Source organism: Acomys minous (assembly GCF_964271855.1).
Source record: "Acomys minous genome assembly, chromosome: 10".
Lineage (NCBI taxonomy): Eukaryota > Metazoa > Chordata > Mammalia > Rodentia > Muridae > Acomys > Acomys minous.
In genome coordinates this window covers 106,535,397-106,661,226 of record NC_140491.1, presented here as the reverse complement: position 1 = coordinate 106,661,226, position 125,830 = coordinate 106,535,397, and the positions used below count along the sequence as shown (strand labels likewise).

The following is a 125,830-nucleotide window of genomic DNA, read 5'->3' as shown; positions in this document are numbered from 1 at the left end:
TTACTCTCTAGCCAACAAACTGTTGCACAATGGAGAACGTGGTCCGCCTGGAAACAAAAGCAGGTGTTTTTTGACTCTAAGGGAAGAAAAACAAGTTTTTCCTCAAGAATCCTGATGACACAGCAGAAATTGTCATTCCCCCCCCCCTTTGTGTTTCTTAGTCTCCTTTATAAAAGAATTTATGAGTAGACTAAAATGGAAACTCAAGGATGATTTTATTGGAGTTTAGAAGGAAAAACTCTACGGTGGACAAGCTATCCATCTCAGTATAGCCTGGAGGAGGAGGATGGAGCAGAGGAAGAAAAAGGCTGTGCTAGTGGAGTTGCAGGCACAGAGGCCAGACACGGGGCAGCAGTCAGCCACATGGCGGGAAGGGGGACCTTAAGGAAACGAGTAGGGAAGTCGAAAGGACCAGAAAAAGCATACTTAGATTCTGTCCAACATCAAAGAGGAAGAGGATAGAGGAAAGCATTAGAAGTTGTTTCTTTCTTACTCCAGCCTCAGAAACGTGGGCAGACCCAGTAGCAGACCCTCATGGTGGTTTGTAGGGACTGTGTTTCTGAAGGAGGAATTCTGGGAAGGATACAGTATCTCATTAAAGGAAACCTCTAGCTCATCAGCATGCTTGAGTATGCTTTCCAAGGAGTGTTCACCAGGAGATTGACACTACCCAGCTACTACGTTACAGCTCCACCCAGGCCAGAGATTCTTCTGTTCTTTCTCTTCTCTTCTCTTCTCTTCTCTTCTCTTCTCTTCTCTTCTCTCTCTCTCTCTTTCTCTCTCTCTCGTTTGTATTTTTATTTTTCGAGACAGGGTGTCTCTGTGTAGCCTTGACCCTCCTTGACTCACTCTGTAGACCAGGCTGGCCTCAAGCTCACCGAGGTCCACCTGCCTCTGCCTTCGGAGTGCTGGGATTAAAGGCTTGCGCCACCACCGCCCAGCTTTTTTTTTTTTTTTTTTTTTTTTTGGATTGGAGTTTTTTCTTAATGGACTTTTACTGCTGCTCTAACATTGACTCCATTGTTGGAACAGACCCTGTAAAGAAGGACAGACAAACAAGAGAAAAATGTTTGCTTCATGTATTTGTGGTGTACAGCCAAGGAAAGATCTTTCTTAAAAAGCGCCTTGAATTCCAGTGTATAACATCTTCAGCATAGCAGTGACGTGAGTGCTTAGAGAAAATGACTTTTTATAGCTGCTCCTCTGTCTACTGCTTTTTTTTCCCCAGTGGCCTGTAGCTCAAACTAATACATCTGCCAAAGGGAGCATATTTGGGGCAGAATACTCAGGTATCTTTCAACACCATACCTTCAAGTATGAGAGGCTCTGTTGTATGAAAGGATTAGGTTTGTACTGGGTGACCGTGAATGCAGTCGGAAATTATAAAGTAATAGATCTGATTCATCATAAGAAATTGTTGGTTATACAACTGTTTCACTGAGATGGGCACCATGTAAGAGGGGCTCTTGTCAGTGACCTTTAGGTAAGAGTCTAGAAAAGAGCTCTGTAAGGATGGCCCAGGGGCCTATAATCCCAGCACTCAGGGAGGCAGAGGCAGGTGGTCTTTGTGAGTTCGAGGCCAGCCTGGTCTATAAAGTGAGTCTAGGACAGAGAAAACCTGTCTCAAAAAACAAAAAAACAACAACAAAAAGGAAGGGATGCTGTGGGAAAATATTGTAGTATAATGAAAAGAGCCTGGTTTCTGGCTTAATGTTGTCACTGTGATGTATTGGCTATGTGCTCTTATATGTCTTAATCTCTCCGAATCTCAACCTATTCACCTAAGAAAGGTCCAACATATGCCTTCCTAAGTTACTATAGCACAAATAGTATACCTATGTATGTGAACACAATGCCCAGGCCTTACTACAGGGATGATCGACGGCTTCTCGTTATTAGGATTTTAGGAGAGCCACTCACATAGATAGTGTGCTTGCTGACTTTTCCAGAGGTTTAGGAGAAAACAATTTAAGTTGAGTATTAAACATCATTCAGATGGCCTCCTATGTAATGGAAGTTTTAGTTTCCTTGTAAACTCAGGTATGTTATGTAAATGTGTTTTTATTTTAATCCCAAGTGTGGGGTTTTAGTTTGGGCTTTAGTATATCCACAGCTGGTAGTTGCCTCCTGCAGGGTGTTATGTTTGCTAGCTGGTAATGGCCTACTTCGTGCGACACAGAGAGGTTCATAGTCTAGGGCTCTGAGGGAGGTAAATAGGAGAGCCCTTAGAGAAAAAGTATGGTGTGTGGCGTGTGGCTTGTAGCCGTTTGGAGAGACCAGAGACAGCGGGTGTGGCAGCTTGGAGATAGACAGAGAGAAACCTGCCAACACAGTAGCTCAGAGGAGACTGCTTGCTGCATTTGCTGTTGTCAGGGATTGGCATTGCCCCAAAAGAACCCAGTTGGACCTAAACAGCCGGAAGAAGTAAAGGAGTCTGCACCCCCTCTTTCCACTCACATTCTTTCTCTTACCCAGGGTTAAGGGGTTGGTGGAAGGGAGGTAGAGGCTGCAATACCCCCAAATAAAATAGAGTTTAAAAACAAGTATCTATACTCCTATCCACTTCCTTTTTTTAGATTATTTTATTTTATTATGAGTATAGGTATTTTGCCTGTGTCTATGCATGTGTGTCATGTGGCTGCCTGTGAGTTTCAGATGAAGGCATCGGATCCCCCAGAACTGAAGTTCTGGTCATTATGAGACTTGATCACCTGTTTTATGAAGTGTTTTTTCTCTTCTCCAAGGTATAGCCTTTAAGCTTCCACTGAATATACAGAGAATTAGCATGTAAGATCATACATAGTATGTCAATTTTTATTCTTCTTTCTCCCCTGTCACCTCATCTTAACTTTTTGCTTTTAATTTAAGAAGCTGTTCTGAAGCTGGAAAGGACATTAAAAAAGAGCTATGTTACTCATCTATCTAGGATTTCTTTTTTTTCCAAGACAGGGTTTCTCTGTGTGGCCTTGGCTGTCCTGGACTTGCTTTGTAGACCAGTCTGGCCTGGAACTCACAGTGATTACCAGCCTCTGCCTCCCTGAGTGCTGGGATTAAAGGTGTGCGCCACCAGTCCCTGCTGTATGTGGAGTGTTTTATGCACTCCTTCTTTAAAGTTTAATGTGTGTGTGTGTGTGTGTGTGTGTGTATAATATATAGTTTTACATATGTGTGTGTGTATATATATATATTGGGAGACAGGATCTCACTATATATGAGCCCTAGATGGCCTCAAACTCAAGCGATTAACCTGTCTCTGCCTTTTGAATGCTAAGATTAAAGGCATGTGCCACAATGCCTGGGTCGGAGCTTATAACCTTCCTCCCCCTTAATTGAGCAGACTTGAGCCAGACTCTAAATTCACCAAGAATTTATGATCCATGAAAAACGTGAGGATAGCAGTGAAAAACAAGTCTGACAGTATCCCCGTGTCTCCAGTGCCCTCTGGCTTCATAGAGCTGAGAGGACAAAAGGAGAGAAAGGTCATTTATTCCCCTGCCCCCTCCTGCTGGCCAGCGTTGTGTTCCCCTCCTTTGGCCATAGTTTCCCGGTGGCTTAACTCATACCCCTAAAAATAGTTCCTCCAGCAAATCCTAGGCCATTTCCCTTTGGAGTGTGCTGCCATTTCCTGCCTGAGATTCCCGCTCAACGCACCAGAAAGATAATTTTCAAGAAAAAGGATTAAAAGTTAAGATGATCGTGCAGCAATAAACTACCACATGTCAGGTTTTAATTTGCACACTAATTAGATGAGAGCACCAGAAAACAACAAATTGTAGAGCCAATTCAAAGAATGAAGACAAAGTCAAACAACAGCTAAGACAAAAGAATTTGCAGCCGGGCGTGGTGGTGCACGCCTTTAATCTCAGCACTAGGGAGGCAGAGGCGGGCGGATTGTTGTGAGTTCGAGGCCAGCCTGGTCTGCAGAGTGAGTCCAGGATAGCCAAGGCTAACACAGAGAGACCCTGTCTCGAAAAACAAAACAAAACAAAAAAAAGAATTTGCAAAGGCTGCGCAGTTGGCTTTTGCTGGGAGCCAGCATGGGTGGTCCCTCTGCTAACCAGTGGGTTTGCTGTACTGTTTTTCTTTCTACAGTTTACGGAGTCAGGAAACAGCTGGAAGACAATCAGCTCTCCCGGAGCCTTTGCCATATAGAACATCTAGCATTTCACAGTTTTCGCCAGGAAACTGGCAAGCCAAGAGTGCGCAGCGTGGGGGCAACGTCTGTTTATCAGGATTTGTTTTAATGGAAACATTGTTTTTGTTTTTTGAGACAAGTTTTCCCTATGGAGTTCAGCGGTCCTGCAACTCTCTCTCTATGTAGACCAGGGTAGCCTCCGACTTACTGAGCTTCCCCTTCCTCTGCTTTGGGAATGCTGGGATAAAGGCGTGGATGGGCTACGGAACCTGATTTTGGAAACATTGTTATGTGGAGACAGTACTTTGCAGTAGGAGGGAGCTTCCTAACCCCTCGCCCACCCCTTCCCGCCTCACACTCCCCTAGTAAGGTTCACAAACAGCAAGCCTGCAGGAAGTCCCTGAAGAAGATGCCACTTGGCTAAGCAAAGGGAAAAGAAAGGAGCCAGAACCAACAGGCTGGTTCACAACAGGCTGGTCCTTTTGTTTTCTAAGCCAAGGGCCTTGGCTGTCCTGGAACTAACTATGTAGACCATGCTGTCTCCAACTCACAGAGCTCTCCCTGCCTTTGCTGAGATTAAAGACATTCACCATGACACGGGGCTGTGAGCAGTCCTTCAATGTCCACATTGAGTAGTTAAAAAAAAAAAAAGCAGTTGTTGAGATAAGAGCTTTTATGCCTTTGTGGAGATTGGTGCTGGTGAAAGATAGTTTTGGAGGCAAGCAGGACAACTCAGTGAGTAAAGAGCCTTGCAGCCAACTTTGATGGCCTGGGTTTCAGTCAGCAGGCCCCACTGACTCCTGGGAGTTGTCCTCTGGCTTTGTCATAGATGCCGAGGCACTGGTGTTTGCATGGACGCCTGCATGTGTGTACACACACAAACAGGTAAATAAATAAATTCAATTAAAAGAATAAAAAAATAAATAAACCATAAGCTTGAGCATATTAAAGACCTAAAGGTTCAACTTGAGCTGGTAACAATTATGGTTCCAATTTTAGTATATGCGCTGCTGAAGTGGGCACGCTGGTAACAATCGTGAATTGGACAGCTCCGTTATACCTGTAGCTCCAGGCTCCACAGAAGGGCCAGAAGGAAAGCAAGATGAAGAAGATATTGATTAAAGTGGAATGATGCCTTATTTGGGGAGGAGAGGGTTTATTTCAGCTTACACAACACATCTGTATCACAGTCCATCAGGGCAGGAATTTAGAGGCAGGGGCTGGTGCAGAGGCCATAGAGGGGTGCTGCTTACTGGCTTGTTCCTTGTGAATTGCTCAGCCTGCTTTCCCATAGCACCCAGGACCACCATGGGCCGGACTGCCAACAGTGAGCTGGGCCCTCTGTCATCAACCATCAATCAAGAAAATGGACCATAAGTGGAGGCATTGTCTCAATTCAAGTTCCAAGCTGTGTTAAGCTGACATGAAACCAGCCAGCACACTGAGGTGGAAACTCAAGGGCTTTTGCAGGTCTCTCTGTGTAAGAAAATCCATCTTAAATGCAGCCTTTCCCCTGAAGGGATGTGACTGTAATCCCAGCAGTTGGGTGGCTGCCCAGATGACCTTAGCTGGAAGGCAACAGAGACTCTATATCAGCCTTTCTCAACCTGTGGATTTCAACCCCTTTGTGGGCCAATGACATTGTCACAGGGGTCACCTAAGACCATTGGAAAACACAGATATTTACATTACAATTCATAAAACTAACAAAATTACATTAGGAAGTAGCAATGAAAATACTTTTATGGTTGGGGTCACCACAACATGAGGAACCACATTAAAGGGTTGCAGCATACAGAAGGTTGAGAATTACTGGGCAATATCAATGTAAAAATGCAGCTCTCACTTGAAGGAAAATGAGAAAGGGTTTATTCTGGAGCCAAATATGAATTATCATGGCCTGAGAACACAGATTTAGGTCACCCCAAATTCTGTGTTCCACCATAATAACAGTTTCGTGAAATCTTTAAAGACAAAGAAGAAAGTAAGTAGCCAGGCAGTGGTACACTATAATCCCAGCACTTAAGGAAGCAGAGGCATGCGCTGTGAGTTCAAGACCAGCCTGGTCTACGAACTGAGTCCAGGACAGCCAAGGCTGCACAGAGAAACCCTATCTTGAAAAACAGAGAGAGAGAGAGAGAGAGAGAGAGAGAGAGAGAGAGAGAGAGAGAGAAGAAGAAGAAGAAGAAGAAGAAGAAGAAGAAGAAGAAGAGGAGGAGGAGGAGGAGGAGGAGGAGGAAGAGGAGGAGGAAGAAGAAGAAGAGGAAGAAGAAGGCCATAAATCAGCATTCTTTTAAAATGTATTGGTGAGGGCTGGAGAGATGGTTCAGTGGTGAAGAGCACTGGCGGCTCTTCCAGAGGACCTGGCTTCAATTCCCAGCAACCACATGGCAGCCCACAACTGTCTATAACTCCAGTAGGTCTGGCACCCCAACACAGACCATATATTCAGGCAAAACTCTGATGTATATACAATAAAAATTTAAAAAAATTAAAAATATTGGTGGAATTGTCTGGAAGGTAGGTCACAGCAGAGATGGGAAACCTCTGCTGTAGGCCTCCCTCAGATGCTGTCTGAGACATTCTAGATTTTGAGTTTGTGGAAGTTAGAAGGTCTGTTTATATTTCCAAAAAGGATTGGAATTAGTCACAGGATGTTATGTTACGCTTGGAGGTGGGAATTAAGTAGCTATTTGGGAGGCTAAAAATAGACCAATAAGTCAGGTGGTGGCGGCACACATCTTTGATCCCAGCACTCAGAAGCCAGAGGCAGGCGGATCTCTGGAAATTAGAGGCCATATTGGTCTACAGAGGAAGTTCCAGGACAGCCAGGGCTACACAGAAAAACCCTGTCTAGAAAAACAAAAACAAGTGGCCCAAGATATTTGGCTCTCGACCTGCAACTTTCCACCTACTTCAAAACAGAAGTGTGTAGAAGGAATATCTTGTGTGTTGTATGGATATAGCACCTGTCAATAATAAGTCTGATGGTGTATAGCTTAGGCAAGAAATGGGAGGAACATCCAGCACGCAGAGAGGATTCTGGGAGAGAGCCAGGCGTATGAGATCCAGCCAGCAAGAAGTGAAGAGGCAGGATGCATAGTAGCCCAGGTAGCCAGCCAGGTGGCAGAATGCAGATTAGTATGATGGGCTAAGTGATAAGTCAGCGATTTCAGACAATCAGAGTTCACCAAGGCAGCAAGGTGAGGGGGCTGAGTCTGAGGTGGTGGTGGCTTCCTCACGTGGTGGCAGACAGAATCGATGGCAGCTGCAACCACCAGGGCATCTCCTCCACATCCTCCCTGCACATTCTCAAGCTCTCACAATCTCCCGGGGAACCCAGCATCCAGAACCCGCCAGCTGAGAGCACTGTGCATTCAAACAGTAACAGTCCCTAGCTGCTTGTTTCTGTAATCCACTCCCTCAAGAGCTTTCTTAGGCCATGCCATCGAGACAGAGCAGAGAGACCCAGCGCTTAGGGTATTTGACTAGGAGTTAAGTGTTAAAGACTGCCTCCTGCTCATCCAGAGGACCTGAGTTTGGTACCCAGCACCCACATCAGGTGGCTCACTACCCCCTGTGAGGGTATCCAACATCATGGGATGTTCTCTTCTTGCCTCAGAGGGCACGCGTGTGACATACACTCACAAAGACACATGCATAAAAATAAATCTAATTTTTTTTAATATAAAAGGATTCTGAAAAGATTTATTATTCATGCATGCATGAGTGTTTTGCCTGCATGTATAATGTATGTATACCACATGGGCGTCTGATGCCCTCAGAGGCCATGTTGGAGCTCCTGGAACTGGAGTTATAAATGGTTGTGAGCCACCATTCAGGTTCTAGGAGCAGCAAGTGTTCTTAGCCTATACCATCTCTCTGGCCCATTTAAAAAAAAAAATCTTTAAAAACAAACCTCATCAAGCACGCAAAAAGGCATTTTTAAAATACATTCCTATCTCAGAAAAAAAGAAAGCAGGAAGAATCAGCCATGGCAACCCAACCCAGGCATGATGATCCTGGCACACTGACTTTCATGCATACCCAGAGCCTAGCCAAGACCCACATCATGGCCACTATCTCAATGCAAAGGTCAATATTGATGTTCAAACTGACTTACATTGATAAGTACGAAAAAGAGGCTCCTGATTACCTTTTTTTTTTTTCCCTTCTCTTTGAGATCAGTTTTCCTTATATTGCTCAAGATGGCCTTGAATTCCTAGACTCAAGGGCTCCTCTTGCTCAGCCTCTCCCATAGCTGGGATTATAGGCGTGGACCACCACAGTGGCTCAAGTGTGATTTTTAGCTAGTAAAGGGCACTTGGGTTTGTGGGTCAGAGCTTCCACAGTCAACGTTAAATCATGGGTTGACGAGGAAGAGACAAAAGGCTCTAGTAATAAAAACTAGCAGTGTCTCCCCATCTGAAAAGTGACACACATTTGCCTTTCCTTCCTACTTGAGCATTTTGATGCTACACAATATAAAGTGTAAGGAATAGTTAGGCAGCGTTAATAAGCACTTCCAAATGGCCACACTTCCTCCCTGTAAGGACCTCTGATTGGAACTCTTATCAATTTTACAGATGGAAGAACAAGAGCCCGGACCTAGGACTACACCCCCACCCAGGGGCACACTGTAGGAGGTGAAGCTGACTCACCCCAAGTCTGTGCTCTCAGGTGCCACCCATCGGCACTAAGGGTGGAGCCTCAAGCTGCTCAGCCTTACGAAACAAACAAGAGGCACTTTAATTCCACTTGCAGAGTGCTGTTTGTTTTTGTTTTTTTGTTTTGAGACAGGGTTTCTCTGTACAGCTCTGGCTGTCCTGGACTCACTATGTAGACCAGGCTGGCCTCAAACTCACAGTGATCCACCTGCCTCTGCCTCTGCCTCCCTGATTGCTGGGATTAAAGGTGTGCGCCACCAACGCCCCAGTGCTCTGAATATACAGAGCACACAGTGATCTTTAAGGCAGCTCTCACTGTGGCTTGAATTTAGAACGTTTTCGGGCTGGGATTACTCCACCCAGAAAGGCGCCGGGCAAATTGACCTTATTCAATTCAACTGCCACTATCTTCACTCAGGGCTTTAACTCTGCTAACTATAAAGTTAGTTCAGGGCTGAGATTGATAGGAAGCTCGCATAGCAAACATGGGGACCCACACCGAGTAAAACAGTGTAGCAGGCATATGCCGCTTGTCCGAGCACTAGGTGTATGGGGACACTCGTGGACGTTCATGATCGAATGCTCCTGCCATCCTTGGCTACCTAGTACATTCAATGCCAACCTGACTCCATGAGACCCCATCACAAAACACAAAACAGCCAGCTCCCTTATATTTACTACCTTTTTGTTGTTGTTTTGAGGCAAGGTCTGGTTTGGAACTCTCCATGTGGTGCAGTCTGGCCCAGAACTCAAAGAGATCCACCTTTATGTCCCCTGAGGGCTGGCATTAAAAGGGGTGCCACCATATCTGCCTAATACCGTCTGCCTTAGCTGGTATTTCCTATAAAGTGTCAGAGAAAACCCTTAAGTGTAGGCTAGACTACATGGTAAGATCCCATCAGAAAGGTGGGGGTGGGGCAGGTAATAAAGGACAGGAAAAAAAAAGTCCTTTAGAAAGGCCAGAGTCAGGGGTTATTTCTGTGTGTATCCTGGAACCTAATTTAGATCCCCATACACAGAAAGAAAGAAAGAAAGAAAGAAAGAAAGAAAGAAAGAAAGAAAGAAAGAAAGAAAGAACAAAAACCAAGAAACTAAAAAACCTAAACCTTTCAGCTGGCAAATGATGGACTTTAATATAACACCCACCTAAATCTATCTACCGATTATTGGTGAATTGAACACTTATCACCAGGCCCTGAGATAACAAAAACAGTACATTCTGACCCTATTAGTTGAGGATTTGGGGCAGATATTTTAGAAGGATAGAGTGAAAAATTGTTATCTGACCTCTCCTCGCCTGGTCTGTTTCCTCGCCCTGGCAGAGCCAGAGGAACTGAAGCATCAGGCCAGGACAGCAAGATGAGGCACTTACGCTCTGCTCACAGCTGCAAAATTGCACTTGACTCCTTCACTCCTGGGTAACCACCACCCATTACCTGCTTAGTTTTGCCCTTTGAGTGGCCAGTGGCAGAGGAGTTAGGCCGGCCCCAACTCTCTCGGTCTGAATTTTTTGTTTTGTTTATTTAACAGCTTATGTTCAGAGTGCTTAGCCATGCATCTCCTTATGAATTTCCTTCTAGATGGGTCCGTTGCCAACACCTCTACAGAGTTGGCCTCAGATCCTCATCAAGGGCACTCCCTATAAATGAAAAAAAATTTTTTTAAAGGCCCAGCCATTTGTAGAAGGGACTGGGTGGGGTCGTGCTCAGCACTTTCCTCAGGTGACTTAACTGTAACTCCACAGACAGACAGACAGACAGACAGACAGACAGACAGACAGACACACACACACACACACACACACACACAGAAGGCGCTTTGTCTCTGACCATAATCAGGACTGGGGGAAGAATAGACTCCTATTAGCTTTGCAGAGCCACTTCTGAAGCCATCGGAAGTCTAGTCACACACTCTGAACAGTCTCTTGCTCACCAATAGGCCTGATCCTTTGGTTTTCAGGAACTGTCTTTAGATCATTTTTATGCTACCCTGGTGACTTGTCATCCTGGCCCTGAGAACACATGAGCTAGGATCTTGCCATCTCCAGCATTTCACTGCCCCCTTAAGACCCAGCTCTCTCTGAACTGTCTTCTCACACTGCCCTTTTGTGGGTGACAGTTGCGTTAAGACATTTCATTTTTTAGAAGCTTGATCTTAGCCCTGCTTTCCTGGTCTGGAGAGAGTTGAAAGTACCTCCCACCTACTTTCTCCCCACATCCATGCTGGAATACTAACACTTAGCCACAAGGGCACAGCATATAAACCGTGGCTGTACAACCCATGACATCTGGGGCAAGCAATTTGCCACACGAACGAAGCGTTCGTGCTTGCACCGTTACCTCTATGACTCCCTCTGTGGCAGAGAACCCTGCAATACCTCTGTTGTACGTGGGCATTCCTGTGTGACATCAGGACCTCTATTCCATGTCACCCGTATCACAGAGCTAGTGACACCACAGCTAATGACCGACTCAACAGCTACGCTGATTGTCTATTGCTATGGTAGGTAAGTGTGGAATATCCACAGAACGGATATGTGAATTGAGGTTACGAAAATGCACTGGCACCTGTTGTTTACAAAGACCTGAGAAGGGCAAGACTCAATACGTAACAACTACAACGGAAAAGTTCCTCAACAGGGCAGCAAATAAACCTGAGAGTGGAAGTGCATTCAGGCCAGGTTTGCTATGCTGTCTAGACACTATAAATGCACTTCATCTTCTTGTATTGATTTTGATAATTCAACTAGACAAGCTTTAGAAAACTGCTTAAATCTAAATGAAACGCCTTGCTCAAGAAAAGTATTTTCTGACTGGTGGACTCTGTCAAACCAGCCCTGGGCATTAACTGACTGTGATGTCATAGCCGGACTGTTCTCACATTTACCCTGTAGTCTAAGAAAAAAGCAACATGGCAAACCAGTCACTGGGCAAAATGCCATTGTTTCAGCCACTGACAGGATTCTGCCTAAAAATGGGCAAGCTTGGATGCAAGCAGAGTCGACGGGCAAACTCTGCCAAGACAGGGTAAGCAAGTCCTCAACAGTTCCTGCCTCACAAATATGTCTGTCAGATATATTGGGCCAGAAGGCTGAAGATGATGCTCCAACGTTATAGAGTCTTGGGTGACTGCTCAGGCAGCAAACTGTCCCTGTCATTTTTTTCACTTTGGAAGCTGCTAACCTGTATTACTGGTTTACTCAGGCAATTAATTTTATTTCTTCTCAAGTCTCTGATGGGGTTGAAGACCAGATAGTTTAGTTTTACAATTAAGCTTAGTTGTTTAGGGGTTAAGATGTTTTTAGGTCTAGATAGAAGTTTTAAGTTGATAAAGATGAGATATGATAGATACTGATTTACATTCAGAATTTTAGGCGCACTGAGATAGGAAAGATGTTTTCTTCAAGGCTGCCAAATACAAATAGCCAAAACACTAAGAATGTAACGTTAATATAATTCTTGATTGTTTCATGGTTCTTCTTGCTGTAGGTAGTTTATTATGTATATGTGTAATAATATAAATGTATATGTAAATAAATAAACAAATAAAATCTTCATTTTTGCCGGGCATGGTGGCTCACTCCTTTAATCCTAATACTCAGAAGGCAGAAGCAGAAGGATCTTTGTGAGTTCAAGCCAGTCTTGTCTACAGAGTGAGCTCCCATACAGCCAGGGCTATTACACAGAAAAATCCTGTCTCAAAAGAAAAGAAAAAAGAAAAGAAGAACAAGAATCATTTTTAAGCCATAGTATTATTGCTTAAGTCTTTGAAGTGGTGTATCAGTGAAAAGTGACAGCTCCCAGTTTGTAGGTATCTTGACTAAACCACCTAAAAGACTTGTTTTAAAAAAAAAAAAAAAGACATGCCATTGGCTAAATAAGAGATTCAAAAGAAGATTAAAAACAACGGCATCCTCAAACAACTCCAGGGCCAGTGAGATGGCTCGGCTGGCACTTGCTGCCAAGCCCAAGGACCCAAGCTTGATGTGTGTGGGTAGCACATAGTAGGACAGAGAGAACCAACTCCCAGAAGCTGTTCTGTGCCCTCAGCATGCACTGCAGCACATGTGCACTCACACACATGCAAGCATACACATTAAATCAATAAAATTAGAACCCTTCAATCACATTTATATTGTATCATTGTTGGCACCTTTGGCTCTTCTGAAATTATATGGGACACAAAAAAATATTGAAAAGTTTACTTTGGCTTGATGAAATACAAACAAAGGCAACCCAGGTTGTCATTTATAATTTTAGAGTTTGGTTTCACATACACAAGGCTGTGTTACAAGCTATGGACATGTTCATAAAAAATTTATTTCACACTTTTATACAAATATCCACAGGTATTTTCTAATTATGAAATAATTTTACAATGCTAGTTAGTATAAAAATCCATCGAATGCAAACAGACCAGTGACTTGACTTGAGATGACATTTTAAACAACTATAAATTTAAACAACATGACATTCTTGTTTCTTTGTTGTTGAACTCTCTCCCAAAACCCTTTCCAGGACAGTCAGTTTTTACAACAAAGGTTGACAAACACTGTCAAGCTATCAGCTTTCTTGCTGTCTTCTTTCAAGCCAGTGTGCTAGGCTCCAAGTTACCTAAGCAAGAAACTGAGACTTTAAACACTATTAGGACCTGTGGTGGAGAACTCTTTGTAAACAAGGTATCATTTGTAAAATTATTTTTGAGTGAAAATGCTGATGCAGAACCAGAATAAAAGTCTTTAATATCTTAAGGGTATAATGTTTTATAGGGTGGTGGTCGTGGTGGTGATTAAAACTCCAAAGCAACAATGGCACGATTAGCAATGTTTTCTATCTTTTAAAAGACAGAGAAGTGGCTGGGATCTAGCTCAATTGGTAGAGTGCTGGTCTACCTCGCATGCACAAAGCCTGGGGTCCGTCCAAAGCACTGAATAAAACTGAGCGTGGTGGCGCATACCTGCAATCCCAGCCCTGGAATGAAGAGGCAGGAGAATCAATCAGAAGTTCAACGCTATCACAAGCTACCTAAGGAGTGCAAGGCCAGCCTGGGTTACTTGAGACCCAGTCTTAAAAAAAGACAAGAGGACTAACTGCTCATACAATATAAAGCCAAATTAGCACCTGTTTGCTATCGCTCCCCATATAACTTAATTATATTAAAGCACAATTAAAAAGCTCAGCTTTGATGATATATTCAATCCTAGTATTTCTACAAACAAGCAAACAAACAAACAAATACCAAGCCTGGCCCGGGCATGTTAGGCAAGCACTCTAGCAATGAGCTACCTCTCCTGCTCCAGGCCTAAAGGTCTTGTCAAAGTAGTCACAGGCCATGTGGAAGAATTTAGATTGGGGTGAACAATTAAAAAAAAAATTAAACTTGGGCTTGCTGGTTGAATGGTTCCGGTGATATTTAAAGAGCTAAGCGCCGCGGCACTCTGTCTGTGTCTTTCTGGTGTGGCCGCTTTGGCGGCTGATGTTCTTCAGTAGTCTCACACTGGATTGATCTGGATTGGTCCGGATCCACAGAGGTACTCACTTCAAGTCCTGAACATGTAGTGTTGGCAGCAGGGAGTACACAGATCGCGGAGTTCAGTGAGCAAACTCACTGCCTCTCAGAGTTCTGAAAGTTACAGCACGAAGTTCAGAAGTTTTCACACAGGGCTCAAGACCATTAAACACCCAATGCTGGGTAAAGATAAAACACATCTTACAGTTTAACCCCCTATGTCAATCTTTCTGGGCTGGGGGGAGGGCCTGCCAGAAAGGAGATGGTCTCACTAACAGATAGGTTTAAGTTATTACGACGACCCTTGCATGTTTATAAAGAACTTTTCTTTTTGCAGTAAATAATTAAGGTCAGAACAAAGCAACCACAACAACAACGACAACACCAACACCAACACACACACACACACACACACACACACACACCCCAAAAAAAAAACCCAAAAAACAAAAAAACCCCAAAAATCTGACCTTCCAGGTTCGCATTTTGATTTCTTAAACCAACCTGAAGCATCTTTGGCCTATTAGTCAACAGCAAGATGGCTTGAGGAGCAAAGTAAATATCCTATATAAACACTTGTAACTAGCATTCAAGTCTGTGGCACCTGTGCTTAGCGACGAGGGAAAAGGGAACCTCTGTGCGTTTGGCATCAGCAAGGATCCTCACTTCTAGGAATCGGAGAGAGAAGGCAGAATGGCAACGTCGCCTTCTATTGCACATTTAAGACACAACATTCAACAGAGACATAGCAACCCAATGGCAGAGTCTTGAGCCAAGGGGCAATCAACCTGCAGGTTCTCCAATCTTAAGAGATGGATGCTTGTCAGGGCAGGCTGGGATGGGCAGTCTGTTAGCACGGGCGATGATGGGGGGGGTGGGGGGGGGACCTTCCTCCAGCTGTACTATTAGGAGAGATTGTCCCAGCAGTACAGACGGGCAGACCCCTGCCCCAGCATGCCAAGTCAGCCAGCCACACCAAAAAACGAAGGCAATCCGGAAAGTTAAATTAAGGCAGTTAAAGAAAAATCCACTCTACTAGTCTGAATTTGGCTGTGCAAAACAGGAGCCTTAGGTGTAACAATATCCACAGTTGAAACTGTCGGTCCGTTATGTGTCGCCAGTCTGAAATCCTACCCAGGGGCCGAGCAGGCTTCGAAGCCACCTGGGTTTTGAACTGGGAAAGATAGAAGAGACTGGGTGGTACGAGGCTCGCCTGCGCCCCTCTATGAGTAACTTTCATCTGCATTCCACTTTGTGATCCACTGTTTTTTTTCGAGGTTGTCATTGTGTTTTTCATCTTTGATCTCACGCTCTTCTTTCCGGATGCGCACAGCATGGTATCGGGGAACGCTGTCATCGTACCTAGAGCGCTTAAAGAATCCACACTGGAGAAGGGGGTAACAGAGACAGGAGATGGACGTTAGTTCATCTAAAGACCAGACATCGCTAGTTCATCTAAAGACCAGACATTGTATCAAGTGTTCAGTTCAGCTAGGTCTACCTCTGGAGTGCTGGGAGGATGCTGTTTTCTTTCAGGGGGGAAAAAAAAAGCCAGGGGGACAAGCAGGGAGAATGGATATGGGGCTGGCGGAAAAGTCAATTGTCATTTTATGACTTCGGCTATTTCTTGACTAACAATTTAAGAATTCTGTAAAACAGTGCTTTAAGTTTTTTGGTTTTTTTTTTAAGTAAAAGATGTAATTTTCATATTATTAGATCATTATAAAACAACTTATATGTGTGTGTGTGTAAGAAACAGGAGCTTGGCCAGGCAGTCGTGTCGCATGCCTTTAATCCCAGCACTCGGGAGGCAGAGGCAGAGGCGGGTGGATCCCTGTGAGTTTGAGGCCAGTGCGGTCTACAATGCGAGCCCAGGAAAGCCAAGGCTACACAGAGAGATCCTGTCTCAAAAATAAAAAAAAAGAAAAGAAAAGAAAAAAGAAAGAAAGAAAAACAGGAGCTTGATAAGTAGCGAAGGCTTGCCTCAAAGGCAACATTCTTCTGCCTAAAACTCCATAGTGCTGGGTAATAGGCATGTGCAGACCACACTCAGCTTAAGTAGCATTTCTTTAGGGTATAAATAAAAAAAATTACTTTCCATTCCTGCCCCATTAATAAACTGTAAATAAGATCACAAGTAATTTTACAATACTATTTGGCATGCCGTGTTCTTTATACATTTAAATTTTTTTATTTTATTTTATGTGCATTGGTGTTTTGCCTGAATGCCTCTGTCTATGAGAGGGTGTCAGATCTTGGAGTTACAGACAGTTGTGAGCTGCCATGTGGGTGCTGGGAATTGAACCTGGGTCCTTTGGAAGAACAGTCAGTGCTCTTGACCACTGAGCCAACTCTTCAGCCCCGGCATGCCGTGTTCTAATGGGCCTGTTTAAGACTAGTCTCTCCTTACAGAACTTTACATCAATGCACTGCGTAGATGTGCTGGGGTGCTTCTAATTAAGCTGTTTTGCTAATGAGTTACAGAGTAATTGTGTTATGCAATAAAATCAGCCAGCCAGTCATGAACCTCATAGGACTCTGGGTAGTTTCATCATACTCAATTTTGGAGCACACCCCATTTCTTTGTTTGAAAACAAGAAGGAAATAAAACAGGAGGGACATTAGGGAGGGAAGGGAAAAGTGGAGAAGCCAAATTACTGAACCAAAATACATTTTTAAAATATGCCTAAAATTTTTGAACCAGGTAAAAATTATAAACAAGAATGTACATGCTTTTCTTCTTCTTCTTCTTCTTTTCTTTTTTTAAGGGAAAATTTCAAATTTAGAAATGCAGTTTAGAAGAGAGAGCTATGTGGAATGGTCAGTTAATGTCTTTATTTTCTGACAGCAACAGGAACCAAATATTTATACTAAATGTCATGTTATAAAAATAACATAAGGCAAGACAAAAATCACAAGTCAATAGCCCAAATGGGCCTAGAGTTCTGTTTAGGCCATTTCTCTGTGGACTCACTTGTTATTCTGTGTGGAAAAAGTCAATACATTTTTTATAAACTGTGACTGCTGTCTGCCCCATTTAAAAACAGAAAGAAATGAAATTTGACATGTAAAATCAAAATGGCCATGCTGGGATCACTGTGTCAGTGCCATGGAAAAGAACTGTAGCAATAATTGGATCTCCTCTTGCCCATAGAAAAGAAAGAGCCATCACCAGCAAATTCCTGTTTCCGTGGGCCTACAAATTGTAGGAGAAAAATAAGAACTGAGAAGAACCAAGTTGAGATAAAGTGGCGTTGAATGCGAAAAACGGCCAAACTCCATTGCAATGTGCTGAGGTATAAATTACCCCAACACTTTGGTACTAGAATTTTTTTTTTTTTTTTTTGCATGCTGACAGTGGTCTTTGGCCCGGAAGAAATACAAAGGAGAAGGAACATGCGTGCTTAGCGTAGAACCCCGAGCCTGCCCCGTCACTCTAGAGCAAGGAGGACAAAATGACCACAAGCGGAAGGAGCCCTCTTCCCAGCAGAGACACGAGGTCTCCTGCATGCAACAGGTTAAGTGCAGTCGACAGAGCTTCTATCCCTGGGAAATTCCAAAGTGGATGAGAAATCTGGGCTGACCTCTCATGCACCTTTGAAATTCCGAGTGGGACATGACATAGCAACACATGGCAAACTGGGCTGCTATGGCGCTCTTACAACCTAAACAGACAAACAGTGTGACTGTATTCATTGCTGTGGTGTTGTTTAACAAGAGCACAAAGTAACTTACCTGCAATGGAAGATTCAAACAAAAAACAAAACAAAACAAATAAAAACAAATCAAAACAAAACAAAACCAACTGAGCTTTCAAGTGAAATAAATAAAATAAATCCAAGCAAGGCAAGCCAGTGGGAACACTTGGAAACAGCTGTTAATGGGACACACACAGCAAGCTATCGCTCTTAAGTTAGCCACCACAACTGCAGCAGGTCCCACAGCTAGCAATGCAAAACACTGATCAATTACCAATTATGGAAGTAGCTCAATACTAGGCATCGGAAGTAAGCCTCTCTTTATCAGATGGCTGAGCATGGATCTCAGCCTTGTGATAGGTGGCATCGTAATGCGCTTTCTTATTTCTCTTGAAGAAACCACACTACAAGGAAGCAAGGTAATTTAGTCAACGTTACACTTCTGTGTTGAAAAGCTGAAGAAAAGAACACTTCAGATTTTAGCCTAAGTGAGCGGTCACTGCACTGTCACTCTGTGCCAGCATAACATAGTCTGTCACTCCGTGTCCCTGGATGAAGATGACACACACTGACTCATTGACTTTTCTATTTGTAGCAGAAATGTCGAAGTCATCATAAAGGGAGAATGCACACACAACTGATTGGAACTTTAGGTGATTTTTTTTTCTTCATGCAGAACAGACTCTACAGAGTCAAAACATTCACCTCTGCAGTGTAGTGAGACAAAGGATGGAAAATAAATTCTGTAAAATTCAGCACGAGTTAAAATAAAACATAGATGTAGTGTAGTTGTCTGCTTTTAGAGTGAATTTTATGGAACAATACTCTTTGCTGGATACCTCTGGACCAACTGGTAGGATGAATCATAAACTTAAATGAAGGAGCAGTTGCTATTGTTTCCCCTGGATTCTGAACCACCATGCAACCCTTAAGTAAGAGGAACCTATGTTCCCCAAATTCGGTCACTGTAAATGGGCATAAAAGTATAATTCCACTTTCTGCTATTATTCATTCAGGAATGGAGAACTTTTCCTTTTTCCTTTCATCTAGTTCACCGGCTGTGGGGAACTATCTTTTGAAATTACACTTGGTTAAATAAAACTCCTGGCAAGATCGTGTCTCTTAAGTCTAGCAACTCATGAAGGAAAAAGATCTAGATCTGCCTGTCCCAAGGTGGGGGCCACCAGCTATAGCTGGTGGTTTGAATTTAGGCACATTTAAATTGAAAAGGCAACTCTTTCCACTGAACCAGACAAAGGTGACTCCTGGTTATCAGGGGACGGTGCCATTCCAGGACACTTCCATTATTACAGAACTCTGGAGTGGGATGCACTGATATAGCCTATTTTCTCTGTGCAGTTCTGACTGTCCTGGAACTCACTCTGTACACCAGGCTTGGCCTTGAACTCAAGAGATCAAACTGCCTTCGCCTCCTGAGTGCTGCTGGGATTAAAGGCATGTGCCAACACCGCCCAGCAAAAATGAATAGTTCTAAAATTCCTGAGGATGTTTGTCTTTTACTTCTAAAATAACTCCTGTGGTAAAGCCGTTATTTAAGAAGCAGGTAAAGGCAAGATTCCTGTGGCTAAAGTGAAGCTCTCCATTGTAGCCTTTGACACCGATGCAGATGGATGGAGCTCAATTTAAAGACTGAACTAGAATCCACCCATCCTCCTTCCCTCCTTTTCTTCCTCCCACAGTGCTGGACCCAGAGCCCCACACATAGTATAAAGCTGCCTTACTGCTATGCTATACCCCTAAACCCTAGAATCCTTTCTGATCCCAAAATTCCATGATTTTAAATACAAATAACTTTGTTTATAAAGAAGAGCACGAAGTAACAAGATTGTCTTCCGTGTGGAGGTTACAGAAGATTTCCGATCATTTTAGAATCAACCTCGGGGTCTGGACATTAGAACCCAGTGAGATCTTTCAGTCTGATCCAATTACTAAGCAGCTGAGTCCCAGGGGGATGAAATGATCTGCCCAACATTATACACAGCTCAGGTATCTTGATTCTGCATCTACTGCCATGACTACACAAGGATTCAAGACTGCCAGTAAGATGCTCTCAGACAAGGCTGACCTTGTGGCCTCTTCCAGAGAGCGTAAGACCATCCTCAAGTATCAAAACCCGAAATTAAGTTTTCAATATCAAATAACTGTACCAAGATCTCTAATATTGGTTGGCTGTATTTGCCAGTCGAACCTACTGCTTGAGATACAGCTGAGTATAACATTAAAATCCATGCATCAGGAAGGCTACTGGTATGGACAGATACCAACTCTTGCATTCTCTCAGTCTGGCAAAAGACAGAATGGTGGGGGGCTGGGAGGAGACTGACTCCAAGTTGGAAAGTCAGAGCATCCTTTGTGTGGTGGACTTTAGGACACAATGGAAGGAAAAGGGCCGTTTGACCCTAGCACCTTCTTTCTTCACCCCAAACCCTGTGGAATAGACACATCTGGGAAGTGTTATATGCATAATGGCACGGCATTAAGAACGCTGGTGCTTCTGCAGCGCAACTCATGAAATAAAACAGCGAGATGGAGATATCGTCTCTCCACATCATACCCAGTTCTACCGAGTCAGTCACCTAGCTTCCAGTTTCCAGAGATTTCTGTAATGTGGAGTTACAGGTAAGGACAGTGGACCTCCACTATCCCCTGGGACTCACATAAGGCCGACAGAGGCTGTGATCTCTATAAACATACAGAGGTTGACAAAAGTCCCTAACTATCTCCTACCCAGCCCTTTGAGGACACAGACTCTTTAAAGCAGGGCAGGATTATCGCACAGTGCGCACAGTCAGAAGAGCAAAGTCTAATGGTGTCACTCTGAGCCCGGACGTTTGTCATGTTTGTCACAGGCTGAGAAACCCCGAGATGGAGTATCTATCGCGTCATGTTTTTCTGTTCCTGATCTAGACATAAGGGCGAGGGTTCCCAGTGGCTATCTGGGAGGATTCGTTACCAAGGGAGAAATTAGCAGGGATTTGCGTCCAGATTAAACTGCTATCTGTCAATTTGGCTTAGACTTAAGAGTTTGATCTTAGGTACAGAAAATGCTAAAGTAGTAAAATTCAAATTGTTATTTGCCAAACAAGCTGAATTATATGAGAAGCTTCTTACATGTAAGTATAAATAAAGAACCTTTAAATATAAATTATTAGGTAGATATACAGGTTTTCATTGTAAAACTCAGAGTTGCTGTCTATTTCGTGATAAAATGTTGGAAAAAAGAAAAGAAACAATGAAAACAGAAAATGCAAACATGTGTCAGTCTCAATCCTCATTTTTTTTTTTTAATGTGTAGTTTACTTCCAAAATTCATGACTTACCTTCCAGAGTAAAAACACTAGGAGAGCCAGCATGAAAATCCCGGCCAGGACAGCCAGGAGGATGATCCACCATGCAATCCCTGAATACTGAGCCACTGTCTTGGAGGGAAACACTGTCACGCGAACCTGCAGGGCACAGAAGAGAGACCACTGTAAACCAGGTGTCCCCTCACATCAGGCATCGATGGCTTCAGTCCTGCTCAAAAGCACATGGACAGACAAGTCACTTTCCTGTGACAGCTAGCCCCTTTCTCTCAATAACAGAATACTGCTTCAACAGGCTTCCCCCCCCCCCACAAAGGCCTGGGTTATATTTCTTTGCTAATTTAACTCTTAAATTATGGGGTGGGGTGGGTGTGTTGTTGTTGTTGTTGTTGTTTAGAAAAGCAGAGAAAAATATACACTGAATCACCAAGCATCCATCGTGCCCCTTTAAGCCTGAACTACCAGCAGCTAATCGAGTTTCATAATTACTTCCTTTCTGTTTGCTTTGTTTTGTTTTTTTAATCTTGCAGTGTTATGGTCAACACACACAGTAAACACCCTACTTCGGAGCTCTACCTCCAGCCTTTAACCTGTATCCTTTTGGGAATCATCTCCTTCCCTTTTAGTCAGTTTTCAGCAATGGAAAAGAAAGGGTCAGTTTGGGTGCAATTGCTCTACAAACCTCTGATTCCAAAGATGCTAGAAAATAGGGGTGAGCTTTGTAACAGAGAGGGGCCATTTACCTTTTTTCCTTAGGCTATCAAACTAAAGACCCTCAAGACAATTTCCTAAAAACAATTGTTTCCATGCCCTAAACAAACACATTTAAACCTAAACCAAAAACCACTCGGGATACAGAGGCAAGGCAGATCTCTGTGAGTTTGAGGCCAGCCTGGTCTATAAACAGAGTTCCAGCCCAGAGAAACCCTGCCTCAAAAAACCTAAAAATAAATAAACAAATAAAATGTATGGACAAATTAGGTTCCTTCAGATGCATCTTAGACCTCAAGCCACAGCAATGAGAAGTTTAAATTCTAAGCATTTGATCGCTGGCAAACACCAATGAAAATGTGTCTACCCTCAAACCTAAAAACTTGCCTCAGCAATCTTTAACAACTCAATAGAAGTGTCTCTAGGACTCCAATAGTGCTAAAAAACCTTTTCCTTTGGTTTCATTAAACGTTATGCATTTCCCTGGAGGTAGCTTTCCACAGGTACCTCACTCATCACGTGGCAAATGCAGGAAGGGCTCTCGTTCCACCGGTATAAATTTCATCACCAGTGACCAGCACAGAAACCACCTCAGCTTGCAGCCACTTTTGCTTCCAGCACCATAGTACAGGGACGGCACCATGTTTGAACAGGTGCTTCTTTGCCACGTGGATTTAATTTAACTGATGTCAAAATACAATCATCTTACCTGGCTCAATTGTGTGATTTCTGCTTTTGCTTGTTATGACACTGTCTAAATTTAAAAATGCCTTGTTGAATGGTAAACACTAAGCTCTTGAAATTGGGCAATAAATAAACACAAGATTTTTTTCTAGTTTTCTTTTTCTCTCAGCAGGATTAGAGTTTGAAGAAAAAAAACTGAATTACACAATCTATCTTGCTTCTATTGCCCAAGAAAACGGTCCTCAGACTAGAAAGAAAGGGAAAACTGAGATGAGGACCAAAGTGTAACCTATAATAAGCGAGGGGACTAAGAAGGAAGGCCTGATGCTCAAATTAAGTTCCAATATTCAGGCTGAAACGCTGCACCTTCAGATACACAAGGAAAGTACCGGGGGCCTGAGCTGTTTGTTGTAGCCCAGAAATCACAGAAAATAGGAGGCAGTGACAGACTAGTGATAAGAAAACGTCTCCAGGTTCAAAAGAAGTGGGTTCCAGAAAGAATCCTTCAGTCATCCACGAAGGGCTAAGCCAAGCAGGGCCATGTAGAGACTCCATCTCTGCCAGGAGGCTGGACAAGACAAACGCCCAAGACGAGGACCTTCCTCTGTAAACCGGGCAACCGGACTTGATGACAGGCCCTCAGTTCTACCACCTTGCAGAAAAAGAAGATCTGGTCTCAGCTCTCTGGGTGGTCACAGGACAGTTAGGGAGAGACCACCTTCATCTACAGCTGTCCAAGGGGACAGGACAGTTCCTCCGTCATTAGAAAGGCTGCTACTTGGGCAAGGCTTGTTCCAAGGGACACATCAGGGCCGTATTTTTAAAAAGTCAATTTTAGACTAATGGAGGGATTGACTGATTCACTCATTCACAAGGATTTTCAGATAGGGTCTCACTGTGGACTATCTTAACCTGGGCCTCACTATGTAGTTCACGTGGCCTCAGAACTTGTGGCAATCCTCCTGCTTCAGCTCCCCAAATGCTAAGTTTATAGATGTTGCTTGGCTTGGCTTCTCAATTCCAGGTGTGTCAGTATCTTTTCTGGTAACGGCCATTGGCCACACCCAGCACCGGCATCCTGAGAGTGGCTGCAGCGTCAGGGGCAGGTCAACTTCATTCCTCACTGTAAGCTCATTCCCCATTGCGTGGCTCCCCAGTGCTCACCCTGACCAGAGCTCTGCCGAACGGTGGACCCTAGGCCTCCTTTTGAAGGTATGTGTGCAGCACACAGGATGGACCGGAGGGCCTTGTGTGGCAGCAGAAAGCATGGGCTATGCATTAGCCCCTTTTAAACTTTTTTATTTTGGAATAGGACTTCATTAAATTGCCCAGGCTGCCCTTGAATTCGCTCTGAAGTCCAGACAGTCTAAATTAGTAACCCTCTTCAGTAGCTTCCTAAGTAGCTAACAGATCAACAGGCCTGTATTACTAGGCCAGCCTCACATTTACTTTTTCTTTTCTTTTTCTTTCTTTCAAGATTTATTTATTTTATGTATATGAGTGCTTTGCTGCACCTACAGGCCAGAAGAGGGCATCAGATCACACTACAGATGGCTGTGAGCCACTGCAGACAGTGCTCTTATCTGCTGAGCCAGCTCTCAAGCCCTTTTATTTTCAACAGTTATATTAAAATACACCTTCATGTGGCAGAACCTCAGGCTGTCTTTTAAGGAGCAATAGGTCCTGAGGGGTGTGAGAAACAAAGAATGACCTCAGGTTCTGGCCATGGTGTAGAGAAGTGGCCAGCTCTGAAGTCTGAGGAAACCAGACCTCACCTGAGTGCCTGCGTGAGGTAGCTTGATGTTCTGAGCGGCAGCAGTGACATCAATGGATGCCCGCATGAGAATGTCCAAGTAGTTCATTTTGGAATACTCCTGTGGAAGACAAGAGGTGAGTTAGCAAAGTGACCAACGTCCTTGGCGGTAGCAAATTCTTCCAGGGGGGCCAAAACCATACCTCTAGAAATGTGCTGTTCCACAGCCTGGAGCGTAGAACAAGAGAGGCCTTGCTGTCTAGTCCTTGCAGTGGACACCGGATGTTCACACAGCGCACGTTGACGCTGCAGTTCTGAGGAGGAAAGCAGTGGTCAGGCCCCATTGCTCTGAGAAGCCACTCCCTGTTTACACACAGAGCACATTCACAGCCCAGAAAAATACTCACGAGGGTCTGGTATTTCCTCTCAGAAAATAAAGAAAACTTCCTGCTGTCATCTATCTGTTTTTCAGGAATTTCCCGTTTCCTTCTTGAGTTGTGAGATTCCTAAAATACGATACCCAAAAACAGACAAATAGTTTATGTAAATTCGTCGCTGGCATAAGCCTCCCAAATAAAGCCAAATTTACATCATCAATAAATATTCACTTTCTGTCCTAGCTTTTTTTTTTTTCTTTCTTGCGATAAGACACCCTGACATGAGCAACTCACAGGGGAAGGGGCTTATTTTGGTTCAGAGTTCCTTTACGGTGGGGGTTGGGTGGGAGCTGAGGAGCTGAAGGTCACGTGGCTGGCCACATGGCATCCACAGTCAAGAAGCAGAGAGCAATGAATGCCTGTGCTCAGCTCGTCTGCTCCTTTCTATGGAGTCCAGGATCCCGGCCCAGGGATTGGCACCGCCTACTTTTAGCGTGGGTCTTCCCATCTCAAGAAACCTTATCAAAATAATCCTTCACAGCTGTGGCCAGAGGCTGGACAATCCCTCTGGGCGGGCTTGGGGGTCCCTGAGGTTCCAAATTCTGCCAAGGCTACAGTTAACCATCACACCTTCTCTCCCACCAGCAAAAGCAGAGAAAGGCAAAGCCGACAGGTATCACGGCCATTTTAAGTATGTCTCAGGTGACTCATACATAAGACGTTTATTCCTATCGTAACACTGAAACCCAGGGAAAGAGGTTCTTGTGTCTCTACTGAACCATGAGCACCGGGCATCAAACTGTCAGTCTCCAGAGACCAGAGCTTGACCCCAGCGCTCAGCTCAGTGTCTAAGGCATGGGGGATGGGGGACAGCTAGCCCATATGGAATGATGAGATGACCCGAAGAACACCAGGGAAGCATGAGACCCTTTGTACGATCAGCTCAGAAAGGAACATGGAAAACCAAAGGCAGGTAAGAGCTTTTACCATCATGTCTTCCTGATACAGGTTGAGTCTCGCTTATTAGACATGTGCTTAAGGCTTTAAAGCGTTTTGGATACAGGATTACTGGAAAGGGATGGTCATCTTGCCCTTAAGAGTAGGAGTAAGGGGCCATCAGGCTTTCTAATGCTGGTCAGTCAAGGAGCATGCTGTAAGCCTCCAACTGTGAACACCCATAATACCCAGAGGGCTGAGGATGCAACTGCACTGGCAGAATGGTTGCCTAGCATACATGAAGCCCTTGGTTTGAGCCTAGCATTGTCTAGCATGTACCAGGTGTGGCAGCACATGCTGCCAATGCCAGCACTTGTGAAGCAGTGGTTGGAGGATCAAGACTTAATTAAGGTCATTTCTGGTTACTCTGAGTTCAAGGCTAGCCTGGGCTACATAAGATCCGCCTCAAGCTGGGCATGGTGGCACACGCCTTTAATCCCAGCACTCAGGAGGCAGAGGCAGGTGGATTGACCTGAGTTTGAGGCCAGCCTGGTCTACAAAGGGAGTCCAGGATAGACAAGGCTACACAGAGAAACCCTGTCTCAAAAAACAAAAATAAACAAACAAACAAAAGATCTGCCTCGAAAATAAACAGCCAAAGCTAGGCGCAGTGGCGCACACCTGTACTCCCAGCACTTTGGAAGGCAGAGGCAGGACAATCGCTGTGAGTTCGAGGCCAGTCTGGTCTACAAAACGAGCCCAGGACAGCCAAGGCTACACAGAGAAACCCTGTCTCAAAACAACAACAAAAACCCCGAACAACAAGAGCAAACCCCTAAGAATTTAAAAGGAAACTAACAGCTATACATGGACAATGCAGCCATTCATCATGCTGGGACTCAAGTTATGTAAGTGTGTTGCAGGCTTTGAAATCAGTGGGAGCTCAAGTGCAGAATTCTCCACCTCTTAACAGCTGGGCCATTTTGAGAAGGTCACTATGTCTCTGATTGTGGGGGCCATTTTGAGAAGGTCACTATGTCTCTAATTGTAGGGGCGGGGATAATAAAAAATTATCTCACAAGACTGTCAAGAGAATACACACAGTGCTTAGTCCAGTACTGACACAGTGAGGAACTCTATGAACACTTACTATTAATAAGAATGAAAGTGTTTCAGGTCATTTGCCTTGGGACAAAGGCCTTTGTAGGTGCCTTCCTGAAGCTCCTTGCAGTCTATGCCAGCTGGTTCATCCCCAGGGGAATCTTCCAGTTTTCCTTACATACCTTAGTGGGTTACAACACTTTAGAAAATGTCCTTCTCAGCGAGTAGATGCTCCTTAATCATCATTTCTCATCAAAGATGCCTTACCCTGACCAGGTTACTCAGTTATGAATGAGAAAACTGTGACCACCACAGGCAAAGTCACGGGGTCACAGTACAGCTTCCCAGCAGAGGCGAGTATAACCCCAAAATGCAGCAGCTCACACTCACACACAGGAGGGCAGGAAACCCATGGGCATACCTTCAACTTCAGGTAGTTTATTTCCTCGAGAGGCTCACAAGCGATCTGTTCCAAGCCTTTGGATTCTACTTTCACCAGATAGAGCAGCCATTTGCCATTGCTAATTTCCTTGGGCCACTGTATATTCAAGGTTGCTGTGCCAAGGTTTTTAAGAGGTTTCCCTAGGTTAATCACCTGTCAGAAAAAAAAAACCCAACATATAACCGCTATAATATAATCCTTTTATGGCAAAAATTAAGTAGCACTTCCTACTGCCTACAGGCTGAGTGCTCAGCATAATCCTCCAACAAGAGCACAAATTACCTGAACGCATCAGGAATAGGACGTGCAAAAAAAACAGTTGTGCTTAGAAGATTCTTGTCATAAAAATAGAAGGGAGAAAAAAAAAAGGTCAAAGAGAAAGGGCTGCTAGTTCAACGCAGGAGTAAGTACCGTATGTAACCAACCCTACACAACAGGCACAGCATGTTTCCGGCAGCACAGAGACAGACCTGGGTGCAGTTGTGTAGTGTCCGGCGAGCACCCCCCTTGGCAGATGACAAAGCTTCTGCTATGGCAGCAGCAGCCATATGTCTCCTGCTTCTGGAAAACCTCCCTACTGTGAAAACGAAGCTGACTCTGCCAGGAGCTACACAGGGAAGACTGGAGAGCCACACAGCGGCTCAGGGGGCAGTGCTGGGAGCAGAGTAGCTTTGTACAACGGGGCTGAAGAGTGAGAAAGCAGAGCGGCCTGCCTGCACTACGGAGCACGGCTCTAGAACCTCAGCTGACTGACACACACAGCTCGGGTGCCAGCGGCCAGCATTTCCTGAGAGAACTCGCCTCTTTAGAGTGCTGTATCAGAGCCAAGTCCGTTCTTGTCATCTCACGCTGCAACCTCAATGCTCACCAGCATTTTAGGAACTCAGTTTGCAATGTGGACCCAAACCCACGAGGTGTAAGTGTATAAGGCATAGACATCACAGTCCATGTTCAAGTTTGTTACACTGGACCCAGAGCGGCCGTGGTCGCCTACCGTGAGCCATCGTTTATCTGCCTCCTTTGCTGGCAGACAGTTTCTAACAAAGAAAGGAATGAATTACACATTCTAAGGTAGGCCACAAAGAACTCATAGCTTTTTGTTTTATAGACTCTGAGGAAAAAAATAAATTATTACTTTGTATCTATACTGCCCGTACATTAGAGTTCCATAAGAAGAGCAAGCAGAACTCCACTTAGAGCCAAAAGTCCCTGCTGAGTGACAGTTGTTCTTTACTTTGGAGGATAAAGTTTCCACTGTTCAAAACCAGAAAGCATTTTCAACTGAGCATTTCCTTAAGCTGTTCGTGACTGATCGGTTAACAGGACACTGTTAATCAATGGTCAGTCACAAATCTTGACATTATCAAGACTGGATCTAGGAGGACCCGCTGCTCTGACTTACCCTGAACTCATATTCTATTAAACTCCCTACATCGTCTTCAGATTTCATAGCTTGCTCACCAACAACTGTACCTCCAAAATACACCTGCGAAGGTTTAGCGACTCTGTCAAATTAAAAAAACACCCGTTTTAGTGAGGATTATAAACGGTTCTTTCAAACATTGATTTGTTATGCCAAACACAACACTTACCCAGAGACCGATAAAAGCAATTCAATAACCACTTTTGCTTTCGCTGTAATTGGAGCCAAATTATCCTGATTGCTTGTTCTGAAAATGAATGGGAGAAACAATGGGGTTTTATCTGAACAGTCAGTTTTCTCATTACAATTACATTTCTTTTATGAGTTAGATCAGTGCCGATTCAGTGACTCTAGGGTTCTCATGAAATACATCTGAACGGGAAGGTTGAAATTCCTCTTACGTTTCCAACTTCAGATTAATATCCAGATCTGTGGTGTCAAAGGTGACCTCAGTTGTACTTAAAATCAGATAAAAAGTAACCTAAAAAAAAAAAAAAGATACATATGAATAATTGTCACCAAGGGCCAGGCCTCTGGGCACTGGTATTCAGAGCAGTAAGAGAGAGTGCAGAGGCATCACCTACACTGGAATTTCTCTTGAAAGGATTTCCGAGCTCACAGTCAGCTTGGGAGCCGTTCTGGTTGGCGACGCAGCTCAGCTGCTTCTCCTGCGGCAGAAAAGGCACTAGGTCACAGTTTGTTCATGGGCTCTCTTGGTCTTTCCCTCTCCGCTGGTTTCTCCAACATACTCACAGGGAACGCCCTCAGTTCTCTGTAGGCGGAGTACGTCAGCGTGTCTGGAAACGTTGCGATGAGTTTGGCTTCGTGAGCGTCATCGCCGTCTTTCCTGGGGTTCCTCGGGTCAGAAGGGCCGTTGGTCACTGTTATTTCCAGAGCTATATCTTTCTGATCTTTTAGGACTAATTCTGGGATGCCTTTTTGACTATTACAAAAGAAGAAAGCAAGGAAGGAAGAGAGAATCTCAATACATGTTCGGTTCCCTGGGCAACCAAAGCCTGGACGGCAGTTACTTTTGCTTGTGAGTCTTACATTGGAAGGTAAGAGAATTTGTCTTGATTTCCTTCTCGGGTACAAAACTTATATTCTAGCTTAAGGTTGCTGTTACAGACATTGTCGTCTCCACATCCCTCCTTTAAGAAGTGTACCTGTGAGGAACCAAACGCAGACAGGTCAGATCCTAAAGGTCTTCACTTCCCTGTGCTCTATCTAGTACCCTCCTTGGCTGCACACTAGCCTCCTGCTCTATCAAAGCGACTCGGACCAGGTCAAGGCAGTAGGGTGTGTGCAGCCGAGCGTTGAGCCCCTAAGCCATGGAGAATCCGAGTTCCAAACCTGCCTCTGACATTTGCTTAGCTGTGTGGCATTAGATAGACAAGGCACTTAATTTTTCACTTTAGCTCAGTTTCGTCACAGTCTCGTGTAGGAAAGCACCGCTTTACTACCAAGGCAGCTTCCGCAGCAGTCTGTGCTACCTAAAATGCTTCAGGGGATTTTAATTCACTTACCCCTCACAGCAGTCTGAGGAGACCCTATCGTATTGAGCCCCACTGGACAGATGATGAAAGCACAAGATCTCCTTTCCTGTTACGTTTAACTTGGCTCAGGAGTTGGGATTGTACACAAGGATTAGTAGTAACACAGTAACAATGCATGACGTTACAGTATAGGAAACCATGTCTGGATTCCAGCTGCTGACTAAAACAACTGGCAAAGCGTAGAGTTAGACTGAAAGCGGCAAGTTCTCCCTCTTGCAAAGCCACCTGTATGGCACCGCACCAGGAGCCTCAGACTGATTGCTCCATCCACAGCTGGATTTGTTTCCTGGGTTTTATGAAGATAGGATGTCAGGTAGCTCAGACTGGCCTCAAAGCTTCTAGACAGTCAACGATGGCCTTGAATTTCTGATCCTCCTGACCCTGCGTCCCAAGTGTTGGCGCCAGAGGCATGCCCACCTTGTTATTTTTATGTGGGGCTGGGGACCGAAGTCAGGGTTCTGCACATGCTAGGCAGGCATTCTACCGACTCAACCACATCCACATCCCACACACTGGACTGTGACAGCTAGTGTGTAGTGTCAGCTCGAAAACGTGGAAGCCTTTGTGAGGCCCTGGATCTAATTCACAGCACCAAACAGTAATCAAAATAGTAATCATAGCCGAGCTGTGGCGGTGCGCATCTTTAATCCCAGTACTTGGGAGAAGGAGACAGGTGGATCGCTGAGTTCGAGGCCAGCCTGATTTACAGAGCAAGTTCCAGGACAGCTAAGGCTACACAGAGAGATCCTATCTCCAAAAGAGAGAGAGAGAGAAAAAAAAAAATAGTAATGCCAGATCAAGATGTCACACATCGGCCTCACATGGCCCCAACAGGCCATAGAATACACATTTTCTTCCTACAATGATCCAAGCTGCATTACCACTCAAGTATTCCACTGTGAATATATATATATATATATATATATATATATATATATATATATATATATAGCTTTGCTAAGTTTTGCTAGTCCTTGATTTTAGTGTTTTAATAACATATTTATCACACTGTGTTGTTCTCTGTGGTAAAATAAAGTATGTCAACTAAAGGAAAAACAATAGGAGAATGAAAGTTTGGCTAATTAATAGTCTCAGTAAGGAGTAGGGGAACAGAGATAATGACAAATAACGCCTGGCCCCCAAATCCCATCTTATAGGTTTCTATCTTTACTGCTAATTTGAGAAACAACTTTTCAGAGGCCAATTATGTATAAAGAAATACATAGTACTTTTTTTTTTTTTTGGTTTTTTTTTTCTTAGACAGAGTCTCACCTTAAAACCTGATTGGCCAAAACTTGCTGTGCTGACCAAACTGGCTTTGAACTCATAGATATCCTCCTGCCTCTGTCCCCTGAGTGCTAGGACGAAAGGCGTGCACAGCATTACTATACACAGCCATAAGGAAGTGGCCTTCAGGGACAATTCAGTTCAGCATACAGATATGGCAAACCCTTGCAAAGCAGAAGCCCAGGAAAGCTTACATCGGTCTGGACTGTTTTGGCTTCGTTCGAATTCAAGATGGGAAGAATTTCAGGAAGCGAATTCACCCTCCGGCGAGAGCTGGGCTCCTGGATCTCCACAGAGGCCGTGATGGGGATGGGGCGCAGCTTGTCTCTGATGTTCTCCTGCGGAGTATGCAGTGACACAGGTAAGTGTGGTCCAAACACAAGTGGGCCTCCAAAGCGATGACAGTGCGGTGCTGTTCAGAAGCCTAGGCACCCACCAAGGCCACCCATGTCCTGGTCTCTTCACTGTGGAGGTGATGGGGCTGCACACTCACCTGCAGCCAGAGGGTCTCCTCCATGCACGCTCGCTGCTTCTGCCTATTCAGGGTTAGCTCCTGAGTAGACTTTGGCTCAGAACCTTGGTTTCGAAACTGAACTCGTGAGGACAACCCAGACTTTCTTCTTTCTTTTTCAGCTTCAAGGATACCCAAAATTGCTGGGTTGAAATGAACAAGATCGTGTTAGCCTAAAGTGTATCTTCTTCACAAACCCTGAACTACAAATAGGTTTTCTCTTGCAGTAATTTAAACCGCACACAAGAGCACTCTGGCCCATAGCCTTTGTTTCTTTTCATATTTCCTGGTAGGGGACCTTCTACTGACTGAGAGGAGGTTTTTTTTTTTTAAATCCAATTGTTCTTCCCAATGCGGTTACTATTTTAAAGTTAAATTCTCACTGGACCACCTGGGGGAGCTAGAGAACAAGCTAGAACCTTCTGCAGCAGCTAGGAATCAGTATCTAGCGGAATTTCAGGAACCCAGAGTACTAAAGACAACTGGAAGTGCCCAATGCTCCTGGCCTTGGGCCTCTGTCAGCCTGTGCCTCATGACCTGAGGTCCTTGTTATTTGAAAAGGTGTCAGGAAAGCAGGCTCCTGCAGCTGAGCTGCTATTTACATTTTAGCACTGCTACGCAAAGGAGGCGCATACATTAAAGAGAAGTCCTTGAGGACAGGGCAAGAGATAGGTGTAATCCCAGCTCTTGGGAGCAAAGGGAAGGAGGATTGCCAAGGATGCGAAGCTTGCTTCAGCTACAGTGTGAGTCTGTCTGAAAAACCACATAGCTAGACAGACTGACGGATGGACAGACAGGTGGATGGGTGATAGATAGATAGATAGATAGATAGATAGATAGATAGATAGATAGATGGCAGACAGAAAAAGACACATTTGACTGACATCTCTTTCAGTAGCTGGAAGCCAATTGGTCAGCCTAACACAGCCCTTATACATAAGTCTCCAGCCTGCAGCAGAGGTGGCTGGCTGCTCACTGCCTCTGCTAACGCAGCTTGGAGGCAGGCCAGGGTGTGGACCATCAGAGAAGCTCACATCTGGACTCTGTGATGCGTTCTTCACTGGGTCACTGGATGGATGGGGCTGTGCACTGCTTTTCATGGGCCAATACTTAAATTACTTACATTCATTAAGCACTCCCTAAAACCTAAACCTGAGAGGAAAGAAAGCACGTGAGCATGCACAGAGTGGGGTGGGGGGCAGGGCGGGGCAGGGAAAGCTCTGCTTAGGGAAATGCAGAAAACAAGCAACTTATAGTCTATAACTATTCATGCTACAGTGTGAAAGAAATGTTTTTGGGGTTTGTTGTTTGTTTGAGACAGATTTCTTTTGTTTGTTTGTTTTTTTGTTTTTTTTCGAGACAGGGTCTCTCTGTGTTAGCCTTGGCTGTCCTGGACTTGCTTTGTAGACCAAGTTGGCCTCCAACTCACAGTGATCCACCTGCCTCTGCCTCCCGAGTGCTGGGATTAAAGGTATGCGCCACCACGCCTGACCTTGAGACAGGCATCATGTAGCCCAGGTTGCCTGCAACTGGCTGGGAAGTAGAGATGTTCTGAGCGGATGGATTCTCCTGCTTGCACTTCCTGACTGCCAGGACCACAGGCACATACCTGGTTTCATACAGTGCTATAATCGAACCGGCGCTTTGTAATTACACAGCACTGGGATTACACAAGGACTTTGTGCATACTAGGCAAGCACTGTATTAACGCAGCTACCCACACCCCTAGCCATGAGGATGTGTGCTTTAATGTGCTCTTTGCAAATGAGCACACAGCAAGGGACAAGAAGCCTCAACAGCTCTAACCTGAAGCACAGAAGTCAGCTGCTTTGTACAGATGCTTGGATGCCACGTCTCACTGTCCCTCCCACGCTGTGCTGGCCCCTCCCTTCCTCCTCCCCACCCTCCCCAGTTCTGCTTAACTAACCCTCGTTCCCTATTCAGATCTTGACCCAGACATCACTTTATAGAAAGCCTCACCTGGATCCTCCTGGGCCACTGAGAAAATTCCATCCCCAAACCCTCAGAGGCGAATCCACTAGCACTGCCTGGCTTCCACCGTGTAGAGGAACTAAGGGCAAAGACTGCATCACTCCTGTGCACCACTGGATCCCTACCCACCACCACGGCCTTGATAGCAACAGCATCCACAGGACAGATGAATGGAATGGGTAACTGGCGCCACGCCACTGTATGCGCCGTGCGATGCGTGTGCACGCGCACACACAGTTGATGTAATTTTTGCACTGAAATGGTAGTTGTCCGGATACGTAAGACCAGAATTTAGAAGCACTGACAGTCTCAATAGCAATTTCTCTGTCCGTCTGAAATATTCTTGAATGTCGGAGCTGCCAAATGGAACGCTCCTCATGTTTGGCCTTCTGTAGCCTTGACATCATGCATTTATCAGTGACCTGCTAACTTCCCAATGAACCAGATGAAGGCTCCCATGCTGAGTGACCCTTCTGGGCAGAAGTACAGGAGGATGTGGGTACATTAAAACCGTTTATCTACCAAACCCACACTGACCTTCCGTAACCTCCAGACAACTCACATCATCTTAAAATCCTTGCAGGTCACCTGTGCTGACCTTCTGAGGATCAAGCCAAGAATACTCATTAGGGCTCAATTATAAATATCTGTGTGCCTGCAACATCGCATGAGAGGGCTGCCAAGTTAAAACACCACGGTCCAACAATAAGCTCTCCTGTGGGATGCTGGGAGATGCTACTAAATGTGTCACGCTGAGGCAGTTTTGTGGACATTGTGTCTTATTTCATTTTAAAGTTCCTACTACTGTGGAAGTGCAAAGAAAGAGTTCTTCAAAGTGAAGAGGCCCACTCATCTCGGGCATCAATAAACATTGGGGTAATGGAGTGATTACGTGCTATAAAGGAGATGCACATAGCACCAGACATTGCATTAAAGCTGGGAGAAAGCTCTCTCTATAGAGGTAGTAGTTGGATGGAGCACACCAATGGGATCTGACACCTATTGTCAAACAATGGTTTGGGGAGAAAATGCAGACAGAACAAAACATGTTTTCTCATTTCTTCTCCCTGCCCAAGAATCCAGTTTATTTTCTGTTGTTTGAATTCTTTACAAATACAAGTAAAAGGCACCCAGGTGAGGGAGGTGTGTGTTTTCTTCTCTTTAAATACCATGTAACAAGGGGTTGGGCGAATGGCTCAGCTTATAAAGAGCCATGAAAACATGAGGAATACGGACCAGTTGAGTTTCCAGACTGTGGATTTTAAAAAGCCAGGCATGGTGATCTCCCTGTTGTCCCAGCACTAGGGAGGAAGAGATGGCTCAGTCCATAAAGTGCCTACTGTACAAAGCTGAGGAAGTGAGTTTGGATCCACAGCGTCCAAAGAAACCTGGCAGCCTATACCTGAAAGCCCAGCCTTGGAGCTCACTGGGCAGCCAGCCATGTAAGGAAAACACCTGCAGATGACTTCTGACTTCTACACACAGATGCATGTGTGCGTGCATGCATGCTCATTTTAACAAGTGCGTGCATGTACCCATACACGTACATACACGCGTGCATGGAAATTCTGCTTTTAGTTCCAGAAAAAGAAAGTGGAATAATAATTTAAAAGGCTAGGAGCCTTCCGTTTGGCTTTCTCCTTGATCAGCTTCACAACTCTAGACAGTGATGGTGAGGCACTCCTTTAACTGATGGGAAAACTAAACTCAAAGACCAAAGACTCTTCGCTTTGCTTCGGGCCAACCAGAGCTATGCTGAAGCCAAGAGCAGCAGCCAGGTCTGGGTCTGTCTGGACCAGCCTTGGGGTGCTTTAGGTCCTGTACTTGGGAGCACAGCTTAGGCTATGGGGCTGGAGCCTAGTGGGGGAGGGGTGGAGTTGGGGGGTGCATGGGCCAGCTGCAGCTGTGCTCTGGCTCCCGGAGCTGTCTTTCCACAACCACCACCCACCACCTCACGACCTCACAACAGTTTTCCACAGCGCTTTTCAAAGACCGAAAGGGAAGAAGTTGTTGTGACAGCAGAGAAGTGCTTTTCCAAGGCATTCTGTCCCAAACCATCTGCTCTGGAAAATTCAAGTGGGGCCCAAGTGGGCAGCCTTCCTTCCCTCATGACGTTGTGGCCCCCTGATTAAAGGGGAGACCAGGATAAACGTCATCCCCTAGACAAGAATTTATGAGCTCACTTTGGCCACAGTGGTTTTGTTTTCCTATTATTTATACAGAACTTCCAACCTGGTGGAGAGAAAATGCTTTTTGTTTCTTAATGTACTAGGTACTTACTTATTGGAGGGTTATAACCAGCGGGTTTCGCAGTATATTCAAAACAGGCTTTAACCTTGAGGCTGCATGAAATCAAACACGTTATTTCTTAAAAGATGCGTTGTGTCGGTAGAAATACCCCTGCCCCCTCATCCCCGTCCCCTCACCCTCCAATGTCCCCACTGCCCACTGATGAGGAAATAATATGTTCACTCAACAGCATCTCCACTCAGCCCTTTCTCCAGAACATCCTTACCATTCCCTATGGCTCATCAGGTCAAAGTGGGTCATCATCACAGAGCTGAGAACTGAGCCAGCCCCGAGAACCGCACAAGGGACTCACCATATCCCACTAGGTGACCCACACAGGGATTTCTGGCGGAGGTCAATCCTGCTAGGGTTCACTGTGATGGTTTTCTGAATGTTAATCACTGGCCGGGATCTGAAGACAAAAGGAGTGACGAACAGCCTGAGCCTTTTGCCATCTTTTGGGTCATTCACACAGTAGACAGTATTTACAACAGCCCGCTGCATCTTAAGAGCCACAGGAGAATGAATGTGTGTTGGCCTGACTTCTTCCCCTACTGTGGGAGCAAATCAAACAACTAATGGATATAAACTTAAATTATGCAACATTTAAAGCTGTACTATATTTAGAAACCAACAGACTTGATACACGCCATGTCTTCAAGCAAATGCTCTCTCCACCGTAATACACCCACACGCAACTCATCTTGTACGTTCCTTTCAGACACATTATCTGTCTATGTTTCTGTTACAAACACCACCCACTGTCAAATATAAATATGCAGTTTCAACAAAACAGGGACTTCTTATGTTAACTGTTCTCTGTAGAGGTATGTCTCATTTCTTAACCCTGGGGGGGGGGGTCTCCTCCTATCACATAAACATGATTTATTACCCTCCACTTCTAGTGATCCTCAACTGTAATAACACGACGGCCTCGATGTAATCAATATCACCAGCAGTCACGCTAACAACACTGAATGGGAACCTGTGTTCACGCTTGAGTTTACTTAAGAATAAATCCCCAGCTTCCAAGTCCAAGGACACGTGCATTCAAAACATTATTGTGTTCAGGACGCAGAGGCAGGAGGGCCGCTGTAAACTCAAGGCTCATCTGGCCTATATGTGGAGTTCCAGCCCAGCTAAAGTTACACAGCAAAAACATGCCTCACCACATAAACAAATAGTCTTTGTCTTACTTAAAAATTTTAAAATACTTTTTTATTATGTATACAGTATTCTGCCTGCAGGCCAGAAGAGGGCACCAGATCTCATTATAGATGGCTGTGAGATCTTAACCTCTGAGCCATCTCTCTAGCCCATTTTATTTAAATTTTAAAAACTGATACATACATATACAAAAAGTATACAAAACAGCCAGGCATAATGGCCCAAGTTTGTAATTCCAGCACTTGAGAAGCTGAGGCCAGAGAACTGCAAATTTGAGGACTTCCTAGAGTATACAGCCAGTGCCTCATAGTGAGACCCTGTCTCAAACAATATATAAATAAAATACATTGTGCACTCCATCTTGGTGGCACAGTCCCAGGTACTCTGGAGGAAAACAGCAACCTTAAAGCTTGCTTCAACCCAGCATAAGAACACAATCAGCAGAAGCCAGAACAATATGGCACCTTCAGAAGCCAGTTATCTCACTGCAAGCAGCCCTGGACACCCGAACCCAACAGAAACGCAAACTGGGGAAATGCTGGCGATGGAAAACTTAGGGAGGAAAACAAGAACTTCAGAGGTAAGCATCACCAAAAAAAAAAAACAAAAAACAAAAAAACAAAAAACAACAACAAAAAAACAAGAGATAGGAAAAGAATCTCAGGTGTAGAAGATGCAATTGAAGAAACTGATATATCTGTCAAAGAAAATGTTAAATCTAAAACAAAAAACAAAAAACAAACAAACAACAACAACAACAAAAACCCTGATACAAAACATCCAAGAAATCAAGGATAATATAAAAAGATGAAACATAAGACGAATAGGGATAGCCAGGCGTGGTGGCGCACGTCTTTAACCCCAGCACTCAGAAGGCAGAGGCAGGTGGGTTGCTGCAAGTTCAAGGCCAGCTTGTTCTACAAAGTGAGTCCAGGACAGCCAAGGCTACACAGAGAAACCCTGTCTCGAAGGGAACAAAACAAAACAAAACAAAACAAAAACCTAATAGAGAAGATTTCTAGCTCCAAGGCCCAGAAAATATTTAATAAAATCATAGAAGAAAACTTCCCCAACCTAAAGAGATACCTATAAACATACAAGAGGCCTATAGATTAGACAAAAAAAAAAAAAAATCTCCTGCCATGTAATAATCAAACTCAGGGCTGAAATCAATAACTTAGAAACAAAGAGAACAATATAACGGCTCAATGAAACCAAGAGCTGGTTCTTTGAAACAAAAAAAATCAACAAAAAAAATCAACAAGATAGACAACCATTTTGGAAATCAATCTGGCACTTTCTCAGAAAATTGAAAATAGTATTACCTTAAGACTCAGCTATACTACACTTCTGGGCATATACCTGAAAGATGCTCCATCATACTGCAAAGACATTTGCTCAACTATGTTTATTAGTGGTTTTATTCATAACAGCCAGAATCTGAAAAGAGACTGCATGTCCTTCAGCCAAAGAATAAAGGAAATATGGTGCATTTACACAATGGAATACTACTCAGCTATTAAAAAAAAAACGGGGGGTGGGGGGTGGGGAACCATGAAATTTGCAGGCAAATGGGCAGAACTAGAAAGGATCATACTGAGCAAAGAATCCAGACCCAGAAAGACACACATGGTGTGTACTTACTTATAAGTGGATATTAGACAAGGAACCCTAGGACCAGGAGGCTGTGTGCTTGGGGGTGAGGGAGGCATGATGGGGAGATGTCGGCTCACCTCTCACCTTCACTGCTCCCTTCCAGAACTAAGAGGAGTGTACAGCTTCACTACCATGAGGAAGTTGGGACTTTGGTGAGCTTGCGGTAAACACTGACAAGGATGTCATGCGTTTAATAGGAAAATGTCCTCTAAATCCCACACAGCTATCGTAACCTTCTGGAATCAATTTCCTGGTAGCTGGAGAGGGTACACGCCCATCCATGGGGAGGGCAGTCACAGTCGCCATTTCTCCACATCTATTCTCCTGTTTCTGCTGTATATCCAGACAGCTGTGGTTTTCCAGGACACTAAGTGCCTCATCCTCAGGAAGCTAAAAATCTGTGTCTTTGTCTTTGCACTCCTTCCATCCTGGGCTCTGTGGAATCTAATTGAGCATAGTAATGTCACCCCTGACCCTGTCCTGTGACCTGTTTGAGAACTCCTTTGGGTTCCAGTTTCTCTGACAGAGGGAGGTAAAGCCCTCACTCAGCACCTAAGTACCTCGATACCTAACCTGGACCTTACTTAAAAAGAGAGCAGCCTGGGCTGGAGAGATGGCTCAACGGTTGGTAAGGGCCCTACCTGCTCTTTCAGAGGACCTGAGTTCAGTTCCCAGCACCCCCATGGTAGCTTACAACTGTAACTCCAGCTTTTCCAGAGAATCTGGCACCCTCACACATACATGCAGGCAGAACACCAATGCACATAAAAACAAGTAAATCTTTTGAGACCTTGGACCTCTTTGACCAAGAATAAAAAGGGAGGTTTTCCATGACTGGCACTGGAGTTTTTGGTAGTCTTAAGATCTTGACACAAGTATTACTACCCCATGTGATATAATACATAAATAATATACATATATACACACATACATGTATATAATATACCTGTGTGTATACATACACATTATATATAGATAAGTCACATATTCACATCACACTTCTTCATGGTACACTTCTTTTTGTTTTGTTAAGAAAAGGTTTCTCCCTGGCTGTCCTGAATTTACTCTGTAGACCACGCTGGCCTCAAACTCAGAGATCCACCTGACTCTGCCTCTCAAATGCTGGGATTAAAAGTGTGCATACCATGCCTGGCTTTCAAAACGTTCATTTTCAAAGAAATGTAAATTTAATCAAAAGGTTAAGATCACTTATCTAGCAAAAATTAGATTCATCGTATTTAATACTGAAAAGTCTGTGAAAAAAATAACCTCTCGATGAATATAAAGTAAAACAACTTTTCTGAAAATATATGTATTAATGCAAGTAGTTGCTAGCCTATATCCCATGAACTTTAATTTTCCTTTTAAAAACATCATCTAGGGACGTATACAAGGGTCCATATACTATCGTTTCTAATAAAAATCGGACACTACATTTTTCATTAGTTTAAAAAATTAATTTAGCAGCCAGGCAGTGGTGGCGCACGCCTTTAGTCCCAGCACTCGGGAGGCAGAGGCAGGCAGATCACTGTGAGTTTGAGGCCGGCCTTGGCTACAAAGGGAGTCCAGGACAGTCAAGGCTACACAGAGAAACCCTGTCTTGAAAAACCAAAACAACAAAAATTAATTGAGCATGGTTATAACAGGCTAGTATTAAGCCATATTGTGGCACACATGTAGAGGTCAAAGGACAACTTGTTCCGGTTGATTCTCCTCTGCTACACCACAGAGGACCCAGGGATGGACCTCAAGTTGTCAGGTTTGGTGGCAACTGCTTTGGAGGCCTCGTTGGCCTAGAATCTACTATGTAAATCAGCCTGGCCTCAACCTCCCAAGTACTGGGGCTACAGGCATGATCCACCAAGCCTGGCTAGACATTAAATTTTTACAAAGCAGACTAAGGAACAGCAATGCCTGCGGTCTTTTACTGGTCCTAAAATAACAGTGGACGTTGTTTTGAGGTAGACCAGAAGATTTAGGAACTTCGTTTTCTATAAATTTGAATTAACATTAACAACAACAAAATCCCAAGATTCTTCTACTTAAAAATCAAACTTTCTAAGCCAGGCAGGTGTGGTGGCACACGTCTGTAATCCCAGCACTTGGGAGGCAGAGGCAGGCAAATCATTGTGAGTTCGAGGCCAGCCTGGTCAACTAAGTGAGTCCAGGATAGCCAAGGCTACACAGAGAAGCTTTGTCTCAAAAAACCAAAATAAATACATAAATAAATAAAACTTTTTAAGATGGTGATTGCCCAGAGTAGTGACAGAGACAGCTAAAGAGACTCCAAGGCCCATTTTGCCTGGCTGCAGCCTTTCTGGGGGGTCTCTGAGTGACCCCAAATAAAGTCTTCAAATGCATACAGCAACTTCACCTCAGAAACTTCTAGTGTAAGGCGCGGACTGTGGGGATGCACACACCAGGAGGACTGCTACAGAAACTTACTGTCAGGAAATGGTCGAGAGCATTTTTGTACCATGGGTTGGAGGGAGGGGACACACTTTAAACTACCAACGACAATATGGAAACTCATTAGATAAAACTCTAAGTCATGGGGTTGGAGAGATGGCTCAGAGTATGAGAGCACTGACTACTCCTCCAGGGGTCCTGAGTTCAATTCCCAGCAACCACAATGGTGGCTCACAACCATCTATAATGTGATCTGATGCCTTCTTCTGGCCTGCAGGTGTGTATGCAGGCAGAACACTGAATACATAATAATAATAAATAAAAAATCTTAAACAAAACAAAACCCCACTAAGTCATTTATCCACAGCCTGTCACCTTCCATCTCAAAAAAGCACTCAGTGGCACAGACAAGCCTCCTAAGACCACACATGGACCAAAGCAGTTTACAGACAATTTGTACATCACGAAGTATTTGTGTATGAGCATGGGATCTACAAGACCAAAACATTAAGAAAAAAAAATTCAATTTTTGGAGTTTAATAATGGATAGTCAAACAAATTGAAACAAAACGAAAAAAGTATGGTGAATAATAAAAGACTTTCTTCTTTATGTGTTCTGCTTTTTCATCCGAAGGAAAGCTTCTTTTAAAAACTATTTTTGCTTCTTCTCATGCGCATGTGTGTACAGTGTGCATGTGTGTAGGTACCCGTGTAGGCGTGCGTGCATGTGGAGAAACAACATCGACTTTGAGCAGCTCAGAGATTCCTTGATCTCGCTTCCACTGCATTCGTTGAGGCAGGGTCTCTCAATTAAACCCGGAACCACCGAAAGGCTAGCCTCATTACAGCCAGCTGGCTTCCATTCCAAGGCTGGACTTACAGGAGGCCACCATACCTACCCAGCATTGCCAGGCAAGTACCTTAAAGCTGGGAGCCATCTCCCCAAGCCTCTCAAAAACAAGATACATCTAGGAAGCAAAAGTTTCCATTAATTCTGACATATTTTTACTCCAAATTAGTTAAATAGTAGCAAGATTTTTACATGATTTCTTATCACCTATTATTATAATACATCATCAAAAGAAAAGTGTTCAAATTCATACAAGCCTTTTGCCTCAAAAAAAAAAAATCAAAACATTAGTTAGTGTAAGATCATTTTTGAAACTTGTTTAACCCAAGATAAAGACAAAACACACCTGAAAATAGTTACTGAGTCTGAGAGGGACCCGACAGCAACGTCAGGGTAGGAATTCCTATCCAGGTCCATATTCCCAGCGATGGAATACCCGAAGTAAGGCGACGTGCCCTCAAGAACCTGGAATACACAGGGCGGCAGAGTGAACACTGGGCCACTAAAGAAGCCGGCGAGCTACACTCTGAGAAACACACAAAAGAGCTGTGGATGAAGCCCCGTGGTTGGCACAGCACTTCCCCAGGTCGGCAAAGCGGGGCCTAAGATCCCTGTCACCACAAGCAGTGAAAAAACAAAATAAAAGGATTTACTTTGAACAAGAGTTTAAGTTCACTTACTAACAAATTATGCTACATTATAAATGTACAGTGTCTACTACTTCATACATATTATTTCATAAAAAGCCATCAGATTCATAAAGTATTACAAAGGATGAAAGCCTATTTTATTTATTAAGTTAATCAGTGTCCTTTAAAACCAAACCTAACTGCCTCCCCCCAAAAAGTCTTACTTTCAAAATGTGTTTAAGGTTGTGTTATCCAACCTCTATGCGTAATTATAATCTTTTATTTGTTTGCTCAGTTTCAATAGAACATGTTGCTAAGGGAAACAAAGTATACCCTCCCCACAAACTCTCAGGATAGAACGGTCTTCACTCTGGGTTATGCGGATTTCCTAAACTAAGACATTAGTTAAACCAAGCAGGTCACTTTGTCTGTGTAAGTGTGTCAAAGCCATCTTCTAGTGATCCTCTGCAATTCACACTGGGTTTGAAAGATGGCTCAGTGGCTACCAGCATGGATTGCTCTCCCAGGGCCCGAGCACCATTCCCGTCACTGGTGTCAGGGGGCTCACAACCATTTGTAACTCTAGCTCCAGGAGATCTGATACCTCTAGCCTCCTGAGGCATTCTCGGTCACACACACACACATTGTTGCTATTTTTTTTAATTCATACTACTGTATACGTGAAACTGAAATATGAGTGAAAGGATGCTTACTCCCACCTAGCTTACACTACTGTAGAGAGGTTGTTTGTTACCTGTGTCGGTTTGGTAATTATGCCAGTTGGGGATCCATGATAGATGAAAACCTTCCCCAGATCGTCATACGGAGCTCCAACAGCAATATCTGTTGATATCACATTTTAAAAAACATTATCATTAAAAAAAAAAAATACTCCAAGGTCTCAAAGTAAGAGGCCATAAGCGTTCATTAGTTACCCGACCAACCGCTCTATGAATGCTGACCTTGTCAGGGTCTAGTACCCACCTGGATAGCCATCTTGATTAATATCTCCAATATTTTTTACTGCAATTCCAAACATAGAATCTTTGGTCCCATTTAGACGAATTGGCTTCACATTATTCCATCTGCCCTGCTGGTTAATGTAGACATACACCGCACCCCCAACTTCACCATCTCTGTCAAAATACTGCGGAGCTCCGATAACTATGTCCTGCCACCTAAAAACAGAAGGGAGGGAAGAGCTGGGAACCACTGCCTAACACGCCAACAGGCTTAGGGAAAGGACTACAAGTTTAGGCTCCAAGAACACGCAAACACAATAGAAAGGGACTCAAATCAAGGACTTACAGCTCATCAATTAGAACACTTAACAGAAGATCAGTAACAAACCAGGGGAAATAGTGAAAGGCAGTTTCTCGAGTCAGAGCCACAGCACAGGAGACTTCCTACAAGGCTCTGCTGCCCCATTACATTGCTAGCTGTCACCAAGAGCTGAGTCCTCTGGGCTGACTTCCTACTTTCTGTGTTGTGTAGCTAATGTCATTTTTCTGAGTGATTTTTTCCCCCAATTTTAAGTTCTCAAGAAACTGTGAACCCGCCAGACGGTGGTGACGTACTCCTTTAATCCCTGCACTTGGCATGCAGAGGCAGGCATAGCTCTGTAAGTTCGAGGCCAGCCTGGTCTACAAAAGGGAGTCCAGGACAGCCAAGGCTACACAGAGAAGCCCTGTCTCAAAAAACTAACAAAACAAAGCAAAACAAAACCAAACAAAGAAGAAGAAGAAGAAGAGGAAGAGGAAGAGGAAGAGGAAGAAGAAGAAGAAGAAGAAGAAGAAGAAGAAGAAGAAGAAGAAGAAGAAGAAGAAGAAGAAGAAGAATGAAACTGTGAACCTCAAACATAAGGTAACCCTGTGCCACTGGGAGGATAAATGTCAGTTATTATCAATGATGATGATGTGACAAGATGGTAAAACAAATTTTTTTTTTAGAACCAACCAACCCACAGTCCTTCTCTAGACCCAAGGAAGCCAGTCAGTAGCAACATTAGCTGAATATGATAAGCAAATATACGCTTACCCATCTGCGTTGAGGTCCACCACTGCCACATCGTAGCCAAACGAGGAAGCCAGGCCTTCTCCATCGAATATGTACTCGGGGAGAAGATGTGCGGACTTCATGTCTCTTTTTAGCAAAACTACAGCCCCGCTGTGATTGGCTCTTGGAGCGCCAGAAACAAACGTGATGTCATCTTTAGAAACAATACCCTTCCCTGAGTCCAATGAAAAGCCTGGAAAAACAACACACAGTCTCTCGCATCTACCCTGGACACCGGAGTCGCAATTCCATTATCGCCTTTTCCAGATCCCCACCCAGCTCTCCTCCTCCTGCCCCTCCCGCCCGCTTCCACACTTACTATGGGAGCCATTGTGCTAAGGGACTTGACAGGTCAAGGGCAAAGTGGCCGCTCCAGCTATTTGCCTGCTTTCTATGGATATTAAGACTTTTAAAGAACATTTTTAGGCTACTTAGCATTAAATATGCATATATAGCTATTTAGCTATATTAGCATATGTAGGCTATTAGCATATCCAACATGACTTGAATTGTAAAGTAAGTGTTCACCCATCTTAACAATCAATCCAAATCCTATACTGATATTAAAACTATGACAAAGGGAGAGAGCGAGCTGGATACTGAAGCCACCTGAGAATGCTACTCCATATGCTAACTGCTGAGCGTAAGTTACAGGGTGCTACGCTGACCAGTTGTTTACATGAACAACATCTATGGTTGTCAGCCTAGCAGCTAACCAGGCAAGAACAAGTGTTAATCCTGGTAGACATCACAGGGAGCATTCTCCTGAACTTCGGCCCAACTCAAGTTCTCAAGACACAAGCATGCAAACAAAACCATGCATGGTGACTGCAGGCATTTGAGAACCTCACGTCAACAACAGAGGTGAGTCAACTGCCTTGGATTAGTAGTTTACATACTGTGCAAAGGGTCGACAACATTGGAACGTCCAATTATAACCACATGAAGCAGCACCTCAGGCAACCGACACAGAGATTTGCTAGAACAGCAAATGTGTATGCATTGCCAAAACTTTGCAAATTATTCCATCTCTCTGGATATAAAGGGCAGGTGCAGGATGGTGCTATGTTCACCCTTCTTATTGGGTTTTGTTTATTAAAAAAAAAAGCGTCACCACTACTGTTGCAGTTCTCAAATTGTTGAGGTGAATCGAAAACATGATGAGCCCCAAGTTCAGAGCAGGGTGATATAATTGAACCCAGTGCTGAAAACCATCTGGCAGCCGAGCTCAACCATGGCATGCTTTCTGTATGTATTTCACTTGAAATGAAATGGAAAACAAGAAGATTTATGCTCTGTATGGATCAAAAAAAAAAATTTTTTTTTTTAATGACCATGACCAAAGGCAATTTATTTGTCATCGCAGAGGTCACAAACCTAGGTAGCTATTCATCATCACCTCAGGGAACGTGTCAGGCCGCTCCCTGGGAGGCCGCGTTTTATAAACAAACTGATCGGGATCTGTATAGGAAATGCTGGTCAAAAACAGCAGGCCTGTATGCGTGCACGGGGTAGGAGAGATTGAAGAAAAATGATTACGCTTGGTAAGAAGCTGGATTGCGGCGCCATGTCCGACAAGCGGCGCTCCTTGCTGGCTCCCACAGGCTCAGGCGGATCGCCATACCCCACACCCACTGATCTTTTCAAATGAGAACCTCACAGCACAGACCAGAAAAACGTAACAACACACTGACTAGTTTCTCAGACATCTACTTTTGAGGAAACCCATTCTGAAAGAGGCAAATGTATTTGAGAAAACAAACAAGCAAACAAACAACAACAACAACAAAAACCGTAGACATCTCCCTATGTTCTACCAGCAGCTGTGTTTATAAACCCCAAGGGCATCTGTAAGACCAAACAGTTGGGTTGGTTCGTCAGAACAATTAATATTAAATAAAATAATCCCTAAATAGCACATATAAAAAGAGAGGTTGCTGGTTAGTATATGCCCACGGGACAATATCTGTGTGTTGCTGTGTTCCTTGGAGACCCTGTCTCATCCCACGGGGACACCGCCAGACCTCACACAACTCATCTCATTTCCTTGAGTACTTCTCCTTGTTTGGGGAATTATTAATGGTGTGACCTTGAGCTGAAAAATTAAGCTCCCTCAGTAAACAAAGGGAGGGGTGGGTGACAAAGATTTTTAATCGCACTGCAGATACGCAAAGCACTGAAGGCGGTTGGTACCTGACTCATACCCAACAAGTGTCTCATGAGCAGTTGCCGCCGTATGCGGTCTCTGCCGTACACTCCTGTCGAGTGTGCACAGGGGTAGGAACGGTGTATGAATAGAAAGGGGCTTCTTTTTAAAAATAAACAGTACTGTTCACATGTATTTTTACACAGTGAGAATAACTTCGTGTATGTTTACTCTAGCATACTGTTTAGGATTATTCACTTAGCCATATCTGCTTTTTTCCCCCTTTTTTTTATCCTTCCATTGTTCCAGTCATTTCTCTAGTGCCTGTGCATTCCACCACCCCCCTCATTTTTAAAAAATAGGTTACTATGTAGGTTTAGAAGTTTTTTTTTTTACATTTTCCCCCAAGAAATGTACAGTAATTATTCTTTATGTCAACTCGCACCAAGAATTAAAGCTTTTAAAAGCCTTTGTGTAATTACCATAATGCGCAGGAATAATTTAGGACACCATTAGCCATGCAAACAAGCCTCACAGAGTTAAGGAATTGGCACTTAGACACAGTCTGGGTGTTCCCCAAGCTGCGTTAGCAGGTCCTAGTTGGCCTCCTCTGGGGAGCCCTGTGCCGCCCACCGGGCCCTCTGACATGGAGCCCCAAGGGCCAGGCCTTGGAGAACGGCAATCGCCAAGGAAGGATCTGGAAGTCCTGACCCACCACTTAAAAGTAACTTTGTAAGTGGAGCTCTTAAGTATACGTCCAAAAGAGGCCCTGAACGAAGGAGAGGAAGGTCTGCTCTGAACACCCAGGCGCTTCCTCATGGCTTCATGGAGGGCCAGAGGCGGGCTACATAGGCTGCCATGAGCTCACAAGCCACAGCTGCCTTCCCGACGGGAGGGAGCATGATTTTGGGGAGACAGCAGATCCTGTCCCACTTTGCGCAAAACTCAGGCCAGAGGAATCCAGTCAGCAGGCAGCCTGCTTTCACATCACCACACTTACGGAGCAGAAGCAAATATAGCCAGGGCCCTTGGCTCCTGCCTGGCCCGTTCTCAGGCTCTGGGCCCTCGGAAGGAGCCTCACACAGCGGCTGAGAAGGCAGGTATGGCGTCTCTGCTTGTGCCTACCTAGGTAACTGTTGGCAGGGACGGGCACGAGACTCTCGTCATGGTCAGTCTCTCCGCCAACTTCATAGGGCCCGTCTTCAAAGATGTTCATGTCAAAAAAAGTGGTATTCTTTTGCTCTACACGAACGATCCCTAAAGGAATGAAATGGAAAACAACAACAACAACAAATAAAATAAAATAAAAAGATGAAACAAAATAAAATATAGATGGTTCTAATAAATGTTCCTCATGCTAACAAGGAGAACAGAAAGAGAAATCTGGAAGGAGAGACAGAGATGGAAGAGGTGATGTTTAAGATTGCTCAACATGGTCATATAAGTTTTTATGTGAAAGAAATTTGTTCTAGGAAATCTTCAAACTCCTCAAATTCTCATGAACCTTCTTTGTAACACCAAGAAGCTGGATGGAAGGTGGAATGTTTGTTTAGTCAACAACAACAACAACAACAACAAAAACTGCAGAGAACTAAATGGAATGACATGAACTTGACATAAACGATCATTTTGTTTTCTGTAATTCCCTATCAAGCTTCCTTTTCTGTAAAGTGAAATTATTAATATATCCATCTCTTCAAACTGCTTTAAGTGAAAATGTCATCTTTTCAAAATTCTACAATTCTTAAAAATATTTCAGTATATTAAAACTCAAATCACAATATGACCTTTGAAAAGTGACATAGTGCACGTCAGCGTTAGCAAGCCACAAGATATTATTTTCCATGATTAAAATGGACCTAGCTGGTGGGCGTTTTTACTGTCCTGCTTTACAGTATAATGGTCATCTGCTCTTGCCAAAATAAAACTATTTCTAAATACAAAATGTTCTTCAAAGAGGTCAAAATAGCCTGATGGGTTTGGTTATATGAAAAGCTCTGTTAGAGACATGACTGGGGATAAAGGAAATGACTTCCCCAGTGTCATAAGGAATGACTTACAAAGGTCTCTCAAGAGCCATTCCCTCCTCCCCGCCCCCCCCCCCCCCACAGGGTCTCTCTGTGTAGCTCTGGCTGTCCTGGACTCATTTTGTAAACCAGGCTGGTCTCGAACTCATGAAGATCTACCTGCCTCTGCCTCCTAAGTGCTGGGTCAAGAACCATTTTTAATAACAGCTGAAATTACGAATGTGTGTGTGACGACACTGGAGAATAATTGAGCTCAGGACCCCACACACGCAAGGCAAACCCTATATATTGGGCTACACCCCTGGTCTTCTCAAAAGTAAATTATTTTAGAGAGTTTTTAGTTATGTGTGTACGTGTGTGTGTGTGTGTGTGTGTGTGTCTGTGTGTGTGTGTGTGTGTGTGTGTGTCTGTGTGTTTGTATGCATGTGCACCCATACAAGCATGGTTGCCAGCAGAGTCCAAAAGAGGGTCCTGGATCCCAGGGAGGCAGACAGGGTTCAGGTAGTTGTGGGTTGCTGGAAACCAAACCAAACCGTGGGTTCTCTGCAAGACTAGTAACAGCTCTTAAGCACTGGGCCATCTCTGGCTCCCCCCTTCCCCCCCCTCCCCGCCCACATTTTATTCTGAGACAGGATCTTCTTAAAAATATCAAGGCTAGCCTTGAATTTTTGGTTTTCATGCCTCAACCTTCCGCGTAGCAATCTTATTCTGGCTTATGGAAATATTATAATTTATTTTTAATTCCCCAGAAGTTTTATTTCCAAACCAGATGTAGCTTTCTTCATCATAGACTAGAGCTAGGTTGCTTTATGATACAGCAGTTTGCTATATACCGCCTCAATTTTTCAGAGAAACTGATGTTTATTAAAAGAATTGACCAGATTCATCTGATCACAAAATGTGGGTCATTTTCCTTTCTCCTTCCCAGCGCCTCGTTTTCTCACCACAATATAATACTGTCAACCAACCGTACCTCAAATTGCCTCCAATTTTTACCTCAAAATTCTCTGATCTGCCAGTCATCTGTTCTTTTAGCTTAGCATGTTATTAGTCGAACATGACCCATGACCTTCTAAGACATCTACAATGGAATGCCGGTGTTAACACCGTTCTTTGTGGATACCATTCCCTACAACTCGGTGCTCACATCACTGGCTTAAAGAGAACAGTTTTACCTTCAAGTAACAAATATAAAACAGCAAAAAAAAAAATCCCTATTAATTATTATATTCTTAGAGAAAAAAATTAACCACTTCCACTTATATAAAAACACTAACAAAAGGAAAAACCCTCAACCCTAAAACATTTGCATTCCCGTTAAAATTCACAGTAGATTTTAATATTTCACCCCTTTAATAAACACCTTCTAGCCCACTTAAAATGCACTAAACCGTGGGGCACATTATAGAAACTTTATTGATATTCTAATGTGTCTCTGTAGATACTGAGGTCATACCTTTCCAGTTGTAAGTACCCGGGGCTCCGAACACAATGTAATGAAAGTCTTTAGTGAAAGTCGCTGCCACGCCCTGCTGACAAGAGCCAAACTTTTCATGGCCTCTCAACCGGCCATCACAGAAACTCCAGTCTCCTCCGTCCATGTCATCTTCAATCGCAAGATTCTGGCTCAGGACGTAACACCTTCCGAAGATGTCCCGAGACTCTTGCTTTGTATTAACATGCTGCCTTTTCTCGTATCGGTGTGCACACGTCTGCAAACAAGTGTGGATCTCTGTGAGTTCGAGGCCAGCCTGGTCTTGGGGCGTGGGGGGTGGTGTTGGACCAAACCAAACCACAAAAAACTCCACAGACCTTTGGCACTTAGCAATAATGAAAGAGACTGGTTCTAAATAGGACATTAAATGTGTCCTCATCCTGGGAGAGGGTCCCAAAGCAAGCCAAACCCCTGCGCAACGCCTCACCCGCACTCCAAGAGGCCATAAACAAGACAAATGACCCAGGACTTCAGCCATACTCTCAGGGCCTTGGTCCAAGTTATTAAAATACCAGTTCCTATTGCCAGGCGATTCATCTGTAAATTCACCTTTCACACAAGCAAAGGCAACACCATCTCACTACCTTTTCATAATTTAATTGGCTTTTAGTGGCTATAAATAACTATGTTCTGGACAGAAGCATGGGCCTATTTTCTTAGGAGTAAAGCAAGTACAGCTAAAACGAAGGCATTTTCTTGCAGCCAGTGCCATCTCCTTGTGGAGAACTCCAGCTTACACTCTGTGCTCTCAATCCATTCCCTATCACTAAAAGGCTGAAAGAATTACCTCATCAAGAAAGACAGACTAGTGCCGTACTTTGAGCGGGACCCCCGGGCCCAGATCTGCCCATCATAATGTTCTTCTTGTAGGTTTCTAGGACCATCTGGATCCTTCTATTTCCCCATTCTCCCATGCTTCTCTCATCTAGAGTCCCACTAGAATGTCCTTCCCTCTGTCCCAGTTTCCTGGTAAGTGAAGGCTTTCATGGGACATGCCCCTTGGGCTAATACGCAGATATAAGTGAGTATATACCATTTGACTTTCTGCTTCTGGGTTAACTCACTCATTATGATCATTTCTAGTTCAATCCATTTGTCCACAAATTTCAGAAATTCCTTGTTTTTAATAGCTGAGTGGTATTCCATAGTGTAAATATACCACAGTTTCTTTACCCATTCTTCTACTGAGGGACACTTAGGCTGTTTCCATGTTCTGGCTATTATGAATAAGGCTGCTATGAACATGGTTGAGCAAATCTTGTTGTGTGCTGGAGCATCTTCTGGGTATATTCCAAGGAGTGGAATAGCTGGGTATTGAGGAAGCCCTATTCCCAGTTTTCTGATATAGCGCCAGATAGATTTCCAAAGTGGCTGTACTAGTTTGCGTTCACACCAGCAATGAAGGGCAATACGTGTAAACTTCGAACCCCTACCCAGATCTAGCCAATGCACAGGACGTTCTTCACCATTGAGTGGAGAGTGGGGTCTGACTTTCACACGAACTCTGGTGCCCCTTATTTGACCACGTCCCCTGGATGGGGAGGCCTGGTGGCATTCAGAGGAAGGATAGCAGACTACCAAGAAGAGACTTGATACCCTATGAGCATATACAGGGGGAGGAGGTCCCCCTCAGTCACAGTCACAGGGGAGGGGAATAAGGGGAAAATGGGAAGGAGGGAGGAATGGGAGGATACAAGGGATGGGAATAATAATTGAGATGCAATATGAATAAATTAATAAAAAATATTTTTAAAAAAAGAACTTGAAAAGAAAAACAAAAGAAAGACAGACTAAGCCCCGTTTTCACAGGGTCTTCATGGCTACCTTCAATATAAACCAGTCCTGGAGACCGAGGACAGTCCATTTCACATACCATGCTTGGTAAATGTGAGAATCCAGTGTTCACTAAGACTCTCAATGTCCTCAAGTTTCTATACAAACTTTATTATAGCAACTAGACTGTGAAAGAAGAGACAGAAATATCACCATATTCCAGCCTGAACTGCTCCCAGGCCAGCCTACCAATCAGATGCCTTCTGGCTGAAGAGGTCACAGGTAAATGAGAGTAAAATTAATGGTTTTTCTCTACGATCATTCCCATGGTTCGCAGAAACTGCTTCGGCTTTGCTTTTTTTCAGGTAGTTTTAGAGATAGTCACAAAATGTTTATTTACTAAGTTCTTTGGCTCTGGACATTTTAAAGACACATAGGCTGCATAATCAACTCACAGTCTATCAGGCATTATGGGAGAAGCAAAGCTCTGGCTTGTTCTTGGCACCAGGACCTGTGTTAGAGCAGGACGTTTGCTCAAAGGAGGCAAGACTTCTATGTTTTGTCCACTGCCGTGAGCCCATAACCAGCCAACACTGAGGAGGGTGCGCCTTTCTACACTTACCACCACTTTGCCCCCTGGACCTTGACTCTGGACAGTGACTCCCATCCACTGGTCTTCCTTGCTCTCTGACATAGGATCAGCTGCAGAGGAAACATGGGTGACACAGACGGTTAGAACGTGAGTGCCCGAAAGGCTATCCAAACTAACAGGGTAACAAAACCCTAAGGAGCTGTTGTCAAACGTCCCAGACTCCAAGCCCAGCTACTCAGGTAACTTGGTTAATACGGAACACTGATTTCTTATCTCAAGGACACAGAGAGACAGTTGAGTGACTCTTTCATTAAAAATTCTACACGTGAGACATTTGAAAATGGTGTAACTGAGAGGCAGTCTTCCAACAGATGCCTTCAACACAGCCTGTCAAATACAGCATCTGAACTAACAGGAAGTGGGCGCTGCCCCACTCACTCCTCAGTTTTGTATAGAAATCGCGTGAACTCTTCTCAGCTGCAGAGAGAATGCACAGAAATAGCACCACGCACTCATTTCATTATCAACTTCAATCTACTAAACAACCCATATTTTCACTTTCTTTAATGAGAATCAAAACGTTAAGGCAATGGATGTCTATATTTATATATCTGTGTATCTGTAAGTTTTCTGCAGTTAGCTAACATGTCACACTTCCTACTCAGGAAGAACGCCGCCTTATTCCTAAAGGACACAGACAGGGCTGTGAGCACGAGCCTGCATGGCTACTTAGGCCAATCATCAAATCTGGTTTCTTACAAGCTTCTTCTAACACTAATGGCTCTGTCCAACCTATGGGAAACCAGGTAAATTAGCTGGTGACACATATGGACTCCATTAGGACATCTTCCAGCCGCCTGGAGGCTTCCTAAATAAAAAGGGAAACAAGCATGTCTTTCAGAGTCACCAGCTTTGGGTGGGTTAAGAGCCTGGTGCTTAAAAGACCCTGTGGTAGAACAGTGACAGTGTACGGGACTCAACGGCAGAAAGTGTGACACTTCCAGCATCCCATGGGGAAAACGGTCACGTTACATTCAATAAGTATACGGATTTCTAAAACTGGCCTCTCCTGAAGCTTTTTGAAAATTCTTTTGACTGCACCCTAGCTCATCAGCTTGGGTATCACAGTCTATGGGGAAGAGTATTCATGCTGATCAGTTCTTTTTTGTAGAGTGTTCTCAGGGCCAGAGTTGTGGCTTGGTGGTACAGCATTCGATCAGGACAGTACAAGGCACTGAGTGAGAGTCCCGACATCATAGAAACAAACATGGGGGAATGAAAGCACAAATAAAATAAAGTAGGCAGAAGTCTTTCTCCTAAATACTTTAACAGCGGATGGTCCTGCTGACTGCTTGACAGGCACATCTAATTTACTTCACAGCTATGAATTCAACTTTGCAACAATCCCAACATACCGCTAGGTGGCAACATAAACACACCATTTTAGTGAAGCTGGGATTAAACAGAGGCAGCGAATTGGGCCCACTTACTTCAGTGTTGGTTTAGAAAGTATTTTCAGGACAAAGCAAACACATGAACATACACACACACACACACACACACACACACACACACACAGAGTCAAGACTGACAGAATTAAAAGTGGTCCTCTCTGCAAGAATAAATGCGTGTGTCCCCCGCCCTTGCTCGTGGCAAAAGAATCATGGTACAGATAGGCTGGCCAAATAAACAGTGAGGGCAGAACACACCATCGTTATCAAATTCAATCCGCGTGCAAGGTCCCCGGGAGGTGATGTCACAGCTGTACAGGCCCCCTGTTCTGTTCGCCCTCTGTAGTGGAAGTGCTTCCGCCCGAGGTGCCCCCACAAGCAACCTGGCAACAGAACAGAAAGAGTTTAAGGACCAGGATGTAATAATATACTTTAACCGTCTAGCCAGAACCCAGAGCTATGGGCACAAGTCTCTGCCGTGCAGTTCTCTGAACTCTTTGGCACTGAGGAGAAGGGAGGAAACAAAGGCAGAGGCTCTCATGCCTTTGTAGCACAGGCCTCACAGCTGAGGCAGGATGGCGGGGGTAGCCCGGTGCAATTCTGCTGTCTGAAGGACTCTTCGTAGAATGAGCACAGAACACGAGACTCCACAGAACGATTCCCACTTCCAAGGAAGGAAGCAGCCATCATGTCCCATGTAGTAGGCACACGTCAGTTTCCAACACTGGAACCCCGCCTCCTCCCGCCGGAGGTATCCTCCAGGGAGGCACCAGGGAGGCACTTTGACTACACCTCGCTTTGCAGCAGGTTATCTATAGATTCAAAACAGAATCCAACTCTTGTCTACAGCACAGCTGAACAGACTCCTGCAGCCTGCCCCCACCACCCCCTTTTTTCTCCATCAGCTTTATTCAGGACGTAATTGACAAGGAGAAACTACATTTATTTAAAGTGCACTACTTGATGTCTTGTCTCACTGGTGGGCGTGATGCAAGCTCCGCCCTATCTATCACCCAGTCTCCCTCCCACGAAGGATGTGGGATGACATGGCAGGTTTGGGTAAAATATATTCCTCTTCTCTCCCGCTCCAGATTTCCCCTGAGGAGCGAGGGCTCCTAAGCCAAACTCGTGGCCCTCAAAGTTCTGTTATTCCTCCAGCAAAGGGGCTGGCTCCCCGTCTGCTTCACAGCCTCTGGGGGTCAGCTTACCTAAGGGACAAACGGTACAAGAGACGGAGAGAGAACACACACCTGACCACACAGAGAAGCAGAGGCCAGAATTTTGAGGTATGAGGCTGCAAGTGGAAAAACAGCTGGGCATAGAAGCCCATCTGAACAACGAACCCTCTGAAGGGAGATCAGGCCACACTTGGCCACAGGAAGCCTACAGCGTCAGGTGCCAAAGGAGGAAAACAAACACCATCTGAGCATCCTCACTGCCTCTTCCTTGCTGGGACGGGTCCCAGTAAAGGAGTTGATGTATTAACAGCTATGCTGTTGCAGGTGCAACCAGGCGAGGGGAATCCCATCTGCCCAGCAGAAACAGACGCACAATGTTGCCTTCTGTAGGGACAAGCGGCTGCCTTTCCTCCCAAAATGCCCCTCTACACTCCCACCCCTCCCAGCCCCTCCCCCCCCAAATCCCACAGTTATCACTGCCAGCTTCTACCTCCAAGTCCTATCCTACATCAGAAAAGATGAGACAGCACACACCGAGGCACAGGACTGAAGTGGAGATTTAGGGGAGTAAATTGTCCCCGGGTCCCCAAATTTCTCAATCAGTAGGGGGTATAGGGAGGCCAGGTAGCAGGGGTCTGGCTATTGGAGTACCACCGTCCCGTTCCCAGGAGCTCTCCAATACCTGAGAGATGAGATGGCCCTAGGCCGCAGTGAACTGCAGTGAATGGGTTTAGATGCTTGGCAGATGTGGGGACAGACCTGCTGCGCAGCTGGAGGAGAAGTAACAGCCGAGCTAGGGGCACAAACCAGAGCTAAGGAGCCCTCACTTTCTGATTCTCGGCAGAGGTTAATTATGAAGCCTTTGGGCCTCACAGCTAGGTGCCAGCCAGGACAAAAAGTACCAAGAAACAGTGTCTCTGTCTCCACAGGGCGCTTCCCAAGAAACAAAAACACCGAAGACATTTAAAACTGGGCCAAAAGAGCCAACCTATTATACCAACGACATCTTGAAATAAAAACTGCTGTGTATGTTGACAGAGGTTAAGACTGACTCCCTAGGGGCAGAAGGGTAAAGGTAAGCCACCACCAAGGGGGCTCTGAAGGGCAGGCAGCTCAGACAACTGCACCTGTTTCTCCTTCTCTTTAACCACTTCCTCCTCTACACACCCAAGGGGGCTGCAGAGGTGTGGCAGGCTGCTTCCTGTTTACCGCACTCCACTCGTCCATCAGCCACTTACCCCTTCAACAAACACTGCCCAGGGATGCCTAAGGAATGGCCTCCCAGGTAGCTCCCGCCTCCTAAAACTCCAGCGTGGGAGCACTTGATCAGTATGTAGCTCATAAAAGGGCACGGAGCGAGAGGCGTCAAGAAGGTAAGCCCTTTGTGGAAGGAGGGCACCAAGGAAATGAAAGCTGACGTGGGGGCAGCACAACACAGGCAAAACTGGCCTTGCTTACAAGGATGGAGCCAGCCCAGTGGTCCTCAACCTTCCTACCGCTGCGACCGACCCTCTAATAAATACAGTTCCTCACGCTGTGATGAGCCCCAACCATAAACTTTCGTTGCTGCTTCATAACTGTCGTTTTGCTGGTTATAAATGGTTATGAATCTGATATGCAGAATATCTGATGTCAGATGTTTACAAATGACCCCCCCCTGGCTCCCCACTCCCCCCGTGAAAAGGTCATTTGACTCCTGGGAGGGTCGCGACCCACAGGTTGAGAACCTCTGAGCTGTAAGCATGTAAATGTGTAGAGTTTGAACTGGCCCAGGGGAGAGGTAACAGATGAGGCCTCACAAGAGCTTGCGTACACAGCCATCTCTTGAGCCTTTCTTGGTTCCTACATGGGACAGAGACGTCAAGGTTTCCTGCAACACGAAAGACTATGGAGACACTGGAGAGGTGACTCAGTGGTTAGTGCACTGCCTGTTGTCTAAGAGGAGCAGAGTTCAGAGTCTAGCACTAAGCCTGTAACTCTAGCTCCAGGGTTCCCACCAGCCCCTTTCTGCCCTCCACCGGCACCTGCACACATGAAGCATATATACACACACGTGACAGGCTGATAAGACACATTTCAGATGCATTCTGGGAGGAATTGGTGGAGGATGGCACGTGGGTCCCTGGGCGGCTGCGGAGGGCAGGTCGGCCAGCAGAGGGCGCCTGCTGCACCGCTCTGCGTTCCAAGGCTGCCCTACGCTAACCCTGTGTGAGGCAGGTCTCAGAAATGGGTGTGTGAGGTCTCCCCAACACTCAGGAATTGGCGCGAGCTTCATTCTCACATTTGCCCTGTCTGGTTCGGAAATTTGCAGAAAGGTTCTTAATCCCACTTGGAATCGGCCTTGAATGTAGAAGGTCACACACAGTCCATTAGCTGGACTGTAAAGAACAAATAAATGAGCAGAACTAGACCGGGATGCACACAGTGACACCAGGGGACAACAGCCTACTTCAAATCTAAGTCACTTTAGGTCACGGTGTAGGCTAATGCTAAGCACGTGCTGATGCTTGAGCTGCCAGGTCCCTGTAGGTGTCAGAGGGATAGCCCGTTCCAATCCCTCAACCCGTGCCAAAATCTGGTCCTCCCAGTAAGGCCTGGGTCCTGGACTGCCCAGGTGGTTCAGCCAGAGGACCCGTTGCTGCGCGGGCACCACTGTGATGACCAGGTCAACACGGAGGACCAGAGCTACAGTCTCTAGTCTCTAGTTACACTGCGCCCACTCCTTTCCCTCTTTTTCTCCTCTCCCTCACCTCCATCCCCTCCCCTCCTTGTTTTTTGTCTGTTTGTTTTGTTTCTAGACGGGGCTTCTCCGTGTAGCCCTGGCTGTCCTGGAATTCACTCTGTAAACCAGGCTGCCCTCAAACTCAAGAGATCCTCCTCTTGGGATTAAAGGCGTGCGCCACCACAACCTGAAACTGTAACTTGAACTACAGCAACAGCTCCGCATTCTGACAGACACGCTGGGGGCGGGGGCGGGGGTGGGGGGAGGAGTCAGTCAGGCCTGGTAGGGAGGGAAATGGAACAGCATCAAAAAATCTATTCCAGTGCCAGGTGTGGTAGTGCACGCCTTTAATCCCAGCACTCGGGAGGCAGAGGCAGGAGGATCGTTGTGAGTTCGAGGCCAGCCTGGTCTACGAAAGAGAGTCCAGGACAGCTAAGGACTGTTACACAAAGAAACTCTGTTTCGAAAAACCTTAAAAACAAAAAACAAAAGAAAAACAAAACAAAACTATTCTCTTATCCCGTCTAAAGAAGGAAAGTCGACAAACACAGGGTAAGCAACCTAGTTTCCTACTAGGAAAAGCCACTTTTTCAAACTGCTTGTCTCAGAGCCAGTAGACAGCTACTTTATACTGAGTTTTATTATTTTCCTTTACTTGGATTTTTGAGGCAGGATTTTCCTCTAATTCACCATCTTTTCCCCTCAGCCTCCCAGGGCTGAATTAGACTTGAGCCACCACGGTCACGTTCCACCAAGTTCTCACGCTGCACTGGAATAACTCCCTGAAAATTTCAACATACTGGAAAAAAAAGACAAGACTCGGGCTGGAGAGATGGCTCAGCGGTTAACAGCAGTGGCTGCTCCTCCAGAGGACCCGGGTTTGGTTCCCAGTACCCACACTGGCGGCTCACAACCATCTGTAACTCCGGTTCCAGGGGACCCAATACCTTCTTTTTACTGCCACAGAAACCAGACACACATGGTACACATTGTACATGGAGGAAAAAAAAAAACCCCAAACCTCAAAACCTGCAAAATCATCTTCACAAGTAAGAATAAATTTAGTCATCGTAAGATATTGCCAAGAAGGATGGTAGGAACTCAGAATAAGACATAAATGGAGATCTTCAGTGAAGACCGTGACTATAAGCTAAGGCCCCTGGATCCACCACCGCGGTCTGAACAAGCTGTTCTAAGCAAGCCAGGCTGCCACTCGGATTTTTCACATCTCCCCCAGTAGCTGCTCTACGTTTGTATAACTATTTCAACCAAATGCTCTACACACTGGGGTTCTCTTTAAACTTTAAAGACAAGAGCAGCTTTGCGTCATTGTCTTTGGCGGTAATTCATTTCCTTAAGGATTAAAGAGTGCGCCTCGAGCTACTCAACTCTGTCTCGGGAAAAGGGAACTATTGCTTCATTAGGACAAGGGCACTGTTATTGCTTAATTTAAGGCTCAGCCTTCCTAGTTCATTTAAATGAAGACCTGAAAAATCAGGAGTCGGCATTACTAACATTCAGGCCATCTTCAAACTAAATATCTAATTTTTAGTAAAATAATAATAATAATAATAACAACAACAACAACAATGGTAAGAAAGAAAAAATAAAGAACTTAGCGTGGAAGTAACAGATGCTAAACTCATCCCCGGCTCCAAAAATTGGGCAACTCTCTTAACTTTTATCCTAGATTTAACTTCTTCAATACAGATTATGTTTATTTCTTGACTAACCAGTGCTGGCCCTACCATCAGAAAGGGAAGCTATAAAAAACCACTTGGACTTCTGGTTCTATCTGCCATGCTACATTTTAATTTTCTTGAGCTTCTATTTTCTTCTCTAAGTCCATGAGATGACGCTAACAGCGCTTCGCTCCTTCCTCCCAAAGTGTCCCCTCCGTTTTCCCACGTCCTACCATCTGCCATTCTTCATACACAGTCAGAGCTGAGCCACCTCCTGTGACCACAGCTCATCCGGCACCAACAGACTGATATCAAAGTTAAGTGTGGTAGCACTTGGAGGTGCTGCCCACAGGGTGCAAGAAGACTCACGAGGCACACCCTGATACCTGATCATGGTCCTGGGACAGCAAGAAAACAGCTCATGCCTCCTGCACCATGGCTTCCAGAAGGTCTAGCTCCATGCTGTCAAGGAGCTAGAGGCGCTCTTGTGCAGGGAAACTTTGCTGATGCTGGTTACACTTCCTCCATTATAGAAAGAACAGCCTACCTGGCCACCAGTGGCAACAAAGAAACGAAGAGGTGGCTCTTGGTAGAACATAGTCAGGCATATCCGCCCACTGCGGCCACTCTGCCCGCTCCTAGCAAAGTGACTAAGGCTTTTTCTGTTAACACTGCACAGAGTGGGGAGGAAAATGACCTTTGGCACAGTCCCTCTCTTATGGTATCATTTCTGGGTTGGGGGGAGGGGTTGTTACAGAGCAGGTAGATCACCCTCTTCCTTTAACCAGGCCCTGCTCGAAGGAACCCCAACGTTACCAGGTTCTTCCCTGTTAGGGGAAACCTGGGGTTTGAAGAGCCTGGCACAGGCCCGGACAACCAGCTTGCTATCCAGGGCCATGGGTGATAATGCACTCATTTTGTATAGCCCAGGCTGTGCAGAACTCACTCTGCAGATGAGGCTGTTCTCGAACTCAGTGATCCAGACGACTCTGCTTCCTGGGTGCTGGGATTAAAGGTGTGCGCCGCCACCGCTGCTGCCACCACCACCACCACCACCCAGCAATGCACTCATTTTGTGTATTATCCAGACTTTTTCCTTGATGTTGAAGGTCAGTGTCTTTCTCACACTGAGTGCACATCACACACCTAAATGAATGCAAGTAGTGGAGAAAAACACCAAGAAAGATGCCTTGGTCATCAATGATACAAAGTTCCTATGAACGTAGATGAAATAGTGAATTGAGACCATCTGATTGACCAGTAACTTATATAAGCATTTAAAAACATATTATGCTGTTCATTTATGGATAGCTTTATTTATATCTTATGAATTAATTCTACTCAGAGTCGTGGGCTTTGACAACACTTCAGGGAGTGCTGACTAGCCCAATTTCCTAGAATAGTTTATGTCCAAGGCTTACAATCATGGTGGCAAATAAATCATGGGGAATTTGTGAGCTACATCTAAACATGAGCCTCCTCCTCCTCCTCCTTTCTTACTCCTCCTCCTTCTCCTCTCCTCCTCCTTCCCCTCCCCTTCTGCTTCTCCTCCTCTTCCTCTTCCCCTCCTCCCCCTTCCTCCTCCTTCTCCTCTCCTCCTTTTCCTCCTCCGAGTCCATTGTTAGTTATTCATTTTGATTTAAAATGTTTTAAAAACCAAAGCTAGCCTCTACAATATACACATTTAAAACTGACTGAGGTGTTTGGGGGCTAATGCATTCATTACAAATGGAACCTCATGATTCGAAGTCAAGTAATCCTGGTGACAGTTGTGTCACAGACAAGTAATCCCAGCACTTAGAGCTGAGGCAGGAGGAGCTTGAATTGTGAGTCTGAGGTCAGTCTAGCCAATTTTTCTATGAGAACAACTTTGTAGGACCTGGAGCAGAGAAATAATATATGCATATAATAATATATATAAATTCTGCATTCTATTCAAGGCCGAAAGGAAAGCAACTTTCTAAGACCTTTCTATGAGACTCCATGTGCGGACAGGTATGTTAGGAGGAGTGGGGGACAGCACTAGGCCCTTCCACAAAGGCCACACTGGGTCACCAAACTGTTCCATGCAATAGTTCCATTCCTAGGCCTTACCATGGCTGGCTGTATGTCCAGGTTTCACTAAAGCAGGCCAGTACCCACCTTCCCCCCCCCCCCCAACACACACTTTTTTTTTTCCCACTCAAAAAATTCCCAGGTTAAAGACTAGTGATAGTCAGCCCAGCCTCGGACACAAAGCTGGCTGGAATGTGCCCTGTACAACATCTATTCCCTAGCGAGTATCACACCCAAGTCACACTGTGTGATGGCATTTGACCACAGTAAGACATAGCACACAGGCCTGAGAGCTAGCTTTGCCCAGAAGCCCTGTGGCCAGGCTTCCTCATGGCTGGACTGCCCAAGGGTAGTCTGACCAGTCACCAAAGCTCCCCAGGTCCTACAAGTAACCCTGCTTCCCCACACTGGGGCTCAACAGAAGGGCCAGTGGCTAACAAGAGTGAGCCCACTTCTTCACCAACCCCTGACCACTGTAAGTATATACAATAGCCTAATAAGACTAAGGAGAAACGTTGTCTTTACTCACCTCTCTAAAATTAATTTGCTCCCTGCCCCCACCATTTGTCCTTCTTACCCCGGAAGAAGTACAGGAGGCATTAAAGTTTGCCCACGCCAAGCCATGCCCCTCAGTGCCTGCTGTTGGACTTGCAGCTCACATTAGGCTTCCCAGCCACTATACATATTTTAAATTAAACTTTTACTTTTAAATTATTTTTAACTTTAATAACTGGTTTCATGCTAACATTCTCACACATATGTCATTTTTCCTTGTAGTATTTCCCCTCATACTTTCCTATCCCTATTCCTAGGTCCCTTTTCTCTCTCCAAAATAATCCCTTTCCTACATAAATAAAAATATCTATACACACATATATTTGTAAACACATATACATACACTCATTTATACAAATGTACATATTCACATAGTTTTAAAAAAATCTAGATTCCACACTTCTTATTTTTAAAAAGGGCTATAAAATCATTATTTCTCCCATTTTGGTCACTATTTGGAGGTCTGAAATTACACCTGAGAACTCAGCTTTCACAGAAAGATGTATCCAACAGTACAGAGCTATGCTCAGCAAAACATTATTCCATTTAGTTTGTCCTATTTTATCAGTCCTAAGAAATCATTTCAAGGGGCTGGAGAGATGGCTCAGCGGTTAAGAGCACTGGCTGCTCTTCCAGAGGTCCTGAGTTCAATTCCCAGCAACCACATGGTGGCTCACAACCATCTAAGTATCTAAGTGATCTGATGCCCTCTTCTGGCCTGCAGGTATACATGCAGGCAGAGCACTGTATACATAATAATAAAGAAATCTTAAAAAAAAAAAAAGGAAATCACTTCAAAACAACTTAGAGGGAACTAAATGCATACATATTGGCAAAACTTGAGTTTTTGTCCAGGGAAAAGCCATTGCTGCTCTCAACTATGGCATGGGTGACCACGGTGAGACATAGCACACAGGCCTGACCTAACCCCCATCGCTGCCCTCGGCATGAGCCAAGCTACCATGGATATTCAAGGAGACCCTTGAGTTGGGGCTAGGTGTGTAACAAGATGCCAGGAGCTAAGTGGCCAGAAACACACTATCTCGTCCTTTAGACTTTCTCAGCTGCCACCCTCCTGGCCTTAGCTGGTCCTTCATTGGCAGGGCCAGCAGGACAGTCTCAAATCCCTTTTGCCCCTTCTTCTCCAGTATGAAGGTTCTTCCCTGCAATCCCTGAACCTGTCTGCCCTGAACCTGTCTGGCTCATTTTCGTAATGGGAAGGCAGCTAATCCGAAAGCATTTTACAGACCAAAACATTCACAGTCTTGGCGAGTCGGGACACAGACGCAGCAGGGACCAGTCTACCTGCCTTAGCAGGAAATCTAAAGTGGCCGCTTTCTCAGATTCACGTTCAGTTCCACTCAGATACTAAGAACTTGAACTTTGATAATGATCTTGATTTAAAAAAAAAAAAGTTGGGGTGGGGGCGGTTTGAGTCCTTCTAAAGGGCTGCACCCCACAACCACAGCCGGCTTGCCTCACACTCCGGCAGCCAACAGCTTTCTACCCGCAAAGCCCCTCTCTGTCCCGCACCCTCCAGTCTATGCCAAAACCTGCTGGGCCTGCCCCTTAGCTCTCATATACCTTGCCTTCATTGTAATGACCAGAGAGAGACACCTGGCCACTGTCTTCCTCCCTCACCAGAAGGCCACCTTCACGGGGCCAGAAGCCATACGTGCTGTTCTCCTGTGTCCCGTCCCCCCCATACACACACACACAGCGGATTGTCTGGTACACAAAGGACACTTAATCAATAGCAAACTAAAAATCAAGTAGGTTACACAATTAAAACAGAGTCCAGTTTCAATGACCCAGACGTAACACTCTGAGGAGCCTTTAGAAGAACGTCCTTCTTCTCCCAAGGGTGGTGAATCCCACCTGAAAACCTAGTAAAGATTGGCTTTAATGTTCTAGATTCTATAACTGGCTATGTGCCTGTGCTCAGATGCTGGGGGTGGGGTGGGGGGTGGGGCAGGCTCTTCACTGCCTTAGAACCGGGCGAAGCTGGCCTGACAGGCTATGCATGCTTCATGGAAGTAGCAGTGCCTTCTCCGTATGTTTGGCTTTAACTATGCCAATTTAAACTTTCTGTGTCTAAAATGCTGCCTTTTACTTAAAGAGAGGCCCGTTAGTGTGGTTTATGTGCAAAATCAAATGTATTTAAAAATAAGAGAAAAACATTAGCATATTAGGCAGCTCAGAGTAGTGACAAGCCCCCCTCCCCCACCCCAGACAAAGCATGAAACAGTGGGCCACTGGTGAACCCGGCTGACGATGGCATTGAGAACAAGAAGTGTCAGGGCATGGCTTCACTGCTGGCATTTCAAATGGTGACAGAGAAACATGCGACAGCACCCTTCCTATTCTCTGTCCCCTTCTCTAGTGCAAAGTCCCCCCAGCCGTCCTGAGAATAGCATGTCCACTTTGATTATTCCCAGCGTGCCCCACGAGAAAAGGCTTAATCCACGCTGGAGAGAGAAGAGACCTATGGGTCTGTCCTTCACTTCTCTGTGAGTTCAATTTGACCTCATAATCCAGTTCAATTAAGACCTAGACTGGGTGGTGGAGGAAGGACATCAAAGTTGATGTATATGTTAAATACTTGCCAGATTGGCCCTCATCCTGGATGGCACTGGCAGCCGCTGTTCCATTGACCCTCACTCTGGGTGGCACTGGCAGCTCTCTTCCATTGCACAGTCTCTTTCCCTCAGGCCCTATCCATTTATTTACAGCCCAGAGCTCACCTCTCAAGACACCCAAACTCAGACACCCAGGAACTTATCACCCCGACTTGGCATCCCCCGATATGTCCAAAACAGATCTCGACTTCTCCAGTTCTCCATGAGCTTTTCCTGGGGGTGGTAAACTCATCTACCCAGGCCTCAGGACAAAAGCCAGGGGCCAGCCTTGACTCACTTCCCCTCACACCAGCACCTTCTGCATTTTACTCAGCATCTGGCCCCTTCTCAGTCGTTGCTCTGTGATGACAAAGGCCCGAGCTAGCATCGGGTCATACCTGGGCTACAGGAGTGTACTTTGACCTGGTCAGTTTGCTTCCACCTTTGTCCCACCTCAGCTCAACATCCGCAGAGAAGCCCTGTCCTTCCTACGCCTCCGTCCTATATCACCGCTCTGTCCCGCCGTCCTCCAACAGCTCTCCACAGTGGCTTAAGAAGGCTTCCAGAAGGCCCAGCCCCAAGGGCCTGCAGTGAGCTTCCTTGCAGACCTTTCTCGTCCTGCGCAACCCACTGTCCTCATTTGCTCTGTAATCTCTGCGACCGCTTCCTTCAGCTGAGAACACTGTTGCCTTAGATTTGAGAGTTGCACTGTGTCCTTCTGTCCCGCTTTGGGTACCCCAAAACAATTCAAACAACCCCTCTTTCAGAGAGGATCCCTCCTTCGTGGCTTTGGCCACCCACACACCCCCCTACATCTTCCTGCTGAGTAAATCATCCCCACCTTACCAGGTCCTGAGATGACGCCATCCATCTTTCCTCTACTGGAATGCTATCAGTTCCATGACGGAGGAACTCCTGTCCCCTGCATGCAGCACCTAGAGTGGCCCTGAGCACTTCCCTGGCATCTAGGTATGGCTGTTGACACACCTCCATATTTCTCTGGGCATGGCTGGCGGAAAGCCCAAATGATGCGCCAACTACCCACATGTGTGGGACACCGGACTACCACATGCATCCCCATGTCCACGCGGCTGCAGGGTAGCCGCCTCCATCTTCCAGAAAAAGAACCCAAGACTCAGACATTCCTGACATGGGTAGGCCTTCCAGCCCAAGGCCCTTCCCGCTGAGCCACATGCTTCCTGCTGTAACAGGGAGCCACCACGCCGTGATGGAGGCACACCTTGCCACCCAGCCCAGCCACCCAGTTCTCTTCAATCCCTTGGCACAGCCTAGCAGTGAACCTTTGCTTGCTTCCTGCTTCCTGATACGAGCGCCCCCTGATACACACCCAGAGAAAGCTGCTTATTTCACCATCCCCAGGGCCGCAGCTCCTAGCTTTACCTGGGAATCTGCCTCCCACACCCCACCTTGTCAAAGCAAACCTCGCTGGGCCAGAGTCTCTCCCACCACAACTCATCTCACTTATCACCAATTGAGGGCAGGAACCTGGGCCCAGCGTTTAATAACCCCTACGGCCAAAAGTAACAATTAAAAAAAAAAAAGTCCTCTTTAACTACACTAACTGGCTGATCCAGTTGGACAAGTATGAGCTAAAACTTTGTGGTAGAGTAAAATCTGTCTACCTCTAGCATGTTTTCATGGTCACAGAGAAGCTGGTAACAGAGCTAAAGCCACAACCTCCACTCCAAACACCAGAAACCTCCCCCAAGAACAGCATGCCCACCTCCAAAGCAGGGCATTAAGCTATTACTGCACTAAGGACACAGGCTCTCCTGGTCCATGCTCTTGCTCTGCCCTGAACCCAGTGGACGCTCTCAGTACTGCCCCCTTCACTAATGTGCACCCGAGTTTAAAGAGCACGAGAACTGGCCCAGTCACGTGACTGGATAGGTGACAACACAGAGTTGGGCCCAGCACTCCCTAGCTCCCAGATCTTGCGCCGAACCACTAAATCCCTAGTCTACTTCCTGCTTGGCTAGATAGCATCACTCAAAACGCTTCAATTAACCATTCAAAAGAATATTTTATTTATAAGAGGCGATTATAATTAAGGCCTACTAAGTGCTTTATACTCACCAGGGGCACCAAGAAATTATTTGTTGTCTTTGACTTGATCACAAGACCAGTAGTTTGGTTGTGGCCTTCTCAAAAATTCTCAAGAGCCTTTCCCCTGTCTCTGAGAAAGCACGCTGGAACTAGCCCCAGGTGCCGGTGACCACGGACCGCATCTGCCAGCTAAGCCTGAGGGCTCTGCTTCCTACCTGACCTGTGCAGGTTCCTACAGGCGTTCCTCTGACTAACAGCAATGGGGTTAAGGAATAAAGGGTCATCCAAGGCCGGACCTGTTTCTGTTAACTACAATGCACGAATGCATGACTTCTGCGGCTCAGAAACTTCTACAGTGGGGCTGAGAGTCAGATCCCAAGCACTGACTCACAGTTAAGGGAGTGCCAGTGCAAGTGGTCAGGTCCTACCTACCCTGGCATCTGTTTTTGGTGTGCCCTTGGAGCACTGGCCCTTGCTGCTTGTCTCCCGTCAGTAAGGACTTTTGTCATCCCTAGGGAAAGGAGTATCAGCATCCTGTATAAACCTAAAACCAGTTCATTTAAAAAATAAATTGATGTACTGAAAAGCGTTCTCAGCTGACAAAGCACCTCAGAATGACAAGACACCATCAAAGGCTACAATAAAAACACTGTCTTCTAGAGTCTGAAAAGGAAAAATAGTTAAGTTCCGAGTTGTAAGGACTGTCTCTAAGCAACCCTGGGACTTCAGATCCCGGAGTGGCTGCAGGAGCTTGTCAAACGTGGAGTTTACTCATGTCCTGGATGTCTGACTTTTCAGTTCACAATCACATTTGTCCTTCACTTGAGTCCAGTCTCTGGACTTTCCTTTCAAGGAACCAGACTGGAAAACTACATAAGCTGGACCTGTGACCTTCACTCTTGACACATGATGGCTGCCTAGCAAATTTCTATTAAGGGAATATTTACTTTACAATTACTCATCATTTTTAATAATTTATAACCAGGAAACTATTTATATGCCAATACATAGGAGCAATAGAATCAATGTTAACCAAGTTTCTTAGCAGATGTTAGCAAATAGCTCATATTTCATTTGCAAAGGAAAAAAAATAACTACATTTCATCATTTTTTTTTTCAGTAAAATGTTTTTAATAAAACCAGGAAGAGATAAAGTATATCTAATACCCTCACACCCAGCTAAGTGCCATACCCACTTGACTACCTTTTAGAAGCTTAGGAAATCCAAAGTTTTCAGTGTTTTAAAAAGGAAATTAATAGGCTCACATAGCTTGTTTTCTAACTGCGATAACCAAAGCAATCAAGTTAGCAGCTGTGCCAGGGGCTGCTGGCCTGGGCCAAGTACAGGTTCCCTCTTTTTCCATGGTTAAAGGCTTTTAGCTGGACATAAGACTACCCAGAGGACAACTTCTCCAAGCCCCCCTTTCCTGATGGACACGACACACTGGGTCCTGCTGAATGAGGAGTCTATGGTGGCTTCTGAGAAGCTTCCTTAAGAGGAGGTATGGTAGACATGCACCTGTATAGCTTTACTCTTCCTTTCTTTCAATCCCCGCCCAGAATAAACATGCCGCCATCTTGGATAACAAGGCTAAGGACCCAATGGAGGAATTGTTAGATAGTGAGTCCCAATACCCAAGACCAGACACCCAACCTACAGTAGGCCAGGAAGGCATCAAGCAAAAATGCAAAATTCAAAGGGGGTTTTCAGGATTTTTTTTTTTCATAATGGGTATCAGGCCTCATACACAGTAGGTAAATGCTCTACCACCATGCTACACCCTTGGCTGGGCCTTTTTGTTTCTCGTAAGCCTAGACTTAGAAGTAGAATACTGTGACGAGAAAAGTGAGCAAACTTAAACTCCACATAATCGTGACAAGAACCAAATAATGTATCTAAACAATTACGTTACTCAATGACTCTACTGCACTTGGATATTTACAATATTTAGGGACCAGACTGGTCTGGGAACCAGTCAACTAGCCCAGAAGCTACCTACCGCAGTGAGTATTTCCCTTTTAGTTGCTGGGTGGGGGGAGTCAGGGTTTTCAATGCAAAGAGTGGACACAGCAGTGCAGAGGATCACGCAAGCTGTCTGGAGCAATATTTACTAGAATGGCAGTACTCCCCTATTTTCACACCTGGTACTACTGACTCACATATCCTGGGTTAGTCGGCTGTGGGCCTGTTATTACTGAGGTAATGTGGTACATGCCTGTAATAGTTACCATTTCCAGAAAGCCTGCACCTTGTCATCTGTACCGTAACTGCCAGGTAGAGCAAGGCCATAATCAGAAATAGTAAGGGAGCTCCTGGAACATATGTGTATTGTTAGTGTGGTATCAGCACGGACTGTACGAAGCGGCCTAAACCTATTAGTGCTTAATGGTCAAGTGAGATAATGCCTAATCGCCCTGCAGAGGACCACATTTCAATACAAATTACCCTTGGGGACCAAGGACATCCAAACCATTTTTTTTTCAATACTTGTACAACAATGGCTGCCTCTAGGACCAGCAGGGTGACTATACACCTAGCACGAAAGTGTGACTTTGACTTTACAAACTCTTTGTACCATACAACTACAATAAATTACAAATGTAATTTAAAATATGCTGTCAGCCAGTAGACGTAAGGAGTCACTGGAAATCTTGCAAAGAAAACAGCAGGTAAACTTTGTAATTGCATAAGACAAGATTACACATGCTATCTCTGTACCATTGGCTACTGGCAAAAAAAAAAAAAAAAAGTCAAAGATTAATTTTTATGGCCCATCCTAGAGGCATGACAAACCACTCAGAGCACGTAAACACACACCTCCTCTGCACAGGCACTGTGCTGACAACCTGGCCCTAACAACGAAGCACACATATAAAGCACAGTTTGGAAGACACTGAGAAAACAAATGCCGGTGCTTTAAGAGGCAGGCGTCCCAATGGTGTGCCGCAGTCAAGTGAGGCACAGTGCAGTCCAGCACGGAAGAGAGGAACTCAGGAAAGTCTCAGGCCCCCAACAGCACTCTGGGGAGCACCTCACCTGTAGGCAGGCATTCAACACAAACTCCTCATCCCTCATCTCCCCCTTATGGAGACTCAGACAGTTCAGCGAGGCCCCAGTTCTTAGAGCTAAAGCTTGGCGAGTACTTCCCTGTGGGATCCTAAAGCTGTCTCTGGAAACCATGGATACTACCCGAGCTGCCTGTGTCATCACTTCTCATAGGAGGAGCTGAGTTTACCTTACCGAGCACAGGGTGAGTCAGGCCCTGAGTCAGAGGCTTCACCTTTCATCTGATCTAAAGGAATTCAGGGAGGGGAGGGCTCCCTGATCAGGAAAGTAGCAGAAGGTGTGGGACCAACAGGACACCCCTGGGATGAACGCACTTCTCATCATGAGGCACACCCATGCCTGCCTCCTAAGTAAGAACTGGCTGACACCGCCGCAGCTCTCAAGGGGAGGGATCTGCTTAAATGTGCGGCGACATTTTATAAAAAACAGGGTACAGAGGGTGAAGGTGGCCCTGCTCAGGAAGGAGGTTGGGGCAGAGGCCTGGGTGGGAGGTACAACAGGAGCAACACTGAACTCGAAGGGGACTGTGGGGGAACAGTTCTGTCTGTCGGGAGCTAGACTGACAGTTTCAAGAAACCTTAACCTGGTGGGACATGCCTTTAATCTCAGCACTCGGGAGGCAGAGGCAGGTGGATCTCTGTGAGTTCCAGGCCAGCCTGGTCTACGAAGCAAAATTCTCTGAGAAACTCTGTCTCAAAAAAAAACCCAAAAAAAAAAGAAAGAAAGAAAGAAAGAAACCTTAACATTTCTACATCTATAAAACAAGGGTAGTGGCACTGTTTAAGAGCAGGCCCCAGCTTCACTCACAGCTTGTGCAGCAGGTAAGTAATTCTAATAGTGACCAAATTTCCCAAGCATTTGCTGGGAGCAGCGCTAAACATGCCCACCTGCTCAGTGTGCAAGGGGACACCTGGGTCTTGCGCCTTGAGCTTCAATGAGTCTTAAGCTACATTTTCATTCCTGGAGAGCGGCAAGTGTCATGCTCGCTCCACGTTAAGGTTCTGAGCCCAGCCCATCTTCAGAGGCCCCACATTTTGGAAGCCTCGATGTTTTTCCTGACAGATCTCAAACAGCTTCTGAGAAATGAGCCCTTGAGGACCAGTGGACAAAAAAAAAAAAAAAAGAAAGAAAGAAAGAAAGAGAGAGAGAGAGACTCCTCCCAGGTAATAAATGAACACCGCCTAGGGGAAGCAGGGTGGGGCTGTAAGAGAAGCCCTTGCCAGAGGACCTAAGGACAGCTTTATGGAAGGACAGCTGCTAGTACAATTGGCAATCCCTGAGCAAACAGGTACTTTCTCTCGACCTTTGACCCCCAAATGCATCACTGTCACACTGCACCCCAGCTTAAGCATTCAGTGTGCAGCTAAAGGTACTCTCAGTTTCACTTTAAAGCTGCCAAGAGGTAGGAAGGCGTAGTAGCAAGATGTGAGTAACCAGCTAAGGTGGCCAGGCTTTTTGTCAATTCAATTTTCTCCTTAACATCTGTTAAACTTGTTAAGAACAAAAATCTCATTTCTCAAAGGATGCCAGGGGTCCTCCACAGGCGGGGCCAGGTACACAACTGGTGGCTTCATCCAGCACCTTTATCAACTTGGCAAGACACACTGTAAAGTACAAGACTGAATTCCAACTTCCACTGTATTAAGTATGATTGTACTTTCAATACATTACATACAGTAGCAGATAACAGGTAATTCAACCCCCGGTACTGAACTACAGCTCCGCTTGCCAACACCTTAGGGCCGTTTATCATTTCTAAACATCACAGAACAAGGAGTACAGGGGGTGGGGGGAGCTGGGAGCTGGCTCAGTGGGTAAAGGGCTTGCCGCACAGCCTTGGGGACCTGGGGACATAGAAGCCACGTGCCGCCCATTCCACTAACACCCACAGTAGTGGGGCGTGTAGACACACAGGCCCTGGTGGTTTGCTGGTCTGGATTATGTGGTGACTTCCAGGTTCTGTAAGGCCTTGACCCAAATCATAAGGTGACCAGAGACAGAAGGCACACATGACAAGTTCTGTTCTCTACACATACATGTACAGACACACATATCTGCACATACATAACGCACGCATCCACCCACACAAAGTATACAGCAGTGTGACTATCCATCTGTGCACTTAGAAATACTCAAGGCAAGAAACGTTTTGTCATCATTTTAACTAGGGTATAAGGATCATTCTAAAGATCTGGCCATCCCATTCCTATTTTCTAGGAGTCACGGATATATATGAGGAATCAAATCAACTCAAAGAGCCCTAAAAATACCTAGTTGAGCATTTACAATTAGATTTAAACCAAAAATCAACCACAGGCCTTGCTCTTTCAAGGCTCACAAAACTAAGGGTGACCATATCCCTCCGGGACACATTTTTGGAGTACTGTTCATATACAAAGGCAAGACAGGCGGGCAGTTTCTCTTCTGTGCAAACACAGGCTATGCCAGCCTGAACTAGAGGAATCCTGCGAGTCAGCAAAGTGCAGTGGCCACTCGGAATTCTGCCGATCAGCAGAGAAGCGGGAGGGTTGCCTGCGTGTCTGCGCTCTCTGTTCTAGACCACTATGCGGGGAAATTTTAAGAACGAAGATGTTACTCTAAAGGCGTGATTCACTCTAAAGACTGGCTCTTCCATCGGAGGGCAGCAGGTGCCCATGGCAGAGGGTCAGGTGGAGGAGGCCTTGGCACCTGATGTCAAGGATCGTTACTGCCCCCCTCCTGCTACTCACTGGCTTTTGGGTAGCAGGTCTTTGTCTTCCATCTTTAGAGAAAGGTTTGACTGGTCAATGCTTCTCAGCTCATTTTATGAAAACATTCAATGACCTAATGATGATGATGACAGCAAAAGGGCGACTGTCAAAATCTGGAAATGTCATGAAAATATTCATGTGTTTACATTTTTAAAATTCCCATATTTGGGCTGGAAAGATGGTTCAGAAGTTAAGGGCACTGTCTGCTCCTCCAGAGGACCTGAGTTCAATTCCCAGCAACCACATGGTGGCTCACAACCATCTATAATGTGATCTGATGCCCTCTTCTGGCCTGCAGGTATATGTGCAGCCAGAGCACTGTATACATAATAATAAATAAATGAATCTAAAAAAATTCACATAGTCCATCCTACATAGGCTTTAAAAAACCAACAAACCACCATGCTACCTTAGGAAGATGTTCCATATTTTGTGTCATACCCACAAGATCGGACACCAACATCCTGATTATTCATATTCATGTAATTTGAAGAGATTATTTCTTTTCTAATTACTAAAGGCCCATGCCATTTATTTCAATGAAGAGACTGAGAATGACAGTAAAAGGCTGGGTGTAGCAGTGCATGCCTTTAATCCTAGCATTCAGGAGGCAGAGGCATGCAGATCTCTGAGTTCAAGGTCAGCCTGGTCTATAGAGGAAGTTCTAGGACAGCCAGGGCTACCCAGGGAAACTCTAACTTGAAAAGTGCTGGTTGTCCTCATTTTCCACTTATCTGACAACTCAGCAAGGTCATTTTAAAACAACCATAGAGATGCAGCTCCCCACACCAGGGCAGGGAGATTATCAGTATGCTAGGCAGCAACGAGTGTTGGCTACAGTGGTTACATACAACTGGGCCATGAGCTGGGTGTGGTGGCGCACGCCTTTAATCCCAGCACTCTGGAGGCAGAGGCAGGTAGATCTCTGAGTTCAAGGCCAGCGTGGTCTACAAAGCGAATCCAGGACAGCCAAGGGTGTTACACAGAGAAACGCGGTCTCAAAAAAAAAAAAAAAAAAAAAAACCCAAAAAAACAACTGGGCCATGAAACTCAGGAAGCAAGGCCTGACCTGGCCACACAACACAGGGTTACTCACTTCCACAGTGCATAGTATGTGCCCACCACTGTACACTGGTACCACCTCAGCCTGAAGGAGGCACGCAGTGTACAGGCCAGACAGTGGCAGACTCCTCTGCAGCTACCTCCAATCACAGACGTTCTCGCTACTCCTGAATGAGTCGTGGAGAAATCCCGCACAATAAAAGCTGTGGCTCTGTATAGCTCACACACAACCTAAGGAAACAAAGACCTGCAAACATTTTTAATGTGTTCCTATTTCCTCCATCTTTCAAGTCCCATAGTCCCCCCTCATGCAAACAATGCGATGGTTTCCACTTTCCTGTGAACTCCTCTGAACTCTAGCTACATAGCCCTACATGGGCCAACATAACCTTTAACTTGATCCCCCAAAGAATCCCCCTCAAGAGGGGCTACACCTGTACTTTAAGGGAAGCACAACCATGGGGGGGCTATTGTTTATCGGACAGGACAGGTAGCGTGTGAAGAATTCCAATAGTCACACTCCTCGAGGCAGGGTGACTCCAGCTACAATTGATTGATGAGGACAAGTCAACAGACGTCAACAGGGCTGAGTCCCTGCCTGTCAGCCTCTACGATGTGGTCTTACTCTTATCATTGTCCTAATTTGCCTTCTATTGCTGTGATAACGGTGGCCGGCCAAAAGCAACTTGGGGTGGGACTGTGATGCGGAGGGCGTGTTTCAATTTATGGTTGCAGTGCACAATACTAGGCAGAAACCTGGAAGCAGGAACTAAAAAGCAGAAGCCATAGGGAACAAGGCTCATGGACTTGCTCGACTTGCTTTCTTATACAGATCGGGACCACCGGGCCACAGGTAGCACTGCCTCCCTCATAAACCATTAACCAAACCATTAATCAAATGTCCCACAGCCTTTGCCTGTAGGCCAGTCTGATGGAGACGATTCCTCAACTGAGATTTCTTTTTCCCAGATAAATGCCTAACCTGAGTTGACAGAGACCACCCAAAATGCACCAGGCAGACTTGCACGTAAGTACGGAGCAACCAGGCTCATGAAAAATCTGCTGAGCAATTCCAAGCCCTCTGCCTTCCTGCCCCTGTGCCTTTCACTCTCCTTTCCTTTCTTACCAAGATGCGCCTCTGGTGTTCCAATGACAAGGCCAACTCCCCAACCATTGAGCGGTTCCCCTACTGGCAGGCATCACATGTGGAGCCTGCCCTCCATGGGTCAATGTAGAGCCTGCCCTCCATGGGTCAATGTGCCTTTCCTTCTGAATCGTCGCCAAACCTGCTCACTGTGATTTTCTGAAAGCAAAACCCAAAAACCCTCTGACATCACATCTCTGAGGCCGCTGGGCTTTGCTCCCCTGTACAGCAAAGTCTAGTACTGTTGTCTCAGGGAGCTCTCCTGTCCCTCAGGCCTGCTCTAGGCAGCGGCCACCCAGATGTTCCCCCTGACCTTCAGATTCATTCAGCTGCCTCCCAGTAACTGTATGAGCTTGTCTAGAAATCTCCAAGCCATCATGTCTAAGCCCAACTCCTGTTGGGACCCTCAAAGTCCATCCCTCTCACCACCCTCCCCACACCTTTACACAGCCTCACTCTCCCAGCTGCCCCGAAACCTGGGATACCTTCTCCCCAATCTCTGTCTTTTACTCACATAGCGTCATTATAGCCAGAATCCAACCACGTGGATTTGTTTGTTTGTTTTCTTTGCTGTGCATCCCAAGCCAGCTGCAAACTTGCAATCCTCCTGCCTCAGACTGCCGAGTGCTAGGATTACAGGCATGTGCCAACCACTCGGCTCCAACTGTCTCTGTCTTCACTGTGACTAGCCTGTCGTCTTTTATGGATTATTACAGACCCCCTCCTAATTAGTATTATTTACTTTGATCTTTGTTTTGTTTTTGTGATTTTTGAATCAGGGTCTCTCTGGTCCAGGCTTCCCTTCAACCACACGGATGCTCCTGCCTCAGCCTCCTGAGAGCTGGGATTACGGGTGACGACACCCTTCCTCTTGCTTTCATCTAGACCACACTCAAGTTAGCAACCAGAGATAATCATTGAAAAACCCATAGTCAGAAGGCTAAATGGCTGCCTACTTTACAAGAGGAAACTGACTCCTAAAGCCACAAGATAAGCAGACTAGTGGGTTCCTCCGGTCTTTCCTGAACACGCCAGACATGTGCCTTCCCTTTGTTCGCCTCCCCACCTCCAGCTCTTCCCGAGCATCAGCTTCGCGGTGAAGTTATGCCTGGCTGACCTACTGCCAACCATTCCCCACTGCTAACCTCCTTTCTCCACTTTGTCATTTACTGCCACCTATTCATGCCACCTATTGTTCATCTTCTCCATCAGAAGATACATACACGGGGACTTTTGTCTATTTTATTTGCCGTAGCATCCCCATCACTAGACAGTGCCTGAAACACATTAAGCTTGACGTGTCTATCTGTTCAACGGACCACAGCTATAGGAAAACCAGCATAGGTTAGCCATGATCTCTCTGACAGGTGTGGTCCGTTCTCACATTCAAATGATGACTAAAAAGCCCTATGTCTTTTAGACTGGACCAGAAAACAAATGAGAATCAATATATATGTGCGTGCGCGTGCACACACACACACACACACACGACCTTACAGAGCTCATTTTCTTATCCTGGGGCACTGAGAATTTTCCTCAGTAAGTCTTCTGCTACCCTGGGGGTGGGGGTGAGGAGTAAGGGTGGAGGGGGAAGAAGATAAGAAGGAGGGGAGAGGAGAGGCGGGCGTAAGGGAGATGAACCAATGTCTTTCCTGCTTTCCTCCTGGGAGCATCCTCTGGGGAGTAGGGTACCTCTCCAATCCTGCAGTTCTTTCCCAGAAGCAGCCTAGGCCCTTTCTACAGTCAGTACAGGCATTTGAAAGGGCTTTTCTTCCTAAACAGCCTCATCGCACAGGAATCTGAGGTGACCTTACCATGTCCTTGGTTTCAGGATGCCTCTCAGATATCTAAGAGGCACTCTGCTCACCTTTGGACTATCTATTTCTGGGAAGGCGTCTGCTCTAGAAGGGCTCTAGAAGGGCTCGTCCCAAGCTCATGGCTTTTTGTCATCGGCCTGACAGGTACAGTTTGGATGGTAAATGGCCAAAGGCCCCCAAATCTCTCTCTCTCTCTTCTCTTCTCTTTATCTTCAGGCTCTTGGTAGTTTTGGAAAATTGCTTCAACTCCTTCATTCTACCGAAATAAGCATGGGATTCCCTAGAAGCAGTAGGTTAGGCCTAACATCTGACAGATACCCAAGCAGCAGAAAGGCTTCGCTTCAGGGAATGGATGAGCACAGGCTGGCAACCTCAGGCCCACCCCCAAGTTCCACACGCCTGCCTATCATCATGTGGCTGAGGGCCTCTGCTTCATTTTATATCACAATGAGTTAGAAGAACCACAAAGACTGATCTTAATCTACGACAGCGTGTCCCGAGGAGAAGGGCAAAGCAGGTCCTTGGCTCAGGAGTCTTAAGTGACATGCTACCCTCTGGGTCTGAGTGCTTATCATGTCTGTCTGACACTCAGGCACACAGATAGTTAAGACAATCCAAGGACCAATGAATGGTCTTGTCAACAAGAAGAAACCATAGCGACCTGGGTATCAGCAGCAGAGCAAGCAGATTTGGCAAACAGACAATGCTTTGTGCATCCTTTGCTCTCCAGGTCACTAACCCATGTGCTCTCTTTAAATTACTTCTAGGCTTGTTTTTCCCTGTCATTCTTAGGCTTAGAAGTCATATTTCTCTAAAATGTTTTTTCTTATACTGTCTCTGGTGTGGGTTTTTTAGTTTTTAGTTTTAGGTTTTAGATTGTAGGGCATGAAAATGTAGCCACACAAACAGCCCTCCTGGTCCCCATCACTTGCTCTGGCCCTCTGCACAGGCCTAACCCCTCAACTCAGAACAGTTTTCTTTCTTTAAAAAAAGAAAAAGAAAAAGAAGGAGGAGAAAGAAAAAGAAGAAGAGAAGAAGAAAAGAAGGAGGAAGAGGAGGAGGAGGAAGAGAAGAAGAAGAAGAAGAAGAAGAAGAAGAAGAAGAAGAAGAAGAAGAAGAAGAAGAAAAGTTTTCTTATCAGTCTTTTTGCCATGTGAAGGTTTAGAAACAGCTTTGGTCAGTTAGGGATGTAATGACATGACCAGAGACTCAACCCTAGAACATGGCATGAAGGTGAGGTGGGGAGAGAGGGTCTGCTCCCGTGAGAACCACTGTCCTGTGAACACATCAGCACAGGATCACCATGGAGATTTGTCCATCTTGCCTTTATGTGTATAAACAGAAGAGACGGACAGCAGCAGATGAAATGCTGGCTGTCCCATGCTGCAATCAGGGGGGCAGGGACTGAGTCGGACACCAGGGCCCATCGACCTGCCCCACTTGGTAACTCGTTCACAATTAGCCTCTCACGTCACTTCTATGAAATCACCGCCTGCAAGCACCAAATGCCAAGCTAACAAACCTCAGAAAATGCTTGCTGCTTCCTCCCTTTCCCACCCCATCCTTCAACCTTGGGTTGACAACAATTAGATGCGATTTTTACGCAAGCTCCTTCCTACCAAACATTAATGATGAATGAAGGATTTTGAAACATAAATCAGCTCAGGCAAGGTATAGTGTCAATGGCTCAGGACCTCCACCCCAAATGGGGAGGGGGCTCTCACAGGCAGCTGTCTGACGGTCCTTACTAAGGAGCCCACCCCTGTGACTGGCCAATCCAGCCTCCAAGGGTGTTCTGGCTGCACTGGAGCCCTGCACTCCTTCCCACGCATCTGCTCACTCATCTTCTAGGAATACTGAGGCCTCACAGGGACATGACTTCACAGCCACAAGACAGCTCTTTGGAGATGAACAAGGTAACTGCTGACTGGAAGCAAAGGGAGCTGACCACACAAGCCACGCCAAACAGAGCCGGGAGAAGGGTGCGTGCTCACCCCCAGAAGATGCGGCATTAAGAGCAGCTCACCCTCACAACCCGGGTTTCCAGGGTTATTTAACAAACACAGCCAGAACCAACCTAAGGTGCCGAAGTTATCCTTGTTGTTACAGGAGAGAAACTGATACAGGTTCAAAATCCCACACAAGGCCAGAACAGGATATGATTGTAGCTAGCCCGAGGTTTTGTTCTTTCCTAATCACTACCTCACAAACTACATTCAATGCCAAAGGAAGCGTCTCTCATGCAAACCTGTAGCTCTGGGAGAGCAGAATCTGGGGTCACACATACAGAAATTTATGCCAATGACCTGGGATAATCCCAGGACACTACTTGATATAGAAGAGCCCCCCAGGAGTTAGCCTGAGCACCGACATTTAAGAGCCTCTAAATTCCTTCCAGATTTAGTTATTTGATTCTGGGGCTGACCACGTACCCAATTCACACAGGACCCAGTCCTCCCCACTCATCACAGACCCTGAAGGCAGTGCCAACCAAACCCCAAGACTGCCACTGGGCCCCTAAAAGAACTAAGAGGAAGTAACTGTGCTCCTAGGGAGTTAAACATAACCAAGGCTGCTTTACTCTCTCCTCACTATCAATTACCTAGTGCCCCACAGGCATTGCCACTTGGTCCCCAGCTGTTTTCAGGAGCTTGATTCTGGTTGTGTATCTCTTGCTGGACAACCATTGCCTGGTTGTAACCCATCCTTGACAGCTCAGGGCAGCTTTTGGAGGTTAAGTTCTTAAGTCTGCCTTCAGGGCAAAAGACAAATGTAATTTAAAAAAAAAAAATCACTCACAAAAATCCCTTAGCTGGGATTTGGTCACTATGGTGGGGAACCAGGAACTTACATGTCCCTTTGCATCATGCCTATAGCTTCCCTTTCCCTGGGGACTGCAGACCCCGAGTCCTGAGCAAGAACAGCAAAGCAGGCTGCGCTCTCTCTCTCTCTCTCTCTCTCTCTCTCTCTCTCTCTCTCTCTCTCTCTCTCTCTCTCTCTCTCTCTACCTTTAGCTGGAAGAGTTGATCTCACAAGTTAAAGTGAGTGTATGATTTGACCCCTTTGTACTGAAAAGCATAGCTAAGTGCTCTCTGGAAAAAACAGGCCAAAGGTCCCCGCCTTCACAGAACCTGTAACCCAGTTGGAGATTACATCATCTCCTGAAGATGAATAAAGCTTAAACCTCAGAACTGCCAGACATGTGCTGCCCTCATTCAAGGGATGAGGAAATTGCTCCAGGGTAGGATAGTTCTTGGGACAGGAAGGCTTTTTTTGTTTTGTTTTTCAGTGTTCTATGCACACCTGGAAAGCAAATAATAGTATTTTGTTGTTGTTGTTTAGCCCCACTGTTCCTAATTAAGATGCAGAATTCATTTATCCATACTTGTCACAGAAATATGCTAAATCCAGATCCTTAGGTCCATATACCAAAGGATTTCAGGACTTCCCAACTGTAAAAAACTCAAACAGTAAAGTATTGTTCCTAATGTTTCCTCTAAGACTCCTTGCCCAGTGTGGCTCCTCTCCCCACTCTTGGGACTCAAAGTGACACAGCAGTTCTTAGGAGATGGCCATGTGGCACTTTAATGCAAGGAAGCAAATGCTTGAGTGCACATCCCCTGACCCCTAGGTAGAGACAGGCACATCATTTGACTGTCGGAGGGAGCTTTATCCATGGCCAACTGGAATAAGGGTAAAGAGATAGAGCCTATGTCCTGATGTTTAAATAGATAGCCCTGACCTATATGGGAGGCAGTTTGATGAATCGACACACGAGAATACATTTCCAGAACTCAGCTGCTTGCCAGTTTCTCCATATCTGAAGGACACGTCTGACGTATCCTCTTACCAAGAGCATCAACGGGAGCCAGAAATGCCACCTTCAAATCCAGATTTTGAAGAGTATGCTTAAGTAGTCATAAGACTTTCGGTTAGACATTTCACGACCCTCAGCTTCGTCGCTCCATCTCTAAAGGGGCAAATGGACCAGATGACCTCACATCTAGTAAACCCAATGAGCAACACCAGAGAGGAACAGAAGCAGCAGTAAGCCTGGGAAGCTTCTGGAGAGTGAGCAGCCAAAAGGAGAAAATGAAGACTGGGAGTGAACGCGCCTCCTCCCAGGTTCTGCCTTGAGACCATCTATCTATCTGCACATCCACACCTTCCCAGAAGGGCTGAGTGAGTCACAGGATGGATGTGCCCAGTCATCACCACGTACCTTTCTCCTCTAGTGGTGACTCAAGCCCCCTACCAAGGAGACGGAAGATTAAGGTGTTCACAACCAACCTCGGTCACTAAGCTGTCTGCCTAATAATCTCTGGGCGTCTCGCATAATTTCTCTCCTGGAAACCTGGATGAAGTTTAAATTACCTAAGCCAATGTAACAGTCCCCAGAGCTTCAGCAACACCCAATGTGTTCTGGGCTCTCAGAAACAGACGCTGTGTCTTAGAATCACAAGATGCTTACAACACCTGTATAGTACCCGGCACCTAACATAGCAGGGCCCTGGTTTCTACTTTTACATGCATCACCATCAGCATTTTCCATTTAGCCAGCAGGTGTCCACGCTGGGCACACGCTGAGCAGTGTGTGTTCTCTTTAATCTTCACAACAACCCAACTAAGTAGAAACATCTCCACTGTACAGATGAGGAAACCACACAGCCCCAAAGGCAGCTTAAATGGCCAAGAAACCCAAGTTCAGCTTTCTAGCCCCTCCCCCTCCCCACCCAGGTCCCTTAGACGGGCCCACCAAGTTTGGAAACTGGGCTCAGAGTCCCATAGGTCTCCCTGGCTCTGTCACTTACATCCTTCTCTGTAAAAGGAAGCAATGGGTATATGGGCTGTGTGGGCTGACTCTCCTTAGGGGATCAATGCTACTCTTGAACCTGGGATACTTTATGACAAGCTGATGAACCCATGGCCTCCTGGGATACACTTTCTGCCTTTGGACTCCAGGATGTGTGACACAGTATCCCTTACAGTGGATCTCTACTCATCTGAGGTCTGACCAGCTCCTCCCCTCAATCAGCCTCTTTGGCAGTGGTTCTCAACTTTCCTAAGGCTGCGACCCTTTAATACAGTTCCTCACGCCAATGGTAACATCCACCATGAAATTATTTCATTGCTACTTCATAACTAACTTTGCTACTGTTATGAATTGTAAGGTAAATATCTGATATGCAGGAGATCTGATACGCAACCCCTGTGAAAAGGATCGTAGACTCAGGTGTCACAACCCACAGGTTGAGAAACACTCCTCTGTGGAGTTTCTAAAAAGACATCAGGCCTCTTAGTCTCAGGAGAACCTGTAGCTGCTGTACTAGCAAAGAAGCCCGGCGGTAGTGACAAGTTTTAGCAGGCCCAAGGCTGCTCGCCTTAATGACAACACAGGTTCCTGGCTAAAGGCACAATTTGAAATCTCTATCCCAAGGACATTTCTTGCCCCAGTGATTCCCCATTACAATGGCTGCTTGGACATGTCCATCCAGGACGTCAGTCTCTGTGGTCTCTGATACAGAGAGAATGCCAAGGAGGAAAGAATGCTTTCCCTCTTGTTGGCCCACCCATCACGTCTGTATTAACAAGTTCAAGTCCTCCACGTGGGTAAGTATGTGTCTGTCGCAGTGTTTTGAGACATGAAATGTCATCCATTATGTTGACAAAAAACCAACTTTCATTTCCTATTTACAGCTCATCAACAATTATTTTCGAGAGAAAACAGGCTACTCAGGCCTGTAGACTCAGTGCCTCTCCCTGCCTGGGACCGCCCCTCCCACTGTCTATTTTCTCTGCTTCACCTAGAAGGTGTTATCAGAAAAAAAAATAAATAAAGTCTGACCTTAAGATTCTAAAGTCCACAATATGCACAAAAATCCAAAGTTGTTAAATATTTGAAGTCGTGGGGGGCTGTCCCCGTACCCCCCACCTCCAGTTTAAAAATCATACCGGCCTCTCTTTCCCCTTTGGCTGCACTCTGTGCTCTCTGGTCTGTTGGTCCTGGCAGGACCTGGGTTCAACTCAAGGCCCGGATGGGGAGGAGGACCTTTTGTTGTCAGAATGAGCTTCAGAGGCATGGATCAAGAATGCAGCCCCACTGCCATTGAGGCGACTAAGCTCCAGAAAATCTTCCCCAATCAAAAGAACTCGGTCATGTGGGCGCCAACACTGTTTAAAAGGGAGAGGAGGTCACTCTCTGCTGGACTCAACTCACTTGTGGGGCTGACTGTCACTTCCAAACCTTCTTTCCTAAGCCCCTGCTCAGTAGGGGCACTTTGCTCTAACTCCTCGGTGGGGTCGACCTAGTACTGGGGGTCCAAGGATTCTTGGGTGTTGCGCGGAGCGATCAGGGAGCTGGGAGGGAGAGCTAGCACAGCACTCGGAGAAGCCTGTTTTCACAGCTGATCTAGTCCTGAGGAACAGGTGCTTTTAGAAAAGCATGTGAAAGTAGCTCCTGCAGGAGAGCCCACTCTGCAGGGAAAGCCACACAGGACAACGAGAAGTGGCTTCCCAACTTCCGCGGGGCGCGCAAGCCAGGGAGGGGACAGCACGGTCGGAGAGTTTGAAAAAGGCCTGGATCTCCTCGGAAGACTTCCCGCAACCCTACGTCCCACTACTGTCCCAGGCGCACACGTGAGGCTCAGCAAAGCATGCCACCTGCCGGGGTCTCTGCAAATAAGCCCAAAGAGGGGAACCGCGGAAAGCACTTCGCAGAGTGGGGGAGTCGACTTTCCCAGGACCCGGCCTGGGGTCTGCCCCATCGGCTCTCTTCGCTCCTCGGAGGCGCCGGGCGCAGGGCGCGGCGTCCGGGTCTTGCAAGTCTTGGGCTGGGGAAGTGCGAACGGGCAGGGCCGGGCAGGGCCAGGCAGGGCAGGGCCGGGCAGGGCTAGCCCACGGATGGGCTCTGGGCACGCGGGACGGGAGGCAGCAGGGCGCGCCCTCGCTCCCCCTGCTGAGGCGCGGCGCCCGGGTGGGAATGGGAAGAGTCGGGGAACTCACAGCCGCTTGTCCTCTGGCTGCAGCTGCCAGTGCATGGCGAGCGAGAAGCCGAAGAGGCTCCCGGGATCCCCCGATTTCCGGATCACGTTCCCCTCGCGGGTGTCCAGGTTGAAGGCTGAGCCCAGCCGGGCCAGAAGCCCAGCGGACAGGTAGAGCAGGCACAGCCGGCCCGCGACCGCCATGGGCGCGCGCGGCGGGAGGGACGCGAGGAGCTGCGGCGGCCGCCGTGCGCGCGGGCTCGGGATCGGACTGCTTGGCGCGCCTCTGCGGCCACTTCGCCTGGGTCGCCCCTACGTGCAGCCCCACCCCCGGCCGGCTCACGCTCTTGGTCCGGCTGCTCCCCAGCGCCTGGAGCTAGCAGTCTCTCAATGAGCCCGTTGTTCTCTGGAGACTCTCGGGCGTTTTATCAAGTGACGAGGGCGCCGGCCCCGCCCCGCCCCGCCCCTCCCGAGGCCCCGCCAGCCTTGGGCACCTTCCCTGCTGGCTCCGCCCCGCAGCGGCGCTCCCGCCGCAGCCCTCCCACCGTCCCGCCACCTGCCCGGAAGCGCCCCGGAACCCGGGAAGGCTAGCCACTTGTCTTCCTACCTGTCACCGAAGTGCGGATCGCGGCTTCTGTAGCTGGCAGTTGTGAGAGCTCTTGGCTGACCTGTAAAGTACTCGGCTCATCCATTCTCCAGGAGTTCAAGACGCACCTAACCGTGCCCAGTTTTGGGGGATGGATTGATGCTGCATATTTGCTGGCTCCCAGGGACCCTAGCGTAAAAAAAAAAAAAAAAGTTGCACTAGCACACACTTCGATAGTGCTGCACTAGTTAAAAACACAGCCGTCTATTCGTCTATTTCATTCAATCCTAGAAAGTTGGTTTCTCTTTGCAGATGAGAAATAAATTGAAACTCAGGTTTGCTGGGAAGAACCCCTAGGTTGGGAACGCTGAGTCCTTCGGCGGGGCCCTGGAGTTCGGCTATTGTCGCCTTTTCTTACCCCCCCCCCCCCCAAATTTCTTGGCCTAGTTAGAACTGGCTAGATAGAGCTAGCTAGAGGTCCTTAAGGGTGGCTGAGAAGGCTTGTGCCTTCCGGGAATAGCATGGCTTCCAGGGAGGCATTAGCTTTTGAGGCATCCCTATTTTAGGATAGAAAAACTTGTTTCAGAGGCATTCAGAAATCTGACCGAGAACAAAACAATGTACATTGTTTTATTTTATTTTTTGGTTTTTCAAGACAGGGTTTTTCTGTGTAGCCCTGGCTGTCCTGGACTCCCTTTGTAGACCAGGCTAGCCTTGAACTCACAGCGATCTGCCTACTTCTGCCTCCCAAGTGCTGGGATTAAAGGCGTGTGCTACCCAGCCCGACTAACAATGTACATTTTAGTGCCCAATTTTTATTACCCTTTGACATTTAGCATTTTTTTTTCTTTATGAATGTAGGCAGTAAACCACAAAGGCAGGAGAATGTGCATCAACAACCCAATTATCAATACTGTTTTCTCCAGGACATTTGGTTGTTGCAGTTGTTTCAAATAACAGTTTTTATTATGTAACACCTCTGCTAGATCTTGATGTATGTTGATGTATCACCTTGGCAAAAATGTTAAATTTTGACATATTTTACTGTAATCGGTTTTCTTCTTAAAAGTGTGTATGTTATGCGTGGGGTCTTGGTTTCCAGTGATTTACTGAGAGGGCTTTGGTCTAATCTGTCTCCTATCACTGTGATAAATAAAATATTCTGACCAAAAGCAATTTGAGGAGGAAAGGGTTTATTTTATCTTACATTTCCAGGTAATTGTCCATCACTGAGGGAACTTGGGGCCAGGACCTGGAGCAGAGAGAGATGGTGGATAAAAGCTGATTACTGCTGTGCTCCCTCTGGCTGTGTTGAGCCAGCTCTTATACAAGCCAGGACCAACTAACTGCCCAGGGCTGGGTAACACCCACAGAGTGCTGGGCACTCCTGAAGGGGCAGAGGGGCCTTTCCTTGGAACCTAATATCCACACATTCTAAGTGGAAGCAGGGTGCAGTCCCAAGGGAGACCCAAGCATCCTTCTACCTCTGTATCAAGAGAGCAGCTCCAATCCTTGGGAACAGGTGGCAGGTCTTCACAGGTGGCAGCAGATGTGTGGCATTTCCCACCCATCAGTAATTTCAGTCAAATCTAGCCCACAGTGGGGTGTAATGGATCCTAATGCAGATGATCTTGAAGGTCACACAGTTTGAGCAAACACATCTGGAGGACGTTGAAAAACTGTTAGTGTGATTTTTTTTTAAAATGTATGTCAGGCACAGACTTTCTCTTCTTTCGTGTTTAGCACCTACTACTAGCCCAGAGAGAGACAGAGAGCTGGGCTCAGTAGTGCATTGCCAGTAATCCCAGAACTCTGGGAGGCAGAGGCACATGGATCTCTGTGAGTTCAAGGCCAACCTGGTCTACAAAGCAAAGTCCAAGACAGCCAAGGCTACATAGAGAAACCCTATCTCAAAAAAACAAAATAAATAAATTAATAATAATAATAATAATAATAATAATAATAATAATAATAATAATAACCACCCCCAAAAAACAGAGTCCAGTTAGTGATAATTGAACATAATGACTCTCACTGCAAGGTAGTTCTCAGCCAGAAGCTGGTGATATAGCTGCCATGTTGCTGAAAACACTTGTACCCTGAGCTCCCCAGCCCAGCAGCTCCACCCGCACGTTTCTAGGGACCATCAGTTTCCACTCAAAGTCAAGCCCTGATGCTTGAAGCTGTAACTTCTTCAGAGCTGCAGTTGCTCGCTCTGACTGGTTGCGCTGACGTCACACCAGTCACTCGCCGTTCTGAGCATCCTCCTTGTCATTTTCTTCCTTAGACATATTTGGCAAGTGGGACATGAGTAACCCTTCTTACCTTCTTGATTTCGAACACCAAATTCTCCTCCGAGTTGACACTTAAATTACATTAAATTTAAATCATCACAAATGCATAGTGTTACGAAATCGAGTGATGCTTGTGGAGATGAAACACCATACGAAGAAGGAGGAAGGATGAGGGGCTTGTTCTGGAATATACCTGTATTGGGTGAAAAACTACCGGCAACCTGCCAGTCTTCCACCGGCTTCTAGCAGGCCAAACATACCAGTGTTGAGCTGGAACCCTCAGACTCCGAGCAGAATCTCATTGAAGATTGTCATTGCTTCCTATGGAAATCACAAGGCTGCCCTTGAACTCCACAGATAGCTGAGGATGACCTTGAACTCCTCGTCTGTCCTCAGGACTCCATGTCCGAGAACTTCAGTTACAGGTGTGTCTGTCACTATTTCCAGTCTTCCTTCCTTCCTTCTTTCTTTCTTTCTTCTTTCTGTCCTGGAACTTAGCCTATAGACCAGGCTGGCCTCAAACTCAGAGATCCTGCCTCTGCCTCTCAAATGCTGGGACCAAAAGCGTGTGCCGCCACCACCTGGCTTATTCCCAGTTTTTCAGTTAGTCTGAGATTCAGTCATTATTTCCATTCTAAAACTGAATTGGATATTTTACAGAAGTGTATTATAAACTAGAGGTTAAAAAGCTGTTCTGTACCCGCTAAGGATATTGCAGTCACCGGGGCCAAAGCAAGGGATTAAATTAGTTCAGTTAATTTAAAATTAAGTTTTAAGTTTAAAATATGAGGTAAAAACATAGGGAGGGAAGCACACAGTTTTAGTGGGAAAAAGTTGAGACAGGAAGGTCTGCCACTGGTTGCTTATTGATGGAGGAGTAGGAGTGGCCAGCCCACTGTGGATGTTACCATCCCCTAGGCAGGTAGTCCTGCGTTATATAAGAGAGCTGGCCGAGAGAAAGAGACAGACACCTAAAAAGATAGATAGAAGTGGGAGGATGAGAATGCAAACCTAGTGATAAAGGCTGACTAACCATCCAGGTCAGTGCATGTGTGTGTGTGCTCGTGCACTGTGTGTGTGTGTGTGTGTGTGTGTGTGTGTGTGTGTGTGCAGAAAACATGCACATTGCAAGAAGGAGCTTTGTAAATTTAGTTACCTGGAAAAACTGCTTTGCTTAAATGAAGGCTTAGGAGGATTCTCATCAGTTGGAGGCTAGCCTGGGCTACACAGCATAAGTCTGTCTCAACCCCTCCTCACCTCTAAAAAGGCTTAGAACACAAAAAGAATTATGAAAGTCTAACTATAACATTTCTGAGGAAACTTTTACAAACTGAAAATCTTCACTGGGAAGGCAGTGAATGTTACTAGTGTTTACTCAAACAAGAATTTTGGACTTTTTAGTTTTACTGGTATTTTAGCTTTACCTGTATACTTGCCAAATAAAATTTTTGTTTATTTAATATCTTACAGTTAGTAAGGACATTTTCAAGTACTGGTCACCCATAGACAAGAATGGGGAATCTGTGTATGTTCAATGTTTTTCGCTTTTGGGAACTTGAATAATTTTGCTATTAGAGACTACCCTATTTGCTGCTTTTTTGTTTTTTGTTTTGTTTTGGTTTGTTTTGTTTTGTTTTTCAAGACAGAGTTTCTCTGTGTAGCTGTGGCTGTCCTGAACTCACTTTGTAGACCAGGCTAGCCTCGAACTCACAGCGATCTGCCTACCTCTGCCTCCTTGGGTGCTGGCTGGGATTACAAGGGTGGTCCACCACACCCAGCCTATTTGCTGCTTTTATGCAACACAGAAGCCCTTGCATTTTGGTGAAGCATTTAACCCAGTCTTACATTTCCTGGGAGCCCTTCCAAGAGACGTGTGTGTCAGAGGTTAGCACAGTCTGTGGGATCTTGTCCTTGCCTCACATCCTGGCTCTGCCTTATACTAACCATGTGGTCACTGCATCTCTTCATTTTCCCAGCCGTGCAGTAGCAATGACACCCCAACCCCCCACCCCCAACCCACCCCCAACCCACCCTCACCTTCCCACCCCACCCCCACCTCGCCTTGTTATAGCAGGGATTAACAGAGCTGATGAGATATAAAATGTGCATAATGTTGCGCTAGAGCTGACCTCCACTCCAGCTCAGCCTTCCCCTCTGACAGCTTCAGGAGCTAGGCATTCTGGCCCATGTTATAGCTTTGTGAATGAAAAATAGACATTGAGCCGGGCATTGGTGGCGCACTCCTTTAAACCCAGCACTTGGGAGGCAGAAGCAGGCGGATCGTTGTGAGTTCAGGGCAAGCCTGGTCTACAAAGCAAGTCCAGGACAGTCAAGGCTACACAGAGAAACTCTGTCTCGGGAAAAGAAAAAAGAAAAAAAAAAAAAAAGACATTGAATGGTTTCAAATAAGGCCACTCTCAATGATAGATGTTTGTAAAAGGACAGAATTCCCATGATACCTTTTTTCTCTTTCTGTAAGTGTTAGAAAGTTTTTCTTCCATACTGAATTATAATAACTTTTTTTAAAAACTTGTTTTATTCTAAATCACAATGTATTTTACTGGGGCAAACATCTCTTTGGTTCAAGTCAGAAGAATCCCACTGCCAGCTGTCCCTTATTTTAACACCCAGATCTATTTTAAAGCAAATTGCATTTGAATGTTTCTAATTCACTTACAATGAGGTCATTAAAATGTTGTAGGCTGCAGAGTGTTTCATGGTGCCATTTTAGGAAGAGATTCTTTTTTTTTTTTTTTTCAGAGAATTTTTCTAAGCCAGAAAACCACATTTTGCCATCCAGAAACAAATTTAAACATTAAATGAATCTCATTCAACTTAACAGTGAGTTCCTAACTCTGAGCTGAGATCTCCTCCTGGCAAAGTTGGTTCTCCAGCCCAGACATTATTAGAAAGAAACACAAAGCCATGTGTATCTCATGTCACACATTATTTTAAAATTAATTCACTGAAAGGAAATTAATTTTGCTGTGTCGGTCAGCCTCTTGTTTCTGTGACAGACTGAGCAAAGAGCTTGAGGAAGGATTTATCTTGGCTCACCAGTTAGAGGCTTCAGTCACCGTCAGCTGGTGTCACTGTCCCTAGGCTCTGATATGCAGAGCATAGTACTGGAAGGCTGTGGGAAGCAGACCTTTTGACTTTATAACTACCCAGACGTGGAACAGAGAAAGGTCCAGAACAAGAAACAGCCCTAAGGACAAATCCCCAGGAACCTCCTTCTCCTCCTCTTCTTCCTCTTCCTCCTCTTTCTTCTTCTTCTTCTTCTTCTTCTTCTTCTTCTTCTTCTTCTTCTTCTTCTTCTTCTTCTTCTTCTGTCCTGGAACTCACTCTGTAGACCAAGCTGGCCTGGAACTTAGATATCCGCCTGCTTCTGCTTCCTGAGTGCTGTGATTAAAGGCGTACACCGCCACTGCCCGGCATGTTTTACTTCATGTTTACTTAAGTCTATATATGTATGTGCACCTCATGTGTGGAGGTGTCTGTGGAGTCCAGAAAAAGTGTCAGGTCTCCTGGAACCTGAATTACAGGGGGTTGTGAGCCCCCTGCTGTGAATACTAGGACCTTAACCCCGCTCTTCTACAAGATCAGGAAGAGCGCCTAACCCCTGCCCTATTACCAGCCCACCAAGACTCAGGATTCTAATCCATATAATGTTCCAAATGCATACCTCACCAGATTGTGAGAGAATTAAGTGAGATTACATATGGGAATTTATGTGTAGCCCAATATCTCACTAAATACTCACTGAATAAAGCAGTAGCTGTGAAAAGGAAGGAGTTGAAAGCACTGTAGAAGAGAAAGTGAGATACTTCAGGCATTAAACACAGAGAGGAGATCACTCAGACACACGGTTTACATTCTCTAAGTGGACAGTAGAAACCATTCGCTGTGGTTAGAGCTTGCAAATAGCCCGTTTCTCAGTGCCTGAGGTTGAGTGGCAGCAAGCTCGTGTTTCTCTGTGATCCGGGCAGTTCCCCACTGCCAGTGTTTAGAGAAGCAACAAGGCACACTGAACTTGGCATCCTAGCTGCAGAAGAGACAAACAGCTCAGGGGCCCAGCTGGTTGGGAGGCCTGGTAGGAGGAAGGCTTGAAAGCAGAAGGGGCTTTTCCGAGTACTGACTGGATCTTCCTCTTTTCACAATCGATTTGCCCAGGGAAAGAGTTTATGCGATGCGGCATTGGCTGCCAACTGGGAAAATCATCAGTTTTCTTTGGAGCTTTATGTTAAGTATACATATTGTTGTAGATATTGAAAAAACTTATGATACTAAAAAAACATGCTATTGGACAGAGGAATCAGACCTTGCACCTTAACACTTCTTCAAAACCTTTGAATCTGGAGCTGGGAACAAAAACCATAGGCCTCAGGTCCTAGCACTCATTGGTGGACACAGGAGAAACAGATTCAAGGCTGGCTTCAGTAGATAGTGTGAGGCCACTTGGGCTACAGGAGAGCCTGTCTCATAAATAGAAATATATATATTTGAATCTGGAAAGCAAGCCACTTTCTTGTGAGTCATTGAACGCTGGTTAGGTATTTATTGGATTTCTTCTGCAGCACATTAACGAGACATTCAAAGAAAGCTCAACGGATTCTGCAATGTGGACCACATAGAACAAATAACAAAGGGAAGAGGGAAGAATGAAGCTGAGCCACTGACTAGCTAAGCATGTCCCTATAACAATAGCTTTGCTGTCCTAGACCACGTGACCAAAAGCAAAGGGCCAAGCATGTCTATATTAGATGGTGCATTTCTGGGCATTCCCTGGTGACAAAAGAGAAAACTTGGCTCATTGGTGTTTATATCACATTTTCATTCCAAAAGATCTGTGCAAGTCAGGGCGTGGGGGTGCATGCCTGAAATCCTAGCTCCTAGAAGATGGAGGGGGCAGAAGGGGGAGGGGGCAGGAATTCAAGGTCTTCTTTGGCTATATAACAAGGCAACCTAGGCTAGCCGGTCTCAAAAGCAAAGCAAGGAACAAAAATCTATAGAAAGCCTCCAGGCAGAAGAAGCCATTGTCCTCAGTCTATGTCCAGAGACATTGGAACTGGAACTTTTGGTAAGTGAGGCTGCCCTGTATCTGACCAAATTAAGAGCCAGGATTTCCTGACTTCCCATTTCATAACAGAGACCGCTCCCTCAGGCAAACAGTCCACCGAGACCCTATTTCCTGTTTCCAAACAAGGAATTGTACCCGTTTCCCAAGTGTGATTTGTGATCCAGTGTGTTTTCTGACAGGGGGCGGGGAGCCACCAGCAGCATGTTCGGTTGGGATGTTTGTACATAAACACAGGCTTCTCCAACTATTTCCCTGTACACACTTAGGAAGCCCACTGGAGATGTGTGCCGTCCTGGAACCAGAGGGAGATTTTTCAGCCTGGGACAATCCTAGGAAAGAGAGCCTCCAGAACTTTACCTTCCTCAGTAAGCACCGCACCCCTGGTTGCTGTCAGTTGCAGAAACCGTTGAATAAATGACTCATCTGTTGACTTGGGGTTAAAGTACTAGAGACAGAGACAGTTGCCTCTTTGAGTTTGATGGGCTTTTAGAATTTCCTTATTTACACTCTGTAAGTAACCAGAGTGCCATGTCTTTCTCTGAGTTTTCCTAAGGGGCTATGGTAAGCTAAGGATAGCTCTAGTGGCTAGAAACAATTTCTATCTGGGTTTGCTGTGTTTAGGTTTTTGAGACAGGGTCTCACTGTGTAACCCAGGTTGCCCTCAATCTTATGACCTTCCTGAACCTTCACAGTGCTCAGATTACGGAGTGTAGGAGTGCTGTCACCATGCCTCGGCTCAATCTATACTTTTAAAAAATAATTAGCTAGGCAGTGGTGGCGCACGCCTTTAATCCCAGCACTAGGGAGGCAGAGGTAGGCAGATCTCTGTGAGTTCAAGGTCGGCCTGGTCTACAGAGTGAGTTCCAGGACAGCCAGGGCTACACAGAGAAACCCTGTCTCAAAAAACAAAACAAACAAAAAAATTAAATTCATGAAACATTGTTATTATCACTTTCTAAATATACTTCAAAACTCAAGTAGCTTTAATTCACTGTACAAACATATGTATTTGGGGTTGTGTGTGTTCCAATTATTTTCCACCTAAGATTAAAAAAAAAAAATTCTAAGAAAGAGCTAGGCAGTGGTGGTGCACACTTTTAATTCCAGCACTCAGGGAGGCAGAAGCAAATGGATCTCTGCGAGCTCAAGGCCAGCCTGGTCTACAAAGGGAGTCCAGGACAGCCAAAGCTACACAGATACACAGAGAAACCCTGTCTCAAAAAAACTAGAAAAAGAAAAAGAAAAAAAAGAAAGAAAGAAAGAAAAGAAAAAAGATAAACAACAAAACAAACCAATTCAAAGAGAAAGGCCCAAAATAAGTAGACATTCTAACACCCATCCATCCAGACCCCCTCCATTCTCAAATAGCTCATCACAGACCTTGACACCCCCTATTGAGCTCTGTGATTTATCTATTTTTATGGCTTTGTGCCATAAAAAAAAAAATGTCAGTTTCAAGGGACTGCAGAGCACATAAGTCATTTTTGTATCCACGGTGCCGAACACTGGGCTGGAACATAAAAAATGACACCTAAGAATGAGTGACTAAGCGGGAGGGAGGGAGGATTGGGAGGATACAAGTGATGGGATAACAATTGAGTTGTAATCTGAATAAATTAATAAAGTTAAAATAAAAAAGAATGAGCGACTATAAGACGGGCACGGTAATTCAGCTGGTAAAAGTGCTCACTACGGAAGCCTGGTGACCTGAGGTTTTGGTCCCTGGAACCCAGGGGAAGGTAGAAGGAAAAAAAACTGACTCCCCAAAGTTGTCTCCTGGGCCCCACACACACGGTGGCAGGAACGTGCCCACACATCATGCACACAGACACGTCATAGCAAACAAGGCTTTTACAGACAAGTGGCTATGGTACTTATGAGCTTTCAGCAATCATTTTTATGCTAAGACTTCTTTGAGATTGGTGGTGGGGCTGTTGTCTGTTTTAGGAAATGCATTGCTGTTGTATTATAGGCAGCGCACTGTATCCAAAGGCTACAACGTCCCTTCCCAGGTCAGTAATCACCAAGGAAGTGGAAAGCCCCTGCATCAAGCCAGGCAACTAGCCAGACATCATTAGGGACTCAGTTCTCTGACGCTATCCTCCAGCCAGAAGTTAAAAGATGCCTAGGAGAAAGTGGAAGCAGACCTCATCACCTGGAGTGGGAATTCTCATCACAGAGTCTGCAGTGTGAATGCTGAGGAGAGCAGGTGAAGGTGCATTAGAAGGCTCACCATGAGCCAGGCGGTGGTGGCACACGCCTTTAATCCTAGCACTCGGGAGGCAGAGGCAGGCGGATCTCTGTGAGTTCGAGACCAGCCTGGTCTACAAAGCGAGTTCAGGACAGCCAAGGCTAACACAAGGAAACCCTGTCTGGGAAAAACAAAAATAAAAACAAACAAACAAACAACAACAACAAAAAAAAAAAACCAGAAGGGTCACCATGTCTGCAAATCCAGAAGTCCTTTGAACAAAGCAGCGGGATCCTGGGGGGGTGGGGGGGGGTGGGGAGGGGCAGTGTTTTAGTCTTGAGTTGGCCATCCCAGAGGGCTCAGCTCTTCCCTCATCACCCAGAGAACACACGGAGACACAGTGTAGGAAGGGAATGGTTCCAATAATGGGCCCCTAGACATCCCTCACTGACAACCGCACCCAACAGGAAACTACTAACCAGGCTTGTTCTACACTGTGCTCAGGCCCTATTCCAACTGCGCAGGCCTAAGTGGAAGGAAGCTGGGAGAGTGTTCCTGGAGGAAGACGCGCTGTCTCAGAACGACGAGGCTGAGGTCTGTGAGCTTGAAGAGCGCTGCAGACGACACTTACTGCTTCCGTGACGAGACTCACGGGAAAGGACTTCTGTTCATACCTGCATCGTGCTATGATGCTGCTCAAAGCCACGGCTGTAGTTTACATAGGATTCTGGGGACCCACGCCATGAGTGTGGTGTGGTGGGCCATGAGGGAAAGACTGAGAAGGGCGTGCAGTGTGTTAGCCTCCGAGTTGAAGCTAGGCTCAGCTTTCTTGGTGACTCGCTCAGGGCCGATAATAACAATTGCAAACAAGAATTCTCTACTAGAAAGCTGTGTGGTAACTCTGAGTCACGGAGTCTCCTTAATGGATCTTGCAAATGTTACTAAATATTATTATGTCCTTAGTGTTTATCAGGATTAAAAGCCACGATGTCTGGAGAGGGGCCTCGACAGAGCCAAATTTAGAGCTTTTGTTCTCAGAGCAACTTAAACCGAGCCTGGCAAGGAATATAGGATCTTCTGAATAAGAAACATGCCTTTCCCCCCTTGGGGCTATGTTAAGCATTCTTAAGAATTTCCTTCTATCTTTTTCCCATTAATGGGTAAGAGATTTGAAAAGTACTGGATTCTTTTTCCCAGGCTTCGAGAAGAGATTTGTAGCAATCAGGTTGAACATAGATGATATTTATGTATTGATTCTTTTCCTGAGTTTCTACCATTCTTTTTTTTAAATCAGAACTGGCCTTGGTGGAGTGACCATGGAGGAGATTTCCTTCTTATTTTTCTTTTTTGTTTTTAAGACAGGGTCATTTCTCTATGTAGCTCTGACTGTCATGAGACTCACTATGTATATCAGGCTGATGTCAAAACTCACAGAAATCAGCCTGCCTCTGCCTCCCAAGTTCTGGGACGAAAGGCATGTACCGCCACACCCAGTTGGTGGAGGAGATTTTCAAGGCTATAATGTAAAGGCCTTAAAACTTACTCCCAGGACTCCTAGAATACTGATTCTTTTTGTTTGTTTGTTTGTTTGTTTGTGGACAGGGTTTCTCTGTGTAGCCTTGGCTGTGCTAGACTCGCTTTGTAGACCAGGCTGGCCTCGAACTCACAGTGATCCGCCTGCTTCTGCCTCCCGAGTGCTGGGATTAAAGGCGTGCGCCACCACCGCCGGGCTACTCCAAACCAACATCTAAGGGGTCCACGTCCCATGAATGAGTAGCCATGAACTGTACGGGAAGGGAGAGGCCTCACCTAGCACACAGCTTACCACTTGGTTATGCCGGGATCTTGGCAATGGAGCTGTCTTGGATCCCACAAGTGTGTGTAGCTCCTAGCTAAACTCCACTGAGTAAACACAGATGATACTAAACGGAGCAGAAGAATCACCCACCTCTCTGTGGGGCAGTATCAGCCTCCACTCCACTGGCCACTTCCTCTGCCATCTTCACAAGAGGGATCAGGTCCATAGTGCCAGACTATCATAGACTGAGCTATTGAACTATGTTTTCTGAGAAATGACATCACTCACGTGGTAAAAAGTGACTAAAGAGAGTTTGACCATGGTGATCATGGCTGCATAACTAACAGACTGTGCTTGATGGGGTAGGTTTTGTTCAGTTTCCCTCAGTCTCTAGCTCAGGGTTGGGTGAGAGATCTGGGGAGAGAACGCAACTGTGCTTCTTGCTGTGAGGTTGGTGATGGCTTCCACTGACTCACACAATGCTGCCCAAACCACTTCATTTTGAAAGAGTCCTTTCTTGCCCCTTGTTGTATCCAAGTCAAACACACCCATGATCCCATCCTGGGAAGATGACTCAGCCAGTAAAGCACTTGCCGCACAAGCATGAAGTCCTGAGTTTGAATTCCCAGCACCAACATAAAACAAGTATTATGGCATATATCTGTGACCAAAGCAGGCTGCAGACGAGTGGATCCCTGAGGTCCGTTACCCATGCAGCCTAACTCAAGGGCCAATGAAAGGCCCCGTCTCAACGAGTAAGATGGACAAACTGGCACATGCCTTTAATACCCAGGGTGTTTGTTTGCTTTTGGGGATTTTTGAGCCAGGGTCTCTCTGTGTAGCCTTGGCTGTCCTGGACTTGAACTCAGAGATCCGCCTGCCTCTGTCGAGTGCTGAGATTAAAGGTGTGCACCACCACGTCCGGCTTCCCCAGGGTTTATGAGGCCTGTGAGTTTAAGGCCAGCCTGGTCTTTGCATAGAACATTCCAGGTCAGCCAGGCAAAGGAAAATACTTAACATCAAACTCTGAAAAGTTTGGCACCGTGGCTCACACTTGTAATCCCAGCATTCAGGAGGCAGAGGCAGGTGGATCTCTATGAGTTCGAGGCCAGCCTGGTCTACAAAGAGAGTCCAGGACAGCCAAGGCTACACAGAGAAACCCTGTCTTGGAAAAAAAAAAATCAAACGCTGTTCTCCACATGCATTCACACTCATGGTACCCACACATATACAAGTAACACACACACACACACACACACACACACAGTGCGCGCAATCCTATGATTACAGAGCATTAAGTTGCCATTGCAGACTAAGTGGTAAACAAGGAGACAAATGTCCAAATATCATTTCAACACTGAAACCAAGGATCCCAGCATGGGGCAGCCTTTCAGGAAAACTTCAATGGCCCCACAGAAGCCTCCCTCTTCGTTAAATGACGTGTGTTTCTCCCCCACCCCACACCCCTCCCTCTCACTCCCACCCCAACTTCATTTTGTGGAAGGGTTCGCTGCCTTCTGTGCCATGAGCAGACAAGCTTATCGAATGAACTGTAAATCTAATCAGTTTGGCACAGGGGGTTCGTGGGAGCCGTGGACACAATAGATGGAGCTGTGTTCAGCTCCACTGACTCCAACTGATTCCCAGTTTGGCTCATTTGTGCAGAACAGTTGGAGATACAGAGCCCAGCCCATTCACTTGCAGAGAGCAGCTCTACCAGAGGAATGAGCTGTTGGTCCCCAAGAGGTCTGCTGTCCAGGCTCCAACTTCGCCGTTTATTTATGATCAGGCAACTCCTTAGGTTACTCAATTCCCGCCCTATTTCCTCAATATTCTGTATTTATAAGGAGACTCTGGCAACCATCTTTGAAATTCGAATCCTACCGGGGAAAGGAACAGAGAACTTATCCAAATTCCTACAGCCCCTAAAATACCGATGAAAGCATAATCCTGCATTGCATGAAGTGATGGGCTGTTTATTTTTAATGCGTTAGGGCCCCAGATTAGCCCTGGAAAGTGGACTTCCTTTCAGTTCTGTCTCTCACCTACATACACCTACAAACACACCCAGTTTAGAATGTGAACGTCACTCTCAAGCCTGGAAAGTTGAGGCGTGTGCTGCACCGGAGTCCGTCTCGTCTCCAGTCTCTCGAATGCAACCCCTTAGCTTCCAAATGGAAAAATGAATGAATGTTCACCACAGGTCCATCCATCAGGGATGCCAACTTCCCATGGTTCCCTGCCACTGGGCAACACACTTAGAATGCTGTGTCAATTCAAGGCATTTTCTGGCGCTGTGCATCTTGTATTTACACACTTGCTGAAGCCTCAAGTGGAAGAGAGCGGGGCTGATAACATTTGCCTTGTCCCCGCCCCTCCTTTTTTCTTTTTTTCAGGAGAAGGGGGAAAGCGCATGTGCTTGAAATAAGCAAATGTGAAAACACTTCTCACTAATCAAAATGTTTACCGCCAGTTCTAGAAGCTGCCTGAGTAGAGAGACAGCGAACCTGCTGTGTAACCTCCGCGAGGCAGATGTATTTAGTGTGACAGAACCAAGGAGCAGAGTTTTTGCAGCCAAGCCCAAGATGACCACTAGACACGCCACATTTCACTGCGAGTAGGCTGTCGACAGTTCATAAACCTGAACCCAAGAATTCGTGCTGTATCTATTTTGGCACAGACTTTTCCCACCAGTAAACTAAGCTGACAGCTTTCAAGTCACTGTCTCTAAAAGTAATGAGAGTGTGTGTGTACAAAGAACGAAACCACTACAAGATTCGAAACATTTGCTTTGTAAAACATTTCATATTGAATTAAGGGCATTGTAACTGGAATAAATGAAATTAAGTCTCCACTACTCTGGAAGACAATAAGAACCATGCAATTGCTCTCAATTTGATCCCAGGTAGTTGAAAATATTCATAGTAGGAAAGTCACAAATGTGTGTTTTGTGTGTGTGTGTGTGTGTGTGTGTGTGTGTGTGTATGAAGTTGACAGAAAGTACAGTGTAATTCTGTAGAGACCTTAGCATTATAGCCATCCATTTTCTTTTCATAATAAAATTAGAGCCACATAGATTGGCAGGAAGTGACACAGTAGGGACGGGGAGACGTCTCAGTTGAAAATTTGCTTGCCTCACCAAGCATAAAGAACTGATGTCAGATTCCCAAAAGCCACATAAGAATCTTGACATGGCACCATGCACCTGTGGTCCTAGTGCCGGGGCGCGGAGACAGGAGGATGCCTGGAGCTTACTGACCAGCCATTCTTGCCAGTTCAGATGGCTTCAGGTCCAGTGGGAGACCAGGTTTCAAAAACTAAGATGAGCAACCATCAGCAGGGCGGTGGTGGCGCCTCCCTTTAATCTCAGCACTTGGGAGACAGAGGCAGGTGGATCACTGTGAGTTCGAAGCCAGCCTGGTCTACAAAGTGAGTCCAGGACAGCCAAGGCTACACAGAGAAACTCTGTCTCAAAAAACCAAAAAAAGAAAAAAAGAAAAAAGATGAGCAACCATCGAGGTGGACACCCACCATTGACTTCCATATGCACACGTGATAATACATAGATATGTTGCACACATGCACTCGCACATGTCTGAATGCACACACATAGAAAGTAGCACAAGAGAGCAGACATGGGGATGCATTTTTACAAGCCCAGCATCCAGGAGGCTGAGACAGCAGGAGTGAGACTTTGAGCCTGGACTTTACAACGAGACCCTATTTCCCCCTCTTTTGGCTTATTTGAGACAGGGTTTCTCTGTGTATCCCTGGCTGTCCTGGAACCAGGCTGGCCTCAAACTCGGAGATCTGCCTTCCTCTGCCTGCTGGGAATAAAGGTATGTACCACCACCGCCCAGCTCTCTCTTTCTTTCTTTTTTTTTCTTAATGATATAAGAAATCCATTTGTATTTTCTCAACAAAGAGAACACTTTATTATCAAACTCACGGAACCCCGTGTAAAATCAGTTCAAGCACTATGGCCGGTGCTCAGTGGTGGAGTGTATGCCAAGTAATGCACGGCCCCGAGTTTCAGCCGCATCGCTACAGAAGAGAAAAAGGTTAGAAATCGATTATGAAAATAAACACTGACATCTATAGGGAATTTTCTGCATGATAGATACTGTTCAAAACACTTCAAGTGGATTTTTTAAATCTTCACAGTGCCCTGCACTATATACTCTTTTGTGGTTTTGTTTGTTGTTTGTTTGTTTTTCCTGGCAGGGTGTAGCCTTGGCTGCCCTGTACTCTCTTTGTAGACCAGGCTGGCCTCGAACTCACAGCAATCTGCCTGCCTCTGCCTACCGAGTGCTAGGATTAAATGTGTGTGCCGCCACCACCACCCGGCGCACTATATACTCTTAACGGCCTCATCTTATACATTAGAGAAGTGAGGAGCATCAGGGGTATAAAAGTCTCCACAAGTCCCACAGTTCAGAAATGCTGGAGGTCGCACACAGCTAAGGTGTCATTTGAAGGAAATTGACTGTCCGCGTTTGTTTCAGGAGAAACTCGAAGGGTGCCGTGTCTCTCAGCTCCCCCATATCCAGCCCTGTAAAGACACTCAGACGTTGGCCTGTCGTGTCACACTAAAATAGATACATGTCACTATCCAGCTGCCCGAGTTGTTGTATTTATTCAGGTTTTTGTTTGTTCTGTTTTTTTTTAAGGATGGCAAAGGAATTGCATGATACTTGTGGCTTAACATTTTTGAGTATGGGGACTCTAGAGACCAGAGAAATTTCGTGCTACCAGAGACCCTGGAGCTAACACAAAGTGCTGTGTGTGTTGTCTCCAGGAATCTAAGGCCCTTAACGAAGGATGAGCATTATCAAGATCAAACAGCCCATCTCCTTCAGCTCAGCCAGTGTCTCCTCCAGAAAGCCCAGGTAGGACAGAAGTCACCTGCTTGCTTCTCAACGCCATCCCAAGCCCCTAGAGCCCACTGGGCCCCGCACCACTGTGGATGTGCCCGCCCAGAACCCGGGAAGCTGCAGAGCAAATGCTTGGTGGAGATGAGGCAACTCATGGGCAGCATTTGGGCCTCCTCACGAGGGCTGAATTCTCTGCTTTCACAGGGCACAGTGACTGAGTTCCTTGCCAGGCAATGTATTGTAATACTTCCCAACTCAGGGGTTCAGATAAAAAGAAACACAAAAATCAGCCTCTCTGTTTGTAGACAGAGCCTCTACCTGGGTTGCATTCTCTGTCTCCCCTAGTATCAATCAACTCAAATCAACTTATTCTAAAGTGCTTTGAGTCATATCAACTAATGGTACAAGGGTGAGCCCAGTTTAATTTTGTTTTGTTTTTTTAATAAGTGGGTAAAATTGCTTTAAAGGAAAGCCATGTTGCTTTGTAAGACATGAGTCACAAACTCGTTATTAAACAAAGAAACTTGGACAATAGAAATGTATGAAACAGAAAGTGACATTTTTCTACCATGTCCAATACCACTCCCTTGAGATAAGCATTGTTAGCTGTTAGGTTTACATCCTCTCTTTTGTGCACGTCAGAACATATTTATAAATATTTAGCTTTCCAGTTTTGACTGATGCCAAAAGGCTCCTCGCCTGAAATCGTAAGTCAAACGTCTTCCTTACAATGTACTAAACCCCACTTTGGGGAGCCTAAATATATAAACAGTAAGTACAGGATGTGGGTGAACTGGCAAGGTGTCTGCAAATCACCTCAGTCATGCAGACAGCTCAAATCCGACCACTTAAAAGCAGGACTCTAGCTCTTAGTAATGTTACTAATAGGAGCTACGGAATGTTCTTCCACTTCCGGTTGGCTGAGTTTGGGAAGGGCCTCAAGCACAGGGAAGCTGTGTGTGTGTGTGTGTGTGTGAGTGTGTGTGTGTGAGTGTGTGTGTGTGTGTGTGTGTGTGTGCGCATGTGCACGTGTGCATGTAGGTGCATGTGTGTATGTGCTCAGTACTCATTATTATCTTATTTAACACTCATAAATTGATTTTGCACAAGTTCTCTGGTGTCCAATACTCTGGTGATTTCTTTTGGTTAGAACAGTAACTATGAGGGCCGGGCATGTGGCACACACCTGTAATCCCAGCACCCGAGAGGCAGAGCCTGGTGGATCTCTGTGAGTTCAAGGCCAGCCTGGTCTACAAAGTGAGTCCTGAACAGCCAAGGCTACACAGAGAAACCTGTCTCAAATACCAAAAACCAAAAAAAAAAAAAAAAAAGGACTGTAACTATGGCTAAGGTAATGTTTTCTTGCTATTTAGGGAGGTGACAAGAACTTGGTGTGATCTGAAACAAAAAACAAAACAAAACAAAAAAAGCCCAACTTCTCCAGTCTCTCTATGACTAAGACAAGTTCCCACCCAGATACCTGAGGGTTGTGCCTCCACATGCCACAGCTGAGGCAAGGCATCCCCAGGTGCTCGTTATCTGCAGGGCTCCACAGGCTGCTGAGGGACAGGCGTACTTGGGAAAGTCCAGAAGCTTCCCTTTTGTGGGCCTGTAATTAGAAGAGGTAACACTTTCTAAGCTGAGGACTTGGCTCTCTTCAGTTTCCACTTAGTTGAATAGGGCATTTGGGGTGAGGTGCAAATAACGTGCATTTAGCACAAGTCTCTTCTCACTATGGCCCCAAATACCAAGGAGTTTGCCCCAGCCTCCCCCTCCCTCTCCTCTCCCCCTCCCCCACAGCCCCCTTCTCCCCTCCCCAAAAGGCAAAGTCAAAAGGATGGTTAACAAGTTAAACGCTGGGTAGATTCAGTTATTGCACCCAATACATCATCTTGGACACAACTTTGACCTCTGACTTGGATTTCATTACCACTTCCGATGCCCCCTGGAGTGCTGCTGTCTGCCTCAGTGGATGCACCTGCTGCATAGGGTCAACAGCGTCTGTCCTGAAATGCAGATCAAATCTCAAAGTCTCACTTGGAACGACTACAAAAGGGTCCCCAGTTTCTGCTACTATATTAAAAAAAAAACCAAAACCAAAAACAACAAACAAACAATTACGACTTCAAATAAGGTAGAGTGGCATTTCTCAAACCGAGCTGAATACATTCTGAAGGAGAAGAAATGTAAACCTGGGGCTTTCCTTTGGATTGTGATCTAAGAGAAAGTAATCCAAGTACGGTCTAGGCCATCAGGATGACCAGCTTGTAGCCATATGCTGCCTGGACTTCATTATCCACACTTGTGTTTCAAAGGGGAACTGTGTTAAACCGTTGGTGCCACATTGTACATAGTGCCGTATACAGGACATGCTAAGCTGACTGGACAACTAACACAGCAGATCAGCAGATAAAAACAGAACACAGGCACTGACAACAAGGAAGAGTGCAGTAATGGCCCATCATACCCAAGATCAAAAGAATCAAGTTGCCAACTCAGGTGCAAAACAGACACAGCAGCAGCCTGTTGTTCGGCCGCACAGCAGCAATTTAGATGTCACAGGATACCATCTGCCAGAGTTATGTGTTGCTCATTTGAATGTACTGATCCTAAGTTTATGAATATTTAAAATAGATGTTGGCACTATATCTGAGGGTCAAAAAAATCCAAGAGATATGCAGCTAGGCTCATGTTTGTTTTTAAGTAACGTTATCCATAAATTGATTTAGATTGCTATGTGGGCTAATCAGGCTTGTTTTGACCACGTCGGAGAAACACTGAAGGCATCCATCAGGGATTTGATCTTATTTAATAGATGTTGTGTTAACTACTTAAAGGAACTTTCTTCCCAAGCAGCTGGACCCAAGGCACCACTCAGCAACTTTCAAAAAATATTTATGTTTATTGTTCTATTTCTTTGTGTGTGTGTGTGTGTGTGTGTGTGTGTGTGTGTGTGTGTGTTGCATGTGTGTGCATTCTACATGTGAGTGAACCCACCAGTTTGAATACATTTGTATGTGCAGCACATGGAAGCCCAGCGTTGGTGCCAGGAATCGTCTTGGCCTCTCTTGCAGCATCTTCTCTGAGGCAAAGTCTCCCAAACCCAGAGCAAGCCATCTGGATGTGGATAGTTTGGCCAGCTTGTTCCCGGGATCCACTGTCTCTGCCGTGGGAGCTCTGATTATAAGAAGGCTGCCAAGCCCACCCAGTATTTTGTGTGAGTTCTTGGGGATCTGAACTCAGGTCCTTACGCTTGCCAAGTGCTTTCACCTCTAAGCATTCCCCCCACCCCCAGTCATCTAAAATGTATTTTTAACTAGTAAACACAACAATATGTTTCCTGGTGCGGTCAGTTGCAAACTAGTTCTGTGGTTGGGCATTTGGGTTGATTCCCACCCATCTCCTTGGTCACCATCTCTCACCACACCCATGCCCCCTCCCCCCAGAATTCTCTGTTCTATCATCCTGTAGTCTCCCCCCCCCCCCCTTTAAGATTCTTTCTCCCTCTGTGTCATAGGCCCCTTTCTAGTCTCTTGGCCTCCATTCACATTTACGCCCACATAAGTACACACATGTAACAACCAGAAGCAGGGATCTGCATATGGAATAGAATATGTAATTCTGAGTTTCCTGGATAACTTTTCTTTCAAGACAGAGTTTCCTCTGTGTGGTATAGCTAGGTCTTGAAGTAGAGCTAGTCCCACTTTTCTGAGAAATCACCAGATTGATTTTCAAAGTGGTTATACAAGTTTTCACTCCCACCACCAATGAAGGACTGTTCCTCTTTCTCCACATCCTCACCAGCATGTGTTATCACTTGACTTTTTTGTTTGTGTTTGATTTTTCGAGACAAAGTTTCTTTGCGTAACAGTCTTGGCTGTCCTAGACTCACTTTGTAGACTAGGCTGGCCTTGAACTCACAGGGATCTACGTGCCTCTGCCTCCCAAGTGCTGGGAGTAAAGGCGTGCGCCACCAGGCACGCCCGGCTGTCACTTGAGTTTTTTATCTTAGCCGTTCTGACAGGAATAAGATGGAATCTCACAGTCATTTTGATTTGCATTTCCCTGGTGGCTAAGGATGTTGGCCATTTCTTTAAGTGCTTCATGGTATATACTCACTTATAAGCAGATATTAGCCATATAATACAGGATAACCATATTACAATACACAGACCTAAAGAAGTTAAATAACAAGGAGGACCCTAGGGAGGAAGCTTAATTCTCATTCAGAAGGGCAAATAGAATAAACATTGGAAGCAGTTGAAGAGAGGGAACAGGATGGGAGCCTACCACAGATGTCTTGTGAAAGACTCTGCCCAGCTGGGGATCAAAACAGAAGCTGAGCCTCACAGCCGAACTTCGGGCAGAAGACAGGTAGTCTTATGGAAGAGTGGAGTTCTAGAAGGACCTGGAAAGGACAGGAGCTCCACAGGAAGACCAACAGAGCTGACAAATCTGGGCCCAGGTAGGCCTGCAGAGATCAATGCACCAAACAAGGACCATGCATGGAGAAGACCTAGTGCCCCACCCCCACCCCTGCCTCAGATGTAGCCAATAGGCAGCTTAGTCTCCATAGGGGTTCCCTAATAAGGGGAGCAGGGCTGTCCCTGCCATGGACTCTGTTGCCTACCTTTTGATGACTTCCCCCTGGTGGTTCCTTGCCAGGCCACAGAGGAAGAGGATGCAGGCATCCCTGGTGAAACTTGGTAGGCTGAGTCAGTTGATGGGGAGAAAGGCTGCCCCTCTCTGAGGAGTAGGAGAGGCGTATAGGGGGGAGAAGGAGGGAGGGTGGGACCAGGAGGAGACATGGGAGGGAGCTACTGTTGGGATGTAAAGTGAATAAATGTTAAAATAAATAAATAAATAAGTTAAAAAAAAAAAAGAACCAAACAAAACTGTAAAACAGCAGGCATTTCTTTTTCTAGAAGCTAGAGAATTCAAGACCACGGCTTTAGCAGGTTCAACATCTGGTGAGAAGTTGGCACTCACAGGCAGTGCCTTCCCACATAGTAGAAGAAACCAGCTTCTCTGGGGGTCTCCTTTTTGTTTGGTTTTGTTTGTCTTTTGAGACAGGGTTTCTCTGTGTAGCCTTGGCTGTCCTAGACTCGCTTTGTAGACCAGGCTGGCCTCAAACTCACAGAGATCTGCCTGCCTCTGCCTCCTGAGTGCTGGGATTACAGATGTGCACCACCACTCCCAGTTTTGGGGTCTCTTTTCTAAGGTCACTAATCCCTTTCACAAGGCTGGAACCATCAGAACCTGGCACTCAGTCTAACTCTATCAAATTGGGGCAAAGCATAGAGAGAGAGAGAGACAGGCAGGGAGACAGAGACAGAGAGATAGACAAACAGAAAGACAGAGACAGAAAGAGAGAGACAGAGACAGAGAGAGTTCCTATGGATAGATCTTTCTTATACTTTACTTCTTTATATATAAACAGCATTTACTTGCATAATTATTGCATAACCAATCTCTCTAGACGCTTTTTCGTGCTGATAACTGGGTACTTAGAGTCCTTCTCACTTAAATACCATTAGTGGTCAAAGCCATTTTAAATGATGTCATTTGCTCAGAAAGTTTTTAACATTTATTTTGGTAACACTTAGATTCAATCTTATAATATAATGTCTGTCATACTATAACTATCTAGAGACAGATTCTGACTGGTAAAGCTGCTACCTTGGAGTGACATGCCTGCCTGTCTCCCATGACATTCATCCTAATGTGTCACATATATAGTCTCTTGGTTGCTTCCCTTGGTTTAAACAATCTTCTAACAGCCTTCTACTTTTTTAATAGAAGGAATTATTTTAAAAGTAAATATCTGTGTCACATAAATAATACTGTGCTATAAAGCAGGAGCGCCACTGGCTGGCAAGCTTTACACTGTACTGGCTCCATCAGATGTCCTGATTAACTTTCTGTTCAGTGATAGCACTGAATGACGGTGGGCTGTCCCTATCTCCAAATAGAAGACTCTGGTCGCTAATCTTCTGTGCTGGTGCCATGCTGAGCTCTTGGGTTTTGGACCGCTGGATGCAGGCATTTTTGTTCCCTTTGCTCACTGCTTTGGCCCAAGGAAATGAATTGGATGACTGCCCTCGTTTTTCGATTTTTTTTTCTTCAGAGATGCCATAGATTAATTTTAAAGACTTTCTTTCATCTACATAACAGAATGAGTTCAGATAGCCTTTTAAGCTATTATCTGCACTTAAGAACTATGTGCAGGGGGGAGGGGGGGGGAGTCAGAGCAGCCGTACAGAAAGGGGCCTGTTAGGAACACTGAACAATGAGAGCTTGACATTTTTCCCCCTCCTTCTGCCTCCAGAAAAGAACCAAAGCAACTATTTTACTGCATTTATGTATTTCATAAAGGAATGTGGGGTTATATTTATATGCCAGCAAACTGCATGGAAATGCCCAAACGAAGGCATTTATTTGGGGTGGGGGTTGGGGATACTGTTAATTCTCAGGATCTTTTTTCCCCGTTGGGTTGCACATAACTTTGTGTTCTCTTAGGCACTAAAACTGCACACTTATTTAAATGTAAGAAAAATAAGCTTTATTCTATAAGCAAAGAGCATCAGGGAGGCAGACATTATAAATGACGTGCAACATATTTCACGTTTTTGGCTACAACATGATCAACAGACAAAACAAAACAAAACAAAAATTAAGAATTACTTTGCTCTTGCATGTAAATGCCTCTTGGTTACATTTTGGTTTCTGCTTCCACCCTTGACTTCATCGATTTTGGTTGAGCATGTGTGCACATTCTTTGAATAGAAATTGCTTTAATTAAAAACCGCCTGAGCCAGAGAGCTTGCCCTGGCTCAGGAAGCCATGCTCTTAGCTTTAGCAGAGAGAAGAGTCCGTGGAAGGGTTTCATGTCCGGCTTGCCCTTCCAAAGGCACTGCGGCTTCTCCAGGACAATCTCTTCTTTGAACCCGACATGAAAACACATTAGTGCTCTTTTCGGAACAAAGAAATATACATAGGAAATAAGGACATTGTTTTTTTTTCAAAGCTTCATCTTCTACGCTGACGTAAGCTGGCGGGAAATGAAAGCATCTCCTTCCGAGAGGAAGGTGGCTTGAGTCTGGTTTCTCCACACTTAGAACTTATACTCAATCTACTGGACTTGTGAAATGAATGAAGGCCTGGACCCATTGCTTCCTTGCTTGGGTTCAACCCAGTCCTTGCAATGACTGGCCCCTCCTTTGGCAGGAATGGTTGCCAGGTGACTAGAGCTTGGGCTGGGCCCCTTTATTTGCTGCACGTGACATGTTTAACCAGATTTATTGAAATGGATTCAGCCTCCAAGTGAAGAGGAGTCTCCACTGTTGAGAGCTGGAGAGGGTCAAACCCCATCTCGTCCTATAAAGCGTTCCCGAGGCTGTCTCCTCGGCAGTCCTCTGACACAGGTGGCGTGTTTGATGTTACCCTCTGCCTGCCACTGCATCTAGCTAAGGGGCAGGGGGGAGCTATTTTCTGTCTCAGATGATCTCCCTACTCCCACAGACTCAGGTGAAGGGGAGAATCGGTGACAAGACTCTCGTTCCATACATTGCCGGAAGTGTCCTTCATCATCCCCTTCCGGGGCACTCTTATTTCTTCTCTCTTCTGGATTCCTTTTCTGACTCTTCCCTACCAGTGTGGACTTTGTTGGGGGAGGGTCTTGAGCACTGTGTATACAGATGCTGATTTCTATGCCCAGAGATCTGGATGTAGGCGTTGTCATTATAATTGAAGAAGCTCCCGTCTCAATGAAAAAAAAAAATCATTCCCCTTCATCTCTGATTGGTTAATAAAGAGCTGACCAGCCTATAGCAGGGCAGGAGAGTTAGGGCGGGACTTCCGATCCTAGGAAAGGGATCCCAGGAAGTGGAGAGAAAGGAGACTAGAGAGGGTGGAGGAGGAGGTGTCCAAGAGAAGGTTGCCATGAGGAGTTCACCATGGGTGAGTCGCCATGAGGACACGGATGGAGCAGGAGCAGCCAGGAAGAGTCTAGGTGGCAGGTAATGGGGCATGTGGTTGGGAAACAGTTCAGACCAGCAGAGTTGGGTTAGAAGAAATGAGTAGCTACTAAACTGTAGTGCTTTGAAGTGTATTAATAAATGTAACAGATGTCTGTGTCATTATTTGGGAGCTAGAGCGGGCATAGACAAGCCCATACTATTATTTTTACAGGACCTGATGCCATTTTATCCCCACTCTGGGACCAAACACTAGCCCCATTCACTTGTATCGCCACTGTGAGGTTTTGGCTTCAAGTCTCTTTCCATTCTCCAGTGAAGGCATAACTCAGAACACAACAGGACTGTGAAATACAGGGGGCACCCAGACTGTGTTCACTGACTCTGCGTTTGCTCTCCTAACCTCAAGAGCAGGAAGCCTGGTTGTGCTATTTCATCATCTGGAACCTAAGGATATTTAAGGACCATCCAAACCAAGTGCTGACAGAAGTCACGTGGCTTTAATTACTATTAAAAAGAGCCAAGCTCTTCAGGAGATACAAACAAAAGGGCATGTAACAATCTTCCATTCAAAAATCTTTTAAAAGAGATGCAAGTTCACAGATCTTTTTCTACACTCAGTGAGCAACTACTATGCGTACGCCAGACATTGGATTAGGTACCTGGTAACAGTAATTAATAAAGGCACAGTCAATTACCACAGGAACTTCACAGTGTAAGGAGGAAGTGAGGCATATCTGCAGATGGCAATAGGACGCTAAAAGATATGACTGCCAGGGACAGTAGGGGCCTGAGGATAAACTTAAGAGACACTAGGCACAGGGACAAATTATCCACTAAGCATTTCTTGGAGACAGTCTATGTTCTAGACACTAGGAACAGAGCTGAAAAGATCCTTGTGTTCAAGCAGTTTCCTAATTTCAAGGATAGCAAAAGGCTAACAGTTACATGATAAAAATGTGGCAATGGGCCAGGTGGCAGTGGAACATGCCTTTAATCACAGCACTTGAGAGGCAGAGGCAGGCGGATCACTGTGAGTTCGAGGCCAGCCTGGTCTACAAAGCAAGTTCTCGACAGCCAAGGCTACACAGAGAAACCCTGTCTCCAAAAACAAAAACACAAACAAACAAACAAAAAACCCACAAAAATGTGGCAATGGCCAACAGGAATCATATGGGTACAGTGAGGCTCAGAGTCGGGGTTCAAAACACAGGTGACACTCAAGACTGCCTACTGCCCAACTAGACCTGACTCGCATAGTTTACACAGCCCCCTAAATGGTTGTACTATCTCTAGCCAGTGTGGGCAACGGGGAGCTTCCTGGGGGGAAGTGAGGCCTGGTTAGACACTTGAGGACAAGTGGAACCTAGCAAGGCAAAGGCATTTCAGACAGAGATAGCGACGCGAGAAGATACTTGGTGACTTGAAAGTCTCAGAAGCATCCTAGGGACACGGCAGTCCTTGACCAAGCACCCCTGGGGAGCACCCAGGTCACGTGCACCAGGGGGCTTATCAGAAGCAGGCCCCAAAGAATTGACATGTGGACATAGCTACAGCTCAAAATAACACACACACACACACACACACACACACACACACACAGAGTTACAAACCAGGAGCACAAGACACACCCTGAGCACTGAGTGACGTGAGAAGACGAGTTAGTGAGAGGGAATGAAAATGTGACCAGGACAGCATGACAATCAGGAGCTGATGGTCCCCTTCCATGAGGGAGCCTTTCTTTAAAGGAATAAGGGCGGAATGTGCAGGACAGGAACACATGACTCTCTCGCTTTTCCTATGCCATCAGTGTGGGATGGTGACCGAGGTCACCTGGAGGACCCCATTCCCTTCAGTCCTGTGATGCATTCGCAGCAGAGCACATGGTTTAGACTCTACCCATCAGTGGCCCTCAGGACCTCCCGTTGGAGCTGTACAGAGCCACTCTTCTTTACCTGGCTTGCAAGGCAGGGTCGCTGTGTGCCCCGTCAACTACTGTCTCCATCTGTGAAAAAGGAAGGGCTCCTAGACATCCCTGTTATTTGAGCTAGTTCCAATTTTTACTTTGGCTGAAGTCTGTCCAAAAGATCCTGATTAAGTCAACAAAAGCTTTCAGCTACTAAAATAATGGTTTTGAGTGACAGGCATTCTGCTTGGTTACTAAAGACTTCCTTATATGGCCAGAGCCTATATATATATATACATGCTGAACTCTCACAAATAGAAATATCATAAGACAGGGCTAGTTAGCTTTCACAGAAGGCACTCAGTTTTGTCTTACCAAGGAATTTCTGGCACAAAGTTCATGCTAACAATAACAATTAAAAAAAAAGTGTCCCCCAGAAATATTTTACGTGAGCCAAAAATGTTGCCCAATTTCTTCTTTTATTCCAGAAACATTTATTGAGCAAGTCCAGGCCAGGCACTTGGTTCCACTAGGGAGAAACAGCTAAGCAACATCCCTGCATGAAGAAACTCACAGTCCCTGGGGATGATGGATGTGAATAGATAGATGCACTTGCAAAGAACTCTGGGTCAGGAGATGGGAGGTGCCCGGGTAGCCCTAAGGCAAGCAAGCAGCTGCCTTCAAGGAAAAGGAGGAGCAGGAGCAGTCCTTCCAAGTCAGAGGAGAACACTTACGCTGGTGTGCCTGTCCACAGTCGATTGCACATATGAACCAAGCTGAAAAAGATTCCTAGAGCTTCAAGGCATTTGCATACTCTGGGGCAGCAGAAAGCAATCCTACGTGCTGGCTGAGTTTTGATCCTATGTTAGGCATTGTTGCTTGCTCTGTATTAACTGGGGGGGGGGGGGGGGGGAATGGAACATCCCTAGTCAGGGCTGGTGGGAAGCATCTTTTCTTTTTAAAACCTTTCTACCGGTCTGTTATGAATTTCACACCATGCAACCCAGGCCCACTCATCTCCCATCCCCCTCATATCTGCCCTCCACCCTTGCAACCTCGCCCCCAAAAGAACGAAAGAAAAAAAAATCTCGGGGAAGCTGTAAAGTGTCACAGTGTGTGTACCCTTTTGTACACACTTGTTTGCTTGCAAATGTTCATTGCAAGCAAATGAGTCATTGGTGTGGTTCGAGTCCTTTGGCTTTTGCTACGCTATCAATACTGGAACCTCACTGGGACTTCTCTCAGATATCCTGGTTTTGCCCTGTGTCGTGGAGATCCTATAGTTTTGGATCTGTAGGACTGGCCTCTTCACACACTACAGCAGTTCATAGATGGGGTAGATGTTGGAGTGGGTCAACCCAAAGCCCTGGATCTGGGCCTGGGAGATATCTATGTGAGCTGTCAGCCCACCAGCTATCCCGAACCCATACCACTAGGTGAGTTCTCTGGCACTGCCCCAGCCAGCTTGCGCTGCTCCTGGCAAGGAAGAGAGCCAGCTCTCCTCCTCTCAAGTCCAGCTCACCTGTGTCCCCACCACCTGGGTCATCTTTACTGTAATGCCCAGGTGAGGTGCAGGGCCTGCTCTCCCAAGTGCTACAGCCAGTAAAGGACAAGAACAGCTCTCCTGCTCTCATGACCGCCAATCCCACCTACCATAGGTGGCAAGGGGCAAGGGTTGGGGACGGCATCTCTTCCTAGCCCACCTGCCAGACCAACACCCCCCCCCCCTCACACCCTCGGAGCTGGCTCACCTATGCCCCTAACACCAGAGTCAGCTTTACTGTGCTGCGCAGGAGAGGTGCAGGACCCGCTTTCACAGGTGCTGCAGCAGGTGAGGGGCAGGAACAGATCACCTGCTCTCATGACCCTGGCGCCACACTGCTTCCTCATGCTGCCTTAGCTGGAATATTCTCTGTCCCGGTTGCTGAGGGAGAACCTACATATCTTTGGAGACCACCTGTGTGAAGGTTTCCTTGAGCTCCCAGATTAAATGACTGGGTTAAGAAGTCAACTTTTGGAGCTGGAGAGACAGTTCAGTGATTAAGATCATTTGTTGCTTTCGAAGAGGACTCAGGTTCAACTCCCAGCATCCACCTGGCAGTTCCCAGCCATCTGTTAACTCCAGTCCTAGGCGTATTCTTAAGCTCATCCAGCAAATCCGGTGCGCCAGCTGCACTCTTTTTCCGCACCATCTTATCCACCCATCTTTGCAGTGAGAACCACCTCATTCTCCTTGGTTCCCCAAAGCTTCCCCTCATGTGGCTGCAGCAAACAGAAAATGAAAGAAGTTGCGTAGACAATCCAAAGCAGACTGCATAGGCCGGGGAAGCATCTTTAGTCGCCAAGTCATCTCTCCAACCCTTATTTCTTGCCTTGCTATATCAAGGGATTATTTAAAGACCACAAAACAAAGCTGGCGGGAGCTCAGCTTCGTCGCAGCCAAGGGAATTGAAGCTAGTGGTGATCTGAAAGTTATCACGATTCTTGTACCAACTGGAATCCTTCCAGAACAATCTAAGTCCAGCTAGTGTGGGAACTAGAGAAAAAGTTCATTGGGAAGCATGGAGTCTTGATTGCTCTGAGGAGATTTCTAAGCCAGCTTGAAAAAAGCCATATGAACAGTAGGCACATATACCCCAGGAGACGCACCCTGCCTGCAGCACATGACCTGTCTTTGAGAATTTGGTCTTCCCGCTTGAAACTGTGGGTAAGAGGATCCTTGGGAAATTGGATATCCGCCAGCTCATAAAGGTTGGTTTAGACAGAGCACCACAGAACAACATCGCACACAAGGTTGAAACTGTTTCTGGTGTATATAGGAAGCCCACAAAAAGGACATTAGTTTTGAATCCCCAGGGTTTCAATTATAAACAGAAATTACTAAAGCATCATTAACAGTTTAAAAGAGGGGAAACCCTACAAATACAAAGATTTTTAGGTCCAAGAAAAATTTCTGTGTATTTAACTAGGCAAGTTTTCATAAATTGGTTTTTATTTGCATTTGATTTACAAGGTAGAGGGCTTCTTGGCATTTTCTGGGATGTGTGTTGGATGCCACTTTGTTATCTATGTGGAAAAGTAAAAATGCCGGCATTCATGTGCTACATAATATAATATGCGTGTTAGCTCACTAGAAAACACCTTTGTTTTAAATAATACAATTCAAAAAGCTAAAAGGTGCTGGGCGTGGTGGCACACTCCTTTAATCCCAGCACTCGGGAGACAGAGGCAGGTGGATCGATGTGAGTTCAAGGCCAGCCTGGTCTACAAAGCAAGTCCAGGATAGCCAAGGCTACACAGAGAAACCCTGTTTCGAAAAACAAAAACAAAACAAACAAACAAAAAAGCTAAAAGGTATTTTATAACCCTCTACTATGGAACTTAAATATTTATAGGTAGACAGTGAACATGATTTAAACAGTTTAAGCATTGTGTGATTACTTCAACACAGGAGGCTTTGAAATCTTATTTGTAAGACACAATGCTAATTTAATCAAAACTGTTACTATTCCAGCAACAAAAGTTAACTCCAGCTGTGAAGATGGAGTTCAATGCTTTTTCCCTAACGGCTGCCTTAATACCGCATAGCTCTTTACACTATGACCCCAGTGGTCTCACTTTTCCTGGAAAATGACTAAAAGTCCACGATGTAGTCCACACAGCAGCTATTCAGACAAAACCTGCAACGTGCTAAGAACTTGACATTGGTAATTGCCAAGTGCATGAGAGTAAGTACGGCACTGTTTGCCCTTCTGATAGTTACTAAGTGAGAAGTACACAAATACAAACAGATGCTCTTCCTCTTATAATGGAGCTGTTGGCCAGTAAAATCATCATTAACTTAAGCCATTTTTAAGTCAAAATGCATTCAATATGCTTAACCTTTCTTTTTCTTTTTTTCTCTTTTTATTTCTTTCTTCTTTTTTTTTTTTCTTTTTCTTTTTTCCCCCCGTTTTTTGAGACAGGGTCTCTCTGTGTAGCCTTGGCTGTCCCAGATTCACTCTGAGGACCAGGGTGACTTTAAATTCAGTGATCCTCCTGTCTCTGCCTCCCAAGTGCTGAGATTAAAAGCATGGGACACCATGCCTGGGTTCGTTGTTGTTGTTGTTGTTGTTGTTGTTGTTGTTGTTGTTGTTGTTGAAGACAGGGTTTCTCTGTGTAGCCTTGGCTGTCTTGGAATTCTAGTTGTAGACTAGGCTGGTCCTGAGCTCACAGAGATCCTCCTGCCTCTGCCTCCCAAGTGCTGGGATTAAAGGTGTGCGCCACCATGCCCGGCATTCTTAACCTATTAGAAGCCTCCCTTACCCTTGCTCAGCTTACAGTCCCCAGAACATTTAGTCTATAGTTGGACAAAATTATCCAACATAAAATCTGTTTTATGATAAAGTTTTGTGTAATTTATTTAATATCGTATTAAAATTGAAAATAAAATGGTATGGGTATGCTTTCACACTGTCTTAGAGTTGAAGATAAGAGCCATTGGCAGTTGAACCACTACAAGTTAGGGGCAACCTACTATTAAAATATACTATGGCTCAGCAGTTAAGAGCACTGGCTGTTTTCCAGATGTCCTGAGTTCAATTCCCAGCAACCACATGGTGGCTTACAATCATCTATAATGAGACTTGATGCCTTATTCTGGTGTGCATGAAGACAGTGTACTCATATACAGAAAATAAATAAATAATTAATTTTAAAAAAGGGCATACTGCTATTTCAGAGGACCTAAGCTGGTTCTCATCACCTGTGTCAGATAGCTCACAACCACATGTAACTCCAGCCCAAGGAATCCAACACCCTCTTCTCGCATGCATAGCTACTTGCACTCACCTGCACATATATGTACATACACATATATAATTAAAAACCTGTTCAGGCTGTATATTGTCACTTATATGTATGTTTTCAGGGTTGACCATTTGTGTGTGTGTGTGTGTGTGTGTGTGTGTGCGTGTGTGTGTGTGTGTGTGTATAAATCAACAATTAATGAAAAAAAAGGCCATGAACTGGAAAGAAAGAAAAGAGGGACTATGGGAGGGTTTTGGGGGAGGAAAGAGAAGAGCAAAAGGATGTAATTATAATCTCAAAAATTAAAAGAAGGGCTGGAGAGATGGCTCAGAGGTTAAAAGCACTGGCTGCTCTTCCAAAGGTCATAAGTTCAATTCCCAGCAACCACATGGAGGCTCACAACCATCTATAATAAGATCTGGTGCCCTCTGTATGTGCAGGTGCATCACTGTATGCATAATAAATAAATATTTTTTAAAAATAAAAAAAATCACACAACATATATATTATGGTACATGGCAACAGAGAGGTATACACAAATACCAATACCATGGAAGCAAGTATGTATTTTTTTTTCCAGAGACAGGGTTTCTCTGTATAGCCCTGGCTGTCTTACACTCCCTTTGTAGACCAGGCTGGCCTTGAACTCACAGCAATCTGCCTGCCTCTGCCTCCTGAGTGCCGGAAAGGTGTGTATAAACCATGGTTTCTAGATCCTTCACATTTTAGAAAAATGTAGGAGGCATGTCATTATAACACTGGAGGATGAGCTGGGCATGGTGGTGCAAACCTGCAATCCCAGCACTCAGGGAAACAGAAGCAGATGGATCTCTGAGAATTCAAGGCCAGCCTGGTCTACAAAGTGAGTCCAGGACAGCCAAGGCTACACAGAGACACCCTGTCTCGATAAAAAAACAAATTAATTAAATAACCCTGAGAGATGTTTTCAAACTATCAACACAAAGATCTGTAGCCAAGTGTACAAGTGTGAAGGGGGTTGTTTGGAAACCCTTCTAGGGAGTGGGATTAGCACACTCTTGAAAGATGTCTCTATTATCCCTGGCAGGCGAGGCCACTGGAGTCAGATGGCCGAATCAGTCACTGAGGCAACAGATTTCAGAGCCAGCTGGGAGGAATTGGCTAGGTTCCTCCTCTCTGGAATGGCCTGGGAGGGGCACCCTGGCCAGGCATGCAGTCTGCTTTTTCAGTTGGTGCACTAACACTTTCTGGCCGAGACTGGCTATACCTATGTCCTTTCCAGGTATGCTGAGAGAAATGACCTCCCGAATATACTGTGCCAAGGGAAAAATGGGGGTAGGAACAGAGGACAACAGGAAATCCCCCCAATGAGTTAGGATATGAATTCTCCATCTCACTAAGCCAAAGGGAAAAAGTCATTTTATATACCAAGCTTACACCTAGGAGGAAGCGATTTCTTCACAATTAGCCCTTTCTTTCTGCCAAATCTCCATGAAAGAAAAGAGTGGCCTCTGCGTATGTTCAAGTCACTTGGAAGTTTCCCCCTACCATTCTTTCCAATCACTGTAATTAGCTCTCCCCATAATGTTATTTGAGGGTTACTGACCTTCACTAATGAATAATTTGATGGACTGTAAAAATATTGTTCAAGGAAGGTAGGTACCCAGTCATGAGAAATCTTGACTTTATTTCTCAAGTCGACTGACTTGTCCCAGGTTACATACATGTAGTAGCAACATAAGATTTTTCTTCTTTCTTTCTTTCTTTTTTTCTTTCTTTTTCTTTTTCTTTTTCTTTTTTCCCCAAAACAGAGTTTTTCTGTGTTGCCTTGGCTGTCGTGGACTCCCTTTGTAGACCAGGTTGGCCTTAAAGTCACATCAATCCGCCTGCCTCTGCCTCCCTCTGAGTGCTGGGATTAAAGGCGTGCACCACCACCCCTGGCCTAAGATCTTTCTCTCTCTCTCTCTCTTCTTTCTTTCTTTCTTTCTTTCTTTCTTTCTTTCTTTCTTTCTTTTTGTCTTTGTTGTTTGTTTTGAGACAGGGTTTCTTTGTGTAACAGCCCTGGCTATCCTGGAACTCTCTTTGTAGACCAGGCTAGCCTGGAACTCACAGAAATCCACCTGCCTCTGCCTCCTTGAGTGCTAGGATTAAAGAGGTGTGCCACCAGGCGCAGCTGCAACAGAAGATCTTGAAGAAAGACCACAGTCGAACCCTGGGTACCTTCCTTGTCACTGACAGCTTCTTATGTATGCCATAGCTCTCACCTCAGCCAACATACAAAGAACGAAAGCAGTTTCTACTTGTACAGATTTTTTTTAAATGTTAATGAACTTCCAGGTACTTATTTCTCTTAGCAAAACAAGTCTATTGACCATCAGCTCAGTTTCTTATTGTTCTTAAGTTTCTCTGCACTCATGATGGTGTACGCCTTTAATCCCAGCACTCAAGGAGGCAGAGACTGGCTGATCTCTGAGTTCGAGGCCAGCCTGGTCTACAAAGCGAGTCTAGGACAGCCAAGGCTACACAGGGAAACCCTGTCTCGAAAAACCAAAAAATAAAGTTTCTCTGAGCTCTGGGAGAGCCACCCCATGACTTGCCTTGGACTTTATTAATCTACACCCACCTACCCCGCAGGATGCCTCACACATACTCACTGCCTGGAAGCGGCCCCAGGGCCTGTTCTCCTGAGGGAGGGGAAAGGATACCACCCAGAGAGCTGTGGAAGCCTCCGTCAACTCCTGGTGCATCGCATCTGTTCCCTGCCCCTGGCAGAGACTACCACTGGAATTCAGCAGCAAAGCTGAGGGAAATTACTATTGCTCTGGGGCTGACAGCTGTTAAGGACTAGTGAGGGAGTGTCAGTTTTCCACAGGCAACTGCACTTCTGAGAAAAGAGCCTGAACTTGGGGGCAGGGTGGGGGTGGGGGTGGCGGGAGCAGTTATTTCTCTTTCATGAGAACAAGCTGTTAAATCTGAAGTGGCAAGAGAGTTCACAAACCCCTTGATTCCCCCTCTCTTGGCCCATTCCACCCACCCTTGACTAAGAAGTGGGTCTGAACTATAAAATAAGCAGTTAGTAGGTATCTTCCCCACCCCTCCTCCAAAGCACTTGCTGAGAATCTAGGGAGCTGCCTTAAAGATTCCGTACCTACAGGGAGTAAGGAGCGAAGAAACGATTCAAAAGATGACAGCCGACCCGCTGTGGCACATGCTTGCATGCCCTTCTATTGTATCTAGAGATGCTAGCAGATGCACACACAACGGCTGTACCTTGAGAGAAATGAAAGCAGTATCAGAACCAGCCCTTTGTATAAGGAACATATAATCTGGAATAGGAACTAATCCCTTGCCAACAATTAAAAACTGACACAAGGGCCAGGTGGTGTTGGCGGCGGCAGCAGTGGCAGTGGCGCTGCCGGTGGCGACACCCACCTTTATCCCAGCGCTTGGGAGGCAGAGGCAGGCAGATCTTCTGAGTTTGAGGCCAGCCTGGTCTACAAAGTGAGTCCAGGACAGCCAATGCTACACAGAGAAACCCTGTCTTGGAGAGGGGAAAAAAAAGAGGAATTCTACTATGTACAGATTATGTAAATATATATAAACACACAAGTACATATGTAAATTTTGTTATTGTTTCTTCTGTTTAGTGAAAATATGGATATTTCTTCCACCCTCAAAATGATGACCTGAAAGCAGAGGAGAGATTACTAGGGAGGAGGGAGAGCGTTGGGAAGGGAGAAGGTTGAAAAGGTTGAAAGGGCATGATCCATGTGCAACACATGTGCATGTATGAAATGTCACAGTGAGCAATGTGCAGTGTGTGTGTGTGTGTGTGTGTGTGTGTGTGTGTGTGTGTGAGAGAGAGAGAGAGAGAGAGAGAGAGAGAGAGAGAGAGAGACCCAGTCCCACTCATATATATAACTAGTATGTGTCAATAATTATGATTTTCAAAAGAAGAAAGCACAGCTATCCCCCCCTCCTGTGGGCAAGCCTCTCCTGCAGTGCTTCTGGTAGTGATGCTCCCAGGTCTGCGAAGCCGGTTGCCAGGAAACCCAGTCACTCCTCTCCACTCTGGTCAGGTTCAGGGACAGTCTGTGGTTTCGCTGCTGGAGCTGATATGCGAGAGGTTGTGCTTTGGGCCAAGTAGGGTCCTGCAGCTGGTGCTTATCAGCCACACCCTGCCACACACAGACGTGACCACCCTGACCTTCCTGGCGGAGGACCTGTGGGAACTCTGAGCTTCCCATGGGAATGGAGGACAGAGTAGGGAAGCAAGCTGCTGTAGGTGGGATGGCACCCTGCCAGCTGTCTCGGTGCAGGCCTGGCATCCTACAGGGTCATTCTGCTCCTCGGTGTTTTTGGTCCCTCTGTGAAAAGGCAGTCCACTGGATTTCTTCCCTCACCTCTGCCTCTACCCTCGGGCATTTCCTTTCCCATTCCAAGGAGGAAACATGTCAAATTGTGGGCACTCAATAAATATTAGTTGAAGAAATAAATAGATGAATGAGCAAACACATGACTTTTAGTTCATTTACAGAGCAAAGGGTTCAGCTGGGTTTTCCTTTGCTTTCATAGATCCAGCTTCCAGTCTGGGGAAAGGACATGGACTCTCTGCTGAAAGTCGCTATTTTTGTTTTAGATGGCTCCTGCACCGTCACCCTTCAGAAACAAGAATGCCTCCATATATCTGCACTCCCAAATTCCACTTTTTGATTCTCCCACGTAAGGGTTTCAGGAAGAGCCTGCGTTTTGGTCTTCGTGGCGTCTTTCGAGCACTGTCTATAAAACATGAACGTAATTTTCCTAAGCATCCAGGTGCTTTCATCCTAAGGAGAAACGCACCCCCCATCCCCTTGAGGACATCTGAATTTGAGCTAAGGGAAACTTTGCTTCATTTGATAGAGAAGCCTACACAGGACCAGGAAGAGCCAGTTGTCTGCCTAGGCTCTAAGCTGCTTGAGGTTGGACCCAGTTCTCTGTTCTTCCTAAGCACGGAGTAGGGGCTTGAGAGCTTTGTTATCAACCCTCTTGCTCTCTGCTGCCACTTTTCTGGGACCAGGAGGTAGGCGAGTAAAGAGCATCCTGCGTGCTTGGGTCCAGCAGCTTCTCCTCCAACACTTCTGGACCCTCTGTGAGAGTCCAGAAGCCAGCTCTACACTGACCCAACGTTACAGACCTATTTTTCTGAAAGTCCACTAACTCTGTCTCCCTTCACCAGCCCAAGCAGTCACGGAGAGCGCATTTTGCTCAAACTTTCCAGAGTAACTTCCCCTTTGGGCTGATACCAAGCATGTGCAGCCTCAGGCCAAGGAATACTGAGTTTATGAGGTACTAAAAATAGACAGTTACAACAGAAAAACCCCTCCTATGCCTGCCATGCTCCCCCACTGGCTGCCACAGAGACACAGACTCTCCAACGAAGAAGGGTGGAAAAAGCAGTCCACGCCCCAAGCTATGGTATCATCAGATGGGAAATAAATCTAATAATCAGCAGTGCCATTTCAGCAATGGGCCTGACCCAAGTGTTACTGCCAGAAGCCAGAAGGTCCATCGGTGCATTTCCTGGGCCTGGACTCTACTTCCCACAGCCAAAGGAGGACAGACACAAGAGAAATGGCAGTACTGACAGCCAAACTGGCAAGCCCAACACAAGTCTTCGCTCGATTGTAGACTCTCATCTCTTTGGGGGAGTGGAAGCTAGGTTTTCATGGTGTCTATTCGGGATCATTCCAGAATGAGTGCAGCAGGCCAGGCGCGTTGGGAAGGCCATTCCTTGTCTTCTTGTACAAGGTCTTGTTCCTGGCCATTTTGAAGGGTCTGTTCACTTTCTAGCATCTGGAACATAGCCAAGTGTTGTCCTTATGTTTCAGTGTTCCAGGTTTCCTGCCAGGTGTGGACCAGGAATCCCTAAGCCACACCCCACTGACATTAAGACTTTAACGTCTAGATGTAGGCCAGTTCAGTGTCCACTAAGCTTTTTATAACACTCTAAATAGCATGGAATTATTGACCACACCAAGAATGGAGTGTCTAAGTGTTTATGAGCATATAGCTTTATGTTTGGTTAGCCCTGAAGCAAGTGGCTTTCATGGTCCTCAGCCTATGCAGATATGCCATAAAACACCTAAAGTTACACAAGAGCAACAAACTGTGAAGGCCTGAAGAAGACAAGGGATATCCTTTCCGTCTGTTGCATCCAGAGGGTGGGTGGGGCTCTGACGTCACTCTCAGGATTCTGTTGTTCCCTGAAGGAACGGTTTCAAGCTGTGCCAAACATCGCCCGCCTATTTCCTCTACTTCCGCTCTGTTTTATATATACTGCACTGAGAACAGCACACACTATGGGAGTTCTGTTCTTGATCTGAAGACTCCCAAGGGAGAGCAGAGCCTGCCTTTATTGGCCATTTAAGCAATGAAAACTTCTTTTTTTACATTTATTTATTGGAGGGGGAGAGGGGACACAGCACTTCATGGAAATCAGAGGACAATTTCTGAGTGGTTCTCTCTACTTCCACTATGTGCCATGTGACTTCTGGCGATTGAATCTGAGCCTTGAGTTTGCAAACACCCTTTTCTGATGAAGCCATCCCACCCTCCCCCCCTTCATTTTTAATGTCTTAAGAGCTCTTTAAATTTAAATCTGATTGCATGGGTTGTCCAAGGGTGTCTCCTCCTACTCCACCCAAACAGGATTTCTCTGTGTAGCCCTGGCTGTCCTGGAACTCACCCTATTTCAAGCTGGCCTCAAACTCTAAGACCTGCCTGCCTCTGCTTTGCAAGTGCTCCAGGGTGTCTTATTTTATATTTTACCTTCTTATCCACCTGAGGCCTGTATCAATTCTTTAGCTGTTTTCTTCCCCCATTATGAAGCCATGATGCATAGCCACCATTCGTGGAATGGGACAGTAAAATGGTACAGCACATCCTCTCTCTCTGCCTCTCTCTCCCTCTGCATGTGTGTGTATATGTGTGTGTGTGCATGCATGCATTTAATGGTTCTTCTTGCTCATTAGCTCATTTTGTTAGATGTATAACCAGATGTTGTTGTTGTTATTATTATTGTTGTTGTTTTTATTATTATTATTTCTATTTTGTATAAGAGAAAAGGAGTTGGAGTGAATTTCTCAGAATTAGAAATTTGTTAAGTAGGGGGACATATCTATATGGAAGTCTTCTAACTCTCCCTATACGGCTCTTTTCATGACACCTTCTTACATTTCAGAAGGACCCTGGAGACCAGGTTTCTGTCCATCTGGATGGAAGGCCTCCCTCTGTGGTTCCTCCCCTGCACCTTGGCTGCCCTTGTGTCAGAGCGCATCAGACATTCCATTTGACTGGTTTTCTTCCTCCTGGAGAGTGGACTTGCCCTACTCATTTTGAACTTGCTTCTTATGCAATGGCTTAGCCCTTCATAGGTGATTGATGTCATAGGTAGGATGAAGGAGTAAACCAACCCAGTGACCACAGAAGCACCCCAGAGATGGGGCTTACACTGTCCAGCTTACCATTATGAGGGGCTAAGCCTGGCTGAACAAAAGGTACAGTCTCACAGGGGATCTCCAGAACTGAGCCTTATAACTTGACACCTTTGTAAAATAAGCTTTACTACCATATCACATTTGAAACAATCATAACATTCAAATTACAAATATGTATTCTATGGTCATAAATGTATGTAATAATGATGCCAAATATTAAAACAAATATTAAAAAATAATTTTTAATGGTAGTCTCTATTATTCTCCATAATAAAAGGACTCCTCCTTTTTCTCAAACACTAACTGTCTAAATATATCATTACTTACATGGCAAATATTTATCCCTTACAATGACAGGTCGTATTTTGGTCCTTACTTCCCCCACAGGAAAGATGCATAGAATAAACCAGCTTAAGATGTGCAGAGTGTGGAGTTAGAGAGATGGCTCAGTGGTTAAGAGCACTTACTACTCTTGCAGAGGGCCAGGATTCAGTTCCCAGGACTGACACAGTGGCTCATAACTGTCTGTAACTCCTCCAGTTGCAAGGCATACAATGTCCTCCACTGGCCTCCATGGATAGTGGGGTCACATATATACACACAACTAAAATACTCACACACACAAAGAATTTTTTTTTTTTAAAGGCAAGATCTCTCTATATACTTCTGGCTGTCCTGGAACCTCAGCAGAGATCTGCCTGCCTCTGCCTCTGCCTCCTGAGTGCTAACCAAAGACATCGGTCACCGCACCCAGGTAGAATTTAAAATAAGAAAAGACAAGGGCAGGTTTGTATGGCTGGGAAGAATTAGAAGCTAAAATATTCACAATGAAGTAATTGGAGCTACTGCTCACATTGGACACCATAGGTTTTGGAGGTTTTTGTTTTGTTTTGTTTGTTTAGTTTTGGGTTTTTGGGGTTTTTTTGTTTTTGTTTTTGTTTTTTTTTTTTTTTTTTTTTTTTGAGACAGGGTTTCTCTGTGCAATGGCCCTAGCTGTTCTGGAACTCTCATTGTAGACCAGGCTGGCCTCAAAGTCACAGAGATCTACCTGCCTCTACCTCCCGAGTGCTGGGATTTAAAAAGCATGCGCCACCACACTTGGCAGACACCATGTTTTAATCCAAAGACTTCTCATAGCTGGGAGAGCTCTGTTCCATCACTGTTACTACAGTTCCTTCCTTGAGAGAGATATAGTGCAATGTCTACCCTTCCTTTAGAGTTCCAATGATAAACTGAGGCACAATTCTGCCAAAGGTCACTCGGGAGAACCAATGAGTTTATTGGGCTATCTTGCAGAGCATAGGCAAGGGGTTACTTACAGGAGTATGGCGTTCCTCCCCCAATAGGCGGAATCAAATAGAGAAGAGGGCTTTTCTGCAGTCGCATAGATGGACTCTTCCCTGGCCTCTGAGAACTTGTGAAGCCTTGCCAAGAGTAGGGAGTAGCTGGATACTCAGAAGAAAATCTCTGTGCCTATAGGTTAGGGTGGAAACCAGCAACCAACCAAGCTGGCATGGTCCTTAGCAATGGGGGCGCAGTGGAACTCCCCAAGACAGGGGTTGCTTGTTTCAGAGGACAATTATACACTGTCAAATGGTTATAATCTTTGCTGGGGGTGGGGGTCCTCACTTGTCTACTCAGGCCCAGTTAGCCTGTTAGGAGCCAACAAGAATCTGCATCAATGTCTTCTTACAGTGAAGAGAAGTCTTGGTTGGTTTTTGTTTGTTTGTTTGTTTTGTTTCACTTTTCTTTTTTTTTTTTTTTAGACAGGATTTCTCTGTGTAGCCTTGGCTGTCCTAGACCCCTTTGTAGACCAGGCTGGCCTCGAACTCACAGCACTCTGCCTGCCTCTGCCTCCCTGAGTGCTGGGGTTAAAGGCGTGTGCCACCACTGCCCAGGTAAAGGGAATTCTTAAAAGCAAAGCTTAGCGTATTTAAGTTTTCTTCCTATTTTTAGTCACTGTGAAAATGGAAGGGAGGTGTTGTGGACGATGTTACTGCTAAAGTATCATTATAGGATTAAGAGAGCAAAGAGGCAAAGGCTGAGTAACTGTTTATGTAATTATTTATGGCTTCTTATCTAAGATCAAAACTTTTTAGGCCCTCAGAAGCAAAAGGGAAGTGGTTGTTTCCTGTACACAAACGTGCTTTGTCACAGTCCCCAAGTTGAAGCCCATAATAAGCCATACTGGACGCGATGGTGTCTCCCCTCGGAGAGGGCTAACTCCTTAAAGACCCTGGCCAGAGCTAATTGGTCCCACGTTTCCCTCGCTGTGACCACCAGAGTGCTGAAAACACTCAAGGGAAGGAAAGCTTCGCTATTTCCAACACTGGTGGACGGTCAGACCTTAGTATAGGGAAACTGGGCTTTAGCAATCCAGAAAACTGATGAGAAAGAGCAGATTGCTGTAAAGCTAATGCCAGCTTGACTCCACATGCTGTCTCTCAGGCTGGGTCTTGTGGGAATTGTGTCCTGAGGAAGCGCTGAGGGTTAAAGTTCAGCAATGCTACATGGACAGGGTTTGAAGTTCAAAAGTT

General features: G+C 45.6%; 1 protein-coding gene across 2 annotated transcripts; it reads right to left on the bottom strand.

Moving 5' to 3' along the window:
• Nucleotides 1-12,988: 12,988 nt before the first annotated feature.
• On the bottom strand, nt 12,989-84,765 carry ITGA6 (integrin subunit alpha 6). Of its 2 annotated transcripts, XM_084799440.1 has the most exons (26): nt 84,366-84,765; nt 54,905-55,029; nt 53,226-53,305; nt 50,792-51,047; nt 48,434-48,565; nt 45,145-45,355; nt 44,092-44,285; nt 43,862-43,950; nt 42,825-42,943; nt 36,710-36,808; nt 36,388-36,449; nt 32,098-32,258; nt 31,799-31,942; nt 29,812-29,927; nt 29,515-29,704; nt 29,346-29,429; nt 29,163-29,242; nt 28,931-29,008; nt 28,741-28,843; nt 27,318-27,491; nt 24,890-24,988; nt 24,686-24,796; nt 24,505-24,603; nt 21,350-21,475; nt 18,283-18,412; nt 15,556-15,695 (listed from the first exon to the last, which is right to left on the bottom strand). In XM_084799440.1, exons 1-25 carry the CDS (start codon nt 84,545-84,547, stop codon nt 18,305-18,307), a joined length of 3,222 nt encoding a protein of 1,073 aa, XP_084655566.1. In that variant the 5' UTR covers nt 84,548-84,765; the 3' UTR covers nt 15,556-15,695; nt 18,283-18,304. The 2 variants fall into 2 exon arrangements, with proteins under 2 accessions (XP_084655565.1, XP_084655566.1); XM_084799439.1 differs by lacking the exon at nt 18,283-18,412 and having other exon boundaries at nt 12,989-15,695.
• Nucleotides 84,766-125,830: the final 41,065 nt, after the last annotated feature.

Excerpts from the sequence above, each read along its gene's own strand:
- ITGA6 (XM_084799439.1), bottom strand. The coding sequence starts at position 84,547 with ATGGCGGTCGCGGGCCGGCTGTGCCTGCTCTACCTGTCCGCTGGGCTT. Across the intron at positions 29,705-29,811 it reads AAATTCTCTTACCTTCCAAT|TCAAAAAGGCATCCCAGAAT; the intron begins GTAAGACTCACA and ends CTTTTGTAATAG. Across the intron at positions 15,696-21,349 it reads TAGTGTTTTTACTCTGGAAG|TGTGGATTCTTTAAGCGCTC; the intron begins GTAAGTCATGAA and ends CCCCTTCTCCAG.